Source organism: Callorhinchus milii, unplaced genomic scaffold (genome assembly GCF_018977255.1).
Source record: "Callorhinchus milii isolate IMCB2004 unplaced genomic scaffold, IMCB_Cmil_1.0 Scaffold15, whole genome shotgun sequence".
NCBI classification, from domain to species: domain Eukaryota; kingdom Metazoa; phylum Chordata; class Chondrichthyes; order Chimaeriformes; family Callorhinchidae; genus Callorhinchus; species Callorhinchus milii.
In genome coordinates this window covers 9,423,421-9,539,657 of record NW_024704756.1, presented here as the reverse complement: position 1 = coordinate 9,539,657, position 116,237 = coordinate 9,423,421, and the positions used below count along the sequence as shown (strand labels likewise).

The 116,237-nt window shown below is 38.2% G+C and overlaps 4 protein-coding genes across 9 annotated transcripts; 2 read left to right on the top strand and 2 right to left on the bottom strand.

The window, feature by feature from the left end:
- Window positions 1-22,622: 22,622 nt before the first annotated feature.
- si:dkey-17o15.2 (UAP56-interacting factor) lies at window positions 22,623-35,750 on the bottom strand. Of its 3 annotated transcripts, XR_006085503.1 has the most exons (10): window positions 35,674-35,750; window positions 33,326-33,469; window positions 32,579-32,745; window positions 32,348-32,469; window positions 30,598-30,682; window positions 28,789-28,841; window positions 28,100-28,174; window positions 26,989-27,112; window positions 24,399-25,646; window positions 22,623-22,827 (listed from the first exon to the last, which is right to left on the bottom strand). XR_006085503.1 is itself a non-coding variant. In XM_007892259.2 (9 exons), exons 1-9 carry the CDS (start codon window positions 35,714-35,716, stop codon window positions 25,551-25,553), a joined length of 909 nt encoding a protein of 302 aa, XP_007890450.1. In that variant the 5' UTR covers window positions 35,717-35,750; the 3' UTR covers window positions 24,020-25,550. The 3 variants fall into 3 exon arrangements, 2 of the variants coding, with proteins under 2 accessions (XP_007890450.1, XP_007890451.1); XM_007892259.2 differs by lacking the exon at window positions 22,623-22,827 and having other exon boundaries at window positions 24,020-25,646; XM_007892260.2 differs by lacking the exon at window positions 22,623-22,827 and having other exon boundaries at window positions 24,020-25,646; window positions 32,582-32,745.
- A 6,912-nt stretch (window positions 35,751-42,662) lies between these two features.
- On the top strand, window positions 42,663-74,049 carry lrch2 (leucine-rich repeats and calponin homology (CH) domain containing 2). 3 transcript variants are annotated; one of them, XM_007892254.2, is made up of 22 exons: window positions 42,663-42,900; window positions 53,754-53,898; window positions 55,299-55,425; window positions 56,064-56,169; window positions 56,266-56,402; window positions 56,560-56,690; window positions 57,229-57,316; window positions 58,374-58,485; window positions 58,760-58,875; window positions 59,653-59,717; window positions 60,615-60,719; window positions 61,359-61,436; window positions 63,026-63,094; window positions 63,805-63,850; window positions 64,772-64,912; window positions 65,796-65,843; window positions 66,762-66,830; window positions 68,070-68,139; window positions 68,536-68,648; window positions 69,408-69,545; window positions 70,248-70,325; window positions 70,972-74,049. In XM_007892254.2, the coding sequence occupies exons 1-22, from the start codon at window positions 42,672-42,674 to the stop codon at window positions 71,089-71,091; spliced, it is 2,331 nt and encodes a 776-aa protein (XP_007890445.1). In that variant the 5' UTR covers window positions 42,663-42,671; the 3' UTR covers window positions 71,092-74,049. The 3 variants fall into 3 exon arrangements, with proteins under 3 accessions (XP_007890445.1, XP_007890444.1, XP_007890447.1); XM_007892253.2 differs by having other exon boundaries at window positions 63,802-63,850; XM_007892256.2 differs by lacking the exon at window positions 61,359-61,436 and having other exon boundaries at window positions 63,802-63,850.
- A 1,498-nt stretch (window positions 74,050-75,547) lies between these two features.
- Window positions 75,548-85,667, top strand: LOC103177887 (interleukin-13 receptor subunit alpha-2). Of its 2 annotated transcripts, none has more exons than XM_007892257.2 (10): window positions 75,548-75,666; window positions 77,819-77,956; window positions 78,292-78,443; window positions 78,608-78,761; window positions 80,099-80,219; window positions 81,603-81,787; window positions 82,314-82,459; window positions 83,231-83,378; window positions 84,082-84,193; window positions 84,770-85,667. In XM_007892257.2, exons 1-10 carry the CDS (start codon window positions 75,570-75,572, stop codon window positions 84,807-84,809), a joined length of 1,293 nt encoding a protein of 430 aa, XP_007890448.1. In that variant the 5' UTR covers window positions 75,548-75,569; the 3' UTR covers window positions 84,810-85,667. The 2 variants fall into 2 exon arrangements, with proteins under 2 accessions (XP_007890448.1, XP_007890449.1); XM_007892258.2 differs by having other exon boundaries at window positions 75,607-75,666; window positions 77,803-77,956.
- Window positions 85,668-96,809: 11,142 nt separating this feature from the next.
- On the bottom strand, window positions 96,810-102,422 carry LOC103179372 (5-hydroxytryptamine receptor 2A). The gene is given in 4 exon segments (XM_007894615.2): window positions 96,810-97,630; window positions 98,855-99,055; window positions 102,033-102,342; window positions 102,345-102,422. Coding segments are annotated over 4 exon segments (1,410 nt in total).
- Window positions 102,423-116,237: the final 13,815 nt, after the last annotated feature.

Sequence of the window (116,237 nt, the reverse complement as noted above, 5' to 3'; positions counted from 1 at the left end):
ACTTAACAGGGAATGTTAAAGTTCAAAGCATATGTCTTGTTTCATAAAACTGAATGCCCGAATCATGGCTTCATTCCTAACTGGAAGAGAATGTTACTGGAATCCTGCCAAAATAATCAACTTATTACTGTGCAGAATGTACAGCATTTCACAGGAAGGTGGTATGATATAATTAAGCATTTTAATGCTGGTTGTACTTCATAAGTTGCTAGGTTATAAATAGATAACAAAAATGGAACCGGAAAATTTGTCTGGTTTTCATCCTGCAGACACTGATTTTAAAACCAAAGTTGTTACATTTTTATTTAACCCATAGACTGCTGGCTGGTCCATGGACTCAGGCTCTGTGAGCAAACCAGTTCTGTACTGAGATGTTGGAGAACATATTACAATAATAAAACTACTGAGTTATAACTACGACATTAACCCTAGATCAGTTAGAACACCGCAATCTTAAGTAAAGAGCAATATATTTAAAAATAATTCCTGCCTTGCTGCCTTTACTCCTCTTCTTTTCCTCCTCTATATATTTTTTGCTATTTTCTACATACTGCACCACTTTTCTACTTATTCTAACCTTTTCACTGAGTATTTATAACTTGAAGTCAAATATGTCTGGCTTTATATGCTAATTTACAGTTAAGTAGTCAGTCTCAAATGCAATTTCGACATCCTGCCTTGGCAGCTTGTTGTACTTGGATAATCAAGAAGAATATGATGTAATGAGAATGTTTACCATTCTAAGCATTTTAGGGACTTACTTTTCAGTTATGTGCAGAAGGCTTTTGCTAGAGAATGTGCCTACAGTGGATATCTTGGTTGTCACACACAGGAATCCCATAAGAAAATGAAGACCTGTTGCCTGGATGAGCTAGAGGGTAAAGGCACCACCCAATGCAATGCTAACCAAGCAGAAACAGAAGGTTGCAGTGTCAATTCCTGGCTTGTTGTCTGATTATAGTGCAAACGGTACTTGGGGCATGATAAAATGATCTTAGCAGCATTGATCAACCTCAGCCCTGCTCATGATTGCTTTCCAGTGACTCCTGCTGGAAAATGTGCATTTGTAGACATTGATTGAGAACAGAATCAGGCTTTGCTGTGATGCTCTCCACAGCTGCCCGGATTGCCAGTGCTATGAAACATTTCCGCAGGAAGAATCACTTCCTTCAGCAAGGGAGAAAATTTTGGAAAACCTTCTTTGAGTCCAGTTTGTATTTAATATCTAATTCTCTTTCTTAGCAATCCACAAGAAGCATTGAGACAACATAGTAAGTTGGATGTAAGATGTTATCTTCATTTACTGACTTTGCAACTCAAGAATGAAGGAACTGCTTCTGTGTTTTGATGGGCTGCAAACACAACACTTATAGCTAAACATTTCTGTCAGATTGCAGATCATTTTTATTGGTAGCTATAATGGTAAAACAATAAACTTCATGTACAATTGCTGCTCTTTATTTTCTGCAGCTTCACAGTAGAGTAAAACTGTCTTTTTTCATTTGAATGCTTCCATTCCTGTTTTTAATTCTTAAGGTGTGTTACATTTTTTAATAGCAGGTTTTGTTCTGAACTTCTGTAATGTAACAGTCTGTAAGTAACTGCAGAAACTGTTATGCCTTAAGAATAACCTATTTGGATAGAATACCTTGTTTAAAGTAGCAAATCCATTGAATTTCTATTATATTAATAATAAATCCTTGAATTTGATATAGCGCCTTTTACATCAGGAGGACAGCTCAAAGCTCTTCACAAAAAACTGTAAAGATTTGTTGTAAAGTATATACTTTGTGGGTGAATGCAGCAGCCTTTTTGTGCTTAGCAGTGTCCCACAAACAGCCATGAAATGAATGATCAATATTATGTGTTTGAATATGTATTTAAACAGAAGCTGACATTTACCTTAGCACCACACTGTATCCCTGACCACATGTCAGATCGTATCTTACAAATATGGTACATAGCACAGGGCATGTAGGATTTAAATCAAGCTAATTTCATCAAGTCATATAAATTCATTTAAAACTACAGAATATAGAAGCTGGGAAATGCCTGCCTTCATGGCCTGAGGGAATTGGCCCTTGCTCGGTTCAGTACAGTTGAGTTCCTTAGAAATGTTACATATAGATTCATGACAATGAGAGCTTCAAATTCTCCACTGCTAGAAAGATCTCTATTCCCCTCCTCTCCTGAAGGTGTTGCTTCTTGTAGGGAAAATTTTCACAGGCAACAATTTCTTTCCAGTGCTTTCCTAACCTTAGTGTCACTACTCATGTGTGAGACTAAGGGTGAGTGTTGGCAGGTTTTTCTACTGGAGGCATTGCAGCTAACCTCAATCATGTCCTCACCCGACAACTATACACATAAAGTAAGTGCTCATTGGATAGTGAAGAGCAACAACAACTTGCATTTATATAAAGCGCCCTTCACGCAGGGTAGTGTCCCAGAGCGCTTCACACTGGCGGAGTCTGACAACGAGGCAAGGGGAGAGGGAGGGGGCAGGTGACCATAAGCACGATCAAAACAGAAGTTCTTTAGGTGGGACTTGAAGTTGGGGAAGAAGTGGCAAGGCTGAGGGATCGAAGGAGAGAGCTCCAGAGTTACTGGGGGTAGTGGCTGAAATCATGGCTGTTTTTCCGTTCTTATCCCGGGACACTGAGACTAATTATATTCTTGTACTCAACTTTGGTTCATAATGGTAGTGCTCTGGTAAACTGTGTTTACCAAGTTAAAGTTGTGGAGTCCTGTAGCTCAGTGGTAAGAGCACTCGCTTTGCAAGTGAGAGACCTGAGTTCAATTCCAGGCAGAGCGAAACCTTGGGCAAGTTTCCTTACTCCACACACCTAATAATAACCCCTCCAAAACCAAAAACAATAATAAATTGGTCATTTTCAATCTACGTCTGTTTGTGGGACATTGCTGTGCGCAATTGGCTGCCGCGTTCGCCCACAAATATACAGTCAATTCACTTTACAGTGTGTTCTGTGAAGCGCTCTGGGACGTCCTCCCGACATGAAAAGCGCTATATCAAATGCAAGGATTATTATTATTATAAGTTAGCTTTGTTTAATTTCAGTAGGCAGAACCTAATATTATGCCACTTGACATTTTTCTGTGTCGTATTACTTCTAAGTAGTTGGTTTAAACTCATTAAGATATAAAGCAAAATGTGCTTAACATCCAAAATTATATTGGCTTTCGTGTTATAGCATTGCCTATAGGCTGCAATTTTGTATTTAAAAAGTAAAGACATGTGTGATAAATTTAGAAAAGCTACAGGCCAATGCCAAACAGCCCACAAAAGCTGTTGTGGATTTTATAACCACTGATGCTGAGACAACCATTTACAGCCCATCTAGTTCAGGACAATAGCGAAAAGGGAATGATGTCATTGGTCTTATATGAGTCTGGCTTTATTCTGCAGGATCAAACAATTACTGAACAGGTTACAAAACAGTTACCAGTGTAAACTACTAATGCTTTGATCTTCACATACAAAAAAACAGATTAAAGGGGATCGAATATTTATCAGCTTTCAGCAAATAACAACCCAAACATCATATAGACTAATTTGGAGAAGGAACGCCTTTGTAGCCACACTGCTTTTGAGGACAAATAGTATTTTGAAACAGTTGTAATTTAACATAATTAGAGAGCTCAATATCATTACATCCAATGTTTTACAGCCTTTGAAATGATTCAGCGTTCCTCATAATATTGTCGAAAGCTACAATGAAGTGTTATGTTTTCATAAACTGTGCTTATGATGTTTCAAACTTCAGCAAAACTGAAGATAGACTATAAGGCGTAAATGTAATTTTGTTGTTGTTCTAGTATAACAACAGGGTGGTGAATGTATGGAACTCGCTACCCCAAAGGGCTGTTGACTCTCAGTCCTTGAACATATTCAAGACCGAGAGAGATAGATTTCTTATTGCAAAAGGGATTAAGGGATATGGGGATAAGGCAACGTCAGGTTATTAGCTGGAGTTAGATTAGAAGCCATGATTGAATGGCGGGGCAGGCTCGAAGGGCCGAATGGCCTACTCATGCTCCTACATGTTATGTTATGTTATAAAGGGACCATTGAGTAAAGATAATTACCTTTTCTTAAAATCCATGTAGAAGAGCAAATGGACATTTTTATTTAACTTCTTCAATCCTATCAGAATGGACCATATGTAGTTTAAACTGTATTTACATGCAGCATGCTAATTTATGATTGATCTGAATCTGTTGTCGATTAAAATCCATTTTTGTTCCAGTTATCGTGCCTATTTAGTGTTGATTTAACAATGCTTCCATCTCAAATCAATGCTAAGATTGTAGCATAGCAATGGTAGAATTGGCATGGATGTGAGATTGAGTTTTCCCTGCAAAAACATCCAGGAAATTATTTCAGAATAGAACTGATGTAGTATATAATGTAATATGTCTACAACTTTTATTGAAACCTAATATTCTGAGTTTCAGTTTTTCATCTGTTTCGTTATCAGAATATAAATAATCATGATAAATTACTTGTAGAAATCAAAATAATTGGGGGGAGTGGAGAGATTCCACCTGTCTAGATTTACTCTACTTAGCATTTTAGCGCATTCAGAATTTTGAAGCTGTTTTTCTGTAAATTCTTTTAAGAATTAATTTCCTACTAAATATCTCAAATGAAACTTACTGTTAAATGCCCCTTAATAGAGAGAGATATATTTGTTCCCATGTAAGCTCTCGTGTCTCTTACTCCCAGTCATCTGCATGAACCTCTTTGAGATATTCTCCCAGTATGAACATTGCCATTTAAATGTAAATGGTTGTTGTATTGACTGTTTGGGAACATGCCATATATAAGATAACGCTATAATAATAATCGTGGCATTTGATGTAGCACTTTTCACGTCCTCTAGACAACTCAAAGCGCTTCACAGAATATACTGTAAAGTGAATTGACTGTATATTTGTGGGTGAAATGCAGCTGCCAATTGTGCACAACAAACACAAAGAGTCATGGATTGAGTGACCAAATTAATATTTTTGAGGGATTATTATCCCCGGAAAAGTGATCCGCCAATCGACTAACAACCGGGTTCCTTCTTACTGGTAGTAAACAGAGGCGCGTAGAGTAAGAAAATGTGCCCAACATTTCACACTGCCGGGAATAGAACCCACATCTCTTGCTTGTGAGGCCAATGCTGTAACTACTGAGCTACAGGACTCTAGGCCTATATTATTTCACTCAAGTGACATTCACAAAGTAGTCTGAAATAAAAGTCCACTGATGAATACTATATAAATGAACATTATTACCAATTTGTGCCTTGTGTTTTGCAGTTATATTTTCCAGTCCTTTTGATCTTGATCTTTCACCATGCCTCATTATTCACTGATGTCAGTGCAACAGGCGTTCAAGTTAAATGAAAGCACCTGTTGTGATCTTTTCCACCATGGAAAAACACTTCAACATCAGGCCTGTGTGCAAAAATGATCAGGAACAAACAAACAATACAAGCCATTTTACAAGCGGTTGAACAATTAAATAGTTATAAACTGCATCATTGGGCATTTTTCCTTGTATTACTAAGTTCTGTCAGTGCTGAAATTGGGCTGAGAATAGTGCTTAATTATTTCACCATTGAAACAATAACCAATTGAAAGGGCACACTTTTCATTGAATATCAGGTTGCAGTTCCATGTCCCAGTCACACTGTACATTGAAGCTCCGATCCATTTAGAGCCTCATTACTCAGTTGGACACAAGTTATTTTATAAGTAGTGTGAAAGTACAATATAAATTCTTATTTATCACTCTTTAAGAAACCTGTGAGAAACATCTCGGGATACAGTATATAGTTTGGGACACAATAAATAATAATAATCATTGCATTTGATATAGCGTTTTTCACGTCGGGAGGACGTCCCAAAGAGCTTCACAGAACTCACTGTAAAGTGAATTGACTGTATATTTGTGGGCGAACGTGGCAGCCAATTGTCCACAAACGTCCCACAAACAGTCGTCGATTGAAAATGACCAATTTATTATTGTTTTGGGTTTTTGGAGGGATTATTATTAGGCTCTGTGTGGAGTAAGGAAACTTGCCCAAGGTTTCGCCCTCTGCCTGGAATTGAACTCAGGCCTCTCACTTGCAAAGCGAGTGCTCTAACCACTGAGCTACAGGATTCCACGACATGTCAAGTGACTGTGGAAGGCAAACTAGATGGAACTTGATCTTCTTTCGCCTAGCAAATTCTTATGTTCTGTGCAAAATGTTTTGTTTTGTGCACTTTTTTGGCATGATCTTATCATGATAACTTGTGTGTGTGTGTGTCACTCATATAAGAAAAAAAATGAGCAGCATATTTTTACAGATTCACAATGTGTTTTCCCACATAGTCTTGAAGATCTTTAACTGAGATTCTTTGCTAGTAATATTTGAGTGTCTTACTCAGTCTCTGTCTGGAAGAATTATGTTCCTAAATGAAGTAAATCTATTTGCCTGTTTGAAGGTCTGCACTGGGAAACTGGTATTCAAAACTTAACTTGCCACTTTTTTCTCCCTTTACGGAGGAGGACATTGTTGGGTGTTGCAACATTATTTTATCTAAAACACAATCAAAGGCGTGAAATTCCATCTCGTCTTTTCATGTAAAACTAATCTTAATTTGGAAGCTGTATTTCTGCAGTTCCAAAAAAGAACCATTTTCCAAATTAGGACTGAACTTAAGAATTTACCACAATGCTGCACAAGTTTAAATGCTAAAATGAAACGTACTTTTAACGCTGCAATTTCAGCTGTCTGGGGTTTCTCACTGGCTTTTGAGTGAAACTTGAGAAGTTAATTAGAGCTTTGTTAATGCAACCCCTTTCAGTTTTTGGAATGTGGCTTAGCATGTTCTGGGAGAGGCTAAAGTAGGAATTGCATTTGGTGCATTCTCTGAAAATAAACAAAATGTTCTTATTGTTTTCACTGAATTACGGCTTATTGTCTCAGAATGCATGTCAGTCTGGCTTCATTGGTAACACTTTTTAAATTAGAAGGTTGTGGGTTTCAAGCCCCAAGTTAGGACTGCAACTCTTAGCCTAACCGCTTTGTGAAATGCCGTGTTGTCACGAATGAAACGTTAAACTGAGGTCCTGACGTCTGCCTGTTTCCAGATGGTGTTAAGGATCAGAGGACACAATTTGTAAAGAGAAGGGAGTTTTCGTAGTGTAACTCCAGATTAACTGATTTAATTAATCCATTACCTGTTTGTGAGACCTTTTCTGCACAAATGATTGCTGCCAAAGCAATGGTGACCAAAGGCGCGGTCGAAAAGAAAGGTCTTCAGCAGAGACCTGAAAATGGGAAGGGAGGGAGTGAGATGAAGGGAGTGAGGAAGGGAGTTCCAGAGCCTCGGGGCATAATGGCTGAAGGCACGGCGACCGAGGGTGGAGTGGAGGACTCAGGGGACGAGGAGGAGGCCAGACCCGGAGGAACAAAAGCAATGGATACTGTTTTGAGGAGAGAGGTCAGAGAGGTCGGGGGGTGCAGACGGGTGTACAAGGGTGAGGATCTTGAAATCAATCCTCTCTGGAATAGGCAGCCAGTGCAGTCTGGCAAGGACTGGCAGCAATGGTTCTATGCTATTTTAGATTTTTTAATATAATTCTTCAATTTGGGTTAGTTTTAGAACTTCAATGATGTAGTGATCAGGCTTGATCACTGAAGGAGTTACTCTGTGGACAGCGCTGGTATATTACTATACCACTAAACTGCTGTGTTATGTTTCTTTGTCGAAATTGTGTCATTGAGCATTAATGTCAATTGTGCTGAAGCTATTAAAATAGGAAATGCAGTCTGAGATGAAAACTGGATTGAGCTCAGCTGTGATATCTTCCATTATCATCCTGCTAACACTCACTGTCTCGGGTCATGTATGAAGAATGATCACTTAGGCGAGGTACTAGTGTTCATAGAATCTTGCCCCATGAATCTTGCAAGAGCCTGTGCTTTCAGGAAGAAAATTGTCTAAACAAAATAAACTGTCTTTAGTATCGTCATTCGTTTGATACTGTGCTGCATTCTTGTGATAGAAACCTTGAATCGTGCCTCATTAAATAGATTTAGCGCTCTGCTCATGAGTTTGTGGGGAAGACGCTTGAGTATACATGTTTGTGTGGATATCTTAGAAATATTTTGTAGACTGGATTAATTTGCTGCATATGACCCTCTGGTAAAGATTCCTTCAGCATGAAATCATCGCATTAATCAGTGAAGCCAAGCCCTTCAGTCTGAAAGCCAAAATAACTTTCTTTGAAGGGAAATGGCCTGTTGTATAGATGCTATTTCTACACTTTTTTGGTTGATTTGTAATGTCCCATATTTGTTACTCACATTTCCTTTTGTGATTAATGTTGTTTTACATAGTCCTAAAAAAACATTATTAGTGAAATGAAGCCATTTAATTATTACCAACCTGGTATTAGATCAGTGTGACTTGAAGTGCTAGCTTCACAACATTTTACAATGCCAACAGTTAAATTATGTCTCGTATTTAGGCACAATTGTGTGTCTTCCACTCAAAGGCTGTACAATGTCTGTATTCTTGCAACATTTTACAGTGTTTTCTTCCCTTCAGCTACTGGTCTAGTTTGTTATGGCAACAGTAATGGATGTGCATGTCATGTGTATGTGATGACAATGCCACAATGAAACATCATTGCATATGAAATATGACGACACTATTCCTCCCTTTCCCTTCCCTGTGCCCCACAAATTAAGAAATATCAAGGCTAGAGCATGCCCTCACTGAAGGGAAAAGAACTCTGTTAAATGTCAATGAAAGTCTAAATTCTGAAATCCACAGTATTGGGCTAAATATACTCAAAGTACTCCTTGAAAGAACAGATGTGTTGTGTCTTTCAGTACATCAGCTCTTATTGATCAAGATAACAGCTCAGGAAAGATGTGAGAAGTCCATAAATATTCAAAAATGAACCATTCAATTTACTTTACTTAATCTGGTTGTGTGGCAAGTGGAATGTGCCATTCTCAGTTGCTTTAGATATGTTAGTGTCATTGTGAACAGGTATAAAGTTCAAAGAATAACAGCCACGTCCCATTTCCCTTTTCCTTATGCACATCATAACCCACTGCAGCCTGTTGTGATGCTCAGCTTGCCAACTTTCTGTGGTAGAATAGAAGAGACTGATTGTACTAGTGCCAGGAAGGGTAAGGAAGTTAAACACACAGCAATGAATTGACTCATGCAGAGCATGAAACCATCCTTTTCACGACTTAAACTGCGAACCGAAAAGAATAAAGCTCTCTGGCTAAAGCACCACACTAATTTTGCGACTTTCAGGAAGAAGGATAATGGATCACTGACTGCAAATAGCTTACTGTTTCTGAGATCAAGAAATGCAAAAACATTGTTAACCATTTTCTTCAGCATTTTACAACATTTCTTTTAACTGACTTGCAAAGACTGGTGAATTCTTCCTCACAACATTGCCCCAGGATTGTGGATAAGGATGGTCAAACAACAGCTTTGCTGTTTGAAAATAACCCCCCAATTTAGGCGCTTGGGGCAGTTTCAGAATCTGCTGGTACATTATTTGCCCAGAATAGCATGTTGTAGTCCACCCTTGCACACTTCTACAAAACAATGAAGACTGTGGGTGAGGCAAGGGTGGATACGGATTGTGACAATGAGCTGACTTGTCATACTTCTTTAATATAGGCAGGGCTGTACTTGTGGACTGGGCACATGAGTTTCTTATGGTTCACTGACTTTTACAAAGGTTCACAAGCCATTAATTAATCTAACAATGGTGCCCAAACAATTTAGACAATTACTAAGTACCAATTCACTTCAAGTGCAACAGGCTTGTGTTATGCTTGAAATTATATGTGTTTGAAGTCAGTATGTTTCTGTCTCCCTCCTCACCCCTCCTTACTGCAAGTTATTGCTTTCATTTCCTGAAGGTGCTGTCTCCTGCTGGGCAATTCTATTGGTACTGGCACAGATGCCCATTCTTCTGATAGCCTCAATGAAGAGTATCAGAAGGTTACTCTGGAGGGTGACTATGGAGGATGTCAGAGGAGCCCAATGCTGTACTCAGCTGAAGTCCAAGCACACATATGTTCTAGGTCACTGGAATAGCCATCAGGAGCATGAACTCTGACTGCTTTATTTTCTCTTGCGCTACTGCAGTAGTACTAGATTGCCAACTTAATCCCCTAGAATAACCAAAGGACAAAGGACATCAGATGAACTCTTCATGGATCCATCTAAGCTGTAGAGGAGACTGGCCGCATGTGAGCATGTGTAGTCAATAGATTGTCTGTGTGTTCAGCTAACTGTGCCCTGCCTTACTCCACACCACAAAACAAACATATAAAAACTTTATGCAGCTGTAGCAAAGCAGACCTCATTGAGCATCAGCATTTTCTGTGTTCTAAATACTTTTTCTTTCTGCGTTTGCAGTGACTTGGTTGAAAGTTGAACTTCTGACCACAGTGGCTGAATCACTGATTCTTCTCTTTCAGCCCACTCCTCTAACATTTGTAGTATTCCCTCATATGGGATCTTTATGTTACTTCTTGTCTTTCTTCTGGGCCCTAATCTGCTTTTTCTTCCTCTGTGAGCTTCCTTCCTTCCTGCTCCTCAGAACCACGGTGAGTTATCAATCCTGGCAGATGCTGCAAATTCACAGGACACGTAGAAGAGCAAAACAATTATTCAACTTTTTTTAAATATTAGATCATGAATTGCTCCATTGAGAAGTTTACAAGATCAGATTCAGATTCACACACAGAAGGTCACACGTAAATATGACCTCAGATGTTGAGACTAGACTGCTGTGTGCAATTGGCTGCTGTGTTTCGCCCACAAAATATACTGTCAATTCACTTCACAGTATATTCTGTGAAGCATTTTGAAAGGTCTCAATGATGTGATAACGCCCCCGCCCACCCCCCACAGGGTAGCATCCCAGAGCGCTTAACTCAATCATAGCATATTTTCAGCAAAAGTCAAACCGAGCTTGCTGAATGAAAATGTGGTTTACTTTAAATTCTTTAAATTATTCAGCAATAGCAGTTCAAATAGAATAATTTACATACTATACCATAGAAAATATTACAATTGTAGACATAAAAGAGAACATATATTACCTCCAGGTGTCAAGTTTGCTAAGTTTCCTCAATATTTCTGTCAGAATAGTATAGTAGTAACAATGGACCAATATGCTTGTCATATATAATTTATCTGGAATTAAACCACCTTTGTTCTGTTTTGGGAATTGGTGCTTCTGCAGTAAAGGTGTGTGTTCTTTTGTGACCAGAATGATGATAAATATTTTTTAACATGTAACAAAATTAAAGCATTGAAGCACATAAAAGAAAAAAAACTCCCTCCACGTCCTCTCCACTGCCTTAGGGTTCATCTGAACTCCTGCCCTTCTGGTTCCTCCTCAGGTAACAATCTAACCTTTTCGGTCATTCTCCGCCACAACTCCCTCTATGTCATACTTGATACCTCCGCCACTGCCTCCTACTCTTACAAGTCGTCCACTCCCTCAAATCACAGTTGCGTGCCATTGGGACAAATCCAATCTAATGGTCCATTACCAGTTCAGGCTGGACTGGACCAAGACTTACCGCTCAGCCCTCATCTCAGCTAAATTGTCCTTCTACTCTAAGATCATTCTGGAAGCCAAAGACAATTCCAGATTCCTCTTTTCCACCACAAACCAGCTCCTGCACTCACCTTCCCATGTCTCAACCATCCTCTATTCCAACTGCAAATGTTAGGACTTCCTTGAGCGCACGCTACACTGCAAAGAGCCAGTAGGGAATCTTGACTGTCCAGTATCTTGGGATGTCTTTCCGATATGAAAGGCACTATATAAACGTAAAATGTAAATGTGTGTAAAAAGGACAGGACCTCTTTACAAAGTTTTCTATTTTTGCATTCCTTTGTAAGTAGCTTTAATATCTATACTAAATGCAAAATAAATAATGCAGATTGTGATGTTTTATGACTTTCTTGAAATGACTTATTTCAAATGAAATCGGCAGTAGTGAAGTGTTGTATCAGCAGCTCCTATATCACACATCTGACACTTGTAATTAAACTCACTAAAGTATTAAGCAATGAGCACTGTGTGGGGTCTTTGTAAACTTTTTTGTAAACAATATGTGCCACGCCTTTCATTTTTCGGAATGCTAAAACTTACTAGTTTTTAAAAAGTCCAGTGGAGAAAATCTGCAAATGGCGTACAACTTGGCATATTTTTTAACTGAATTTCTTCATAAGGAATCTGAGTTAGATAGATGTAACCTGAAGCATAGCACAGTGATTGATATTTAACAGATACTCAATTTATGTTCGACCACTTCAGTTAACAAACACAGCAAATTCGATCAATGTAACATTTTTAATTTGCTGCACACTTGTCACTCTTACTGATGGTGTTCCATGTTCCAGCCGCTCATGTGGGATTGGGAATAATAATAATAATCCTTGCATTTGATATAACGCCTTATCATGTCTTTGAAACATCACAAAGGACTTCATATAATATACTGTAAAGTGAACTGACTGTAGTTGTGGGCCAAATATATTGTAAGGTGTGTCCCTTTTTACCCTGCTAAATGCAGCCTGACTAGAACTTCGGCATTGTGCTTGAACGGTGGCCTCATTCACAGTTCTGTTTATTCTGGGTCTCAAGAGAATGGAGTCAAAACGAGCTCCAGGCTTCCTGAGGTTATGTGCTGTTGTGTGTTCAAGTCCGTCAGGGACAGGGTTTCAAGCCCAGAATCTCTTTCACCTGAGATCTTTACCAGCCAGTCTGAGTCATTCAACCCCTTCAGGCTAAATACAAAGCAGAATTCATCACAGTTCTTAAAATAAGCTTAAAGAGGAAATAAAAAAAACATTCATTCCCTTTAAAGGAATAATGCAGGATAAAAAAGGTCAGTCATGATCTTATCTCAGGTCTCCTTCTTAAAATAATACTTGGCACTTTTTAAAAAAAAATCTATTTAAAGTGCAGTTCAGAGAAACTCGTTGGGCATCGAAATGCCGTCTCTTAGAAATTGTAAGAGTGGTCGTTAGTAACCTAAAAAAAGTTTCCAAATTTATTTTTAAATTGTACTTTTTAAGACTTAAGAAGGAAACTGAAAGCTAAGGCGAGTGAAGCATTCTATTAATTATCCTCGTCAAAGTTAATCATTTTGTTCCCTTACAGAGCAGAGTGATGGTGACTGCAAACCAGCGGCTACAGTTAGACTGGAACCTTCCGGAAAGAAGGTTAATGAATCCCGACTGGTTGTCCTGGCAACATTGATAGAAGCCTTGGTGGATGTACGGTGCCTGTTCTCTTTGATGCGACATGAAACACAGTATCAGGGGACCTTTATGGAATGGCTTAGATACAATATAAACGTGAACAAATAATTTAATACTTCAACATGGGGTTATTTGAATAAACTGCTTCCCTCCCAGTCATAGATTTGTATTATGTATTCTGACACACAATTGCATTTTCACAGTTCTTTACATAAATATTATTACAAAGGAGTTTTTGGACAACCAAATGTAAAAGTTGCCTTTATCCAGCTGTGCAATGTTGGCATTGTGGGGGTCTCATGTGAACACAATCATGTAAATTTTTGGGGGGAATTTTACTATTATATAATTTAAAACATATCCGTGAATATTTTCAGGGGACAACATTTTGCAAATGGCGGTAAGGTTTTTTTTTACCTTACCGCGAGGACAAATTTTCACAGATGGTCCACGTTAAAAGCAATTGAAAATAAAAGAAAATAGGTCATTGTAAAGTTTTTTTTTAACCTGTGAGCAGCTGGGATGTGTGTGCGTTTGCACCAACTTCATGATCCATCCATTACTTCCTTTCTCCCTGTCCTTTCTCCCCCACATCCATGCCATGACCCACTCTGCCTTCCCTCACCTCCACAATATTGCCCGACTCCGCCACTTCCTTACCCCTCAGGCCGCTGAAACCCTCATGTGTGCCTTCATTATATCTACGCTTGACTATGCCAACTCCCTGCGTGTCGGCCTTTCAAACTCTTCCCTCCACAAACTGCAGATCATCCAGAACTCTGCAGCTCATGTCCTCTCCTGCACCAGGCTCCGTGACCCAATCTCCCCACCTTTGCCCGGCTCCAATGACTCCCCATCCCTCAGAGGATCGAGTTCAATATCCTCATCCTCACCTTCATGGCCCTCCATGGCCTTTCCATCTCCTACCTCTCCAACCTGCTAACCCCATATCAACCTGTCCACTCCCTCCTCTCAGCAAGCTCTGGCCTGCTGCATGTCCCTCGCCCGTCCTTTCCCACCATCGGTGGTCAGGCTCTCTGCCCCCACCCTCTGGAACTCCATCCCACATACCCTTTGCCTTGCTCCCTTCCTTGCCTCCTTCAAGGCAAGCCTCAAGACCCTCCTCTTTGACCGTGCCTTCGGCCACTCTCCTACTCTCTCTGCCCTCCACCCTCCCTGATCCCAAACCCCCCTCCCCCGTTCGGATCCTAATCTCTGACTATTAAGCATCTTGGAATGTCCTCTCGACATGAAAGGTGCTTTACAAATGTAATTTTGTACTGTATTAGTGAAAGAATTCTATTTCTATCATCATCCACTGTTCTAACTACACCCCTCTTCTCATTCTGATCACTCGGTCCCTTCCTAGGGACAAATGAAAAAATAGACATAAAAATGCTAACTTTGGTGGAATAATATCTTGCAAGATTTCACCCTAGATAGTTTCTGTAGGTAACAGAAGGTAATTTCCAAAACAACATCTGACACGTTCACCTCCAGTCGCACAAAATGTGATTTGCATTAATTCTTCTTCTAAAGAGATTTTATAATTCATCTCCTCTATAATCCCTGATAAGAGAGGGCGAGACAAATGTCATATATACAAAGCCAGACAGAGACTAGGTTTAGTTAGTGGATTACAAATGAAAACATATGGTGTGCTAAAAGAAACACAGGGTGGAATTTTTGATCAGGTTAACAGATATAGTGATGATATACTGTTGATTTTATTTATTCATGATTGTTCCTAGAAGCAGTTTTCGTACAAACCTTTTAAGAAACCTACTGTGCAAAATCCATCTGATATTAAAAATAAATTTGATTTTTTGTCGACCGGCGACGGATGCCTAGGTATAATAACTATCAAGCTGATAATCAAGTTATAAAACCTATACTAACAATTAAGTAGGCATCACATTTTCCAGCACTGCCGTTGTTTGATTCAATAATATAAAATACCCAAGGCTATTCCTTTTCATTTCTGTTGGTGATGAATCTTATCTGCATACTGTGCACTTCCTAAATAAACCACTGCTTATAAATTAACCTTCTATCAATTTCAAAAAACTATTATGCCTCAAGTTGGTAAGACATGCAAAGCATTTTTTTAATATAATTTACTGTTCTTTACATCAAATTAAACATGCCAACCATCTCTGAGGACCCGCCTTGATAAAATTGTTCGTTATTTTATCTTTAAATGGGCTGCCAAAAATCACGCCCCATTAGGTGATCTGATATAAAGCTAAACCATTACCCATTAACCCCCACTACCAGTCTTTAGTACACTCCAAAAATATTCTTGGTTTATCCCTAGCATGAAGCAGCAACACAGATGGTAGACAATGTGTCAAGCTATCCTACTCTTATCTGTATTTTTGGGGGCCTCTATTCTGTTAATTAATGCACTGGCATTGGATGTGTGTCTCACTCTGTATAATAGATTATTTATCAGGCACCATTGACAAATGCTTTGTACAAAGGTGACTATTCCGCAGAACCTGTAGACAGTGGATAAATGTTGAATTATTCTGAAATATATTTTGCCCCCAAGTTTTTTTAAGAAAAAACTGTGCTCAAAGATGAATTATTCCTTTCTTAGTGTTGAACAGTTCACCGCTATTGCCAATAAATTTAATGCAGTTATCACAACCTATACTAAAATGTGCCACAATAGCAATAATAATAATAATCCTTACATTTGATTTAGAGCTTTTCACGTCTTCTAGACGTCCCAAAGCGCTTCACAGAATATACTGTAAAGTGAATTGACTGTATATTTGTGGGCGAACGCGGCAGCCAATTGTCCCACAGCAAACAGTCCCACAAACAGTCATGGATTGAAAAATGACCAATTTATTATTGTTTTTGTTTTTTTGGAGGGATTATTGTTAGGCGTGTGGAGTAAGGAAACTTGCCCAAGGTTTCACCCTGCCGGGAATTGAACTCAGGTCTCTCACTTGCAAAGCAAGTGCTCTAATATCAAACTGATACAATTTAATAAGAATAACTTGCATTTATATAGTGCCTTTCATGGAAAGTAAATGGCAAAAGAGCCTGAACAATCTCTCAAAGCATTTGAAGCAGACGTTCAAAACAAAAATAGTTTCTACAGTCATTAATCTGAGTTTATTATTCCAGTCCATTTAAAACATGGACTTGCAGCCAAACAATTTGATAGTAATTTATGACGTACTTCATTGCTATAAAAACATCACAAGTGCAGTGCGTTACTACTTAATGCTGTACATGCAGAAGGCCAAAACAAACATGGGCAAATTGAAGCTCTTTTTGATCTATATAAATGACCTGGACTTGGGTATAGGGAGTACAGTTTCCAAGTTTGCAGATGATACTAAGCTAGAAAATGTAGTAAATGGTGAGGAGGATAGTAGCAGACTGCAAGAGGACATAGACATACTGGTAAAATGGGCAAACACGTGGCAGATGAAGTTTAATGTGGAGAAATGTGAAATGATGCATTTTGGGAGGAGGAATGAGGAGAGGCAGTATAAGCTGATGGTAAAATCTTAAAGGGGGTAAAGGAACAGAGAGACCTGGGGGTTCATATAAGTAAATTGTTGAAGGTGGCAGGACAGGTAGATAACGCTGTTAAAAAAGCATACGGGATACTTAGCTTTCTAAATAGGGGCATAGAATATGAAAGTCAGGAAGTTATGACAAACCTGTATAAAACACTGGTAAGGCCTCAGCTGGAGTCTTGTGTTCAGTTCTGGGCACCACACTTTAGGAATGGTGTCAAGGCATTGGAGAGGGTACAAAGGAGAATTACCAGGATGATATCAGGAATGGGGGTCCTCAGGTATGAGGAGAGGCTAGAGAAGCTAGGATTATTCTCCTTGGAGCAGAGAGGATTAAGAGGAGACTTAATAGAAGTTTTCAAAATTATGAAGGGATTCAAAAGGGTGAACAAGGAGAAACTATTTCCACTGGTGGGTGGGTCAGTAATCCGAGGACACTGATTTAAAATAGTTGTTAAAAGAAACGGAGGTCAGGAGAAATTTTTTCACACAGCGAGTTGTTCAGATCTGGAATGCATTGCCTGAAAGGATAGTGGAAGCCAATTCAATAACAACTTTTAAGAGAGAAGCAGATAATTATTTGGGGAGGGCAAGTTTCCAGGGCTATGGGGAGAGAGCGGATGAGTGGGATTGGTTTGGATAGCTCTTTTGAAAGAGCCGACACAGGCACGATGGGCCAAATGGCCTCCTTCTGTGCTGCATAACTATATGATTCTATGAAATGCAAAAATGTGTGATAGACATTTCTCCCATTTTGCCCACAAGTACAGTTTACAATATTTTTTGTGAAGCGCTTGGAGACGTCTCGAAGATGTGATAAGGCCCTATATCAAATACAAGGATTATTATATTACCCTTTCGATGTTCATTTCTTTGTTGTTGAATTGTCTTATTAGGGAACGCCAAGTGCATTTGCATCAGGTGAAAGGAATGTCTGGAAACTACTTTGCCAATTGAGAGGAAGGTGATAATACTTTTTCCATGCTGTTACATTTTGTTTTGAATACTGTTGCTTGTAGTCAGCATTGTCTGATGGTGAACATCTGTTTATAATTGTAGAAAGATTAAATAAGTCCTTTGCTGCTCTCTGCTGAAACATTGCTGTAGTCCTCATAGCAAGAGCTCTAGGGAGAGTTTTCTAAGAATGTAACATGTGAATAATATTGTAGACCAAACTGTACCTATTTTGTTGATCTAATTCAGAGGGTTACGAGACAGAATTCCAGGTCTCCCACTTGAAGGGGTTTAATTTGGATGAGCTTCTCATTTGCCGAAGGAGCTAGATGTTTTTCAAAAAGAGATAAAAATAACAATCCTTGCATTTGCACCTAATCAAATCTTCAAGACGTCTCAAAGCACTTCACAGAATATACTGTAAAGTGAATCTATCTGTGGTGTGCAAGCAAAATGACTGCATGGATATTTTTAAATGCACAAAGTCTTGTGTCCAGCAGCTGTGCTCTGAAGTACTTCATATAAGAAACAACTGCTTTGAACATAATGAATCTCTGTTAAGATCCAAGTCCTGGCTGTTGGCTTGAAGAACAGCTGATATCAGGAGGAATGTGCAAAGTGATTTCATGCCATATATGAATCCATTTTGCTATGTGTACTTTGCACAACTGTACACATACAAAGCAGTTGACAGAATCAAGTGCTATTGCAGGGATTAGAGACCTCGTGTAAGTTAAAGCCCCATGAATGAATGCATTCAGAGCAAATAGGGGATTATAAAATCTTTTTCTAGAGGATAACTATGAAGAATTGACTCTAGTAAACTGTGTGTAGATCATGTTTTCTCATCATTAAAAGTATTTTAAAGCGAATTATTATAAAGTGATTCGGTAAGAGCTGAAAATAAGCCCCTCATCAGGACTTGAGCTCATCACCCAGAATGACACTCCAATGCTGTCCTGGGGGAGCACTACAATATCAGAGTATCATCCTTTGGATGAGATGTTAGTCCGAAGTGCACGCTACCTATTCAGGTGGATGTTAAAGATCTCATCTATGACACTAAGTATATTTGAAAGAGAAGAGTATCTTCCAGTGTCCTGGCCAACAATCCTCAGATACATTTATTATTCACTTCATGGCTGTTTATGGGACCCTGCTGTGTGCTGTCATGTGTGTCTACAAATACATATATTGGACATTAGACCAGATAGCAATTATTCCTGAGGCTCATTGAGTCGCTTTAGCATTTATAAGCACTATATCATAAGCAAAAACTAACAGAATTTGTTTACATTAAATGCTGCAAGAGCTTAGCTGACTGCCAAACCCAATATCACAAGATCACAAAATTGGTCTGGATGAAGAAGGCCCTTTGGTATAATATAAATTATCTAAGTTGTTTGTAAATATTGGTGATAGAAGAGTCCATAGTCATTTGTTCAGAATCTTGAATAGAACCAGTGGGCCTGACGTAATGGCATTCCTGGTAACCTAGTAGAAAGTCTCTCCCTTACAGTTGCTGAAAATCACAAGCCTAATGGACAGCTGGCATTACAGCTACTGTACAGGAGACTATTAATGAAAATGAAAAAAAAGTCCTGATCATTTGTTTCAGTGGCCCAGGTTTGATTTTGCCGAGGAGAAACCACGTACTGATTTGATTTATTTTCATTCAGCAGCAGCATTACAATTACAGCTCACACACAGCGATCAGATAAGTTTACACTTCATAGCGTACCTTAAATAATGTAGGAAATGTGAACTTATCTGATCACTCAAAGAGGTGTGAATTTAGTTTTCATCTACTAAATTGAATAGATTTACATTAGTGCATCATTGCTTCTGAATGAGAACCTGAATCCTGTTTTGATAGTTTTTTGTTGCCAAATAATTAATTAATTTTAGAATAAACAGTACCTGGATCAGCACCCCTGTTGGTAGATTGGATGTAACTGAACTTTTCTACAGCAGCTGCCAGCTGTCAACCATTTGCTGACTTCCATTTGGTGTTTCTTCAGAAGTATATTTGCTGTCATTAGTACTGACTGCAAGTGCTGTATTAAGTTGCTGCCAACAATTCCAGGGGGAATAGTCGAGACATGTTATTGTATAAAGCTATAAAGTGGTTGATGCAGATCATATTTATTGATAAAGGATTTATATGGATGAAGAATATTTCCTATTTTAGTTTTATTTAACCAACTCTCTCCTGATAGGAAGAATTCCTTTCTTAATCCTCTGTTTTAAGGTGGTTAATGTTGTTCTTCATGGTTGTAGAAATGATGAAACCTTTTGAAATAAAACTACATGGCCTCATGAGACACACTGTCAAGGGGCACTGTCATCAGGTACTGTATTTTGAAATTCCTAATCTAAATAACTACTCGTGTGACAACATCTGGCATTCCCATATACTGTAAGCATTCCTCAAAGTTTCTCTATTGGAGTTTAAATAAACTGGCCTTCCCTGCTTGCAGGCTTCAGTATTAGGAAAACCATCATAGCTATTTGTGGGATATTCCTGCAACATTACAAACTCGCTGCCTCTTTTGCTTAAACATATATGTCACTACATGTTACAGTAATTCCTGTGAAGTGCTTTGAAAGATGCTCCTGACATGAAAGATACTATACCAAATGCAAGGAGTTATTATCACACAGCTCCCCACCTGTATCAGCAGGATGACTCTATATTTTGTATTTGATTTGTTTTGTAGATCTACAGAAATATAAAACAGTACAAGCCCTCAACAGCCAACTTGCCAATGATTGTTGTTTTTTAAAAAAAACTATCAGAGTGGAGGATAAAAACTGGTATGTTTTTAACCCTCCTTTCTTTGTAACCAGTTTTCGTTCTGTGTAGTTTTAATAGGGTGGACAGGGCCTTTTTTAGCATTGAATTAATTTGAGATTATTAGTCAAAGATTCCCGATGAGTCATATCGTGGACTGCAGCCATTTTTGGCAAGAGTTTCATTCAAGTCTCTTCCCTGTTTTTCTCCCAGGATTAGGACCAAAAAGCTATTCTCCGTTAGGAATGGATTACAGATCACATCTTTAATATCGAAAAGGAAGTTTCGGTAATTCAACCTATCTTGCTTTTGCTGGCATCTTTTTAAATGACTGTACAATTTGTTTTCTTAAATTGTTGCCTTGTGTAGGTTTAGAAATATTTTCAACTAGAAATAATTTCTTATTTCATAGATCAAGATAGCTTAGCGATACCAATCAGACTTTGGGAACAATATCCCTCCAGTTCTGTGCCTTTAAGAAAGTTAATGGGGATAAAAATTGCCATGTTTCATAATGAGTGCAAATTTCACCCTAATGTCTTTCTTTTTCTTGAAATTCTTTCCTCTGTCCTAATTCCCCAGCCCACCACTCAGTTCTGATGAATGGTCCTGCCTGAAACATTAACTCGCTTTTCTTTTCCAGATGTTGATTGACCTGGTGTGGATTGCCAGCATTTGCAGTTTTCTGTTCATTTCTGGTAATTTCTGGTTTTTTAAAAAGAATGTAAAAAAAAACAAGCGAAACACAGACAACTTGGTGCCTCCCTGTAAATGCAATTACTTCTGCTCATGAGGGTACTGTAACTCATTTGTGACTTCATCGGTCATGTTATCCAGTCAGCCTCACTTAGTAGGCAGAAAGTCTTCTCACAGAAAAGCCAGTGAAAACCCTCTCTTTTCTCCAGCAGGAAATATCATTTTCTACATATTGATTTACGGAAGAGTCAATGCAGATAATGTTTAAATTCACGTCTCTTAAATATATTTTAAAACTGAGTATGTAACCCTGCAATTATTTTCATAACTTAATTTTAAAATACTCTGTTTTGAATAAAATTTGAATGAAACTTGGCACACAGTGTTGTGACACCTTATAAACTAGCAGGGTATGAAAATATGGTTGACTAGCAGTGAGACACACCCATTAAATTGCATGATGTCAATCTCTCTCCTGTCTGATGTACAACACAGTATTTTGTCAGTGAAACACAACAGAGCACGGGATTGAATTTATTCAATTGATTAAATGTCAGTGCAGCCTTAACAATGATTTGACATTCTATCAATACCATTTAGTTAGAGGGGAAATGTTGGCTTAGGTTTACATCATAATAATGCAGGTTTTTAGTTCTATCAGTGCCAACACCAAACTCTTGTGCATACTTTGACCAAATTCCTCAGCTTAGTATCACAGTAAAGATCTTAACATAAGCATATTTGGCATTATTTTGCAAACACTTTGCCTTGGAATTATCCATTCACTAGTTGACAGCAGGCTTCCTGGCACCGATCCTGTTTTAACCTAATGATATTTCCTCTTGTCAGTACCTCAGAAGAAAATTCAAATCAGTAAACGTTTATTTTTGTTTTCCAGCTCTTGATCAACCAAACTGATAAGGATATGTGTTTATAAGATGATGACCTCACCAGTTCCCATCAGCACACTTGTTGATGTGGCTCATGTGAGTCAAGAGATCCCACATTCACCTTACAAATCACTTCATGCCCTGGCACCTCCCTACCTCTCCAATCTGTTTACACCCCTCCCTTCACTCAGCTGGCTCCGACCTCCTGAACATCCCTCCACTCCATCAACGGTGTCCATGCTTTCAGCCACAATGCCCCAAGACCGGAACATTCTGCCTCAATTCCTCTGCCTTGTCTATCTTCAGATCACATGGACTGTGCCTACGATCACCTCCCCTCTCTCCCTGGCTCAGCGTTGAGCTCTGCCACTGTTAAGAGCTCCAAGACACTGCCTTGTGTGAAGACTGCTGTATAAATGCAAGTTGTCATTTAACGTAATATCAGTCATCAATATTTTGTTAATGTCAATATTGCAATTGCATGTTCAAGGTCTGTTCTGAGGAAAGCCACAACAGCCTTCACCGTACAGTGCTGGATTCCAGGGTTCAACTTATGATTCCCACACATCCTCATTTCATCCTACCAGTATGGCCTGTTGATAAGTGGAGATCAGTCACTTCCCTAAAAGAAGAGGAAACTACTGAAACAATAATATCAACAGTTGAAATAAATAATTCTATTTTAACAGTGTCCTTTCGCTTATAGAATTAAGGATTGTGTTGCCTCATTCTAACATTTCCTTATCTTATTTTGCTTGAGAGCAAGAAAAGGAGAGAGAGTACAGCATTTATCCCAGCTCAGTAAATCTCTCAGCCAGACAGCAAATGAAGGGAGCCCTGGAGGCACATGCAACAGCAGGTCTGCTGCATGTTACAGGTAAGGTCCCAAGTAGCCCCCAGACAATAGGTACATTATTAGCTGGTCTTTCTGCTCTGCCTGGCACTACCACACAAGGGGAATGCAAGGTGGCAGCTGTGTAGTACCACTGACTCAGCCCTTCTCTGAATTCTGGTGGCAGTGAGCTTCTGCCGGCATTCAACTGATAGACAATACTGCAATGAAGGGATAAGCCCTATTTTATTCCTCCAGCCAGCAGACCAACAATTGTCGACCTGTCAGCTGTGACACTGTTTCTAATAACTGTCAGCAGAAAATCCAGCCTCGAATCACAATAATTTTAGAAAATGTCAACCGTGGGGTCTGACCTGGGGGGATTTCTAACTGGATTCCTTAATAATACATTCCCTTATGTGGGGATGCTTTCTGGTATCAGGAATTATATCATGTACATTATGCACCCCTGGAAACTCTGCTCTTAGACCGGTTTGGAGTGGCTCTTCTAGTTTCCTTATCAATGATTCCTATCAGAAACTGATGCACAATAAGACTCCCATGTCAATCTATTTCAATAAAAACATTGATGCAGTTAAAAAGTAAATACAATTCCATTTTCATTCTATAAATAAGGTTAATGAAAGTATGCATTGCTCAGGAAGAACTGACATGTATTATCACTAACAGTACATTGAAGTAGGCAGTTTGTTTGTCCAAAGATAGGCCATCCAACCCAGGACCTTATTTGTAAATAAGGCTAATATTTGAGAAATGTAATTATTTTACCTGATTCAGTCAGAGCTGAATATGTAGCACTGCATAAATAGTTTTGGGCAATGCATAATTTACAAAATAATAATAAAAATCCTTGCATTTAATGAAGTGCTTAATCACGTCAACAAAACATCTCAAAGAGCTTCAGAATTTTACTGAATAAAAAAGAACTAATAAAAAGGCTTCTTTAATTGCTTATAATTTTTTTAAAAAAATGGAAGCATTTTTTGAGTTTACCGTTTATTTTATTATAGGCTTGCCAAAAGTCTACTGCTTGCTTCAAACTTACAAATTATGTGCGCCAGCTTTGTACTATGTTACCCGGCTGTTGGAAATGTGTCTTGTTATTCTCCTTTATAATTGTGCAATGCGTCTGGTAGACTACTTATAAGAATCGCAGACGAGGTCAGGGCATGTCAACATTACTCATTTCACAAACATGTACAAAGTTTGAGACCTTTTATAAAACATAAAGGTGAACAAAGTAATTGGCAAATGCTTATCTTTTTGCCGCAATGCAATTTTGTATTATTATTTGCTTCTGTAAATTGTAAAGTACATTTAACAAGATTTTGGGAAAATACCTGTGACCTTGTTAGATTTTCATTTTGCTTTCCTTTATTCCAGTACTTCCAGCCAACAACCTCAGAGGACAGGCTGATTGTGTAAGGATGAACAGTGTCCTCTGCTGGATAAACTGTGAAGCTGTATTTCTCATAGTACAAAGACATTTTGTACAGAGACATCCATTGAAACAAATCCCCCCCTGGACAGGAATAATACTGTAGTGTTTTCTTTAGTATAAGAAGGTACATATTCATGAATCTAAATCTTAACGCTAATCATAATCTAGCATCCGTGCATTCAACAGTAAAGGGAGTCAATCTTCAAGCAGTTTAAACTGGATTGAAACCAGTCCCAGAGATGATCGGACAATATTCTAACCCACTGCCTCATCCAATCCCTGTTCTGAAAATGCTTTGATGTTTAATTTTACTATGGTTGTAATATTGATCATTTATGCTGTATTATTAGTTTACTATGTGTTTATTACAGCACTCTGCTAAAGCCCAGATCCTTTTTAGATGTAGTGAATAAGTATTTGTAGGTTTCGTTCTTAAATAAAGTAATTTTAACAGAAAATTAGTTGATCAAGTGACATAAATTAAATATTGTGTTCCCAGTACAAATTTAAATTGTCTGTGTCGCTTTGGTGTCTCTGGTAAGAGTTTGTATAAACTAAAGCTAAGTTTTGCCTTGGTGCAAAATTGTCACCTTTAGTGTCTTTGAAAATACACCAGTCCCTTAATAGAATTCTCTTTAAAATGCCATTACCTCTGATATAATATACTAGTTCAGGCTCAATGATTATTGGATTAAATTATATCAAATACTCTATTTGTACCAGATTACTCATAATATTGAAACAATCTTTGAGTATCTTCTGAAAGCAATGTTACAGCCAGGGTCTCCTCATCATAAAGCAGAATTCACAAATTCCATTTTCATAGAGCATTTCCACATTCAAGAGTTGCAAAGCCACATTCTCTGTATTTCACTTCAATAAACAGGTTGTTTAATAACATGAAAGTAACGTGCATTGACAACACTTCAGGTAAAACACTAAACTTAAACCTAATTAATTTAAAAGCGTTTCTAATAAATAAATAAAAATCTCTTTTTTTTATAAAGTTGGCATTCAAAACAATTATTCATCAAGTAAATAAAGCCAAACATTAACCCATTGTGACTGTTCTGCCTCCCCTTCTTAGTGCTGTAGAAGGCCGACAAATCTTCAAAGAAGAAAAGCGTTCATTCAGAGTAACATTTGTCTGCAATAAAACATGTTTTGGTAAGATTTCATAAAATAATATTACCTAATTGCAGTGGAAACGAGCAGGCTGGAGATTTTCAAAGGTAAATCAAGCTAGGGGTCATAGAGGCAGACCTCAGAATGAAAATGAGTTAAGGGAGAAAAAACGTTTGGTAATTCTTTTAATGTGCGCATGTAAAACAATGGTTAACAATTAAGAATTTTCGTTTTAATATCAAGTAATTATGAATTGACAAGCATGGTAAAGTTGTTGCTTGGCACCCTGCACAATAACAATTTAATGAGCCCAATAAAATCATCAGAGTTATGTCACTGCTTCTGACTCTGTGCTGAACATTGCTCCAGTGTATCTTGCGCAAAAGATGCACTAATGCCATATCTAGAGGTTGAATTGTATACGGATTCAAAAAAGTATTTTCACTGCAAACACAGAAATAATTATGAAGAAAACATAAATTGTGTTCCTAATTATTTTGTCAGTGGTCATATTTCAGTAATGATGGCCAATAAAGTTAACATAGGGCATACTAATCTTTTACTTGCAATAACAACAACAAGTTGCACTTATATAGCGCCCTCCACGTAGGGTCGTGGCTCAGAGCGCTTAACAGTGGTGGAGCCTGACTCCGAGCTGGGGAAGAGGGAGGTGGCCGTAAGCAAAGTCGAAAAGGAAAGTTTTCAGGCGGGACTTGAAAGAGGGGAGAGTGCGGGCGAGGTGGAGGGATTGAGGGAGAGTGTTCCAGAGTTTTGGGGCGTAGTGGCTGAAAGCATGACCTCCGATGGTTATTGAAGGTCAATGATGATGTTTGCAGCACTGTGATCTCTCAGTGACAATTTCCCTTCTCAGAATTCAACCTAAGCTTGATTTTAGAACAGTCACATCCGTTGAGGTGAGTCTCATACTGCAAAGCTGTATTGCTTAGTTTGAAAAGATGCGAACATCTGATACAAAATGAAGAAGTGGTTTTTCAAGAAATACAGAACAGAACTGTCTGACATTTCACCAGATCAAACAAAAGCCCTACAGTACATTAATGGCTGTCAAGAACTGAATTGCCAAGACCCGAAGAGCAATGATGATGCATTCGGAGATTATATATGAGTTTGTTCAGGGTGTCCAGTTTATTCAGGGTATATATGTATGATATATATGCATTTAAAATAACAGGAAACTGTATTTACAGATGTTGTTAAATAAATGGCAGTTGTGACCTTGGACAACCACAATTGTCAAATATTACAGGAATAAGAAAGGAGCTATTTACACCTTCCCATCAAGAACCTTTAAGTGAGTTAAAATCCCGCGCACCACCATCTAAATGCCTCTTACAATCCAATACCTGATTGGCTATGCTTCTAAAATTGAAGCCAAGATAAACTCCTTTTGGTTGTTTCCTTGATATATTTGCTGGCATCTTTTTTCTTCCAGTTAAAGAAAAACGTTGGATTCTTGGTCTTCGATACCTGTGGATGAACAATATGCTCCAATTAAATCTGTACATTATTTTATGCAACTTATACACTACAGTATTTCCAATTAATATTACTTTTGCTGTATAGCTTCCTCTATCGGGTCTCATAAGATTTTCATTAGATTATATAATTTTTATTTTAAGGTTTACTCAATCAAATATTGTGTTGGTGTTTGAACAAATATGGTTTAAATTTCCATACCTAGTTAGGCCTATTTTTCTCCAACAAATATTGGATTCTAAAAGTTATTTCCAAGATCAAAAATAAATTTATATTGAAATATACAGAATCAAAAATAAGAGTGAGTCTTATATGGTAATGTATCTAGACCAGTTCTTACATATCTGTGTGTGTCCCAAACAATTTACCATAGCCCCTCAACAAGCATTTCCATAGGTCCTAAGATCTCTCCTGGTAACTTTTCGTGGGAATTTGTTTACATGATCATAAGATTGATTTGGATGAAGAAGGCCTATGTGATCTCATCCTTCCAGAAAATCCATCCTACCATCTTCCCATTATAGCATCAAGCTGTTTCTTTTAAATGAGTCCAATGACCTGAGTTCTACCGCCCTACCTGATAACCTGTTGATGTAAATTGCTGCAGTGTTCACCTATAACAATAATCGTATCACTTAACACTTTTGAAGGATTTTGTGATATTTCAATGTGATAAATGCAACACAAAATGCAACTTCTATCTTTTCATTTTTTAAAAAAAGTTGAGGAACAAAAATAAGAAGCAAGTTTCACCTTTTAGCCTGACTTTCATAGGTTGAGTGGTAGTTCCTCTTTACACGGAACAAGAGAGATTCAATGCATGTAGTAACAAATCACTGGCTGCTCTAATACATTTCCTGACATCATACAGTGAGAACTGGGTAATGATGTAGAATTAGCGGGGACCTAAACACACATTATCAGTTTTAGCATTAGGCATTTGTGATGACAGAGACTTAGCCATTGTTGTCAACTTACGCTGCTTGCTTGTTGGCCTGAGGATTGGGTAAATTAACTGTTAGGATAGAGCTGGAGGTTGACTGCTGTCTCCACCTGAAAAGTTTTTAAAAAAATCTATAAAGATCAATCTGAAATCAACATCAAATCAATACATATTTTAAGGAAATAGAATAAAGTGTAATTGAAAGGTTTGTCACAAGCACTATACTGATATTTGTATAATATCTACTTGCTATAGTCAATGGCAATAGGGTAATTTCCATTATTTTCATTGCATCTACCTGATCTCTATAAGGTAAGGTATCCAGTTTCATCTGTTCCACAAACATTATTCCACTTTCATTTATATAAAGAAATGATTTTCATTTTCACTTAAATATTATTCATCACATCAAAGAGTGAGCAGCAGGCTCTTGAAATGAAATCACATGGTCTGGTATTCTTTCAAATCTGACAGGAATCTTGGTTTTTTTTTGCTTTCCAACTGAGACTTGAGGGGGAAGAACTATAGCATTTTTGGCGTTTACAATATGTTCAAGGTTCCTAATGTGTCAAACTTGGTCCAACTAAGGAAATCAAATTGTTCTTCAGGCCACTAAATTATAAGAGGAACAGCACGAAAGGTTTAGTGTGTTTACCATGTTTAGACACTTTATCTGTTAATGGTAACATCTGACACAATGTTTTTTAAGCAAGCTGTGGCTTACATTCTAGTTCTTTGTTTCTTCTGTCCAACACTCGCACCCACTTGCTGTGTGAACTAAAAATAAAATGGTTACAACAAAATGTATCAAACTCTACAGCTCAGGCCACTACTACTCTTGTTTTCTATTACAGTCTACAAATAGTGCTGCTAGTCTTCCAAAAAACTATTTAAAAGATGTATATTAACCACAACAATAAAGTCACTTGCACATTTAAAGGTTAAAGCAACTTACCTTTAAACACAACAGTTTTAACACAGTAAAATGTTCCCAGTTCGCTAGACTTCTGAGTTTTAGCACTCAGACTTGCAGAAGCTATTTTCTGTTATACCATGGGTGTGGTGCCTCAGCCATTGTAGGTATTAGTGGCTGGGGGATATTTGTATTTCTGAGTTGCGATTTAGTGATTTTATGCTGATCATCATTGTTTTGTGGCACTCCAGTAATCGGTATGGTTCAAGTCTATGGTAACAGGGGCATATATTTAATATCTGGTGGCAGACACAAGCATATGAATTAGTCATGCCAAGAGGTTATATCCAATCTCTTGGTAGTGATTATTCTCCATCAGCTATTTATATCTAAATTTGGATTGAGAAGATCTGGGATGTTAAGACTGCATTATCAGAATATTTGTCAAACTAAAATGCATTTTATGCCTAGCAAAGTGTTGGTTATCCAAACTACATATGTTTGTTCGCTTCCTGACACTGGTTTTTAACTGATAATCATTTTAACAACTGATTAGAATGAGACTCTCTGTACACACAGATATGTTTACACTTATAAAAAATACTATAATACTTACACACATTGAAAGAGGTAATGACTAAGTACTGTACATCTATAGGTTATGCAACAGTTTTTCCCATTGGTGGTAAGATGAGGCATTGTTTCCACCAGGTGCATGGTTTTCTACTTAACAGTAGCTCTGAGACATTCTTTCTACACTTTCTCTTTAGTATTGGTGGTTTGGAGCTTCTTACAGAGCTCAGGAAAAAAAAGGTAAGATAACATACAAAGGGACAGTCAGTGTAACTGCTCAACCACGACCCAAATTTCTCTTTCTAATGGAAAGGCAGCAGCTGGTATCAGGTTAACAAAGCTGCCTCTATTCCTGCCAACGTAACTAGACTCACTTACCCTATCCACGTCTGTCTCTTTGACAAACCACAGAAGTTTATCCTCAGTGAGACTGGCCTACATCCGCATTATCAGATGTTTGGTTGAGATTAAAATTAACTACATGAAAGATAAGGAAAATCTGAGAGACAGTGCACCTGGGTCTAGATTTACTATATTTATGTAGCATTTTAGAGCATTCAGAATTTGGCAAATTGTTGAAATCAGTCTTAACTTTTAAGTCAATTTTCTGCAGTTCTTAGAAGAACTTACAGAAAATTAGCTTCTGTACTGGGGCTGTATTTAAGAATTCATCAAATTCTCTCTAAAATTCTTCATAAATATAGAGTGAATTGGGACCCAGGTGAAACGATAGTACATTTACTAATAAAACTAGTATTTATTACCAGTAATAGTATTTACTATTACTGGTAATAAATACAGTAATAGTATTTACTATTACTATTGGTAATTAATAATTAATTAGTTCACATTGATGTTCACTGTTATTCTGTGTTTTTCTGAGAGAAGAAAAAGTTAATGCTGCATTCTGAATATTTTGTTCTCTCTACAGATTGTTATTGCTAGGTGATGTGGCTGTGGATATGATCAGCAATTCTCTGGAATCAAAACTACTCTTGTTTTCATCATTTTTGACTAAAGTTATGTGATATGTAGTGTGCTACACACCTGTTTGTTCATGTTGATTGTGTTTTGTCGTTGTTGTTTCTGCGTTTGCTGTTTCTGCCCCATTCCTCTATTTTGTGGAGGAATTCTGTAACAGCAACACACAAAGGAAACAAAACTTAATGTGCAATTATTTAGAGGACATTAATGGAATCTAACAAGTATTTGCAAATTTTACTATCATAATTACATTCTTGACTTACATGGAATACTGCTTGTATAATGCACATTAGGGTTAAATACAATCAATCCAAATATTGTAATGCACTTCTATAACTGGTTACAGATGCTATAATATATCAGCAATAGTATACAGTAATAAATGTACAATTTTATTTTATTATAAAACAGAGATCTGGTCTGTGAACAAGTAAAACCACATGATACAGGTGGTTTGACCCACAAAAGCATGGAAGAACCACAGCGTAAAGAATGTACTGTTTCCAGCTGAATTACCATTTATACCCCACAGCTACATTTGCAGCACATTATGTAATGAAACATAAATTCTCCATAAGCAACATGCATACAAATGGGAATAGTCTAATCAAAACATTATAATAGCAGAAAAACAATTGAAATGACCAATAAATGGAGCCGCGTTTTGGCAGACAGATTTTAGCTCTGCAGTATGTTATACAGTCAGAATTCTACTATTCAGTTAAAAAAGCTAACTAAACTTCACTTGATTTAAGGAACAAATTCAAACAGACACTAATGGTTAGTTGGTAAACAAGCAGTAGATGTAATGTCTTCAATTTTGCATTTCTTTTACAATACAAATAGCTGTAACATTAAATGGAAATATATATGTTGTTCAAAAGGCCAAATTGCAGATGCAGGCACACTGAAGGTCTTCAGAGCAAGTTATTTAAAAATAACTCTGCTAATCCCATAAAGATGTTATATACAGTATACAATAATGTTAAATTGCTGTTCATTACTCTGCATGCAGTACTTAACTGATCTGTATTTTTTTTCTGGCAGGATATATAAACAATTTCAGAAATTATAGTTCTGAGATAAGTTGGAGTATTCTTCATAGTTATAGACTTAAGGTTGAATGGGAAGCAACATTGAGATAATTCAAGAGAGTCCTTCACAGGAAGTTAAACAACAACATAAAATGGATTGTCTGTTCTAATTCTTATCTCCTTAAAACTGTTAAAGACTACAGTGGAATTGATCCTGGAAACAGTTTATTGCATCTTGTACCAAATTTCAAAGCACACCTTAGATCATAAACATTATATTTGAAAGATATAGCTCAGGTAAATTAACTGGTGTGGTTTTGCCTATCTTGTCAAGACTATGAAAAAGTAGAATGGCTTTCCGTGGAAGTCCCAGTTGTTGGATTGATTGTAACAGGTGTGCTCTGCAGTTTCCGATTGGAACTTATTCAGTACAGGAAAGATCACGATGCCAATGACTACATCACTTCAGCATTGTTAATCCAGAATTGCATCATGAATGCACAGACATAAGTGTTAACTTGGGGCAAAATGCTAATTTGGGAGAGAAACTAATGCTATGAGGAATCACAACTATTGTGCAGGAATTCATGGGTTTAGCTCCCCAGAATATAAATGGGACAGATTGGAAGCCCTAATTTTCAACAGTGACCTTAGATAACAGAATTGGGAGCTCAGCATAAATATGACATTTGGTTTGATGCTAACGTTGGACAAATTATGTGGAGGAGGATTGAATGATTGCAGGTTGTGTAATGACCGCAACTGTTCTTTCTTCTTACCTTCTCATTGAAATTTGAGGACCTTGTCCTGTCTGCCTGAATGGCTTCAGAGGCAGATGTGCTGCTCTTCCTATCATGACTTCCTGAGGACCATTCCTGGGGGATAAATGATATTGTGCATCCTACAAATGAAATAGTAACAATTAACATGTTTTGAAAAACAATGTAAAATTCATCAAACAGTAATAAAAATTGGTGTAAAATAGGCTAATTAATTGGATTATATATTACTCCCTGTATGGTGGGTTTACGGTTTAAAGGGATGACTCTTTTTAGTGTTGCAGCAGTTATTCTTCCGCCTGGTCTTCCTCTGATATTATTAGGTTGTTTCTGTCCATGTTGATTAATCCCATTGTATCCTTGTGATCCGAAGATATTTCTCTTCAGTCGATTGAGTCCTAATTAAAATTACAGAAAAATAAATGACTTTAAAAATTAAGTCATTTGTATAAATGAGACCTCTTACAAAAATAACATAAAACCTAAATAAGCCACATTTGCCTCCCAGTAGTGTAAGTTACATGTAAAGAAGGAATTTCTGGCATCTCTAAGGGCAAACAGACTGAACAGTTAAAAAAGATCACAGTGGTTTATGTCACTAACACATGAATAAAATAAACCCTGGGTCCAGGGTGTTTTTATTCGGCTCTTTTAATTTGAATTATTTTTACTTTGACAACTTCCTATTATCTTTTATCAGCACCAAAAAAAACGCAGCAAAAGGGAAAGCTGAAATTACGGAGGACATTGAATTGTTCAGTCGGTTCAGTTATTATTTTACCTAATCTCCTTCATTTAACACTATCAAAACAAAAATTGGCCACTTTCCTGTTGAGAGTTGAAATAGCAATAGGGGAGCAACATAACATTGACAAAAAATACATGGTTTGAGTTCTATATTTCTTTTAATATTCGCATATGTAATTGTCAGTAAATGTTCCCAATAGCATGCAAAGCTTTGACAATGTCAGAGGTTACCTTGTTGATTTTGCTGCATTCCTCTTCCAAATACATTTTGTTTACGGAGACCTAAATTCCTTTGAATTTTCTGTTGTCCCCTTGTCCTATTTAATGCAGTTGCTGTAGAACTATTTTCCTTTTTATTGAGTTCAATAATGTCATCTGTAAAATGCACAATTATATTAAAGTTTTTTTTAAAAAATCTCTTGCAAACATTTCTTTGGATAATACTGTAGCTTTGCACAGCTCAGTGGAAGTCAGCTGTTTGAATGCAAAAGCATCATCCAAGAACTGTTAGTACATTCATGGTGAATGAGATTGGGTCCATCCTGAAAGACAAAAATTCTGACTTCAGAACATGGCATTTGTTCTTCAAATATGAACTAGTGATAGAGATCTAAGCTATGTAAGATACTATACTTATGTTTAAGACACCTGCTTTGCAGCAAATCGTTACAAATTTGATGGCAAATTAATGTGAAACATGTAACATAATGTGAGGTTGAGCCAATGTGAATTACGCTGGAGATGTGTTCCTGGTGCTACCTGGAGGAGGTGTTTTGAACAGCACAAAGTATAAATCAGGCTTCATGCTTCACAGCCCTCTCCAGCAAGAAGCCAAGCACAATATAAATGCAGCATCGGAACCTTCTTTTGCGGCAGCTGGGAGGAATGGAATGAGCATGGCAGTAATTGTCAGTTAACAGTATTTTAGCTGGCACACTAGATTGTGACAAAGGCAATGTGGATAAGGCAACAGCAGGTGATGAGAGTAATCTTTGGGGATCGTTTCAATAACATCTGGCGGTTCTCTCCAGCTGTATATAGTAAATGTTGCATTGTTCCACTGCTCTCCTTTCTAAAGTGGCAGAAATCTTCATCAGTTCCAAAAAAAAGAATGGAAGTCTTACACGTGTGACTGCTGAAAGAGCTTTTGGATTGGGATCGACTGTGCATTTACAGTAAACCTTATAATTCTTATCAGATGTCCTTTATAGCCACTTTATTATTATTATTACTTTGCTTCTAAGCAGACCAGCTCTTTTCAGTCTGATCTAAAATGGCTTCTCTGAGACCTTGTAAATATGCACTGATTCTCACGGGTACAATTGATGGCCCAGGTATCGTTGAACACTATCACTAAAGTATTCCTTTCGGTCTCTTAATTTTGGTGGTAACATATCAATAATCTCATGCTGTAAGAAGTTTATCCAGTTCGTTTTGTTAATTCTTAAGAGATAAATGAATATGCAATGTCAGAATTGATAAAGCACAGGAAGATAGAAAAATAATTGAAACATTCTTCTTAGTTTTCCAATCTTTCTGTAATTCCGGGTCTTCGAAATGTAAAGACAACTAATTTAAATAGAAAATAATCTTTGCGTTTGATATGGTGACCATTACGTCAAAGCATCTCAGTCTTCTCCAGTAATTGCTGTGGAGTATGGATACTTTGTAGTTGTAGACAGACATCGTAAAGCAATAACTTAATTATAATAATAACCTTTGTATTGGATCATTGAAAGAAAATAATAGGAAATGATTTTAAATAACAGTTAAAACTATCTGACAATTGTGAATCATTTCACTAAACGCTTACATAGGAAGTAACAAATTTAGAAAAAAGGGAACACCACACAAAAGTGTCCTTGAGAAACTAGTTTCCCCAAAACAATCAAACAGCAGTTGGTGCCAAAGCTTCAGTTCGGGGTTTGTGTTCCATGAGCAAACATTTCTTCAGCCCTTTTGAACATGTGTAGGTAGGAGAAACTTTGGAGATCTTTGACTTTTAACGAGATGACACTTCAATTTTGGATTGAACATTTTGCTGTGGGGGTTGTGTGTGTGTGTGTGTGTGTGTGAGAGAGAGGGAGAGTGGGGGAGGTGGGGGGGGGTGGGGAGCCCTAACGATTGTATAAAACTTTGAAAAAGTAAAAAAAAAGGAAAGGATAAAGCAATATTCCTTAACTATTTCCTGACTAATAATTGCAATCGAATGTATTTCCCCTAACGGAAGCAAACCCGACTGCGTTACGTCGTTCCTGCGATCTCTCTGGGTGACACCACAAGTGTTTAATGTCATCCGTCCATATTTAGTACTGAGCTTCAACCACTTGGACCTCAATGATCTCATACTCGCGCCCTTCCTCCTCTCTCTCAGTCTCTCTCTCTCTCTCTCTCTGTGTCTGTGTGTGTGCCCATAAAGTTTTAAAACTATATCGCGTGCCCGCAATTACCCTCTGCGACTGTTGTTCGGTTCCCACGAGTCACCCCTCCGGGGCATATTTTTCACCGCAAATCGCAATTGTTGTGGTTGTTTTTTTTTGTGTGTGTTGTTGCGCGCAAAGAACCAAGGACGCACTCACCCAGGGACATGTCGATTTTTTCTGAATCTTTCCCGACTGCCATCGGAGCGGGAGCGGTGGTGGTGGTGGGGTGGTGGTGGGGTGGGTGGGGGGGTCCCGTTGAAGTGAGCGTTGAGTTGAAATACTTTTGATGTGAATACGAGTCGGCGGGGAGTGACAGCGGGCGCATGTGCGGGACGCTGTCACTGGGCTGTCTTCATCCTGTGATCCTCGCACTGATACCTCAACAGAGCACAAAGCCTCCAGTTAATTTTCTACGCTGTCAGTTACTGGCTTTTTTTTTTACCCTAACAAAATGAGTCCAGTAGACGGGCACACACTTCACGACCCCCCCCCGACAAAATATTTTTAAAGAAAGCGTCGGCTTTCGAGCCAACATAAGTGACTCGAGGGAGTTGATATTATTGCGGTCTTTGACATAACTCGAGCGAGTTAATATTATTGCGGGCTGTCTCTCGGGCCCGAGGGCAGGGATTCGAGCCGCGGCTCTGGTGCGAGGGACGGGGAAGGACGCTTAAACGGGAGTCTCCTCGGAGCCGAACTGGCTCTTAAAGGGATTTGTTTGGCGACGGAATGTCGGAATCGAGCCATCCTTCTGTGGCATTTATGGTACTCCGGTTCCTGAGCCACGCGGATCTGCAGTACTCCAGGGCACTGACAGCACAGTCAGAGCTGGCTCATCAGCAGGACTTGGAAGCGCACACTGGTCACTGGGGGCAGGGAATCCCTCCCTGTTAACCCGGCAAGCCAAAGCCCTAACGGGAAAGATGGTCCTAGCTGGACAAACAGTGGGAAAACTTGCCAAACACTGATATCAATGGCATGCTATGCAGTTTTAGCTGGCTAGACTCCAGCAGTTTTCCCAAAGCACACTTTGGAGTCCCCAAGTCTTGACCCCTCCTGAGGTAAGCAGGATCGGTTGCACCAGGGCGAGTGTGTATTCCATTCCAACAAATATCTCTGGAACTTCCATGTAAGTGGGATGCATGGAATTCTACAACAACAACAACTTGGATTTATATTGCGCCCTCCATGCTGAATGGCATCTCAGAGCACTTCACAGTAACGGATCCCGGGGCTGAGCCGGGGGGAGGGGGGAGGAAGGTGACCAAAGGTGCGGTCGAAAAGAAAGGTCTTCAGCAGAGACCTGAAAATGGGAGGAAAAGGGCGTGAGGAAGGGAGTTCCAGAGCCTCGGGGCATAGTGGCTGAAGGCACAGCCGCCGAGGGTGGAGCGGAGAACTTGGGGATGAGGAGGAGGCCAGATCCGGAGGAACAAAGGCAACGGGCACAGTTTTGAGGAGAAAGGAGGTCAGAGAGGTAGGGGGGTGCAGAGGAGTGGAGGGATTTGAAGACAAGGGTGAGGATCTTGAAATCGATCCTCTCTGGGACAGGCAGCCAGTGCAGTCTGGCAAGGACTGGGGTAATCGAGGAACGGAGTTTGGTGCGTGTGAGAATGCAGGCGACAGAGTTTTGAATAATATAGATTTTATGGATGGTAGTGGAGGGGAGGCCAGCGAGGAGGGCATTTGAATAGTCCAGCCGAGAGGTGACAAAGGCAAGGACTAGGGTTTCAGCGGCTTCAGAGACAAGTATTGGCGGAGATGGGCGATGTGTCGGAGATGGAAGAAAGCAGTACTGGTGGTGGGTGAGGAAGGATAATTGGGGGTCGAATCTGATGCTAGGTTGCGTACGGGTTTGGAGAGTTTTAGTGGGGGGTTGGGTGAGAGGAGGAGGTGAGAACATGAGATTTTAGACGTTGACGAGAGCCAAAGAGTATGGCTTCCGTCTTGTCAACGTTCAGCTGAAGGAAATTTGCATTCATCCAGCTCCTGAGGTCTGACAGGCAGGCTGACAGAACATCAGGGGACTGGGGGTCGCAAAGTGAGGTGGAAAAATAGAGTTGGGTGTCGTCCGCATATATGTGGAAGTGTACTCCATGTTGGCAGATAACATCCCCAAGAGGGAGCATGTAGAACAGAAAGAGGAGGGGGCCAAGGATGGATCGAACCAGGCGAGTGAGGTCCCATTGAGGTGGATGACGGAGGAAGGGAGGTGGAGGAGGATGGCGTGATCGACTGTGTCAAACACAGCAGAGGTCCAGGACAAGGAGGCAGAGGAAGCTCTGGTCACAGATAGAGAGGATGTCATTTGTGACTTTCACAAGCGCAGTCTCTGTACCGTGGATAGGGCGGAAACCGGACTGGAGGGGTTTGAAGAGGGAGTGGGAGGAGAGGTGTGCGTGAAGTTGATTGGCAACAACGCGTTCTAGGACTTTTGCGAGGAATGGTAGTGGCTGGGGTTTGAGGGATCTAGGGAAGGTTTTTTGACGAGGGGGCTGATGACAGCAGTTTTGAGGGGGGCAGGGACTGATCCGGAGGAGAGGGACTGGTTGATGACATCAGCCAGTAGTGGGCAGAGGAGGAGGAGCTGAGTGACCAGTAAGTTGGTGGGGAGGGGATCGAGGCAGCAGATGGTGGGTTTCATGGAGGTGGTGTTGGGTGAGAGGGAGGAGGGAGAGATGGGGAGGAAGGGATGTAGGATGGGGGTCGTGGTAGGAGCAGATGATGGGGAAGGTGAGGGGGACAGAGAGGGCGTGATGTGGGTAATAAGAGGCAGGTGGATGAAGCTGCCTGGTGAACGTTGTGTATTTTAGATGAAAGGAAGTCCATGAAGTCCAGCGCCTTGGGACGTCCTCCCGATGTGAAAGGCGCTCTATAAATGGAATCTTGTTGTTGTCGTTGTTGTTGTTGTTGATGACCTCCTCGCACCTGGCATTGGATGTGAAGATTGAGGAGGCCTGAGGGGGCGCATGGAGGAGGTAGTGGGTAGTGGAAAAAGGACTTTAGGGTTGTGTTTAGCCTCCAAGATGATGTTGGAGAAGAAGGCCATTTTTGCGCATCAAAGAACGGCGGTAACTGTGGAGATGCTCGAGCCACAGTTGGCGGTGAACTGTCAGGCCAGTTTTCCGCCATCTGCGCTCGAGCAGCCGGGTTTGGGTTTTTAGACAGCGGAGATGGTTGTTGTACGGGTGGGTTTGGGGATGGTCCTGGATTTCAGGGGGACGAGGGAGTTGAAGGTGGAGAGGCGATCATGGAGCAACTGGACGGTTGATTCAGGATCTCCGCAGGTGGAAGGTCAGAGGGATAGGATATTTGATTATGAGGGTCTCAGGATATAGCCTTTTCCAAGGGCGGTAGAGAAGGTGGAGGAAAGAGAGATGTGAGAGAGAAGGAGATGAGGAAGTGGTCCGAGATGGCCTTATCCACTATACTAAGGTAGGAAATGTCAAGGCCGTGGGTAATGATGAGGTCAAGGGAATGACGACGATTGTGGGTAGGTGAATCTATGTGAAGGGTGAGGTTTAGGGAGGAGAGTAGGGCAGTGAAGTTGGCAGAAGTGGTGCAAGGGGAGTTTAGGTGGAGGTTGAAATCGCCCATTATGAGCAGGCGTTCAGAGCAGAGGGACAGGGAAGAGAGGAGAGTCAAGATGCCTGTGTGGAAGGAGTTGGGGGGCTTAGGGGGGCAGTAGACAAGGATGTGAAGATTGAGCTTAAAACTTAAATTCTAAGTTTAATTTGGATACTCTTAACCATGGTGATGGGTTTCCGCATGTGTCAGACCCCAGGCAGACAAAAAAACCTACAAACAATTCATTCACTTTGAATGACGATCATTTTTACAGATCATCATTTAAAGGCCTTCACAAAACTCAATAAAGGTAATATGTGACAATATGTAATTTTACATACAAATGGAACCAAAATGCAAAGCTTTGGGTCAGAAAGCAGAACAGGATATAACTCAAGGGATGTGAAATTGGAAAAACAATTAATGTTCTGTAATGCTGAAGTTACATCGTTGTGGTTGAAATTCAGACAATTCTCACTAAACTAGTGGGAAGTGAAACTAGACAGTCCAGAAAGTCCCAGTTGGATAATAACAGTGAAGAAATAAGAAGTATTTATTTATCTAAATCTGACTCTCTTCTCATTTTTAAAACTGTCTCACCATGGTTGTTAACACAATGTTTGATCTGATGGCAAAGAAAACATACCAAATAATGTAGTCTCCCCACTGTTATATGCTCATATTATTTTTCTGAGCTAAATATACTTCATGTTTTCGATACTGCTAAAAATAACTTTTTCATCATATTTGTATTAAATTCCACAAAGTTAACAAAATGGAAACAGAAGATACATTAATTACATGTGAACATTGCTTGTTTAGATCCACAACTAGTAAGAATATATTGCTGGAGTACTCATGGTATAAGTTTTGGAGTCATTTTGTGAAATATGGTATTTTTGTAAAATCTTCCTACCTATTCACATATTGTGAACAGGAATTTCCTTCTTGTAAGATACAAATTCCTGACACATGGCTTATTATACTGGAAGCTGTGGAATAAACAGACCAATTCAACACTAAAACATGTGGAACTCAACTGTTATATTTATCTATGTGACTGTCGCTCCATTAACCGGCAAATGAACTTTAATTGAATAAAGGCAAAGACCAATAAAGTCTGCTTGAACTCACTGTCGTAGAGGCTTACACATGAAAAATAGCTACTGGGGCCAAGTACTGGAATGCAGCCAGTGTCTGTGAGAGATGGAAGCCACCTGTGTGTTATGAAGCCCAATTTATTTATAATAGCCCTGCCCAAAATAAAATAATTTACAAGAGTGCTTTCACTTACATGACAGACTTTCCTAATTCAATTATGTATTCAGTACCTGTAATTTATCAGCCTTTCATGAAAGATCTCTTGTAAATTTATCATATTTCCACTGAAGACTTGCTCTCAGAAACAGACTCCTTTTCAGGTCCTCCCATATTGTATTGTCTCAGTTACCACCTTGTTAATAAAATCTTCTCTGAAAATTTGAAAATAAATTAGTTAAAATTTGTAACTAGAAATATAATTAGCCAGAGAGCATTTGAAATTAATAAGTAAAGCTAAGGGAGTGGGAAGAAACTGAAGTGAAGAAAATGTCAAGGTTGTTTTAGATTATAGATAGATCCCTTACATACAAATAAAATTGGGATTTCATTGTCTCCCAGACTCAACTAACTTAAAGATTTACACAGTGGTTTCCTTCCTTTTGCATGTAAAGGTTTCTGGAGAAGAGATAATGTATATACATATATAAAGTTAAAATATCAAAAGGCAATTTGATGAGTCCTTTCAAGTGTCAATCATTTGGAGTGAGACTTGGTGATTTTTGTTTAGAAATATGACCTAGTTTATATAAATGTCAATCAGAAAAAGTGAACACAGCTCTCACATTATATTTAAAGGCATCTGCAGTCTGTCTTGTTCAATTGAGTCTGTTAACCTTCAACACTGTTCCTAACCAAATACTTTTCCAGTTTTATTTTGAAGTAGCTAATTGAAACAGTATTTTGGGATTTGTCAGTTGGGTGCCGAACACAGGAAGAAAATTGTGGCCATGCTTAAGAGTATCTAAATCAGACTGGGAGTCCCACTTATCCCTTGCCACCTATGCGTGGAGACATTTGTGTGTTTGGAAATGGAGTGCTTACTCTGCCCTGAGGAATGCACCTGCTTAGCTCATTTTGGAATGAATTTGGCACCACAGGTTGAGAAGAGCCAAGACTTTCGGACCCCAGAGTGTATGTTGAGGTATGGCTGGAATTTTATCAGCTAAAATAGCAAGTAGCTTGTAATTGAGATCAACGTCACTGAAGCATGACAAGCATTGCTTGTCCAGTTAAGTGCTTTCGCTTGCAGGGTTAATTGGAGCTGAGTGGGAAGAATCCCTGTCCCCCCAATGACTGGTAGCTCTGCCCCTACAAACGTTCCTGACAATCCAGGCTGGAAACTTTGTCATCAACTGGCTTGGGAACTGGACTACTGAGAGTCTGAGTCCAACACGTATGTTACTATTCTTTTGAAAACACGTGTCAAATCCAGGCTAAGATGGGTATTCGGGAAGGATGGAAGCAAACGAGCTGAAGGACCTTGTTAATCTAAGACGATCATGAAAAGGCAATCCCAGCTTGGGTCCAGAAACCCCCGACTGTCCAGGGCCCTAGGATGTCTTTCCGACACGAAGGGCACTATATACACAGGTGTAAATTGGTGCTGTTGCTTCAAAGCCCTCCACTGTCTTGCCCCCCCCCCCCCGCCCACCTCTGCGACCTCTAACCAACCCCCTATCGTCCTGCTGGCTCCCTCCGCTCTGCCTGCTTCACGTCCCCCGCCTCGCTCGCCCCATCGGCTGGCGGGGCCTTCTGCCACTCTGCCCCCACCCTCTGGAACTCCACCCCGCAGTCCCTCCGCCTCGCCCCCTCCCTCGCCCCCTCCAAGGACCCATCTCAAGACCCTTCCCCTCTTCGACCCGCGCTTTCCATCTCCCTGCTTCCACCCCCCGCCCCGCCCTCCACCCTCCCCGACCCCGTCCCCCAGCTTCGGGTCCGTAACTGCGTCTGCCCCAGGGCCTCGGGACGCCCCTCCCGGACCCGAAAGGCGCCGAAGCAAAGGTAAATTCGCTGTCGTGTTTCTTGTCGATCCGGGTTTCAAGGGCTCACCCCCGACCCCCCCCCCCCAAGGGCAACACCTCCAGCCACGCCGTGCTTACCGTCCGCAAGCAAACGAGGGGGCCGTGTGGCCGGACAGCTTTGGGCGGGTTTGTTTTTGAAGCTATAAATCCAAGTTGTTGTTGTTGTTTGAAAGAAAAAAGAAAAACTTTTTTTTTCGCGCGCGCGCGTGTGTTGTCAGTTAAACCCCCACAGACCGCAGCCCAGTCTCAGAGTGACAGTTGGAGTGGAGGGGAAAATGGCGGCGTTGTCACGTGACGTCGCGCGGACGCCAACGGCTGAGGGTCACGTGCTCAGCGGCGGTCCGCCCCTCCCCCACCTCCCTCCCTCCCGCACTCGCACTCGCGGCCACCGCCGCCTTGCGTTGTTCTTCCGCGCACGCGCGGTGCTCGCCGTCGCGAGAGGCTGAGACAAACACAACCCGGAGAGAAATGGCGGCGAGCTTGGGTGGCCAGCAGCAGCCGCACCACCACCACCATCACCACCCCGCCCACCACCACCACCACCACTCGGCAACCGGGGCTCCGCTCGCACATCTCAACCGCAGCCTTGAGAGGGTCCTGGAGGAGGCTGTCCACTCGGGAATCCTCAACCTCAGCGGCCGAAAACTGAAGGAGTTCCCGCCCGTTAGCTACGACTTGACAGATACGGTCCAAGCAGGTGGGTCTGGCAGCACCTCCCCCCCCCACCCCCACACTCCCCCCCACCCCCACACACTCCCCCACACTCCCCCCCTCCCTCTCCCTCTCCCCCCCCCCACGCCCTCCCTCTCCCATCGCCTCAGCGCTTCAATGGGGGGGAAATGGAGCCTCTGCTGAAAGCCGGAGCGAGCGTCTTTTTTGCGAGAGAGAGACAGAGAGAGAGAGAGAGGGAAACAAAAAAGCCCCCCGACTCCGTAACTCGGTCGCCTCGGCGTCCGCAAATGTGAAACGGAGCGCGCGTTTCGCCCGTTTTTTTTCAAAAAAAAAATTTTTTTTTTTAATTTAAAAAATATAACGGTGCTGCACCGTCTCGTCTCGTCTGAGGAGCGGCGAGCGTTTTGGCGAACAATAGCTGAATTCCGGGATCTGGTGTGAATGAGGTGTTGGAAACCGGCTTTATTCAAGTGCTTTCCAGCTGTAAAGCTCTCTCTCTCTGTGGAAGGATGTGTGGAGGTTTAAAACCCGAGATTGGGGCGGGGGCCCGAATCCCTGGTGGACTCCACGCAACACTGTCCACGATAAGCCCTGACAATAATATCCTCCTCTTTCGCTGGACACATGGTGCTTAGCGTTTTTTCTGATCGCTTTTTAAAAACCGAAATGCGTTTGGATCTCTTGCATCATTTTGTTAATAAGCCCTTCGTGTCGCGGTGCTGTGCAGCATTTTGGGGTCCTCCACGGTCTTATTAATAAACTAATCATGCACGCGGGGGGGGGGGGGGTTACCATTAGATGTGCAGTGAGTTATTTATCCACAAATGGGGGTGGTTGAGTAAAATGCAAATTCTGTAAATCCAAGTGTTATGTTCTTTCCAGCAAAGATGTTAATTAGCCCACTGTTTACTTGATTTTATTCTTACTGTGTATTTCCAATGTAGCATTTTAAAATAGAATATTGATTGTGAATATGTGGCAAGCATCTCTGTAGCTCACAGTCCACACAAGTCGTAATAATAATAATCCTTGTATTTAATATATTGCCTTATCACGTCTTCGAGACGTTTCAAAGCGCTTCACAGAATAGATTCACTGTAAAGTGAATTGACTGTATATTTTGTGGGTGAAACACAGCAGCCATTAATACAAACAACAATAAGTGGTCTGGGTTGGCAGGCTTGAATACAATTTAAGTTATAGCCTTAAATGGTTCACACCTGAATCTACAAATTGTATATCTTGCTTTTATACAGTGTTTTTAATAAAAATACTGTGCTACTTTAATTTGCATGAGTTGATTTCTTGTGCCACTAAGCTGACTGGTAAGATTTGTCATGGGATGTCTGGTGAAATTAAGTAACCAGTGATTAAAATAAATCTTTAAATTGGTTGTATTATTGGCACAGTATTCAACTAATATACCAGACTTGTTTTTTTGTCTCATCTCCAGTCTTTGATTTTGTTAGTCTTTTAACTCCCAGCCATCTTTTGTTTAATAGAAATGTTAATACATTAGATTACTGGATGCAATGGGCTGAATAGCCTTCTTCTGTGATACAACTTTCTATGGAATACATTTTTCCATTTGGATGTTTATTTCATCTGATGGGTTGATATGCATTTTGTTGAAAGTGCAGAGTGGAACTATATCATGATGACAAAGCATAAGTTAAAAATTATGATAATTTCTTGCATTTGATATATTGCCTTTCACTTGGGGGGTAGGGGGATATCTTAAAGCTCTTCACAAGATTTACTGTAAAATGTAGTCACTGCGTATTTTGTAGATGAAAGTCGTAGCTAGTGTGTGCATAGCAATGTCTCATCAATAGCCACAGAGTGAATGAATAATTGTATCTGGGGATTGTTGACAAGGCCACCAGGAGAAACTCTGTTCACTTTTTGAATAGTGCCGCAGGATTGTTAATGTCCACATTCAGATGGTACCTCGGTTCAACATCTCATCTGAAGGGCAGCACTTTAAACCATGGCACTCTAAAATTATTCTCTAAAATGAAATTAGTAGAATTAAATAATGAAATATGGAAACATGTTCTGGTAACTTGTTTTCAGAATTTTTTTTAGTTTTGTGGACAAACTCAGTTGCACCCTTAATAAATTTATTGTAGCATCTTTAAAGAGTTTTGTAAATGTCATCTGAATTACTAATTAATGTACAACTTGTTGTAACCTAACTTGCCTTTAATGAGTTTTTTTAATGAAATGCATATTTATGAATATGTTTCAATGTCAAACATAACTTCACAACACTGGTAACAGGAGGAGGAGAATACAAAAACAATTGCAGATAAAAGAAATGTTTGCTTATGGAATATCAATAAATTACATTGTAGATCTATAATATAAGCAGATGTAGGCCTTATTGCTTCCTGTTAGTTATGGCTACTTTACAGTACTGTTTAATTGGTGCATTATATTTGTAATTACTCCATGGATTTATTCCAAATAGAGTGGAGTTCATATTTCTGTTTATCATTGCGTACTGATTTTCTAATGAACAGCATTTTAGTTGAACTTGTTTGAATTGTGCAAGAATACCTGTTGTGTTTTCATTAAGATGTGGTTAGCTGAATATGAGGAGGCTAAATAGCCTTCAGGAAAATCTGCACCAATTAAACAAATCCATGAAAGATATTTAATATAGCTAACTGAAGGGAATGTGTACCAGTAAAAAAAAGCTTTAATATGTACAGTATATAAAGAATTTGGGTGTGATTGATTGTTCACTAAAAGTCTCCAGACAATGTGAGGTAGCTATCAGTAAGGCTAAGCAAACACTAGGTTATATCATGAGGGTATCTGACAAGAAGTTAAAATAGGTTATTCTAACCTTGTATAGAGTATACCAGTAGAATATTTGTGTGTAGTTTTGGTCATTTTACCTTCAAAGACGCATTGAAGCATCAGTGCCACGTTTCCCGCCTCTGCTATGTTTCCCCTCTGACCGTACCTTACTCCAAATGCAGTCAAACCCTTGTGCATGCATTTGTCACCTCCTGCCTGGAATACTCAAACACACTTCTCGCTGGTCTCCCCAGCTACACTATTCAAAAAATCCAGCTCATTCAGAACTCTGCTACCCGCATACGTATCCAGATCAAACTCCGTATCCCATCTCACCAGTTCTGGCCAGGCTCCACTGGCTCCCCATCACCGAACGGATTGACTTCAAGATCCTCACACTCGTTTTCAAATCCCATCACTTCCTGGCACCTCCCTACCTCTCTGACCCCCTCACTCCCCAATCCACCACCCGGCGCTTCCACTCGACTGGCATTGGCCTCCTGCTTGTCCCTCATGCTCTCCGCTCCACCATTGGAGATTGCGCATGCGGCCATTACGCCCCCAAACTCTGGAACACTCTCCTTCAGTCCCTCTGCCTTGGACCCCCACTTTTTCAAGTCCCGTCTGAAAATCTTTCTTTTTGACCGTGCTTATGATGACCCCCTCACCCGCCCCCGGCTTGGAGTCAGGCTCCGCCACAGTTAAGCGCTCTGAAACGCTACACTATGTGTGGGGCGCTATATCAGTGCAAGTTGTTGTCGTATTTACATTATCAGAAAAGGTGGTGACAGGAAAACTGAGAGAGGCATAGCTAAAGTAGATCTATACAGGCTATTTGACTTGAAGCGCAAGAGCAGAACTAGAGGGTAGAGGTTTAAAATTAAAAGCCTCAAGCAGTACTAGAGATTAGTGGAAATGATTTTTTCCACAATTAGTGGATACGTGGAACAGCCTGACATCAAAAAAGTAGTTGTTGCTAAGGTAACTAACTCCTTAAAAAGGAACTGGATTTCTGAATCTGCTTGATGCAGCTATTAAATGATATAGGGATGAGGCAAATTAATGAAAACTCTAAAGGACACAAGGATTTGCATGATGTTGGGTGGGGAGGAGTAAAGAGAAAGAATGAGTTTGAAGTATAGGTTAGGGTTGAATAGAGGAGATGTGGGATTGTTACTTTTATGTCCTTTTTAAAGATACGTTCTCTGTTTATCCCAGCTTTTCCCATATAATTTTGTTTCATCCCCTATGATCTGGATGCTGTTATGCTTCTGCTTTCTGGATTTGTAGATGAGTCACACTCAGGTGAACAATAAGCTTCTGTTTTACTGGCAAAATAAAATCTGATTATATGACACTGCATATTGTATAGGAGATAGTATGATATGGTCTAACAGATCGCTTACAAAAATAATTACTATTTTATGTCCAGCTAATTATGTATTGAATGCAACCTGTTTGTTAAAGTTTTTTTTTGTTTGCTTGTAAAGAGTTTCTCTTGTAGTTTTCTTTCATGAAAAAATACTTTTCTCTTTCATCCAAGGAGAGAATATCAAAGATACTTTTTGACCAAACACATAATGTGAGGATGGATCCTGGGATTTGCTCTAGTCATAACAGAACATTTGTTTTCTACTTTGTTTATAAGCTGACATGTTTTTTTTAAAACTATGGTGACTGTTTTTCAAAGATGAATTGTGCCATGCAATTGTGACAAAAGTGTCTCATAAATAATACCATGTAAATGAGTATGTATCCAAAGGATACAGAAATCAAAACTTTTGAATTTAGTCTAGTCCAGTATTAACTAGACGTTTAATCAACCCCAAATACTAATCAAAACCCTTTTTTAAATCTCTGTTTGCTGTCTGTCTGCAATATACTGTCCATATAATTTTATATTTAAAAATTGGCTACTTTCCTGTTCTTTATAGTTAGACTATGAATTGGTTTATACAGAATTTTTTTTTTGAGAAATGGAAAGCAAATACTAAGTGACACCAATATGGAAAAATTAATTTACATGTTACAGGGCCAGGACAGATGGAGTTTGCCTTGTACTTAAGGGACCCCTGTGAATTAAAGTGGTTGAGCCAGACTGTAGGAATAGTTGTGGTATAACTTCTGTTATGAACGAGGCAGGATTGCTTCATGGGCTATTTGATGCTTCATGTGGATGTCCTGTATCTCAGCGGTTAGAGCACTCGCCTTGCAAGTGAGAGACCTGGGTTCAATTCCCGGTAGGGTGAAACCTTGGGCTGTTTGTGGGACATTGCTGTACGCAAATTGGCTGCTGTATTCGCCCACAAAACACATAGTCATTGCACTTTACAGTGCATGTGATGTGCTTTGATGTCCCCCTGACTTGAAAGGAACAATACCAAATGTAAGGATTATTATTAATCCAGGGCAAACCTTGGGCAAGTTTCCTTACTCCACACGCTTGATAATAATCCCTCAAGAAAAATAATAATAAATTGGTCAATTCAATCCACGACTGTTTGTGGGACACTGCTGTGCGCAATTGGCTGCCGCGTTTCGCCCACAAATATCCAGTCAATTCACTTTACAGTATGTTGTGAGAAAGCACTTTGAGACGTCCAGAAGCCAAAAAAAGCGCTACATCAAATGCAAAGATTATTATGTTTTATTGTACTGTTTGATTATTTTACAATTCAAGGAATTGAGTCTTAGAGTTAAAATTGAGGAAAAATGTACTGAATTGTATTGAATCTACGAAGGAGGCAGCAATAAACAAACAAAAGTTGAACAATTTTGCTAAATCTGTCGAGTTCATTTGCTCAGAAGTCGTGTTTCAAGCTGTTCAGTGTACTTGTCAGAAAGTACCTGGAGTGTTGTGCACAGTTCTGGTTGTCTTGGCATTGCTGAGCATTCCAGGACCAAATGCAGTGGAAAGAACAATGATGCACTGGTTCACGGTGTTCAAGTGAAGGCCTTTGAGGACAGACTAGTTAATGTTTAAGACTTTCAGTCTTGAAAAGGTATCTCTCAGGATCAACCTTTATAGAGATGTATAAGACAATGTTTTGGATGGCAAAAGAAAATCTGGAATAATATTTCAGATATACAAGCTACCGGGAGGTACAGTATTCTCTTGATACCGAAGTATTCACATGCACAGTTAATTCAACATTAAGTTACAGTAGTTTTCAGCCACTTCCGTGGTGGGGCATTAGATAGCCAAACATTAGTAATATCTAAATGTGTTTTTAGGCTGACTATTATCAGTATGTAGATTTTCATTGCTAGCTGATTGTGCCAAATTGGGAAACAAACCTTGCAAAGTAGATGAGTATTTAGTGATTGTGGTACGTGCAAAAGAACAGATCTACCCTGACATCATTATTCAAATGTCTACTTTTGAGAACTGTTCTGAGGAGCTTATCTAAAATGTAGATTTATATTTGTGTATCTTTAAGAAAGTCGATTAGCAAAACAACAACAAATTATATCTGCATAGCTTTCACGTCAGGAGGACATCCCAATGTACTGGACAGTCAGGGATCTGCATCCAAGCTGGTGGTTGGGTTCAGGAGGGTTGTGGTCGGGAAGGGTAGGGGCAGGAGGGTGACTGAAGGCACGGTCGAAGAGGAGGGTCTTGAAGGAGGCAAGGGAGGGGGCAATGGAGTGGATGGAATTCCAGAGAGGCTTAAGGCCCACCCACCAATGGTGGGGCAGGCAAGGTAATGGACGTGAAGCAGATGCCCACTGAGCGGAGGGAGCGGACAAGTTGGTAGGGGGTTAGGAGGTCATAGAAGTAGGGAGGAGCAAGGCCGTGGAGGACTTTGAAGGTGAGGACCAGGATCTTGCACTGTATACTCTTGTTAGAGCCAGGACAACAAACTAACATAGTTCGTTAAGCTAGAGGAAATTCTAGCAAGCAAAGTTATGACAAAGCAAAGTGCTAACTTGTATCTTTGTATTAAATAATGAACATTTTTACTACTATTTTTCATTTCTGGATTTCTTGACAATCTTTTAGCATACCTTGATTACTTATTCCACTTAGAAAGTATGCTATACGTTTGAGTGTACTTAGGTTTTCTAACCCACTTCCTTCTGAATATCCGTTCAGGGTATTTTTGGTATTACAGTGTAACACCCTGAGCAAGATGTTACTGAATGCATGAATACATCCGATAGCTTCAGAAAACCATTACCACAGTAGATCAAATTTTGCTTGCTATTTTTACCAAATTGCTGCTTGTTTCTACAGTTGGCTATTGCTGAAATCTTTAAATTTATCATTTGCTTTATAGCTGTTTTGGGCATATGTCCTCGTCACTAGGTAATACTGAAAATGGAAGCTAAATCATGTTCCACAAAATATAACTGTTGTGAATTTTGCCAGTGATAGGATGGATATTCCATAGCTAAATCAAAGNTTTTTTTTCCTAGAATGATTGCATGCAATTTCAGGGACTAGCACATTGCATGGAAATATATAGTCAAGGGAACACAAACATTGTTTTCTATAGTACAATTGGTGAAGGCTGAAAATACGTTTAGAGTTTTTTTTTCTCTCTCTCCCATAAGGAATTAGAGCTATACAAAATGAGTCTGATTTGACAAACATTTATTTGCCCTCAGCTTTGCCCTTTCAGACAGAAGAGTAAGAGTTTTAAGAATTGTATCAGTCATAATTTATTCTGGTAAAATTCTCGAGTTAAACATTTTAAGATGTTGAAATGAAGCTATATATTAAATCGATGTTCAAAATAATATGGTAAAAGAAGCAGTAAGATTAATTCCAGACCAAATAGACGAGGGAAGGGATATGTTGACTGCATTCATGAGCAGGCTTCCTTGCAGATCAGGTGGACTTGGAATTTGTTAAATTTGGGTTTGCATTCAATAGGCTATCCTAGTTAAGGGGTAGCCTGTTTGAACTGAATTTATAGCCATCCTGGAGTTGAATTAGTTGAGGAGTGACAGCCCATCAAGTAGTGTATTTGATGTTTTTTTTTGCTGCTTTTTATATTGAGTTGCATTGGAGTTATCAGAATGGTAAGCAAAACTGGTTTAGAGATGTGGTCATGCTTTCGTGCAGAAGACGGCAAAGTCATCATAAAAAAAATTAATTTGGGATATTAATGTCTGCAGCTCATAGTCAAAATTGGACAGATTCCATTTTGTTTACATTTCTGTACATAAAATTAAAATTGTCAAAGATATGAAACAATCTAGGACTAGTTGTTCAAGGTAAGAGATAAAAACAAATCTGAACTGTTTAGATTGAGAGTGCAGTATAACATAAAAAGGACAATATTTTGGTGTCTGATTTCTGTAATTACTTATTTAACAATAATACCTTTTAGTTGTGTTGAAATATTGGTCAGCAAGGAAATTTTTTTTGTTTGTACTTGAGCAGATTCGGTCTATAGTTTTGGAGGGGGGTGGGTGGAGAGAAGAGGAAGAATGACCAGGAGGCATAGCGAGCAGGCCTATAAATGGTACAAATGGATTACATGAAACCATTCAGTTTGGATATTTCATCAGAAGAGCTTTGCAGAAGGAAGCTCAAGGGGCTTTTTCTCCCCAAGCTCGTCTAATAGTAACAGCTGAGACAATACATTTGATTCAGAACCATTCATCATTGTGAAGATTGAACTGTAATCTAACAATCCGCTTCAGTGCCTTTTCTTTTTTATCTTTTCTTTCTAATTCCCAGGATCTTTTGTAAAAAGCCTAAGAAAAGGGCCAAGAGACAAAACTAGAGAAGGACCATAGACTATTCTGTATATTGGCACCATACATGGATCTTTAATAATTTTTGACAGTGTATTCCTTGCAAAATTCAAAACTTGAAGATACTTGGTCAGTGCTAATGAATCTTTTGACACTAAAAACATGAGCACAGCATCAATTAAGTGTTAATGAAATCTGTAATATATCTCACACGTTTCACACTTTGGTGCAAATTAAACCTATTTGTTTTGAAAGCCTCCTGAAAACATCCTGAGCTTGTGTAAATATTTTACCTAATGTTGAAAAACAAATGTTGCTTTGAAAATAGATGAGTATTACTTTAAAGTCGGTTTACACACACTAGATGTTTACGATGTATATTCATTCTAGTTGGTGTGGATTGGTAATTTTTGGATAGATTCAAGGAAATAGTGGATATATTTTGAACATTTGATCACATCATCAAGAAAGGTGATCTGATAAGTTCCATTTTTCAATCTAATAAGAATAAATCTGTTGTACTGTAGGTATTAAATACAATGTGCTCTGTGCAATTAGAATGTCTTGCAGTGCATAAAACAATGCTTAATGAATTTTCAAAGAAAAATGCCAATTGATTAGGGTGTCACCTGTACAGCAAAAGACAAAAAAAGAACTATTTGGACTTTCACATAGGGAAAATGTCTCAAAATGCTTTACAAAGATGGAGCGGGAGCCCAATTTCAGAACTATTCGAAGGCAAGCTGAAATAGATAGGTCTTCAGATATTTTTTGAAATGGAAGAAGGAGTGAGGCATGGGGGATGCATTTCATTTTGAGACCATTCCTGTGGTTTCCATACTCTGAAGTATTGAAAACTGAGATAACCTAAAAAAATTAAAATTTTTCCACTCTCTCCCCAGAATACACTTAATGCAAATATTAACTATAACTATGAGTTTTATTAATAGATGTTATAGAATTGAAGAATGCTACATGCAGGGGATAAGTAACTTCATGGTATTTTTGGTACCACGTCAAAAGGTCTTTGATTCTTGTGATAATGTTGACAATTATAACTAATGCTTGGCAGCATTCCACAGATGCCTGCAAATTCCTGTAAGGGTTAAAGGTTGACAACTGAAGCAATTATTTGTGTTGTATCTTGAAGTTAATATTACACTGAATGTTTCATTTATCTTTTAATTCTTGAAAAATCTGCTATTTTTCTTCCCACATTTTTTACAATTGGAGATTTGTGTTAAATTCAAGCCTAAATAAATATCAGTGCATGGTATTGCAGATATCGTAATGATTAATAGGTAAATATGCGCATTCCATTTGCTATAATAAAAATAAATCTATTACAGTTATAATGTGAAATAACTCTTACATTTGAGTTCTAAACTTGGTCGTACAATATAACATCTGCTATAATAGATGCTGATGGAAGCCTTCAGGCTTTCCATTGACATCTACTATAAACCTTACAGCCTCCTCAACTGCTTAAATAATTATTTTTCCCACTTTTCATCTCGGAAAGATTAATGTCTATCTTCTGCAGTGTTACGGTGGCTACTTTCTCTCCCTGTGTGATAGGCATGTTTAATCTTCCACCACTCCAAACATTGTCTCTTCCCACCCCAACACTTTGCAGGTGTGGAAGATGCAACACCTGTCTTTATTTCTTCCTACACCATTGTCCTTTCTGTGTAAGACAACACTTGAAATGCACTTCTCCTTCTGTATATTGTGCATTTTTAATAAAGTTGGGAACCCTGCACTCCAGTCCAAATATTAATTCAAGTCAAGTGCCTTTTGAGGACCAAGAGTGTCATTTTGCCAGTAACATTCTAAAATGTACATATTTATTTTAAATTTTTTGCTTCACATAAAATAAAGAAATGTAATTGCACATGCAATTGACATATTGACATGCTTTGATGAAAACTGAGGCTGATGTTTCAAACATCTTATTTTTATAAATAGGTCACCTTATACAGCTGGAGAGTAAAGCATTATCCGTGTGTGTCATAATAAATTAGGTCAGTGTGGTAAATGGCTCTTAGAGCAGCACATTGTTGAACTGCATTAAAGAGGCACGGTTTTATTTTAGTATAGGGAGAATGACTACAAGAAACAAATTGGTTTTGTCACAAAGGCACTCACAATCAATGCAGTGTATTGAAGTCTGTTATAACACAAATATGTTGTGTGTTACCTGCAGTGTTAGGCATGTCAATTGAGTTTTAAGACACTGAAATGCAAATAAACTAATTTTTTAAAGATTTGAGTTTGGCATAAAAATATGAATTACAAGCACAATTTTTGACAATAGCAGTCAGTTCTATAAATGCTGCATTTCATTTTTCTCTCTTTTAGATCTTTCGAAGAACCGGTTTATTGAAATTCCACAAGAAGTCTGTCTTTTTGCACCATTGGAAACATTGCATTTATACCACAACTGCATCAAATGCATTCCGGAAAGTGTAGTTAATCTACAAATGTTAACATTCTTAAATATTAGGTAAGTATTCAAATGTTTCTGTAACTGAATTGTGTATATATATAATATACACACAAGTTAAGGTCTGTTATTAAATTCATCAGCTACTAATAATAATCCTTGCATTTGCTATAGCATCTTATCATGTCGACGAGACATCTCAAAGCGCTTCACAGGATATACTGTAAAGTGCATTAACTGTATTTTGTGAGCAAACACAGCCAATTATGCACACCGATGTCCCACAAAGCAGCCATGGTTTGAGTGATCAATTTTATTTGGGTGATTTGATGACCAAGACATCGGGAGAAAACTCCCTTCCCTTTTCAGTTAGTGCCATGGGATTTTTAACATCCACTTGAACAGGCAGATTGGGCCTCAGTTTAAGGTCTCATCTGAAGAATGGCACTTCTAACAATCCAACACACCCCCAGCACTGCATTGGAGTGTCATCTTAAACTATGTGATTCCAAATCCCGACGTGGGGCTTGAACCCACAACATTCTGACCCAGAGGCAAAAGTGCTACCACTCTCCACGCTGACACAAATATAAGTGAACTAGATTTTGTCACAAAAATTGATTTTTAACTGGGCTCAACTACGCCAACTCCCTGCTTGTCGGTCTTCCCAACTCTTCCCTCCACAAGCTGCAGATTATCCAGAACTCTGCAGCCTGTGTCCTCTCCCACACCAACCTCCTTGACCTTATCACTCCCACCCATGCCTGGTTGCACTGGCTCCCCATCTCCCAGAGGATAGAGTTGAAATCCTCGCCTTCAAATCCCTCCACGGCCTTACTCCTTCCTACCTCCATGACCTGTTAAAGCCATCTCAAACTGTCTGCTCCATGCGGTCAGCAGGCTCCACATCCCCCGCCCGGCCCGCCCCACCGTCGGCGGTTGGACCTTCAGCCTCTTTACCACCACCCTTTGGAAGTCCAACTCATAGTTGGAGTTTCGCCTTTCTCCCTTTCTTGCTTCCTTCAAAGCACCCTCCTCTTCGACCGCGCCTTCAGTCACCCTACTATTCCTAATCCCATTCCTGTGCTCTGGTCCAAATCCATGATTGTCCTGTGCCTTGGGACATCATCCTGACGTGAAAGGTGACATACAAATGTAATTTTTTGTTGTTGTGATTAGTTGTTTCAATAAAATAAATCAAATATTTTTCTTCATACCACATTTCTTGACTTTCCTGCGATATTATTTTAATATTGGGGACTACCCTAGAGCATTGCCCATTTTAGACCTTCATGGTATTCTCCAAATGAACGTTTTAAGGCACTAAAAACATGTTGGTGCCTTTATGGTTTAAGCATTGTGTTGGTGTTCCCCACTACTAATGGCTACACAAAATGTCTTAATTTTGTATTAGACATTATTGCATTTGAATGTATTTTTCTTTTTCTCTTTATTTGAAGTCGAAATCTCCTATCAACATTGCCAAAGTACCTCTTTAATCTTCCACTTAAAGTTTTAATTTTAAGCAACAATAAATTGGTCTCCCTTCCAGAAGAAATTGGAAAACTTAAAGACCTAATGGAATTGGTAAGTGCAAATTAACATAATTGAATAAGTGCCAAAGGTACTTCATTATTTTATTAAATTTATTCTTGTGATAGATGCTTAAATATTTTAAATCCAATAAATTTAGCTAAATTTGAAAGATGGAATTATTTGTGTATCACTTCAGTCATTTTAAGTCTGAATGTAACAAGTACATTGAATTATAGACCAAAAAGGTTTAAACTTTTAGGAATGATTGTCATTGAATAAAATAATTGAATAAATGTTTGACTTAATGTTGCTTCTGAAATCAGTTGTGAAGTTTAATTTGAGTATTTCATTCAACATAGAGGGTCACAAAAGAAATCTCCCAGATCTGTTTGTATGCCAGTCTATTATTCATAATTATCAGTATTCATTCATATTTTACTTGATGCATTTTGGCACATCTCCAAACCTATTAATTTAGCAAATTAGAAAATGGATTCATTCATCCATGTGCAGAATTCAAATCTACTAGACAAATTTAAAACCGCTCCCTTCAGTAAGACAGAATGTAAATGTACACATTGAGTTTTGTTTATATATGCCTTTATGAAAATGTCAAATTGTACATGTATTTGTAAAATGTTCTAGTCCAAATCATTATATATAAATGAAAAAAACTTGTATTTTCATAGGATGTTAGCTGTAATGAAATCCAAATTCTTCCTCAACAAATGGGAAAACTTCATTCGCTCAGAGAATTAAATATACGAAGAAATCATCTGCAAGTGTTGCCTGAGGGTAAGGAGATAATATTTAAATACATTTCTTCAACCCAACTCCAAAAGACTAAAACATTATTTCAAGTGCTTACTGATATATTTCTCTCTTTTCCAGAATTAGCAGAACTTCCTCTGGTAAAATTAGATTTTTCCTGCAATAAAGTATCAGAAATACCCATCTGTTTTAGAAAGCTGAGATATCTTCAGATTATAATATTAGATAACAACCCAATGCAATCTCCTCCAGCTCAGGTTTGTATAATATTATCAAGTATGTGTACTTTTCAGAACATTTATTTGATATCAATTTAAGAACTTTTTTTAGTTGAATTGAAGATTGTGTTGTTGAATTACTGTACATGTACTGAATTCAATTGTGTGAAAATATAATTTTTTTAATTTTCTGCAGATTTGTCTGAAGGGTAAAGTGCACATGTTCAAATATCTAAACATCCAATCATGTAGAATAGACAAGAAGCCAGATTCCCTGGACCTTCCATCTTTGGATAAGCGAGCACTTCCTCAACCTCTCACGGACAGGTGACTTAATAATGCCTCAGTCAAGGCATAGTAGCTTAGATGTGAACAGAATTTACAAATGCAGAGGGTTTTCTTTGAATTGAGAATCTAGGTGAATGATCAATGCCCATAATGTTTACGTTACACAACAAAATTTGGAGAAAGTAACTGAGAAACGTAAATAGTTTAATAGGCTCCAAGCTTGAATTTTAAAAACTTGTGGGATAAAGGGAAAACTATGAGGTTAGGAATTTCACAATATTAAGTTTGTTAAAAATGACTTGACAAGTTTACACAATGTGGGATTGATGAGGAGTTGGGAATAGAACAACACTTGTCTTCTCTGCCAGGGGTCATGTAATGTGCTTTATCGAGATTGTGAGGAAAATTTGGAGGAACAATGTTGATAGTAATACCTTGGATAATCGGTATTTTCTTTGTTCTGTATTACGGGATTGATAGCTTATTTTCTGGACTAGCTTGAATTATAAATAATTTGTTTATTGTATTAAGAGATAAGACTTAGCTTTTCTAACTTTTTTTAATCACTATCTTTCAGCATGGAAGACTTTTATCCAGCTAAGAGTCATGGCCCTGACTCGGGCATTGGTAGTGATAATGGAGATAAACGGTTATCCACCACTGAAGTGAGTTCTTCAACCAATTACTTAAGCTCAATTTTCTTTTTATGGTTTTCCCCTCTTTTTCCAGAGGTAGGTGTGAAGTAACCTCAGAATATTGTAAAAATATTGTCACTCCATTGGTTAATCTAGAAGTAAATTCAGATTTCTTAATTAGTCAATGCAGCAAAACACTTGAGCAGAAAGCTTCTGGAGGAAGAGTTACTTCTGCTTTTTGTCACCTTCCCGCAAGTGTCTGGTGCTAATGTCCTCTTCCCCTCTCCTCCCACGGAATTGTGTAGCTGTTCTCGTTCAATATTCTATGAAAGATGAAAGGCATGCTTAGGTTTTGCTTTTTAGGAAAACATTTTCCTTAACAAATGGTTTAAAATCTGAATGTTAACTTGGTCATTAGTTCAGCAATGCATTGGTGAATGTGAGACATTTGGATGCATTTTTTAAAAACATACTTTCTAGAATTTGCAGAAGTGTTATCTTTTCATATAAATAGTTTTCTTCTGGTTCTCAGTACCGTACTCCTAGGTGGTGTATGAAGTGATGGTTTGTTCCATTTTCTACGTATAGGGCTTTAGCCAATTGTTCCCTTTTTAAATGGATGTTAAAAAGAGTGAGAAAGATGAGATTGCTTAATGGTGCATTTACTGCAATCCACGCGAGTTTATAATTGCTGAATCCGTGTTATGACAATATCTTTAAACACAATTCTTTGCCTGCTTTAGCAGCAATGTCCTGCAAGTGGCAGTAGAGAATAAGTGCTGTTCTCTCCAGGATTCTCACCCATTTCCTAGCACATGCTAAATAGTGTTGTCCAGTGCACCTCTTTTTTGTACTATACCAGTGGCATTCAGATGTTATTGATGCTGTACAATATTTCTTCTAGAAGACTGGCTTTCAATAGGATCAAAATATTAATTCAGAAATGATTGTGATTTAAGACTAAAGGGCAATATGTTTTTATTAAATCTTAAATGTTGTAAACCCATAATTAATGGTAATTTTTAATATTTAGTTTTAATGTTTCTTCTGATTTTGTGACCCGGTGCTAACATTTGTTTCTGTTTAGCCGTCAGATGATGATACAATCAGCCTGCATTCTCAGCTATCTGAAATAGCCAAGGACCTTCCTCTGAAATTAGACAATCATTTAATAGGGAGTAAACTTGACCCTCAGAAAAGTAAGAACATCATGGATGTGTCTTTGATTTTCAAATTTAACTTTTTTACAAAGCTGTTAAAACTGATTTTGAATCTGTTTGGAAACTTCTCTAACCTTTTTGTAAATTGAAGTCTTTATGATAGCATTCTGGGTTTTGAAGCAAAATTTTTAAAAACATATTTTCTGTTGATCTGTACAATTTTGTAATTGAAATCAAAGTAAGCCACAACAACGTTTAAAATTTAAGGGAGAACTGTCATGCATTTTGAATACTTCTCTACCTTGTGTTTCAGCCTCTTTGGATCAGGAACCTGTAGACTTTATTGATAACAATCCAGAAGAAGAGGAAACGCCACCCTCTGAAGCTGGAGATGTGCATCTTAGTGCTCAATTTGTGACTTACATAAAAGTAAGGCATTTACAGCTGTGCATAGAATACATGTTGAGTTTATTGAATTGCTATTTGTTCATTGAAGGATAATGCAGTGTGACTGATGTGCTGAAAACATAATTTTCGCTCAACCCCCTCGCCCCACAACATACACGCACACGCAATCAAAACTATGGCTCTGGACCTTGCCACTTGAATACTTTTCCCACTGTAATACTTATTATTATGTGATAGGTTAACAATTTCTCATGCTAAATGGGTAATAATAAATACGTAGGTATTTGCTGATGTTAGTTTGCTCATTAAATTACATTCACCAATTTAAAGAGAAAGGGTTACTAACAGGTTTCATATGTGTGACTAATTACATATTTTATGGCTTAATCTATTCAGTAAATCAATGCATACGAGTCTTTTGAACTTTAAAAAAGAATCCTTATCTTTATTACAAATTTAATGATTCAAATTCTAGTCGATTAAATTAGGCTGACAGAAGATTGCAGCAGTGCAGATACCTAGATTAAAAATAGCTAAAAGTATGATAGTCTTAAAGCTTCTTTTGTCTTCTCTTACAAAATACCACAAACTTGCATGAAATCTTGTAGGAAATTTTAATTTTTAAAAAGTAATTAGTTCAAATTCATTCTGCAAATTGACAATAGGAATCCTGTTATTGGTAGTCCAAACACTATATTGGATAGTTTTATTTCAAAATTGACTATTTGCAAGGCAGCTGTTTTGAGTTTTCACCGGAATTATTTACTACAGATTTCACTGATATGTTTTGACTTGTAGGAGCGAGGGAAGCTGTCGGAAAAATCACAGCTCATGGAAGAGGATTACTGGGGAGGTGAACCAAGGTATGAATTTTTTTACTGGTGCAAGGGAGGTCACACAATGCAAATATTCAATTTTGTATAAAATAAAAATATTCTGGCTTTATATGAATGGTTCATCCATTAAAAATAATCTTACAGTAATGTATTTTTCATTCACCCTTAGCCTCGAAAAGGACAATCACCCAAGTTGAAAAACATCTGCTTATGGCTTGAGCTGTAATTGCTGACTAGCTGTACCATTCAGATTATGAAGTTCTTGATTTGAATCCTTGATAATTTCTAAATTAACTGATCTCAGACAGAGCAGCACTAAGGATGCAGGCAATTTAAGTGTTTTTGGTGACTATTTGGATGATTGAGGAATAATGCCATGAGATCTTTACAGTCCACCTGATCAGACGGAGACCTTGATTTAACATCTCATCTGAAGGACGACACCACTAACGGTGCAGTGCAGTCCCAGAGCTGCATAGCATATCAGTGTAGATTGAGTTCAGATCTGATTTGGGGCTTAAACCCACAAGCTTTAGACTCATAGATGAGAGTGCTACTAACTAGCAACACTGCTAGGCTGACGTCCAACTTCATGTGTCTGCTCTTTTCAAACAAAACTGGAAGCTGAAGGGGGATTTTAGAAGTTGTTTGCTATTTTTTCCAATTTTCTTTCAGTCAGTTGTATAGACCACACACTAAGTTCTCTATTGACTTGCCAAAATTATTTATAGTAGAGAATTTATAATTTTTTGGCACAGTATTCTTGTAATGCGCCTTATTATGAGCACAGTCAGCCAGCCACATGTAGTAAATTTCTTGATGAGGATTTTTTTTCCTTAGATCTGTTTAACTTGAGCAACATACTGTACCTTGATATCTGTAGACATTGTGCCAAAATAATGTCCTCTGGATATGACTTTGCAGACCTAAAGAGCTTCGGAAAATGGTACAAGAGGACGACGAGCTAAAAGAAGTGTCTGATTTGCGCAAAATAGCAGCTCAGTTGTTGCAGCAAGAACCACAAACCAGGTAGACCATATATTTATGCTTCTTGATTGACTTAAAAAAAATCTTATGAAGCTGTTTAATTGTAATACCTGTATCTAATTGAGAGGTTCAGTAAGTTACTTATATTGCACATAATTTTTTTTAATGCCTGCTTAATTGCATTCCAATGAAATTGGAATTTGTGTCAAATTTGAATACAATCAAATTTGTACAAACTGATTCTGTGCATTTTTCATGTTTATTTCTTCTGTGACCTTCCTAAGAGTGATCAGTTAAGAGTTTAAAACTACATTTAAATGTTTGCTAAATTATTTGTAAATATTGTATATGAGTAATTGGATATAATTTGTACATATTGAGAGGATAATATGACACCTTTATCTCTTTTCTCTTATTCATATTTTTCTTTTTCTTTCCACCAGCTTTTCTTTCTCATTTCTAATTCTGTTGACTTAGATTAGAGCACAGGGCGGTTGTGATGGTGCATCGTTTACCCCTGTCTTTGCAATTTAACACAACTAGGATGTTTTAAACTTTTTAAAAAAAGTTTCCTAGTCTTTAGTTCCTTTCATGTGTTGCTAACAATTCCATGTCCTTTCCCAATCCCTTTTACTCCTGGGCTGATTTGGGATGATTGATGCTTATGGTGTATGAATACAGACGGAGACCATTAACTTTTAAAGCATCATTCAATGAAAACTTTATCCAGAGAAGAAGGGCAACAGGACCAGGATCCAGGTACATTTATAGAACAAAATGAGCTCTGAAGTGGCTTTCTGGTACCCCAAGTAAATCTGAAGGAAGAGTGAAGTGATTTTGTATTAGCTTCTGGCCATAACTTGGTGTTAACCTTATACTGTTCAGGCTCCTGGAATTATGTGGTCATGCTCACTTTTAAAAAGTGAAATCGTATAGGGATTTGATTGTTGTTTGGAAGGCTCCAAACCATGGTTGCAACCAACTGAAAAGGGCAAAACAAGAATATATACAATTTCCAGGAGAAAACCCAAAGAATTAACATTTGACAGTATCCGTCTAATATCTTTTTCTATGACACTGAACCAGTGGCCTCAATCATTGAATACTCTCTTTCTCTGGGGAATTTTAAATTTGAAAGTGTATTCAGGTTATGGCTTAACGTTGCTAATCAAGCATTGATTGCTAAGATCCAGAAGTAGAAAAGCCCTTAACAAATTCATTTCACAGAATTATTTATAATTTAAACTTTACTTCAGCTACCACTAAACCTCTTCAGCTTAGATGTTGGCATAGGTCTTTCTTGACTGTCGCAACTGGGCTCATGGTAGCTGAATAAAATAGAAATGAAGTTACAATTTCAAATAGTCTCTTAAAGTTTTTATTGAGCTCATTAAGTCGAGCTCATTTGTGGCTCATGAGGCATTGTGATTTTTTTTCTAAATTGATTTTCTATTGTATTCTCAGATAATCAACTCACTGTTTTATCAGTTGAGTTAGTTTAATTAGTTATATAAAACTGCAGTATTCTGATTTTTGTGATAAATGGGATGTTAGATGGGCAAATACAAGTAATCTGTTTTCTGATTTTTTTTACTTGAATTTAAAGAAACATCACTATTTCATTTCATCTAATCTATTGCCTTATATAGAACACTGTTTGGAAAATGTTAGCAAACCATCTCTCCTATCTCTTTTTCTACAACTTTGCCTTAATACTGTACTTCGGTTCCATTTCTCTCTTTAAATTTCTTTGGTATTAAGGGGCCTTCATTGTCCTATTGATAAGCACAATTATATTTTGTTTAACAAAATACTGTTGTTGAGGGTGAAACAAAAAAAACCCTCAATGTTTCTATTCTATCAATTCAGTTAACATGTGTGCAGTCCAACCCAATTTTGTTTTGACTATCCAAACGTTAAAAATATCAAAGCTTTTAAAGTTCGGTGTTGAAATACTTTCCTATAGTAATTAGAAATGTTTAAACCGAAACAAGCCAGGAAGAGAAATTAAAGAATTGCATTTGCTTTATTTTCTGGTTTATTAGAAATGGAAACTAACATTTTATTACAATAACGTTTTGGTTGAACAATTCTCAAGACTCTTAAGTAAATAGATTTTATTTTCTGGCCAGGTTTACTTGGATTATTATGAGAACTCATGTTATGTAAAAGCATAAACTTCTTAAATATTTAACTATAAATTAATGTATTGCATTTTTCCGGCTGCCTTTTTGTACCTACGGAAGGATAATAATGCTTAGTTCTAAAACTATGATGTCTTACCGTAAAGGTGTATATTTACAGTTTTGAGGGGGTGGTGTTGTTTTTGGCCATTTTGATTTTTGCAGACTCTTTACTCATTCATCTTCGATCAATGGAAGGGACAGAAAAAAGAAAACATCAGAATCCGATAGAAGGTACTTTAGGGTATTGGGCATGTGCTGTTTTTTTTCTCCTAAGATCATGACTTGTGTGTGTGTGTGTGTGTGTGTGTATGTGTGTGTGTATATTTGTATATATATATATATTATTTCACTGGAATTTGGATTCAGAGCTCCACTAGCATGTACTCCACTAGCTATGTCTAAATAATGGTCCATGACATATAATTCAGGAGGTGCAGCACATCATTATATTATTCCTTTGGAAAGTTTCATTTGGATTTCAGTCCTGCCTCTTGTCCTAACTTCAACATTTTCATTAAATGACCTAACTAAAAGCTGTTTCATATCAATTTACTGCTGTTTTCTAAATAGCAAATAAATAGATTATGTTGCCCTTGAAATGTGACTTAGAATTTTAATGTACATAAATCTAATCCTGCATTTAATGTGTGCTGTTGAACATATCTATTAACATAAAACTTCATTCTGTCTGTTGAAATTGAATTATGCCTTGATCAAGATGAGGGATGTCTCAATGCTAGGGAACTGAATATTTTGCACTCTCAGAATGCAGTCTCAGCGATGAGAAAGAAAACTGAAGTAGAAAGGCCACAATTGTTGTGTGGCTTTGCCTAACNAAAAATGTTCTGCCAAGGCTGACTATAGTGGGACTAGTCAGTAGTGTTATGTACATTTTGTCCAAATGTATTTTGTGACAAATATTTGACTTTTTCTTCCAGTAGGTCAGCAGATGAAATAATGTCATCAGGATCCCCATTCAGCTGTCAGGTAAGCTGTAGTATTTTTATTTTCTATATTGTTAATTTTAACTCTTACTATGTTTCTCACTAAGTTATTATGCCATTTTAATATTCATATTTTGCTTTCTGATTAGGTCACCTGCCATTGGGAAGGTTGAGTGATTAGCTAGGATTTAGTTCTAGGTTTTGTGCGATTCTATGTAGCTGTTAAAATGTGTCAGGCCTTTGCTTTTGCTCCCCTTGGATTGGAACAGAGTAAAAGGAATCAAACTCTCTTGTTACTGTAACTGTGCTAGATTTACTGTTCTTCAGTTCAAAGGTCTCCACTTCTGTAACCTATCCTTATAACCGTAGTGCCTGTTTGTATTTATTAATTTGTCTTTACTGTAGCCTCTCCAATGCCAACAACTAAGTGTCCGACTACAAATACAGTCACTGTAGTCACAGTGAAAATCCTGAAGTATTTTGAGACATGCAGGCGATAAAGCTCCATATCAAATGATTATTACAATAATAATCTGCTGTAAATTCTCCTGAATTTGGTTTTTACATTTTAAATAGTTTGCGTAATTTTGTCTACATTTCATCCTGGCTCAATTGGTATGACTCTCACCTCTTGGTCAGAAGGCTTTGGGTTCACTTACATTCCAGGACACTGCTGGGGGAGTGCTACATTGTCAGAGATGCAACCTTCAGATGATATCTTAAGCCACCCTAATACCCCACCTATTTGAAAGAGGAAGGTTTTTGTCCTTGCGAACACTCCACCAGATAAAATTGGCCATTCACTTCATGACTGTTTGTGGGACGCTGGTGTGGTACAGTGTTCACCTACATATCGTCACTATACTTTAAATAAACTTTTAGATGTTCTCAATGTTATGCTATAATCAAATGCTTTAATATAATACTACATTTCTGTTGATTGGCTTTTCTGTGTACCTTCCAGCTTTCAGGTTCTTCTGCCAAAGTTGAAATAAAATCTCAAAATATGACCGATGTAGAGCATAATTGGACTGAGACTCAGCAACATGTAAAATGGCATCATGAGGAAAAACGGCATAACAAACTTAGAAAGGACCATTTGAAGGTATAAAGACATTCTGTTGCTAACATCATTCATGAAATTCAAACAATGAAATTATTTTAGAATTTCTGAAGTACATGACACTTGTTTCTATAATTAAATCTTTGGAATTGGTTATGCCATTTGCCTTATGATACAAGGAGAAATTTGAAATGTCGCTAACATTGAAACATTACAAGTTAACAGATTTACAATAAAAACAATGATGCTGTGCAGATTAACTCCTTCAAAAGAAATAACTGGATAAGTCTCTATTCAACACTATTGGAGATTAAAGATGTACAGACTGAATTTCAGTTGGAGGGAAGGAAGCTAAGGTTGCATATTGGAGATGAATGAATATTCTATAGTTTATTAATTAGTTTAAGGGTTCAGGGAGTAGCTATACAATACTTTTTCTCTGGGCAATAGAATGGGTGGAGTATAGTGAAGGGGTACAGTGGGGTGACTGACAACAAATTGTATTTATATAAGTAGCTTTCACCTCAGCAGGATATCTGAAGGTGCTGGACAGTCAGGGGTTTTCACCTGAGCTGGAGATTAGATTTGGAAGGGGTGAGGGCCAAGGGGATTGGGGTGGAAGATGACCAAAAGCCCGGTCAAAGAGGAGACTGGCCTTGAAAGAGGCAAGGGAAGCAGCATGGTGAGGAGAATCTGGGATGGAGTTCCAGAGAGTGGGGGGTGACAGGCTGAAGGTTCAATGGGGTTGGGCAGGGTACTGTGAAGCAGGCCAGTGCCTGCTGAGTGGAGGGAGTGGGGGTTTAGAAGGTCACAGAAGTAGGGTGAGACATGATTGTGGAGGGATTTCAAAGTGTAAATTTTTTTGTCTAAATTTGTAACTTGCCTTTTTACCTTTTCCTATATCTTTTTCTCTCTAACCTCCTAGCAAAAATCTTCCAGAAAGAATCAAGAGGAGTCCGAATTTGAAAATGAAGTAAGTATTTGCCATATTTTTTTCTGGAATTTTGGGTATAAAGCCAGATGGTCTGAAGCAAGATTGTTTTCATAGTATGTTCAATAAACTTTGTATATATAATATCAGTTAAACCACTGAATCATCATGTTTTTATTAGTAATAAGTCAGATTAAGAGATGACTCCAACTCTGAGGCCCTCATGATTGGCTCGCGCCAGCGCCTCAGCACCTCAGGCTCTGGCAGGATCAACCTCCATGGTTGCACACTACAACTCACCAAGCCAGTCAGGAACCTAGGTGTCTTGTTCAACCCTCAACTGTCTTTTCTCCCCCATATTCAAGCCATGACCCGCTCTGTCTTCCCTCACCTCTGTAACATCGCCTGACTCTGCTACTACCTCACCCCTTAGGCCGCTGAAACTCTTGTTCATGCCTTCATCACCTCCTGGCTCGACTATGCAAACTCCCTGCTTGTCGGCCTTCCCAACTCCTCCCTCCACAGACTGCAGATAATCCAGAACTCTGCAGCCCGTGTCCTCTCCTGCACCAATCTCCGTGACCCCATCTCCCCCACTCTCCCCTGACTCCACTGGCTCCCTATCCTTCAAAGGCGTGAAAGGCGCTATACAAATGTAATTTGTATGAAGGCATGAAAGGCGCTATACAAATGTAATCTTGTTGTTTTTATGAATTTGCATTCCTTGATATTGTAAACACCTCATAATTGGTTGTGCCAATTTGCTTTACAAGGAAGGTATGTAAGGATATAACATGGATTTGTTTTAGTAAAAGGTTACATGTTCCAACCACAAAATACACAGTCCATTCACTGCAGTATATCCTGTGAAGCGCTTTGAGACGATGTGATAAGGCGCTATGTCAAATGCAAGGATGTTTTGTTTTCTTAGCATTAAATCTTCAATCTTCATTCCATTAGCCAGATGACGAAACATCATTCATACCTTCACATCCTCCAGTTCAGATCATACCCAGTGATTCATTTGAGGTATTGTTGCTGTGTTTGTCATTCTTCATCTCAATCTTGCCAAACTCATTAATTATGGAATCCGTGTAGGAATTCTTTTTGATGTCTGTTCACGCTGAACCCATCATAATGAGTAAGAGAATCCAAATCAGTCCCAAGTATGCCACCCAAACGTGCAAATGTCAGTGTTCCACGATGAAATGCATATTCTGTCCAATGTATCCAGTGTATTTAATTTCAGGGAAGATTAGGCACAGGTTGGCAAGAGCCATGGCTTCGGGTACAGTGTGTGCAGGGATACTGCTGCAGTTTAACCAGCTAAAACTGCTTATTATTGAAAGCATTATCTGGCAAGCTTCCTACTGCTTGTCCAGCTCGCACCATTCTACCCATTATGGTTTTGGATTGCAAGGTTAATGGGAGCTGAGTGGGAAAAATCACCGCCTCGAGTAAGTCTGGCCCTCCAAGTCCTGTGGCTGAGCCAAGCTGCTGGTCTGTCATCATATTCTTGAGTACTGCAGATCCATGTGGCTCAAAAAACATCTGGACTACAGAGGATGAATTTGATTCTGATATTCCTTTACCCAGCAGGCCACCTTGGAGCCAGTTGAACTCGAAAGGAGACTCTGCTCCCCCCCCCCCCCCACCCCGGGATGGTCACTGGTTGGTCATTTGACATCTGAAAGTGCAAGTTTGAGCTCTTACTAGTGAGAAGTCCTCACTACCTGACCGAATGGCTGCTGCTGCTATTGTCTCAGTTTCATGTTTCCTTGTAGGTTAAACAGAAAATGTATTAGAAAGAGAAACCATCCCTAAAACTCGTACCTTTTTTGAAACATTGTTGTAATCTTAACATCGCAACTCTTTTCAGATCTTTTGATAAATTTTCTTTCCTTCTTGTTCTCTTTTTGAGTTCCTCGCTGTTGCCTCAAACCAGCAACATGCTTCCTAGTTTTGACAAAGAATATTAACATTTTTCAATGGTCAGTCAAATACTGCTTTGCAGTTCTTTTGTTAGATGTACTTTTGTTGCATCTACTAGTTTTTAAATCAAATAATTTTACGTGGCCATAACCCTTTATTTGGAAAAAGTGTTGATATGAATATTGTGCATGTTTTGCCAATTTAGGACAGTAGGAAAAGGTATTGAAAAAGCTTTATGTGTGAGCCATTCAGAGAATACCATGAAGTTGTAAAAATTTAGCCATATGAAAGTGTAGAAAACGGTGTATCCTAATATGTGTTTGATTTGAATTGCAGGACGATGATAAACCTTTTGGTTTCTCTATCCAGACTTCATCAATACCTTTTGGTCTCAAGCCTAGATCTGGTAAGGCTTCATTCTATTCTAAAGAGGCCATACTTTCCTTTGAGAATCATTCCTTTGTTAAAATGCAATTCCATTTTCTATGCATGTACAAAAATAGATTATAACTTAGTTGGCCAAATTAATAAATGCAACAATTTTTCTCTCCGATTTTTTTTCCACCCTTAAAAATATTTGATTTTTTAAAATTTAATTAGGTATGGTTCCATGAGTCATTTTCAACCTTTAACAGCGCTTCTCAATAATGTGCTTATCCCTGGGCTTTAAAACCACCTCTCCCTGTGTTTTGTTTCTGAGGAACCAGTTTTATGTTGCTTTACAACTGAGAAGAGAGATTTATAAATATAGATGATTTCATTTCAAAATTTCCTTTTGTGTATACCTAAACACATGAAACAGCTTTCACCCGACAATCTCGTAAGGACTATGGAGCAATGGATCCAGGGTTTACCATAAGACGAAAAATGGAACACATAAGAGAGGAACTGGAAGTAATAAAACATCTTAAACAGGTGAATATTTCAAAATGCTATTCATCTTAGGTATGAAGTGGGCAATAAATTGGAGTATTCTATTAGTGTACGCAAATATGCAGACTCGTAAATTATTGCTATCAGCATTTTATGTAGCTCAGTGGTTAGAGTACTTGCTTTGCAAGCGAGAGACCTGAGTTCAATTCCAGGCAGGGGAATTGGGCAAGTTTCCTTACTCCACACGCCTAATAATAATCCCTCCAAAACAAAACCCCCAAAACAATAATAAATTGGTAATTTTCAATCTACGACTGTTTGTGGGACATTGCTGTGCGCAATTGGCTGCCACGTTTGCCCACAAATATACTATACAGTGTGTTCTGTGAAGCGCTTTGAGACGTCCTCCTGACGTGAAAAGCGCTATATCAAATGCAAGGATTATTATTATTGTTATGTTGGAGCATAGTCTGCCACCTAGGTAATCTGCTTCTGAATAGCTATTGAGTGTCTGAAGACTACACAGCTGAACTGTTAAAGCTTCCTTATGGAAAAAAAACTGCTTTTTGAAATCTGGTTGAGAAGAGATGCTAGAACATACCGATAGAAGGCAGACAACTGGCTCCTTTGCCAGTCATCTCTCCTCAACAGCAGTCAATTCCAACTATCATTGATTGATCTCTCAATTGGAGCAATTTGAATGCTTCATGAGACTGCTGTTCTCATTCCTGTTTACGCAACAGTTTTTAGCATTGATTGATTTTGGTATGATAACATTTAAATCTTTTTTTCCTTAAACAGAACCTTGAAATGAGATTGAAAGTAATGTTGCCAGAAGATGTAGGTGCAGCATTAATGGATGGAGTGGTGCTTTGCCATCTTGCCAATCACATTCGGCCACGTTCGGTAGCCAGTATCCACGTACCATCACCAGCAGTGGTAAGTCTACATTACCTAGAGTATGAAAGATGTAGCACAAATATATTTTTTCTCACTCTTCAGCTACAGCTAAACCATTCTATACTTGCATATGAACAGGACCTGTTCTTCAGTCTATAAATCGAAAGGGGACTTCCAACATCTTAAGTTCAACCATATGGATGAGCAATATCCCCCTGTGACGACATTCCTTTGATAAACAACTGTAGTAACTGTTATTTACATATAACTTTAAAAGATATTTAACTATAATTGGCAAAAGGAGGTCATCTGCTTTTATTTTGGAAACTTGATTTAAGCGTAAATTAAAGTGTATATCTCTACTAACGTTAGTAGTGCTCAAAGAGCATTTATGGGGAACAGCTAAATAAGTTAGCACTTTTCAGTCTCAAAAAGAGATTCCTCAGAGGGGACTGTATGTTAAATGGGATAAAGAAACAAAACTTAGAACACATGTGCTTGTGAATAACTGATGAATTATTTATGATGTCCTGGTGAATTAATTAACTGAACAATAATATTGTTTTGAGTTTTACATTTTGGCATCACTGCTTCCTTTCTATAACAAATGCTATATTGTGCTCCAAAACTTTTGTTCAAAAATATTATTTTAGGTTTTTTATTGAGATTGTTTACGGAATCTTTGTTGCCATCTGGACAAAAGAACCCTAATTAACTCGGTATGACTTCTTTATTTTCCAGCCTAAACTGAGCATGGCGAAGTGCAGAAGGAATGTTGAAAATTTTCTCGAGGCATGTAGAAAATTAGGAGTGCCCGAGGTATTGTCATAATAATATATTATTTCCTGTGTTGCTGGTTAATTGATACGAAGAAAGTTCCAACAGCTTTTGCAGTGCTGACACAAGTGGCTCACGTTGGAAGATTTATTGAAGGCTGGATTAAAGTGGATAGATCAATTAGGGAGAGAGTTACTAGACAATCCATCATCAAGTTTGCAGTTCCCATCATCCTGTTTTGATGTCTCAAAACACTTCACGGGATTATATTGTGAATGTGCAGTGGCTGTATTTTGTAGGCTAATGTGGCACAGCAATGTTCCACACAGCCATGAAGTAAGTCACCAATTTTATGAGGAATTGTTGGACAGGACACAGGGAGAAACTCGGCTTTGTAAAGTACACCCCCTACATAGTGGTTAATGACAACTTCCAACTCCTTCAAAATAATAGTAAAGTGGTGTCATTTAGTGACCTGTGATCAATTTCAAAGGTCGGTAGTTAAATAATATTGTGAAAACTAATGTGAGCAATATCTAGTATAGTGCTTGTATCCACTGTAAAGCACAATATTGCAAAAATTTGGCAGGGATGAACATTTAAAGAATCTACTACCATTTTAATTTAGTCCAGATTTAATTAAATCCAGTGTTATACTATTTGAATTAATTCTTTTTATTTGTTTCAGGACAAACTTTGTCTTCCTCATCATATATTGGAAGAAAGAGGACTGGTGAAAGTGGGGACCACAGTGCAAGCTTTACTTGAATTGCCCATGTCTAAAACTCCACAATTATCCAATGTATAACAAAAGACTTATCAGTGCTAACAGCTGTTTATAAGGTGGTTCCTTTCATAAACTACTACTTTCAGCCAAGGTTACATACTATTTGTTCAATGACCACACCTACAAAAGTAGTTTATCAATACTTATTTATTATAGCTAAAAGGCTAACATCTTCAGTCCTTAAGTCATAAGTTGCATATAAATGACTTTTTTTCTGTTTTTGCTAAATAATTGGATTCGGAACAAATCATTCTTCCTCATTCATTCAACCTCTGCATGATTCTTCTCACTGTGAACATAACACGGAAAAAAAATCAATATGTGGGACATTGCCTTTCATTTTTTTCACATGTTTAAAGAGAGTCATCTTTATTCTTCCTTTCTCTTACCACCCACCTGCTTCAAATTTCTGTTGATTTGCAGCTATTTGGGGTTTAATTTCTGTAGGTTGATGTTAACAAGTAACAAGCTTCAATTGCACTGACATGAATATTAATCATTGTAAAGATGTCTGTTGCATCTAAGATGACTTCTTAATGCAGCACAATGAAATTTGATTAATCTATTAGAAGTAGATTTTGGCAAATGAGCTTTGTTTACTTTATTTAATTTGGTGTATGATACTTTGGTTAAAAAGCTTTGTTTTAATAGCTTTTGGTTATGTTCAAGAAATGTAAATTTAAGTTATTTAATTTTATACGATTTTTGGAAGTTGTTTCGAAATGCACTGCCACAGAGATTTCATGCAGTTAGTACAATTTGTGAGAAAGTTTACTTCAACACAACATTTTGTAAACTAATATCTTGTGGGGGTTGCAGTTTCTACATTATCTTACACAACTCAGGCACAGTTTTGGAATCCAAATATTGATTTAAATCATGCTGTTTTGTGGATTTCATTTGTTGTGAGTTTGAAACAGCAGCTGGAAGGAGAGAGCACAGAATATTTTGCACAGTGAAAACGAGCCAGTTTTTTCATGTGGAATATATATTTTTCCAACTTTTTTTTAATCCATCCTCTTACCTCTTCCTCTCTTAAAGGTGTTTGTTGTGTATTTCCACATCCACACTTTCATTTGCTTCCTACCTCAATTTTTCCAATTCAGTCCTCATCAGTCTCCCCAGATCCACTATAAGTAACATCAAATTCTATCCACTATAAGTAGCAACAAAGTAAGGTCTAAATGCTGCAAAACTCTGCCGCGTATAGCCTCACCTGTACCGTCTCCACACCCCCATCACCCCACACCATTAGCACCCTGAACGATTGAGAACCGATCAATTTCAAGATCATCACACTCAAATCAGTTCAAGCCTTGGCACCTCCCTACCTCTCCAATCAGCTCACACCACACTCCACTACCCGCCAACTTCACTCAGCTGGCTTGGGTCTTCTGACATCCCTTATTCCCTCTGTTCCACCATTGGCTGTTGTACTTTCAGCTACTATGCCACGAAACCCGAACTCACTGCCTCAATCCCTCTGTCTTGCCTCTTCTTTGCCCATTTTCAAATCACACCAGAACACTTTGACATGCCTTTGAGCACCTCCCCTCTCTTCCAGCTCAGATCAAACTATACACCACTGCTAAGCGCTCCGAGATGCTACTTTTATGAAAAGCGCTATATAAATTGCCAGACCTCTGCAATTTTACATTTAACATTACTATCCAGCCTAATCCCATTCTCTCCCAACATCTGTATCCACTTTTGAACCAGGGTCACTGGATTGTAGTCAAAAGCTTGTATAACAATTGTAAAATCAGTGCAGCCTACCTAGTTTAAATAGTGAATTTTTTTAATATAATGTTTTCCCAAAATTGGGGTACATGTGATGATTATTTGTACGATGCTGGGTAATTTTTTTTGCACAAAAATAATGAACTGGATTTGACTGTTGTACTTGAGTTAGTCAGAGGTTAAATATTTTGTTGTAATTTTTTTTAATAGATTGGGACACCACCAATTTTCAAAAACAGAATGAAAATGTTACTGCCAGTAACATTTTTCTACATTTACAATGTTGAGATTTGCGATTAAAGTGCATCATTCTAATAATGGAAATAAAGATGTACAGATGTAAGATTCATTTGGGAAGATGTTGCAATATGGTAAGCCACAGAACTGAATAAATATATTCTGGGTTAATGCACAGTTAGCTGAAAGGAATCAGATTTGAACTCCACATCAAACTAGGATCACAACATTTATGCACTCCACGCAATTACCCTAACCCTACCATAATTTCAGGGAGGAATATGTCCTATGATTCTTTAAAAAGGCCAATGTACATAGATACTTAAAGTGTGTACCTTGACCTTTCCAAACAAATTGTAAAAATCATTTTGTAATTCTGAACATTTTTATCCTTGCTGAGACTATTGATGGATGTGTTAGATCAGTTTAGTGAGTTTAATACAAATTTGCATGGTACTGGCTTAAAATGGGTCAGTGGATGGATACCTTCCCACCATCCATCGAGATAGGGGTTGAAGAGGTTTGAAACCTTGCAAGAGAAAATTTGGCTGCAGCATATCATTCCATGTAAATCCACAAAATGTGTATTAAGACAGTTTGAGATGGAAATCTGTTTGTAATATAATTTTGGCTGAAATATGTAAATATAAACGTACTGCAGACACCATATTGCCTACTTATTCCATGGAGTTCATTTCATGCAACGTTTGGGTAGGTATCACATACTGTTTTATTTTGAAAACTTTTTAACACAAAATTCTGTATATTTCTGTAATCTTAATTCTGTGTACCACAAAATCAGCTCTTTCTTAGGATTTCCCAAATGTGTATATGTTTTCTCTTATGAAACGTACAAAAATGTCTTTGTAAATAATTTGTATTACATTTTGCATGCATGAAGTCATTTGACCAACCTGGGACTATGTATATACTTTATGTATAATGTGCAGTATATTTCCTAAACTGTTTCATGTTTAAGAAATAAACCCCATCTTTTCAGACGGTCATGTGTTGAATTTTTCCTTTACTGTCTACAAATGTATATTAACTCCACACCTCTAGCATTATGGGTTAAACAATAATGCAAACTGCCAAAATATGAGTAATATGGAGTGAGTAATTTACGAATTAGTTTCCTAATTACTCTTATGGTTTTATACACATGATCAAATCACCAGGGAGCAAAGATGAAACCATTTACTGGCATTGCTATCTGCCTTTACTGAGAAAAATGATGTGTTTTTAAAAAAAGCACCTCTGACAGGTTTTGAAATGTTCTTCAGTAAAACTTTAGTTCTCATATTGCACCATTCCTCCGCTTTGATTCTAGAATTTAAAATCATTCATAAACTAGTCAAAGCTTCATCACCTCATGTTTAAGAAGAAATATGTGCACCGGGATTGAAATACTGCAAAGAGCTTATTCAATTACAACAACGACTTGACGGATATAGCACCCTCCACGCAGGGTAACATCTCAGAGCGCTTAACAGTGGTGGAGCCTGACTCCGAGCTGGGCGGAGAGGTGGCCGTAAGTGCGGTTGAAGAGGAAGGTTTTCAGATGGCGCTTGGAAAGGGTCAAAGCAGAGGGATTGAGGGAGAGTGTTCCAGGGTTTTGGGGCACAGTGGCTGAAAGTGGTGGCTGAAATCCCTTTTATCCCTGAGACTTTTCTTCTTCTGCAACCCCCACCCCCCCATGCAACAGGCGTAGGAGACCTGACACTAACTAGAACCATATCCCTAAAACGATATAGATCAGAACTTCAGAAAAGCATCATCGCCATTTACAGAGATGTTCGTGGGCCAACTCTGCACCAGAGACACTGCATCCCAGTAGTTTGAGAGTGATGCATTTCCAATAACCCAAATAACTACTCTACCTTCTACTGTCTGTAGCTCAGTGGTTAGAGCACTCGCTTTGCAAGCGAGAGACCTGAGTTCAATTCCAGACAGGGCGAAACCTTGGGCAAGTTTCCTTACTCCACACAGAGCCTAATAATAATCCCTCCAAAACCAAAATCAATAATAAATTGGTCATTTTCAATCTACGACTGTTTGTGGGACATTGCTGTGCGCAATTGGCTGCCGCGTTCGCCCACAAATACACAGTCAATTCACTTTACAGTGTGTTCTGTGAAGCGCTTTGGGACGTCCTCCCGACGTGAAAAGCGCTATATCAAACGCAAGGATTATTATTATTATTATTTATTAAATAATTCCATTGAAAGGCTGCATGTTAGAACTCCATATTTGAAGATGAACACATGAGGAACAATCCTTGCATTCGATGCAAGACCTTGAATGGTATCAAAGTGCTTCCCAGAGTTTTCTGCAGAGTGTAGTAACAGAAAAGCAACTTATTAACAAACGGTTAAAACTTTGCAACAGATCGCATCTTTATTCACTTCCTAAACGACGAGGTTTGGGCTTATAATTAGATCTGAAGAGTGATGCGTTTCTGATTTTTTTTAAAAAAAAAACCTTTGCTGACGATGATGGAGGCGGGGAGAGACTGAGGTTGGATGTTCAATTCATTTCACATCCTGTGCAGAGTACAGTTCAGGTTCAGACGATACAATAATCAATCGAGGGAGCACCGAACCGAGAGCCTGAGAGCAGGTGAGTACGTCTGAAAAATATTGGCTCCAAAGTTGAACCCAGTTTCTAGCTGTCGTGACCCTCTTTGGTGAGGATGAAGCGCAATAATACAGTCAGTTTGTGAATTAAAATCATTTAACAGTGCAACAGCAGCTGCAATTCAGTGGAAAACGTTTCCCACTCACTCTCTCTCTCTCTCTCTCTCTCCTCTCTCTCTCTCTCTCTCTGTGGGTGATCAGTTTGATAGAATTGCAATCGATAGACTTTTTTTTTTCCTCCCCCACCGTTTAAATATAAATATAAACTGTTGGGAAAAAAAAGTACGAGTTTACCTTGAGAGTCAGTCGTGTGGATATATAAGAGAGAGAGAGAGAGAGGGGAGAGAGAGAGAGAGAGAGCTGTGCAGTCGGATTAAATTCGCGTGTGTTGGAATGCATTTCAGTCCAAGAGCCCTAACTATTACTTACCGTTAGTTTGCAGTTGCAAATAGCGATGTAGCACAGTTTTATCCTCTGGTCGAGTGAGTTATCTTTGCTGAGTTATCAGCTCAGGTATCCTGTCCACCCAACAGTGAGTCTCCACCTGGGAGTGATGGTTGGAGTTTCCAAGTGCTGTGCTTAATGCAACGCTGCACAGAAGACACTCAACGTTATTATTATTATTATTATGACTTACTATTATTTTTTGGGGGGTCTTGAGACTAACCTCCAAGAGAGCACTCGCACCTTATCCGTTTGCCACCGAATTGGGGTTGGAAGTCGTTCGCAAATCCTGAGACTTTTCTTGTTGATGTTTTACCACTCCCCCCCCACCCCCCCCCCCCCCAACCTCCCCCCCAAAAAAAGGAAAGAAAAAAAAAAGAGTCTTTTAAATGAATCAGAAAAACAGCAGATGTATTTTTTGGACAATTGTCAGTTCCCAGGCAAAGTGGGGGTGAGGGGTGGTGGGGGGTGGGGGGAATGAATCAATATTTGTCCCAACCTGAAGCATCAAAAGGCACAATCCTTCTCAGTAGTTTTGGGGGTAATGTCTTTCCAACGACCTCAATAACGACTGCAGGTAACCTTCTGCCTTATCAAAGAATTGCATTGAAATGCTACATTTTTAGACCCCGTTCTGTATGTATTTGTTGTTGTTGTTGTTGTTGTTGTTGTTATTGCCTTTCACGGCTATGTCACACTTAATATCTCATTTTTAAAAAAAAGACATTTTTTTTTTATTTTTGATTTAATGTCATATGGTTTTTTTTTCTGTTTCGTGTAATATTTAACACAAAGTACATTTTTTAAAAAAAATTCATTTAATGCATTTAATTGTGTGTAGTTAGGGGGTGGGGGCGTGGAGGAGGGGGAGAGGGAGGGGGAAGAAGTTATTGTCTGTTTGACAGAGGAGAACATTTTTTGGGGGGGGTTTGTTTTGGTTCCAAGTTGGGTAACAATCCATCTGTTTTCCACAGCCCCACTCACTGACACTGAGAAAGTATCCATCTTAAAAGCATATGACAGCAAGAGGAAATGGTAGTGTGCATTGGTACATTGTGCACTACTTTTGCCCATTTTGAAATATAATTTGCCTGCTGTCATTTCCTACCTTGAGGCGCCGTCGAGGCGTTGTGTTTATGGTTTACCATTCTTTTGAAATCATCTTAAGGTGTGCTACTTCATCCCGACGAAAGGTTGTCGACCTGAAACGTTAACAACATCATCAACAGCAACAAATTAAATTTGTACAGTGCCTTTCACGGCAGGAGGATATCCCAAACTCGGTTTCCTCTCTCCATAGACTTGCCCTGACCCGCTCGCTGTGTGTTCCTAACGACTTCCGTTTTTATTGTATTTTTTTTAATGTCATTCCTGGGTTTGTTCTAACATGCAGTTTGGGCTCTGAGCAAATTGATGACATCATTGCTCATTTATCACTCCTTATGTATTCAACGTCTTGTGCTAAATCATTAAAAACTGATATTTTGCCGCCTGTATTGACAATCATAAATTATTTTTTATCAGAAGTACTTTAATATTCTATTTTAAAAACTTTAAAAAATCCACAGGTGTGTATATATATGTCTATAGTGTGTATCGTGGACATTGAAATCCCAGTCTCGCTCTATCAAATTGTTGTACAATGGATATTTTACATATTCTCTTTTTAATTAAGGTTAATCAATTTACAGAGGGCAAGCGAACCACTGTGAAACAACCGAGTCTTACTATGACGGGACAGAGTGGAATAATGAGCTTGAATAGCATCACTGTTACTTTTCTTGCTCTAGTTTTATGGGCAAGCGGCACATCGGCAAAATTGACTTCAGGTACTCGCAGAGACAGTGTTTTGAGAGTAATAATAATAATAATAATCCTTGCATTTGATATAGCGCTTTTCACGTCTTCTGGACGTCCCAAAGTGCTTCACAGAATATACTGTAAAGTGAATTGACTGTATATTTGTGGGCGAACGCGGCAGCCAATTGCGCACAGCAATGTCCCACAAACAGTGGTGGATTGAAAATAACCAATTTATTATTGTTTTTTGTTTTGGAGGGATTATTATTATATAAAGTTACTAAATATTTCACGATTGTCAACTTTTTTTTGCAAATCGTTTCATTCATAATCTTCCACTTAAAAGATGCTTCTCTTGTTATAGTTGGTCCACCCATTGATCTGCAGATTAGAGATCTTGGCCTTCTCGGGCAGCTTCATATCCAATGGAAAGCTCCATTAAACCTGGCCGGTCAATCACTGTGTGTGATCAGATACATGTTGAGTTATGGTAACTCAGACTCAACAAATTGTAAAGTAAGTGAAATTTATTCAACATGAAATATAATTCTTCTTTTTTTGGGGGGGGGATAAAGCTAACAATTTCTATCTATGTGGAATAGATAGAAATATTATTCAGTGATGGAGCACTTTAAAACAAAAGATTTTTTTAATCAATGCTGAATTTATTTCCCCGACAGAATGTAATCACAAATCGAATGGAATACACTGATGGATTTAACCTTAATAAAGAAATAAATGTAAAAATTCGGACTTTAGTAAAAGGTCAATGTACCAATGGGACTGAACTACAGAGTAACTGGACCGAACTGGTATACAGGGCATACATGGAAGGTAATAGCTGCATCCACAGGAATTTTTTTTTAATGCTCATCTGTTATTCTTTGAAGTGATCAGTAATAATAATATAAATGTTATAATAATAATAATCCTTGCATTTGATACAGCGGTTTCACATTTTCTAGCCGTCTCAAGACGCTTCACAGAATATGCTGTAAAGTGAATTTACTGTATATTTGTGGGCAAAACGCGGCAGTCAATTGCACACAGCAGTGTCCCACAAACAGTCGTGGATTGAAAATTACTAATTTATTATTGTTTTGTTTTGGAGGGATTATTATTAGGCATGTGGAGTAAGGAAACTTGCCCAAATATCGCCCTGCCTGGAATCGAACCCAGGTGTCTCGTTTGCAAGGCGAGCCCTCTAATCACTGAGCTACAGTAATAATAATTTCTATGTGCCAGATTTCCAAACAATTGTAGTTATTACCATTTAAGGACAAAGAGCGAAGGGAGAGTTATGGTAGGATGCTAGTTGTGGTTTGGAGTAGAATGATGTACTCAATAATAAATAAATCAAATGATTATCTTTGGGCAAACTTCAGTGCATATTTCCTTCTATAAACAAAAATAATTTATTGTTGTAATCTGCTTCTTATTTAATTTGTGGAATGTTTTTAATGGCAAAACCTGTTCAAATTTGAAATTCATACATCAGAGCTAATCTATCCATTCTCCTTGCTTGTCTGCCTCCCCAACTCCTCCCTGCATAGGGTGCAGATCATCTAGAACTCTGCAGCCCGTATCCTCTCCCACACCAGGCTCCGTGACCCTATCAATCCCATCCTCGCCCGACTCCACTGGCTTCCCATCACACAGGTGGCTTTGATCCCCCCTACCTCTGCAACCTCCTGACCCCCTAGCAACTTGCCTGCTCTCTCCGCTCAGTGGGCTCCATCCTGCTTCATGTCCCCCACCTCACCCGCCCCACCATTATCAGGGGGGCCTTCAGACACTCTGCCTCCATCCTCTCGAACTCCATCCCGCAGTACCTCTGCCTCGTTCCCTCCCTTGCCTCCTTCAAGACCTGTCTCAAGACCCTCCTCTTTGACCGTGCTTTGGATCACTCTCCTTCCCCCCGCTGTCCTCCCCCCTCCCCAATCCTGACCCCCAGCTCGGATCCGAAACACTGATTGTCCAGAGCCTTGGGACATCTTTCCGACGTGAAAGGCATTATACAAATGTAATTTTGTTGTTGTTGTAGATGTCAAGTGAACGGTACTTAGAGGGGGAATGTGTCTGCTCCCTCTGTTACAAGCCTGATAATATTACCTTCTGATCAGATATAAACTAGGCATGGCAGGATAATAATCATTTCTATTCATTCATAGGACACTCAGATTCCAAAATTAAGGATTTACATTGTATAGTTTACAACGAGGAATATATGGACTGTGTGTGGGAAATGCAAAGTAGTGCCCCACACGATGTTGGTTACACCTTGTTTTATTGGTATGTATGGAAATGAAATACTTTTTTAAAAAAAATCTGATTTCAACAGATCGGAAATGTTTTGATGAATCACCACATTTGATTTTCTTTGGTGAGCTGGTTGTCTGACATATGCAGAAACCCATCACCAAGATATCTTAAACCGATTGGAAATTCCACATGGAATTTCCACACTCTTACATCAAAATTTTCACTTTTGTAATGGAATATCTCATCTCTGACTGAAGCAACACTGCCTGTTTACCTCATTCTGGAGAGCATTAGGCACAGGTTGGCAAGCCTTCCAGAGCTCAGAGTGTGCATTGGTGGACTGCTGGAGTCTTATCAGTAATAATAATAATAATAATAATAATCCTTGCATTTGATATAGCGCTTTTCACGTCAGGAGGACGTCCCAAAGTGCTTCACAGAACACACTGTAAAGTGAATTGACTGTATATTTGTGGACGAACGTGGCAGCCAATTGCGCACAGCAATGTCCCACAAACAGTCGCAGATTGAAACTGACCAATTTATTATTGTTTTGGGTTTTGGAGGGATTATTATTAGGCGTGTGGAGTAAGGAAACTTGCCCAAGGTTTCACCCTGCCTGGAATTGAACTCAGGTCTCTCGCTTAGTAATTACACATGCTGGCTGTTTCTCCACCGACAATATGACAGTAGGAAACTACTGGTGTAATGTAGAGTGTGCTGACATTTACCTGTAGTGGAGAGATTTGAAATAGGAAACCTGAATTAAACGTATTTGCTGAGTAGAGTTTTAGGATTGTGCAGAATCATACTCGTCAACATCAAACATGCTTCGGTGCTGCATCGGCCTGATACTCTTTAACCTATGCTTAATGTGCTGTTTCACCATTACAACTATGTTGTATTACATAAATGCAGCAAAAATGGGGCAAAACTTTATCCAGATTGGAATTGAGGGAATTATAAAAAAAAAGGCCTCTTTGTACTCAGTTCTGGTCTTGTTTTTTCTGTGATCGTACAGTGAACAGAGTATTAACCCCAGTAAACCATGCAACCAGTAGACTGGGAGAAATGTATAAGATAGAAACATTTCCTTATTTCTGAATAAGTGGTGTTTATTTTCTCATCAAAGCATTTCCAGGAATGTAATTTTTAAATGGAAACTGTTTGATAGTATCTTAATATTATGTATTTTGAAAGGTTTTCAAACAAAGATTTGTGTAATAATTCAATCAATAAGCTACTCTGACAATTATGAAGTATGTGTGGTGCAAGATTAATAATTCAATAATTGTCTAATAATCGTTCAAATGTTCATTCGTGTACATGATCAGCTTTAAGCACGGTAATGGGTTTCCATTCGTGTCAGAAACCCAAACTAACCCAAAAATAATTAACTTTTAAATCTTACAGGCATCAAGAATTAGAGCAGGCAGAACAGTGCAAGAATTATATTGAAAATCAGGAGAGTAAGATTGGCTGCCATTTTTACAGTGATGATCTGATTCAGTTCAATGACTTCAACATATGTGTAAATGGCTCCTCTGAGAACAAGCCAGTCAGTCCGGCATACTTCACATTTCAACTTCAGGATCTAGGTAAGGCAAGTCATGTGGACTTTTCAGCAGGACTGTTCAATAGGAGAAGGGATTTTTTTTCTGGTTCCCAACTACAACAACTTGCATTTATATAATGCCCTTCACAGCGTACAGGGTGACACACCAGAACAGTCATTTATCTTAAACCTGTTTGTAAATGCTAATAGCAGGACCGTTTTCCAACAAAAACAATTACGATGATTGCCAAGAATTTATAATAATCCTTACATTTTGTACAGCGCCTTTCACATCAGGATGAGGTCTCAAAGTGCTGTATAGGATATAGTGTAAACAATGGCTGTATGTGCTCCTAGATGCTACCCCACAGGAAGGGCACTATATAAATGCGAGTTGTGTTTTTGTGGGCGAATATTTTGAAATGTTTTGATGAGGTAGATGCTAGAAAAATGCAAATTCCTTCAACCTTATGGAGAATCACAATACCTTTTCTTCCAGATATTTAACTTGAATGAAGTAGATGTTTTGGGCCATTATCATAAAATTCAATGGTTTGTTTCCCTTCCAGTTAAGCCAGCGGTTCCTGACAAGATCAATTTAACATTGCCAAAAACAGATGAAATTTACCTGGAATGGGAGCCTCCCTCAGGGAAAATACCACCTCATTGCTTTGAATACCAGTTGGATTTCAGACAACGAGACTTTGAGTGGAAAGTAAGAAAAACATTCATCTGAACACGTTTAAGTCCTAAACTCAACCTGCTTTGTAATTATACAGCACAGAAGCAGGCCCTTCAGCAAATCGTGTCTGTGCCAGCTCTTTGAAAAGAGCTATCCAAATCAATCCCACTTCCCCACCCTCTCCCCATAGCCCTGTAAACTTGTCGTCCCCAAATAATTATCTTAAGACAAACTTTCTAATAATAATGAGAATAAGGTTGCAGAACTCCTTTGGTAACAACCCATTGTTGTTTGGAAAATAGTTAAAATGTACTGGCTTCTTTGCAGAGCCACATGAATATGATCTTGTGCAAATCTAAACCAGCACATGCCCAGCAGCAATAACACTTGGCACAAGCACATCGAAGTGAGGTTATCTCACAGCATTCTAACTAGATCTTGCATGAATCTTGCATTAATGTTGCTGCTTGAACCCTTTCAGATATAGTAAGAATGTGCTAGGAAATATAATCTGGTTTGTGCAACCAGAGGAATAGACAATTGCCCTTACTGTCATCTGAAACTCAGAATAGACTTGTAAATGCATGCCCTAAATTGACTGGACGCATTTATTTCAGCTGTTGAAATCTGATAACCTCTCTTTAGATTGTGTCATTTATCTCAGCACCATCTGCATAAAGTAACAGAGTTAACAACGATTAACGATTAATAAAAACAAACTGCAAAGATTTTTTTAAAGGCACATTTTGTCTATTTGTACAGCAATTTCATTTGTTAGCACTTTTTATTCTGTTTTGTTTCCAGTCTGAACTAATTATCGAAGAAACTACTTTCATACTTTCGGATGTGAACCCCCAAATTGAATACTGTTTCCGTTTGAGAGCCACTGTTAATATGTTTTGTGCTGATCGCGGCTTCTGGAGTGAATGGAGCCCTGTCCAATGTTCGGGAGGTATGATTGCTATTCATAGGTTTGATTCAGCAGTATTCTACCATTAGGAATAACAGCAGGAGAATAAAACTTTCTGAGATACTATTGAATTTGTAATGGATTCAATTGACAATGTTAGTATTCTTGGTAAAAAGTTAACTTTAACTTTTCCCTTGTTGAATTGTGATTTGTTTATATTTAAGAACACATTATAGTGCAGCACATGAACAAGTTCTCTTTTATTAGACATTAAATATATTCCAAAATATTGGAGCTAAAAGAACTAAAATACATTGAGAATGATGTTATGCGAGGCTGCTTGATTAAAATATGGTAAATGGGCCACTTTTCAAACAATACCTTAGCTGTCATGAATTATTATTATTATTATTATGAATGAATTGCTCTCCAGAAGCTTAATTGGTAAGAAGTGCGGAACTGAGCCATACATGACAGGGACCCTTTGTTTGGACACTTAAGGAAAATCTGGTGTATTTGGATCTCATGTTAATAACAACAGCAAGATTATATTTGTATAGTGTCTTTCACGTCGGGAGGACATCCCAAAGCGCTGGAATAAGAGTTCAGTAAACACCCATAGTGGTTTGTTTATATGTATCGATGGTAACATATTTATACAATGTGTGGAAGTGATTTAATAGAGCTAGGTGTGACATGTTTAATACTGCTGTTCTTTTTTTCCTCTCTGTTTTTTTCACTTCAGCAAAACCAGTGGGGGAATCCACTCCAATAGCTCTGCTACTCCTTATGGCTTTGATACCTGTGACATTAGTGCTATGCATTCTTGCTCTCTATTTCTGGATCAAGCAGCAAAGGTGAGATGGTTTAGTAAAATGTCAACTACATGCATTTAGTCTTGCTCATGGTTAGCTTGCATGGCTTGTTCTGACTAATAGTGCTTGCACGTATGATGTTTTAGTTTAAAGGCTAAAATATCTTTCTGTAATTTCTCATGATTTTCAGTCTCGAGAGATATTGCTTTGAAGTAGATAATACTTCCAAAAGCAGCCAAAATAGTATTCAAAACCAAATGCGTAATAGTATGAACTCCTATGTACTGTACTTCTTTTTATGAATGTAATAATCATCATAAAAAAACTCATAAAGGCACTTAAACGTCATTACTGTCTCATATTACAGTAGCTATTAATCTATTTACTCTTCTTGGATATTTGTCCCAACGTATTGTCAACTGGCTACCACTGGACAACTATGAGGTAACAAATGGGCAGTGATTCTGGTAAAAAATAGTATAACACTTTACAATTATTAGGATTATTATTATTATTAAGAAACCAAATGAACAGAGCAGGCATTTGACACCAGAACGAGTATACTGTATAAAATGATTGACTTTCCATCAATTACTGTCTCTCTTTTGCCTTCCACAGATTCACTGCAAAGAAGCTTCAATGGATCGATGGGTTATGAAAGCAAGATACAGAGTAAACTATCAGCATTGGTCTCAGACATAGATATTTCTTTCACTTAACATTTCTATAAGTTATGTTAATCACGTAGCTTTATTTTCAAATGTAATCAATGTTTATATTCATATGCACAGAGTATTTGTTGGTCAGCTTTTTTTCAATAAAATAACAAGTGGTCAGTGGTTCAGATATGTTATAGTTAACATGCAACTTTATTTACTGCAATTAATTACTGCACATTTAGGGCAAAATTATTCCAATTAAATAATTAAATCATTAATTATATTTAAATTCTAATTAAATCATTAATTATAATTGAGTAACAGTCCACCTGGTGGAGGAAAAAGCACACCGATTGTGAATTATAATTTATTTTTAAGAACACAACTGTATGAAATAATAATTTAAAAGTGACCATTTTTTAAATGTCTTGGTTACAGTATTTCTCAGTTAAAATGTGAGTTGAAAGCACTAGCATTACTGTTACTGTTACTATGACAATGTTACTTTTTACATATAGCTTTGTTAAATCTACAATATAAGTCTCATAGGAACTATCATATTTTTGGAATAGAGGGAAAGGTAAATGGAGAGAAAATAATAATGTTGCTAATTCTTATTAAATCAACAGGGAATTGTACATAGATTTACATGGATTGTACAGCATGAAAACAAGCCATTCATCCCAACTAGTCTGGGTCTCCTTACTCCCTCTCGTGCCCTTCTATTCCCATCTCTCCCATGAGTTCATATAGCTTCCTCTTAAAAGCTGTCAAATTAATTACTTCTTTAACATTGATGTGAACATTTGAGCATCACAAAACAATCACCCACAAAATATACAGTCAATTCACACTACAGTATATTCTGTGAAGTGCTTCTAGACGTCTCAAAGACGTGATAAAGCGCGATATCAAATGCAAGGATCAAGGATTATTATTAATACTATCTGATTCAACCACCCCTTTGGGCAGTAAGTTCCAAGTGCTCACTACCATCTATATGAAACAGTTCCCCCAAAACTCTTTATACGATCCCCTAGACTCTATCCTATTTGTAGTACTGTAATTCATTTTATTTGTTTAAAGCTACACTATTGGAATTATTTTAAAGATATTAAGTCAGATCCTTTGTGAGTCACGCACTATGACTCATTGTTTAGATGCATAACATAATGCAGGCAGATTTCCTGGAAATGTTACCAAATCTATTGTCTACAAAGATTGCCACTGGCAAGTTTGTTCAAGTTCAACTCTGGGCAGAGCAAAATCAAAATGAGAACAACGTGAAGTCCACATTTTAACATGTTTAACTCTGCATTAATTGGAAGCCTATAGAAAATATAATGCTTTTTGCAAATGTTAAATGATATAGTCATATATTTTATAGCTCAAATGTTCATATCATTGTTAAATATGTAATTAATTTGACACCATGTATACATAACATTGGCATTTAGGTAACTTTGCATAATTCAGTATAATTAATTTCACCCACAAAATATACGTCAATTAATTTTACAGTATATTCTGTGAAACGCTTCAAAACGACTCGAATATGCAATAAGGCGCTACATCAAATGCAAGGTTTATTATTATTAATAACTTTTTCAACCAAATATTTTGCTTATTTTGTAGGCATTTGGAAAACTAAATATTAAATACACTGCAAAAAAGAATGAGTTATTTTGAAAGCAAGAAATACTCATTGGATGATGCATCACTTCCAACAGTAAAACCATGCATTAATCACCACATTATTCATGTATTCTGTCTTCAACAACAACAAGAAAAACAAAAGGTTCAACACATTAGACTGTCCTGGGAACTGAGAGAGGTCAGACCTGTCTCAGGGTAACAGTCAACATACAGCCAAAGTATCACCAACTCTAGCTGTAATAGTTATCCTTTTTTCATTCACACTTCTATACCAAAGATACTGTGTAAAGTCTACCATCTCTGTGATCATCTGTGGACTCAGTTAATCAAAAAATTCAGGGGAAACCTAGAATTTGTCCACACAAAGGGGCAGAGTTTGTGAAATGAACATTTCAGATCCATTCGCACTACCCAAAGAGAGAAAGGAGCTTTTTCTTGGTGCCCTGGTACTATAAAAAAATAAAAGAAGTCTTACTTACAGATTAGTTGTCCAGTTAATTATCAATTACACCCACAACATATGACAAAAAGATCACGTCACCTTCAACTGCTTTGTCACAGTGGAATATATCACAAATCAATTTTCAGCTCATGACATGAATTAGAAAAACAGCAGCAAGATTTAAGGGGGAAAATTTATGTCAATATCACATTGTTTACATTGGATTTCTTTTCTAGATTTTCCATGACTCAGAACACCAGATTTAATTACAAACAGTGCCACGAAAGCCGCAGTTCTGTGTTATTGTTTGGTAGTAATTTACATCAACAGTACCGCTCTGTTTACTTTATTAATTGTGCAGAATTAAGGAGAGTAGGAATCAGAGCCTACCGAACTTGGATACACAGTAAAGTGTTTATGTTCTGGATCTGTGCTCCTTGTTTAATTATAGGTTATTTATGTGAATGATAATAACCCGCTTTACAATTATATATTCTACACACTTGCTCCATCCAACCACTGTATTCTCCTCTCACTACCCATTCTCTCACTCACTCACTCCACTCTGTAAACTTGGACTTTACCACTTCCGCCCCAACATCAGCAGCAAAACGTTCAGTAACTACCCCGACTTACGAATTACGCGCAAATTACATACACTCCGGTTAACTCCATTCTGTGTCAGGATATAATTATCTGTTTGTGGAGCTGTGTAGCCTGGCCTACCAGTCACGAAGAATAGTTGCGTGAGCGTGATGCCCTCAGAAGAGGAGGGAGAAGACTGACAAAAATAAAACATCCAGATCTCGCTGGCACAGATTGATTGCTGCGTTTGCATTCTCTTTTGTTTCTAAACAATGTTAGAGCAATTTGAGACATTTAGTTTACAGAAAGGAGCCACATAAATACAAACTATCACTGTTATCTTTGGAATACCATAGACATGGCTTTTAAAAGTTCTTTGAAGGGGGCAGAGTAGCTTAAAGTTTGGGGATGGAAGTGGCAAAGTCCCAAGTATCCAGAGTGGACTGAGTGGGAGAATGAGTGGTGAGAGGAGAATGCAGTGATAGGGGAGAGCAAATGTATGGAAGGATTTGAGGATTCCAGACTGTTAGATTATAGAAGTTGTAGTCTAATAATAATGAACATTAAACAAATGTAGAATGGAGAAAGTACTGACAGTCATGGGATAGGACACATCTGATTTTCTCTGTTTTTGAAAGAATACAGGACAGCTTTGGAAAAGGGCAGGGGGTCACCTCTTATCAGTAAATGACAACAAGCCCACAGAGGTAATGGTCCAAGGTACCGGTCGACACAGGATCTCGACTTAGCAATAAGTCGCTAGTATTCTGACAGGGCCTGCCAAGTGACAGAAGGCAACCCTCAAGAATAGCAATTAATGAGCAAGTTGCTTAAACTAGAGGACCTTGGTACCATCCCAGGATACTGATAAGAAATAACCAGTCACTGAAAAGGAATGTACTAATGATTCCACAGAACAAGGTAACAAGCACCAGATACAGCCCTTAACCGATCAATCTCTTATCTTAGACAGGACAAGGGGAAGACCTCGCAGAGACTCAGTCAGGCTGGCACCAAGCCAAATGATTAACCTGAGTACGTGACTGTATCAGAAGTGGGTAGAGGGGACCTAGGAAGGACGAGGCAGTTGGTCGACAAACCACCGAATAAGGCGAGGTGAAATACGAAGTGATTGGATATGTAAATATGGGATGCAATAGCAAGTCAGACCTTTAATCAAGACTATAAGTAGCAGAAAAAGAGAAGTGGGAAGCAGTCCGGAATGGCGCCAACAGACGGTGATGGAAGATCAAAAGCCTGAATAACTGAAGTAACTAAGAAAGAACCCTGTTTCAGACTCGCAGCACAAGGTTTAGCGGCGTTGACGGTTGACTGCTGAAATAAGCGCACTTCAATGGTATTTTTGTTTGAATGAACTTGGCTTAACAGATCTTACCTAAAAGGAATGCTGGGTGACCTTTTTGATATCAAACAAGACCCTCAGGAAAAGGGTCTTGAAGTCAATCTTCTGGAGCCTGGCTAGCATAACAATAATAATAATAATAATAATGATCCTTGCATTTGATATAGCATTTTAGCACATTGTTGTCTCTAAACGCTTCACGGAATATATTGTATGGTGGATTGACAGTGTATTTTGTGGGCCCAAAAGAAAAGCGATATGGTGGTGAGCATGAAGAATTTCATGCAGAAAACATCTGAACTGCAGATTTCAGGACCAGCTGAAGTTGGGAGTGTCAGGCCGGAAAGCATTTAAGAAATATGGTCTTGAGACATCCATACTCAAACTGCTTGGGATAGAAGCCTCCTGGTTTTCTTAGTAACTTGTAAAAAATAAACTTAGTATAGTAAAACTCGCATAGAGCTGGGCTCAAACATAAACCAGAGAAGTCAAAAGTGTTTTAAATCAGCATTTAAAAGGCTTATAATCAATAGGGCTTTTTATTAGTATTGAATCAATTCCAGATTAATCTCTGTCGAATTTAGTGAAAATCTGCGTCAATTTGGGTTAATCTGCACAATCAGATTTCACCTACCCAAACAGAATCAGATTAATCTGATGCTTGAGTAAAGGTGCTGACCGCATCACGTCCCAAGGATGCACACTTCACCTTACTGAGCCAGTCCAGAACCTTGGCATCTTGTTTGACCTTCTACTATCCTTTCCACCTCACATCCATGCCATGACCCTCTCTGCCTACTCTGACTTCCGCAACAACTCCGGTATGTTGACCCATCTAAATGGTTTGAATTGAGTTTACACACTTTACACATCAATGAAAAAAATTATAGAATACACTGGCATAAAATAAATGATTTTGTTGAACAATTAACTAATATCTACCTTTGTTGAGAAAACACACATTTATTATTCATTTGTTTTACATCAGAATTAGTTTATTATGTGCAATTCTTTACATTTACATCAATACATGCATATAAAACAAATATGGTTTAATAAATATGGAATTAATTACAAATAATAATAATAATCTTTGCATTTGGTACAGCGCCTTATGATGTAATTGAGATGTCTCAAAGCGTTTCACAGAGTGTCCTGTAAAATAGATTGTCTGTGTATTTTGTGGGTGAAACGCGCGCAGCAATGATCCACAAACAGTCATGGAGTGCGTGTCCAATTTTGTTTGAAGGATTGTTGGCCAGGACACTGAGAGAAACTCCCTTTTTTTTTCAGATGGGATTTTTAGCATCCACCTGAACAGGTAAACAAGTCCTCAGTTTAATGTTTCATCCGGAGGGCAGTACCTCTGACAACGCAATTAATCATTGGAGTATCAGGTTTTTTGACTATGTGACTCCAAATCCCGATATGGAGCTTCTACAAAATCCATGTTCACACAACTTTACTGTAACATATATAGATGAAGCACAGTTACTGGTTCAAGCAATATAATATCAACCAAATATCAACAGTTCTGATGCCAAAAGTAATAAAGGTAAATACTTCCTTTACATGTATGGCCGGTCATATTATTTAACCAGTAATGTATTGTCTGGCGTGCAAATTCAGCAAATTACCGATGTGCTTTCTTTCTGATTCTTTTTCTATTTCCCATGCTATGGTTAGCAAACTTTTTTTTAACTCATCTCAACTTCATTTAACACTGGTGCAGTGTGCCTCATTCAGAGTATTACAAACAGAACATCTTACACTATCAGAGAGACATGTTTTTTGGTACCAAAGGAGCATGCATCAATAGCATTCATCATATTGCTTGGAGACAAGATGGTGCAGATTGATGGTGGGCTTCCTTGCCACTCCAGAGACACGTTTGTACTAGTCAGCCATAGAATCATACAGATGTGAAGCTATAGCCAGGTCGGAACAAAGTTAAGCATTTACACAAGGAGTCTATTCCACAGTTTAATTTCCACCAAATCAATTAACTTTGTCATGGAAACAGGCAGTCGAAAGCAGCACAGGTTTCTTTTGTCAATGCCATTCCCTCGTCTGTACAGAAGCACTGACCTGGTCACTTTCACACAATTAGAACGAGATTTTCTCCTTCATTGCACAAATATCAAACTTATGACTAACCTGAATTAGAATTCATTGTCACAGCAATTGCTATGCCCTTGGTCTGCAATCCTCAATGCATGGTTTTAAGTGACTGTTTTTGTATTTGAAATAATTCTATCAGATCTTATATTGGCATTTTAAAAAATACATGCCAGACATCAAATCGCTTGTGATACAATGTGACCTTCCATACATGTAAAGGGAGTATTTACCGACAGGCACATACCTCACAGCAACAGATATGGGAAATGGTTGCATCCCATGTATTAGAAAAGCATGCTGTTGGAACCACCTTGAAAACAAAACAGAAATTTTCTAATAGAAAGTAAGCGTTCAAATAATGATATATATGTGAGTATTATTCTTTGTTTTACCTGTGAGAAATAATTGAGATAAAATGGTCCACAAGAGGGCAGCAACCATCATTATTATCACATAAAACCAAACAAATTACATCTTTGTAGGGTTGCAAATTCTCTTATTTATAACATTTGATTTTTAACGAAAATAATAAGCTGCACAGAGGCACAAGTAAAGTTATGAACATATACTTAATTTAGTTTACAGCATGCAAATGAGTGCCAGTCCTCAGTAATACGATGTTGAATGATGGGTGATTTAGACTCAATAAGATAGGAACAATGATTAGAGCTCTTCAGTGTTGAAGCGTGCAGAATTTATAGATGTGCATAAAATTCTAAACTGGATTAAATTAGATATGTCAAGGTGGCAGAAGCAGGTTCTTGGTTGCAATGAACAATTTCAGGGCAGACATCAAGTTTTTCTTTATTCACCGGGTAATTACAACAACAAGATTACATTTGTATAGCGCCTTTCACGTCGGGAGGACGTTCCAAGGCACTGGACAGAGTACAGCATTTCAGACCTGAGCTGGGGTTGGGGGGCGGAGGTGCGGGGAGGGCAGGAGGGAAGGGGGTGACCGATGGCAGGGTTGAAGAGGAGGGTCTTGAGGCGGGACTTGAAGGAGGCTAAGGTGGGGGCGAGGCGGAGTGACTGGGGGATGGAATTCCAAAGGTTGGGGGTAGAGTGGCTGAAGGCTCTCCCGCCAATGGTGGGCGGGTGGGTCGGGGGACATGGAGCAGGTCAGAGCCGGCTGAGCGGAGGGAACGGGTGGGTTGGTAGGGGGTTAGGAGGTCGCAGAGGTAGAGTGGGGCGAGGCCATGGAGAGCTTTGTATGTGAGGACCAGGATCTTGAACTGGATCCTCTGAAGGATAGGGAGCCAGTGGAGTTGGGCGAGAATGAGGGAGATGGGGTCACGGAGTTTGGTGCGGGAGAGGACACGGGCTGCAGAGTTCTGGATTATCTGCAGCCTGTGGAGGGAGGAGTTGGGAAGGCCGACAAGCACGGAGTTTGCATAGTTGAGCCTGGAGGTGATGAAGGCATGAACAAGAGTTTCAGCGGCCTGAGAGGTGAGTAGTGGCGGAGTCGGGCGATGTTACAGAGGTGAGGGAAGGCAGAGTGGGTCATGGCTTGAATGTAGGGAGAAAAGACAGTTGAGAGTCGAACAAGACACCTAGGTTCCTGACTGGCTTAACCACTAACAACTAGTTTGGGAGAGTGGTTGCTAAACTGGTTCAACTTGACATCATTCCTTTGTTTTCTTTTATCGATGTTCAGCTCTCTGAGGCACAGCTCCTCATCAATGGAGCTATAAAAATAAATGTTGTTGTTGTCATTATCTTTGTCCCAAGACTCCACAATATAACTGTCATTGTGCTGTTGTGACCAATGTATTTACCCAAATTCAACAACAAGAAGAAGATTACATTTGTATAGTGCCTTTCACGTCGGGAGGACGTCCCATTCAAAGAAGTAATTCCATTTTACAGTTTATTTCCATTTTACAGTTTGTAGCATTTTGGAAGTTCCATCATGGGAACTATTATGTGATTCCACATTACTGTAGCTTCTGGCGGTAATGTGTTTTGCTATCGGATTTACTTGCCTGTTTGATGCAATGTAGACAAATAACTATGACCAAAGAGTACAAGCAAAAATTCACAATAATACTCTAACCTTTGGGCATCATGCTATAAATATGGACCATTTTTAGGGAAACCAGAAATAATACTCAGTCTTCTAACAGTCATTATTGTATACATTACACAAATAAAATGAGGGCGTGAAATGATTTGAAGGTTGTGACTGTCATTGCCCTTCAGCTTGTACAAACAAATTAGTAGACATATATTAACTTATGCACACTTTCATGTCTGATAGTATGATGAAATAATGCTTACGTATATCATGAATGCCCCTGAGATTCAAATGTTAAGGCACATGACTGGCAAGGTTAACATAATGAAATGAAATAAGCGTACCTTATTGCATCTAATATTTTGGATCCATTATTTGTTTTGTACTTCGGATCCAATTTTACCTTGTATTTCTAAGTACTGACTTTATTTGCTTAGTTCAGTTTCTTGCGCTATACAAATGTAATTTTGTTGTTGTTGTTTAGTTTCGGGTGCAAATCCTTAACTGTCCAGCGCTGAAAGGCACTCTACAAATGTAATTTGTTGTTGGTGTTATCAGATGTCTTCTGAGGGTAAATTCAGTTGTTGGCTTTAATTTTATAGGCTCTTACAGTGGAAGAGTAAAATAAATTGATGTGGCCTTGCAGCAAAAGCAAACACATTAATCAATCTGAATTCCAAGACTAAAGTCGATCCATTGATATTGTACTCCTGCCATTTCTGGACCTAGGCATTTTTATACTTCCTTGGATAAAGATTTTTATCCTCTTTCCATTTTTAGAATGTGTCATTCATGGACTGCCATGAAACGGTGGCCTGCTGTCTAGCCAGGCGTAACGTTAGACAGTAAGCTTCCAATTGCTCATCAGTCTTTCGCAATCTAGAAATGACATTACAAAGCGCATTTCTATGTGTTTCAAACTTAATGTAACCCTAACATTTTTATTTATTTGCACCCATGAAGTCAATCATTTACTGTTTAGTAGACCTCCCATTTGAAGAAATAAAATTGCATTACACAGATCAGCCATGGCATTGATCCCAAAGGTAAGCATGAAATTACGCTATTATTCCTGGTATTTTTTAGTATAAAGTATCTCTTCTGGTTTTAAGACATGTTCTCCCTGGTGACATAGAAGTGTCTCCAATTTGTGAGAGTTTCTAACAAGAATCATTAATAAGGCATCTGTGAAGGGACTTCTTCCCATAACTGGAAGTACATAACACACATCCTTCTGATCAAAGGAAACTTTGGTCCCAAAGTAGATCAGGTCAGGGTGTAATTCTTGTGAGTTGGAATAACATACTTCTGGTATTAAAAAAGAATCTGTTTAGAAATTATTGTATATTAGACCCAAATACAGTGGATTTGCTTGGCTTTCTTTGTCATCGTGCTGTGTCATAAATGTAGTTTAACATCTATATTGCACTATATAAATTATAATTCATTGCATAGTTAAAATAATATAAAAGATTCCCAACAACAAACCTTGACTGCAACCCAATCAAATAATAATAATGTAATTTGAACTTGACAAGAAACAAAGTGCATCTGAGTTTTCACCTTAAACATTATTTTACCGATTATGATCTTCACATTCTGTTACAGACATAAAAATCAGAAGTGAGATTCAAAATTGGGCCTTTATCATGGAAGCCTATTTATTCATAAATTCAGTGCAAGTCGCTAGCGCATGTACGATTTTGGCATTTGGGCACCATCCCTTTAAGAACTGTAGAGGAATTCACAGAACAAAAAAAAAGCTTCAAAACTATGAATAAACATGAAGATAACTCTGTAACAGTGCTCAAATTTGTCACCAGAAATGTACAAATCACTGGATTCTTTAAGGTTGCACAAAAAGAGAGGTCTATATTCCGAGGGTTAAACTGGTCTTAGTTTTCAAAGCAATTTTGGAACCTTCATTGCTGGTACGCATTATACATACAGCTAAATACCTGATATAATCATACATGAATAGGTTGAGTCACATTTGCCATCTCTTCACTGCAATATGTTACTGCTTTTGTGGTTTTTAAGCCATTTTAAATTAACTAACTCCAATTTGTGCCATTTTAAGGATCCTGTACTGCTTATTGAAACAAGATGGGATGTTCTGCCGTGGAAGGGACAATGCTAATTTTCAGCTGATTTGTTGTGCAATTCACCACTGGGTAGGATGTAATGAGTGATTCTTGGTCACTTCTTACAACTTATAATTCCAATGATCTGGGAGCGGTTCTTAATTTTTTTGTGTGGAGATTATAAATTCATAATCAACATAAAAAAAAACCAAAAGCCTTTCCTTATTTATGTTATATCGAACATGGGACAAGTGATCAACATTTCAAACTAAGTCTTAGCAGTTGTTCTAATGTTGTGTTGCATATAATTAAATTGGGGTGGGCCAATGTGATTGCACCATAATAGAGTTGTGGTAAATTGAATTTTAAATGGGTCAACATGGGGCCCACTTTTGAAGATATAATATGTTATCCAATTCTGGCAGGCTTCATCTGTCTGACACAATCTTGAACATGACTAAACATGAAGAGTTGTGACAGCAGCCAACAGCTGATGTGATCTTTGCCATTCAGTGCAGAAACTGCATGAGTGACACTTTCTGAATACCATAACGTAGGTGCTTGGTGATTGGCAATGCAGCACAAACCTTAGTTTTCAGAAAGAGTCACACTGCTGTCAGTCGATGTAGGATTGGTACAGTTCAGATCCCTGGCAGAAGTCAGTAAATCCCTGTTTTGTATAAAAAAAATTGCAAAGCCAGAAAATATGAATGTGAGCTGTGAAAAGCAAGTTAGAGTAAAGATAGAACTGTGAGCAATTAATGTATGAAGCTAAATGGTTAGTGGATGCATAGCACATGAGTTCATAGAGGTCAATCACATCATAAGAGGCTGCAGGCAGGGTTTGAAAAGTAAATGGTTGCAGGAACATTGGGTCTGGCGGGAGCATTCAGTTCAGGTTGTATTTTGGAATTGGAAATGAAAGAATTTTGTAAAGAGAAAATTAAGACAGGATGTTGCAGCATATCAATCTGTAATGCTTTGGGGATAATAATTTAATATATTTTTCATTTAATAACATTCAATTCAGGCTGATGCACATTTTAATGTTTGACATTTGTAATCTGGAGTGATGAATGGTGTAATTCAATGAAAAGCATTACGTTACATTTATTCTTAAAAGCTAATTTGAAACACAGCATTAAAACACCTGGTAACAGCTTCACTGCACGCCATAATAATTAGAAACAGGTTTAAGTGCATATCGTCTTGCTGGAAGCAAAAACGATAGATAAAGGTGTTGTATTGTTTGTAATGGTAATTATACGTTGAATGAAAATATGAAGATATTCAAAGTTGCCATACAAAAAGTGGGGGCTTCCGATTAAAACTGCTCTGTACACAGTCAAACACCAGAGGTGGCAAAACCTCATCCAATTTTATAAGGTTGTACATTTGTGACTATTCAGATATATGTTTATCACAAAGGTTGTGGCATCCCATATCTGCTGGCTGCTTTGGTACCAGGATTAGATATTTATCTTTACGTAGCAATGCAATTAATACCATCCAGTCATTTCTGACTAGCAAACCATGACAGAAAAACAGGGAGGCATTTGGAATTCAAAGAAGGTATGGAAGGTAGCACCGTATGAAGCCTTCATCCTTACAATAACATGTAATATTGGGCAGTCACAGGTATTTTTGCTGGACATTAAATATTTTCTGACCAATTCATACATTCATCACAATGGTTTGAATGAGACCTTCGCAGGCACATTAGACCTCAAATTACACACAGCTGACCTTTTCACTGACAATCGTACAATTCTTTACACAAAACTTTGTGGTTCCTTGTTCTGCATGTAATTTTTCTTTGGGGACCCTTAAATTGTTACTCGCTGTCTTATTTCCATTGTGTGTACTAGTCATTTGAAAAGTTTTCTCATAAAACGCTGAGGTAGCAGAAATGATTGTAAACTGACCTTTTGTTCTACCAACACCATACAGACAGCAGATGTAGTGAGAAAAGGCTCGACGGTAGCTTCCATTGAACAATGTGTATACCAGTGGATTGACACCAGATGATGTATAGCCAATCCAGACAAACACATTGAGCAGTTCTCCAATGAGCTCTTCATTGGAAGAACCCTTGCAGACAACAGACATCACATTAGTGATGAAAAACGGACACCACATCACTACAAACAAAAAGAAGACGATCCCAAGAACCTTAGAAGCCCTTTGTTCATTGTTGATAGACTGCACAGTCCCTTTTCGAAAAAGTGGAGCTTCTTTGTTCAAAGGTATGTTGGAGTTTAATTCAACGATTTCTGTTCTTTGTATTACTGATGAATTTTCTGTTTGTTTTTCTTTTTTAAAAAGGTGCAAGTTTGCCCGCTTTTCTTTTTCTTCCCCTAGGAACACACTAACCTGTTTCTGAAGTGCCTGCACAGTCAAACAGTAAGTGAAGACCATTATAATCAGCGGGATGAAGAATGCCACAAATGACCCCACCAGAACAAAGCTCTCTTCATTGAGAACACAGCTGTCATCAATGAAAACCCTGGACTCATCTTGAAGGCCAATAACAGGGATTGGCATTGAAATACCTGAAATAATTCAAAAGATGAAATTACAAAAAACAGCAATCAAATGTTACTTAAATTAGGCAATAGCAAGAAAAAGGGGCAGTTGAAAAACTTCAAAGAAAGGCCAAGAATTGCCATTTGGACATTTTGACTTGCTCCACATTTCTGCTCCTGAAGATTTTTTCCGTATCGCAAAACCATTTCTTTGAGAACCATTCTTCCATTTATAATTAAATTCTTTGAACCTTCACCCACATTAATTCTGAAAACCACCTTTTCAAATTCCTTTATGCTCTTCAGTGTTTAGTGAGAAGGCTGCAAATGTGCAAAAGAGAATGACACAAAGTCTGGTTCATTCTTAAAATGCAGTCTGAAGGAATGAATGAGAATGTTTCCGATTGATAAAGGTACTTGGAGAATAGGTTGTGGCAGAGCATGTCAAGTAGAGTACATAGAAGCCCAGAATTTCTTGACTTAAACTTCTTTACAATGGCTGGGTGGCTTTCTTAGAGGTTTAATAGAATATGGTAATCTTCACAGGAAAGCGTCATATCAGGAAAACTCAATAAGATATCGAATGGAAATGAAATATAGCAACATCTTTAAAACATTGATGAAAAAAGTTTCTGTCAAAAATAAGATTGTGGAAAATCGTGTTCTAGCATTTCTGTAGATGTAGCATTTATCTTTAATTAAGTATTGCTTTCTGCTACTTTTATAGTATATTCATTGCTCTCTCAAAGTCTACAGTTGGGAATTGTATGTGGGAATTGTATACTGAGGTAATTTTACTCAGAATATTTGCCTATTTATAGACCAAGAATCAATTTGGACTTTTGTTGTCTGAATGACTCAGTGTGGTAGTGCGTAATGCATTTAGCTCCCAGAAAGGATTTTCATAATTTAGGGAACGAGGAATGGGGAAATTTGAAAATATACAAAATAAAAATATGTAAGCAGGAATCAAAAGGGAAAATTGGGAACAAATTTCCAAGTGGCATTAAGTTACAATGTTCAAATGTCTGATGAAATAATTATTTTGGGGTAATATAAAAAGGGACCTAACACAAAGCGCGAGGTCAGCAGGTTGCTAAAGTCTGGGCAGCAATAATAACTTTTGATATATCAGTGAAGTTCTCATAAAACTTAAATGTACGCGTAAGTTTATTTTTGTGTAGAATAAGATTACAGTTAGATACAGTCTAAGGAAGCCAAAGGAAACCACGAAGAAAAACAAATGTTTACCTATTGAAATGGTCCAGACAGCAGTTATTTTTAAAATGGCTTTGGTTCGTGAGTTGAAGCGGCTGTGTTCAATTGGATTCCGTATTCCAACATAACGATCCAAAGATATTGCACATAGATGCATAATTGAGGCAGTGGAAAAGAGAACATCCAAGTAAATCCAGATGGGACACAGCTCTGTGGGGAAGGGCCAGCTATAGTCTGAAACACAAACCGTGAAAATGGTAAATGCACCAAACCCTCTATTTTCTCCCTCAGCCATCAGCACATTGCATACAGCTGAGAGGACAGTTTGATGAACTGCTCTCAGGGTGTGATTTTCTTTTCCCCTGTGAGGATCAGATAGTTTTTGGTTTCCATTCCATACCTTCTCTGCGGTCAAGAATTCAGGACTGTGAAAAACTGAACCCAGTTGTATTTTTTCTAATTGCTATTTCTTGAGCTTTTAAATTGGAAGCCAAATGCAAGCACTGAATTGGGGAACATAAATGGCTATAACACAACACAGTTTTGCACTCTATCTTCAGTTGCATCAAGACACCAGAAAACTGAAGACAGAGCCTTTATTTGGAATGAAAAACATAATTGTAAATTTTGTTTTACTGCTTGTTCTTAGTTTTTTTTAGTGTTGGAGTCTCACCAGCATGATCTATCCTATATTACAAGACTCCCTAATGACTTTTTCCCACAAAAAACCCTAATAATGGATGCAGAACAAGAGATTGTGAGCCTATTTCAAACATTAACGATAAGAGATAATTGAAATTCACTGGTAAAATTGGGAGTAACATGGTAACAAGGCAACATTTAGGATTAGACGACAATTCATTAAAATACACATTATTCATTTACGGCCTTAAAATTTCCCTTTCACAATCCCGAATTTCTTGTCCTGCTGCCTTTCCATGACTTGACTCAAAAGACGGTACGTTGTTACAATCGTTTGGCAAAAAGCTAGTTATACAATAAAAGTAAGCACAAGCTACTTCAAATCCAACAGAAAAGCTTGTGCTAGATCTTGTTTACTTCCAGCTGCATCCACTTTGCTTGAAACCGTTGGTGTATGATTTATCAAACTTGCAGATATTATTTTGGCAATCACTCTATTGCCCCTAGCATTCTGCTTGATTGAATGCAAACCCAATTAACAGCTGGGATCTGCTGAACATCAACTAATCATCAAAAGTAAAGCATTTACATAAATCAAAAAAACTAATCAAACAATTCATACCAGCACTCAAAATGTAAGTTAACACACAGTGTGAGGCCAAAAAAAAAGTTGTTTTAGTCGTGCAGTTCAATCATGCCTGAAACATTTTTATTGGGACTTTCCAGCAAACCGCAAACTCCTGCTCTTTGATAATGATGACAACCCCCAAATGAGCCATTCTGACCCCATTCCTGTGCCTCTCTGAATGTTACTTGCATCCCCTATTAAACCTCCTGACAGCTCTATTAATAGATCCAGACCTCAATCTTTTAATAATTTCTCAAAGTCGAGATGGTCGCATGGTGATTATTGTTGCGTGGTTTGACAGTGAATCATGGCAGCTTTGTTCCAAAACAATTGACATAAAAACAGACTACAATTTCAAATTACCGACCACTCTCCGTGTAAGACTGGTTCATATTTGAGCTCTGGGTGTGCAGTAAATCGACAAGTTAATTGCTTGGATCATTTTCCTCTTGGGACAGTCACCCGTAAATAAGAACATGTGGATATCCTCTCCCTGGCATCAGTGACCTGACTGTGGGAATTACTACTCTGGGAAAAAACACAGATGGGAAACTCATTTAAGCAGTAAATGCACGTTTAGAGCACAACGAACAACATATTTTCTTCCAATAGTGTTGGAAAACAAAGCTAGAGCCCTGACCTGCTGATATAGGACCTGCAGGAGGTTCTAAGACGAGTGGGACCGTTTTAAATGCATGAAACCTACACTGTAGATTTCCCCTAAATCTCATTACCGATTTGCTTTTAAAACTGGACTAGATTTAAATGAGGGTTTTCACGCCAAAATTGTCGTTGGCAATTTTTTAAATGTAAATTGAATCTAAAATATAATTCTTAAACAATGTCCTGCCATGACTATTGTAGTCACCATCACTGGAAAACAATAATTCCTTTTAAAACATTATTTTAAATTCAGTGTTAAACTTGGCTGCCCTTGTTTCAGGCCTCATTTATAATTCAGGAAATGGTTAAGGAAAGATTCATTTTTAAAGCAGTGTAACCTTGTGACCTTTCATTTACAATTTCACCAACTGGATCAAAACCTTATTAGAATATGTAGAATTCTTAATCAGAAGCTTGCTAGAATATCTTTCGAATTGCCAATCTTTGTACTCAATCAATTTACTTCTGGCCTTGAAAGTCACAAAAGGGATAACATAAAATTATTATTAATTATTCATTGTCATTCTTAATTCATACTCTGCAACCTATGCCATTTTTAGCCTGGCACAAAAATATACAGTGATAATAGATGTGTTGGTGGGACTTTATTGGATTTGACATGATAAAAGCAGTGTGAAATATAGAAGCAATCTAATAACCAGTTCTTCTGAACAAATGATTTGATTTTAACAAGCTTGCATGAGTTTTACCAAGTGCATCCATAATTCTGCAGCCAACCTCATAAGTTGAGAATGAATGTTTTCACACTGCTAGGCAGCAGACAGCATTTCTCTTTCAGCAATGGTTTTACAACGTTAATTCAAATCTGAACTGGTTTCATATGTATTCTCCATCTCTATAGACTTATACACTTAATACATTTGCTGTCCAGTTTTAAAATCACGTCAGACATATACATCTAAAGAGGATTTTAGTGTTATAATTCAATTCTAGTATCAGATAATTTTTATTGTTTGAACTTCACTCACAGCCTCAATCATTTTTAATTGGTACCTCATATCCTCATCCACTGTCATTATTGTTCTTTTTTAAATAATATAACAATACAAACTAAGAAACAACACTTAGCAGTTTAATGAATCACTCGGGTCCTCACAGGTTTGAGGTATGTCCAAACTGCTGGAAAAAGAGACATTAATTCCTTCCTGATCTAAATCTATTTGTTTATTGTTCACTGATCACTGCTGTTTAAATAAATTCTAAGAAATTGCATCAGCAATATTGTCAGAAGGTTCACCAGGACTAAAGAGAACTTACCATAGAGGATTGTGATCAAGGAGATTGGCATGACTAAAATTCCCACCAGCATATCAGCAACAGCCAAAGACATGAGGAAATAGTTTGTTGCATTCTGCAATTTCTTCTCCAGGGAAACTGCCATAATTACTAGTATATTACCCCCAATAGTCAATACAATGATGATGACAATCAGCAAGGCTGGCCAATTCTTTCTCGAGATGGATGTTCGTGAGATGTCATCCACGTCTGACGTATTAAGTGCTTCTTCTGTTGCCAAACTCTGATTCAGAGCACAAGAGATGTTAATGTGTCTGGCCATCTGGAAGCCGCTTGCAAACTAAAATCCGGGGTCACAGAAACTGTAGTGAAGCAAACAAATATTCCAGTGCCACTTGGAATGCTTGTCATTTGGTGTCCTTTTAAATAAAATCAGAACGCTTTTTGTCCTTTACTTTCTCAAAGGTTCTCTTGTAAAGGACACGCCTACCAAAACGAGTTCCAAGGCAGACAAAAATAAATCATCCATTATTCAATTGAGGAGTCAAGAAGTTGAAGCCATCAAGCATTTTCTGAACACTACCAGAGGAAGAAGATATGAGGCACAGGCAATGGCAGAGATCTCATGGATCACTTTGAGGTTACCTGAACTTTCAACGTGTTATTCTCTTTTCCAAAAAGTTTTACAAAAACAGCCAGAGTGTCACGAATATTGTACCAAGCTTCTGAAATTAACCATTTCCTTTGTTCTCTTTTTCAATTTCTTTCTCAGAAGATGAGAATTTGATGCACCATTTCAAGGGCCCATTTCATCAGAACCATTTCAGTGAGATCCAATCAAGTCGATGTCCTGTTGCAATTGTACAAGCTTAATCCTGAAAATAATCACAATTGCAAGATTTTTATACCACTGTTCTCACTTGTTGCTTATAAATATTAATTTCATTAAAACACTGCATTTCTGCATTCTTTCAATATTTAATGAATAGAGTTTCCCATGCTTGGAAAGAGACCAGAAAACATTTGCTTCCTATGTCAAGTGTCACTCATACACAGATATTCATTACAATTCTGCAGTCCAGATTGGCAAGAGCAAATAATTGATGTTTTATTATCGTCGCATTGTAGAGATTTATTGAAGCAATAATTTATTTCAGACCTCTGTTATGCTCCAAATTATCTTTTCTCTCAGTCCGCTAGCTTCTGATGTATCTCATCACCACCTCAGAGAAAGCATCAAGGCAATATAAATTCAGTATGTTCCACAGGATTCAGAATAATATGATTTAATTATGTGCAGAGTATATGGTTTCTCTTTACATTGTTTCTACATTATTAACTGGCACATAGCAAAGCACTTTGAAAAGTATCCCTGAAATGAAAGGCTCTATTTAATTTATTATATTATTCAAAAATGTTTAATTTCATATTTTTAATAGTATTTCATTTTTTTATTGATTTCAGTTTGCTATTGCAGGTTTTGCCTTACTTTATCTGTGAATAAAACTTAATGGGTAAAGGCAACATGCTTTGACCATGGCTTCTTTGAAGCACTGGATGCCTTTTTGCATCTTGTGTTATCTGATTCACCAAACTTAATGCTTAGATCAAATATAAACAAAATGAGAATAAGAGCTATAATACAGGCTTTATTATTTATTGATTTTCTGGAAATAGAAAATGTACCGAATCATTTTCAAATTGGCTCTGTATCCTTGTTATGAACGCTGAAAAATGTGTGAAATATTCAGTTATTCGAAATGCATTTGTATTCTCTGAATTTAATGTGATTGAATAATTCTTCACCATGATATTCATAATCTATTATTTCTGCACATAAAAATTATTTTCAGTTGTATTAATAGGAGGCCAGAGCTTTAAAAGGAGTCAGAACTCCAATGCATATACACTGTCAAACTACTGCTACTTGTTAGAAGGAGCATGATTGGCAGCACTCTATAATTTCCTGACAAAGAGCATCTGGAATTAATAGCTTCTTTCATATTTGCAAGAAGCGTTCTTTTAAGATTGAGCTCCAGCTCTATGTTAGCTGGTTTGCATGTCATGAAAATGAGGTAACATGTAATTATTCTATACTTAAGTAAATTATCTCAATCTGAATATAGGTTTAGAGCCTACGTGATTCAAAAGTTACAGATCCATTGGTTTGTTAATGAAATAAGTGAAAGGTTAAAGAGATCTGGGCAAACGTGGACTTTTAGAGACTCAGAAATCTAAGACATATATAAACCTTAGGTTACTTATAATATTCTTAGTTAATAAATATCAAAGTACTTTCAAAACCCACCAAACAGTTGTATTATTCCAAAATGCTGAATAAATCTATTTAAATGACTAAAAAATAAAGATCCTTTCATTTGATATAGTGCCTTTCATATCAGAAGGATGCCTGAAAGCACTTTACAGGATATACACTAACTGCATCTATTCCTCATCTTTTAGAACGGCATCATGATTTTTTATGAATTGCATGAACTTGAAGCCATAATTTAGGTAAGTAAATGTTCTACTTCCTTGATAAGGCACAATCTGAAATGCAAGAATTATTATTATTACCATATTCTAAAGGTGATTTTTTTTGGGATGAATGAGGTTAAGCCCCACTCATTCCCTGTGAGTCAAATTAAACTGAAACGTGTTCCTCAAGGGAATGATGACTGCCCCACAGACAACACTTTTCCCCTAAAAAACTGGGTTGTGGTAATATAATACGCGAGTTAATCTTAACAGGAGAGCTTCATGACAGGCGCAGCTCCCAAGGAGTAAATGATAACAATGCCACCACCAATAACTAGCACTTATGTAGTGTCCTCCACGCAGGGTAGCGTCTCAGAATGCTTAACTATGGCAAGGCCTGACTGCAAGCCGGAGTACGGGAGCTGGCCATAAGCACAATCGAAGAGGTTTTCAGGCGGGACTTGAAAAAGGGGAGAGAGGGGGCAAGGTGGAGGGATTGAGGGAGAGTGTTCCAGAGTTTCAGGGTGTAGCGGCTGAAAGCGCGACCTCCGATGGTGGGGTAGAGGGTGTGAGGGATGAGCAGTCGAGCGGAGACGCCGGGTGGTGGATTGAGGAGTGAGGAGGTCGGAGAGATAGGGAGGTGCCAGGGAGTGAAGGGATTTGAGCATGAGTGTGAGGATCTTGAAGTCGATCCATTCAGTGATGGAGAGCCAGTGAAGCCTGGGCCAGAACTGGTGAGATGTGGGTACAGAGTTTGGTCGGGGTCAGTATGCAGGCAGTCATTTATTGAAACTGCACACTACATTACGAGATATAACGGCTAAAGGTGTTTCCACAACTGCTCATGTTTGTTCCTTAACTGCATTTGTGGAGTCCTGTAGCTCAGTGGTTAGAGCACTCGCTTTGCAAGTGAGAGATCTGGGTTCGATTCCAGGCAGGGCGAAACCTTGGGCAAGTTTCCTTACTCCATACACCCAATAATAATCCCTCCAAAAAAGCAAAACAATAATAAATTGGTCATTTTGAATCCATGACTGTTTGTGGGACATTGCTGTGTGCAATTGGCTGCCGCGTTCGCCCACAAATATACGGTCAATTCACTTTACAGTGTGTTCTGTGAAGCGCTTTGGGACGTCCTCCCGACGTGAAAAGCGCTATATCAAATGCAAGGATTATTATTATTATTATTATTATTATGAGGACCCAACAAAGGTCAAAGGAGGGATGCTAACTCATAGTACTTGTAATTTTTAACCTCCTCGTGTTGATCTGTTGAATAGTGGAGGTGGGGAGACCAGCGAGAAGTATGTTTGAGTAATCCAAGCAGGAGGTGACAAACGCATACACGAAGATAAGCACAGAAACTTAGCCAAAAGGCCAAGAAGTAGAAACAAAAGCTGAGTTTTTTTGTGAGAAATAAAATCTGATGTTTCAGTAAATCTTAATCAGGGCTATTACATCCATATCAGCTCCAACGGTTGTGGTTTCTTTGTTGTGGTTACTTCTTGCTATCCTTCAGATCATAGTGCATCTCCTCTCTTGTCTTGTAGTGAGATGATATTTTTTTTCCATTCAAAGCATATGAGTGCCCAATTTGTTTTCCAGACCAATTTAATTTTCATCTGGAAGCCTCTGTACCTCAGATCGCATCATTAGGGGATTTCAGACTGCTTCACGGCAGATTGTACCTTTCATTGCTTTCCTACCACGCTTGAGGCTTATTCCTTGAATCAATAGTCTGCCTGCGATTGAAATGATTGGCTGGTCAGCAGGCGATATCTCAATCAGCTCAATTGTTGAGTTAACAGTGAAACAGATTTCACATATATTTAAGTAAACCAAACTCTCGAGATGTTGACCCACTATGATAATACAATACAAAATTACATTTGTATAGCGCCTTTCACGTCGGGAGGATGTCCCCACAAGGACAACCCCACAATAACGCTGGTCTTTACGCTCATTTGCAGAGCAGTTTTGTACACAATTGAGTCAATTTCAGAGGTTTTCCTTCTGCATCAGCTACAAGGAGTCATTTATTGCAACTGTACACTACATTACGAGGCATAACAGCTGTTTCCTCAACTGCTCATGTTTGTATCTTATCTGCATCAGGACTCCACAAAGGTCAAAGAAGGGAATGCTAACTCATAGTACTTGCAATTCTTAACCTCCTCGTGATTTTAAATTCAACGTTGACTAAAATAACTTAAGAATAGCAAAAAAATCCCCTTTTCTGCCGTGCACAATATCTTTCCCTCCTTTCTGTGCAAACATTACCATTCCAATCTCAAGAAATATTGAATATTTCACTCCATTTTCCATTGTCTTCTTTTATAATAATAACTCTAACATTTGATATTATGCTTTTCACATCAAAAGGAGGTCTCAAATTGTAAAGTGTTGCGACTGTGTGTGTTTTGTGTTCTGTAGATGCAACAGAATCTGCAGTGGTGAGGAAAGGTTTCAAATGGCCTAGAATGAAGCAATAGCTGATTCATTATTTGCTGGTCAAAAGAGGTCAACAAAATAATAATAATAATCCTTGCATTTGATACAACATTCTATTATGTCTTCAAGATGCCTCAAAGCGCTTCACAGAATATACTGTTATGTGAATTGACAGTATACTTTGTGGGCGAAACGCGGCAGCCAATAGCGTACAGTAGTGTCCCAAAACAGTCGTTTTACATAAAATGTTCAATTTTAGAATGCAATATTCAGGCAAATAAAACCAATATTGACATTGTTCTTAACCTGAAATCACTCAGTGGGGTTTTATCAAAACTCAAGTCATGAGAGTGGATTATTTTTACCGATAGTTACTTCAATGAAAATAGGATAACAGAACCTTTTTTTTTAAAAGAAAACCTCCACAGATGCGCAGTGTTCCAATTTCATACCAAACATGGAAAGAATAATGACATTTCTAGCCCACAAAAATCAAGAGTGACAAGTTAGCCAATTTGGTCTAACAAGGTTGTTGTGACTGAGATGTCGAAATAGCTAACTATGCTTTCCATGTGTAAATGGATTAGCTTTCTCTAAGAGCACGCTGTGATAATATTTGGGTTTTAAACAGTTCCTAAGACCAACATTCAGTTAGAATCTGGCATCAATCAGCACATTGTGCATTTCATTAAGGCCAGAATTGGAGAGATGTGGAGTGCGAGGTTGAATTTATACAACTCGCTTCTCATTGCATTGGACAGAAAGAGGCAATTAAAAATATAAAAACTGGCACATGATATTAGGGTCCTGGACATTCATGTCATCGTGCAAAACCCCAATAAAAGCTTTCTTTTAAAAAATTCTTGATCCATCCATTGGACTGTCAAAATTGTTTTCACATTTGCCGCATAGATAAATGGAAATTTGTATTGCATTTAAACTGCACAGTGTGAATCAGTGTTTGGCCAAAATTACCTTTAGGTGGTCTTATGTATACTGACTTTTCATGTGGATTGTCATGTTAGCACCTGTTTTTTGAGTCATCTTATATAGCAAGTCCAGTTAATAACTTTTAAAAACTTGCGTGATAGATTGTTCCCAAAGTCTTCACATCTGGCGAAGGGAGTTGTTTTACTTTTAAAATGTATTTGGTCACAACCAAGTTGATGCTAATGTACCAGCAACCCGACATGAGGCAGGATGGGTTCAACAACAACAACTTGCATTTATATAGAAAAGCTTTATTTCTAAAACCTAGCATGTTGTGAAGCAAATTAAATGTGAACCGCAACCAACCATTTTTGACACCAAGAACAATTTTAAAGGATAATCCAATAACGAACTCTTGGGTCTTTTTGGTCTAACAAGTGCTCAAATGAATGGCTGTTAAGTAAGACTGATTCATTTGATTGCTTTCTAAGTAATTTCTGTCAGTCCGATTATTTATTATTGTTTTCTTTTGTATTCTTGGATTTAAAAGACATATCTAAGTGAATAAGGGATTTATCATCAGGAATGTATACACACATATCACATTTGAAAATGCAGCCTTGCGTTTTCTTAATCTGTTTATTTCTCATCATCATTATTCCCTCATTGGCAAAAGCAAAAAGGAAACCTGCTAGTAATCTGAACTTTGTGTATACTGTATACAATATAGAGTAGGAGTGTTCCAAGTGATGCATATTAGGGTTAAACTGCTTGAGTTCTCCTCCAATGGTTTATGACACCATCTTTAATCTATCAATATTTTTTCTGTCCCCTTAAACTCCGTGTGTCATAGAGCAAAAATACATTCTCATAATACAATACACAAGTCAATTTGAGGCCCAATGTTGAACTGCTGAAAATTGCATTTGACACAGGAATAAATTCCACAAGCTTCATTCCCAGCATATAAATCTGATCAACCTTAGCAGCCACTGCTGTCTCGCTCAAACTGTCATCATCCCAGGAGATTCATTATTTGCCAGGAAACCATCCAGAGGACCTGAAATGATAGTTCACCGGAGCAACTTTACACTGGTAAATAAAGGGCAGACTACGCAAAGCTGATTGTAAGCACCTAACTGCGTGAAATATAGGTTACAACTGGGAATCAAGAATTACACGGATGCTGAAGGAAATAATTATGGTCATTAATAGATAACAGTAGAATCTAATGTTCATACTATAAATATCTTCAAACTTCTGCAATGTCATTGTGAAACAGAAGGTTTTATACGTGGATATAAAGTACATTCTTATTAAGCAGTGAATCATGTAGTGAGACATGACATTGGCCATGCCATTTGCCGATAAGAATCAGTTGTTAGACAACAATAATTACTTTAAAGCACTTTGAGACTTCGTTGTATAAGATGCTATAAAAATACATGTTATGTTTTATCTCTTTCTTCGCACTATACCAGTCATGCAATTTAAGACTGCACTGAAGAGGGTAAAAAAGTTATTTATGATTTTTTAATACCGAGAATCTGAGTCAACACAGACCTGATGTAATACAGGGTAGATGTAACATTTTATTAAATTACATCATTATAAATCATGTTTTTGAAAGCTAGATGGGTTTTATCTGTATGAAGACATGGGCACAGCTTCATATATATAGCTCCTAAAGAGTTAATGTGTATTTTTAAATGATTATGTTAGTGCTGATTTGCAATGACATAGGGCAACATTATAATGATGGTGTGGTGGTCATTTAAACAGCAGGCACACTAATTTTTTCAATTTTCATTTAAAACCAGTTACAGGAATAACTTCCAATGCCAAACAGTGGGTGTTCTCAAATTTATGTTGCCAATTGAAGTCTGGGGGGAAAAAAAAGCAAAGTTTATAGAGAGAAAAAGTATTGGGAGAACATAACTGAAAACACACACAAAATGGGCAAAGAGAGTACAAGAGCAGGGAATGGGATTAAAAAAAACTGAAAACGTAAGTGGCTAATTATGAAGACAGTGTTGAGGTCAGAAGACAGCAACTCACAACAGGATTCATGAATAGTGTCTCCAGAGAATTGTGAATGGCTTAGTCATGCTAGGGCGGAAATGGCAAAACATCACAACTGACACATGGGGAAAACCAAGAATCTACTTCGATGTTTCTGGCCAGGGGGATGTTCCAAACCGCTGGTCATCAGCAGGATTACCAGTTAGCGACTGAGTGGCTATTAACACATCCCATTATTAGATACTTCTATTGCACCCCAATTATTATGCATCCACTCACCTGTTCCAAAAGTGAAACAGGGTCTAATCTCACTCATCAGTTGTACAGAAACCCCCTGTAATTGAAATGTTTAGTAAAGTACCTCCTTCTGTGCTGCGCATTCTACCTTTGCTAAGGATATAAATATCAATAGCACTATCAGTAGTGAGTGGCTTGAAACTGGGAGCCTTGATTTTTAATCTGTACTGTCCTATGTAAAGCAAGTGATTGGACGTTTGTTGCATAACCGTTATTCAGCATCGCATGTGGCTTTGTTCAGTCTTAATACTTCAAAAATGCTGTGTTATACTAAGGTGAAGGCACCATGACATATCCATGATGTGTCTTCTTATATGAGCTCTATGTTGTTAGAAAACCAACCCGCTCGGTAAAATATCAATGCAAGCAGTGAAGTTTAATTCTACATTCATCATATCATTTTAAACTTTTAAGACTTCTTCAGAGACAAGTTCATCCAGAGAAGATTAATGTTCAAGTCTCAAGATTTGACAGGCGGCAGTGTAAACAGGCAATCTGATATTAAGTCGTTGAAAAGTAAAATGCGGGTATCTCTTGGAAATAGTATCTCTAGTAGAGTTGTGAAAGCCCCCCCACTCCCTCCCCCCCCCCTTACTCAGTAATGTTACAAAATCAAGAAACTTTTTCACTTAAAATGTAATTTTAAAAATGTACTTATACAGTGGATTTTGTTTTGGTTAAAGGAAAAACTTTACCCTATCAGTAAGTTAATTCAACAGTGTTATTTGTTTGTAGATTTCATGCATAAGAACGTAACATAAGAAATTAAGAATTAGGAGCAGGAGTAAGCCACTCGGCCCGTCGAGCCTGCCCCACCATTCAATAAGATCATGTCTGATCTATTCTAACTCTACCTATCCACTTTATCCCCATATCCCTTAATCCCTTTATCTACAAGAAATCTATCAATCTCAGTCTTGAATATATTCAAGGACTGAGCATCTACAGCCCTTTGGGGTAGAGAATTCCATAAATTCACTACCCTCTGAGTGAAAAGGTTTTTCCTCAACTCAGTGCAAAAGGGCTTACCCTTAATGTTGAGACTGTGACCCCTGGTTATAGTTTCTCCAACCAGGGGAAAAAGTCTCTCACTATCTAGTTCTGTCGTGCCTTTTAATAATCTTATAGGTTTCTATAGATCACCTCTCATTCTTCTATATTCTAGAGAATATAGGCCTAAATTGCTCAACCTATCCTCATAACTCATCCCCCTCATCCCAAATAGCAACCTAGTGAACCTACGTTGTACCCCCTCCAAGGCAAGTACATCCTTTCTTAAATAAGGAGACCAAAACTGCACACAATACTGTAGGTGCAGTCTCACCAGGGCCCTACACAGTTGCAGTAAGACTTCCCTATTCTTATATTCTAACCCTTTTGTAACAAATTAGCCTTCCTAATTGCTTGCTGTACCTGCAATTAACTTTTTGTGACTGGTGTACAAGGACACCCAAGTCCCTCTGAACGCTAACACTATCTAGTCTCTCCCCTTCTAAAAAATAATCTGCTCTACTGTTTTTGCCACCTAGGTGCATGACTTCACACTTCCCTACATTATACTTCATCTGCCGTCTATTTGCCCGCCCACCTGGCCTATTTATATTGTGGAGTCCTGTAGCTCAGTGGTTAGAGCACTCGCTTTGCAAGCGAGAGACCTGAGTTCAATTCCAGGCAGAGGGCGAAACCTTGGGCAAGTTTCCTTACTCCACACAGAGCCTAATAATAATCCCTCCAAAAACCAAAAACAATAATAAAAATTGGTCATTTTCAATCTACGACTGCTTGTGGGACATTGCTGTGCGCAATTGGCTGCCGTGTTTCCCCACAAATATACAGTCAATTCACTTTACAGTGTGTTCTGTGAAGTGCTTTGGGACGTCCTCCCGACGTGAAAAGCGCTATATCAAAATGCAAGGATTATTATTATCTCGTTGCATTCTTTTAATGTCATCCTCGGTGTTTACTCCCCCTCCTAGTTTAGTGTCATCCACGAATTAGCAAGTACATACCTTTTCATTCCTGTATAAACACTAACTGAGATGACTGATAAACACATATTGAAAATCTTCCCATTTACAAGCATGTTGGGTCCCTGTGGTACAACTGAAAGATAATTTTGAAGACACAAAATACAATTTATTTTCATAAATGTAGAATCACTAGGGGCTTTAATGTAAAATAAGTGCAGGAGTTTCTTCAATGTTTTGAGTGTTGCTATGGATCATATTCCTTGTAATCATGTGCACTGGAAAAAGTTTCAGCTGGATCAAAACTTCACAATATAAATTTTGATGGAAAAGCACTGGTCATACATAATGGATGATGTTTTGTGCAATGGACAGTGGAGAATCTCATTACAATCACACATTTTGAAAGTGTGTTAAACTTACCAATGCAGATCACTTTAGAACACTGAAATACTGTAGGGTGAAAAATTATCTCCAATAATAGTATTAGAGAATGGATGTTAAGCCGTTTAACAGTGCTCTCATTATAAACTTTCGGCCATGTAACCCAGATTGCTCCCAAATGTTACTTCCTGTTCAATTTCCTTATAATCCATTCTGGTGCTTTCCTCTCTATAGCCAATTCCAGTTTGAAAAAATCTGACCCTTTTTGTTGTTCATTTTCTCCATCCTTTGAAGATAACGAGATGTAAATACTGTTGTGAGATTTCTAAAACGGTATGAAGTTAACAAATGCGTCACAGGCTGATTCTTTGAAACTCCATTTGAATGACAATCTGAGTGCTTGTAACCACAATACATATAGGTTATTTCCCCTCCATATCAGTGTCATTGGTCATAATTGTTTTGACATGTGTCCCAATATTGCATTCAATCATTATATATGCTATAACACCATTCCCTGTCACATTCAGCATGAGAGACAAGCATTGAATCTAATTTTTCTGACCTTGCATGAGGTTTTTGCAGAAGAACATTGAGTGCCTATGGCTGATTTATAAGATAAATTATCTCAACAGATCCTAAAAACTCATCATCAATGCATCTAAAACCCATTAGGTCTCCACATGAATTCATTAAATAGCTGATGACTGAGCCATTTCACTGCAAAATTCTACTGAACTCCCTCACTGACAGAATAATGATTTCTCTGCCACTGTCTCATACACGCATTCATAACATCCGGGCTTGACTATGCAAACTCCCTGCTTGTTGGCCCCCCCAACTCCTCCCTCCGTAGGCTGCAGATCATCCAGAACTCTGCAGCCCATGTCCTTTCCTGCACCAGGCTCCATGACCCTATCACTCCCATCCTCACCCTACTGCACTGGCTTCCCATCTTCAGCCGTGCTTTCGATCACCCTCCTTCCTCCCCTGCCCTCCACTCTTCCTGATCCCGACTCCCAGCTTGGGTTCAAAACACTGATTGTTCAGCGCCTTGGGATGTCCTCCCGATGTGAATGGAGCTATGTAATTTGTTGTTGTTGTTCATCACGATAGGATGAACTAAGTAAAAGCTTCAGGGAGTAATGGTTCAACCGTCTCAACTGTGATATTCACAACACCTGGGCATCCACTCCAATAGCAACAATTTCCTTAAACTTCTAAATAAGAACATCAATTGGACACAATAAAATAGTGAGCAAGGATATGTCCCAGCTTGAAGTCGAATTTCATAACCAACCGGTTTCACATATTGCCCTGCTGGAATCAAATTAATTGTCACTGTCTAGACACACTAGGCATGGCACATTTGATCTCTTCAACCAAGATCTTCTGTAGATCTTGACAGAAAACATGCAGCATACTTGTTACGTTTGGCCTAGTAAATTGGAAGTATTACTCATCACATGGGTATCTCCAGAAAGGATCAAAGCTCACAGGAGAAAACAGACATGCCATTATAATAGTCCTTCCTTTAATCACCCACCCAAACAATCACCACCATCATATTCGTTGTCTTCAGCAAGTTAGTTCATATACAGTAGTTGCTTGATCAAACTGCTCCTTTCTCAGGTTCCTTTAATTATCTATCATTTCATGCAGAATGTGACTTGACTTCAGTCAGTGGACCAAAGCTTTTGCTTAAGCTACAAGAATGTTGCAGCTGTAAATGGGTCCTCAATGCCTCTAGTTGTACGATACAATGTCAAAAATCTTGTTCCTTGGATTGACCAGAAATGTTGAGGAAAAACAATCATACTGTTTCACCAACCATCTTAATTATCATTATCGGGGAAAGATTCATTCTGATGGAAATCTTGTCATACATTAAAAAAAGGAAAGTAAACATAGATTTCAATCTGTTGTTAATACTAAAACAAAGTTGGAATAAGATTATCATTTTTCTTTTCTTGTTGGGCCAATTCTAGATTAAAATTATTTCCTGTTCTAACCTGTTATTTTCTCAGTTAGGTTTCAGGGTGGGGTGTTCCTAACCTTAATTTTGTATGGAGAAGTGTAGCCCCATTTATCTTTGCATTGGCTCCAACTCTTGTATTTAGGACTAATTGCTCACCACATTGTTAATAATCTGCTCCCAACTCTCTGGCAAGTTGCCAGATACCTTCATTGTATCAGTGGGAAGGGAAGCGAAGTAATGTCAAGATCTGATTTGGTATTATGGAGGCTTTAATGTGTATCATCACTTTTGTACGAAAAATATAACATGACACTTCCATTTTGGGACAAAAATAATCTGAAATTAAATGTTGTATCTCGTCATCACACACATTATTTTTGCCATGAATCAGATTTTAATGAGTCTCTCTCTTCTAATGCTTTCCTCTCAGTATTATCACAACTCTTCAAGATATCTGGTAAATGATCCTGCCTTGTCGCTAACATGCATGCTGCTAACTGACAACCCCGAATATTTCTGATTGAATTAACTGACAACCAGAATCCAATGGTCACGTCACACATGTCACACTGGGACACTAAATTAACACTCAGCAAAAACAAATGTTCAAAACGATTTAAAAGAAATCTAATTCTCTTTTAATTTGCATAAAGCAAAATAAGTGGACTTTAATATTTTCATGTTTCAAGCGGGTGCAATGAAATTTCCATTGCAATTGAGGCATTTATTCAATGTCAGCGAAAAATAGATTGTATGTAAAAATGGCTTTGTCTTTCATGAAAGCAGCCTTCAAAGTGATTGACAACCTTGGACAATGCCTTAGACTCCTGCATAAGTTGTGCTTCTAACACAGTAGTGTACCTCAGCTGAAGCAGAAACAGTATTTTTTAATGAAGCAATTTGAGTAGTTTTAGGCCAAGGTGATGTGGTCAGGAGACCACAGGAGGACATTTATACAGATGTTACCTCAAAGGTCTCTGACAATGCAGTGCTTCACAAGTACTGTACTGGAGTGAAAGCCTAGACTAATGAACTCAAAGTCCCAATGTGGGACTTGAATATTACATCACGTATTGATATTAAATAATAAATTATCATTGAATGTGACTGCCCTCATATGTTACAATGCAAATAGAAGCTAATCTATCTGCACGGTTTAACCAACATTGTAATTGTAAAACTCACAAATTACAACAACAACAAATTGCGTTTATATAATACCTTTCACATCATGAAGACGTCCCGAGACCCTGGACAGTGAAGGGTTTGCACCCGAGCTGGGGGTTGGAGTCAAGATGGGTGGAAGGTAAGGGGGATGGGAAGATGACCAAAGGTACGGTCGAAGAGGAAGGTCTGCGAGACAGACCTTGAAGAAGGCAAGAGAAGGTGTGAGGCTCTGGGATGGAGTTCCAGAGGATGGAGTTTCAGCGCTTTGGGACATCCCCTCAACGTGAAAGCCGCTCTATGGGTGTAATTTTTTTGTTGTTTTTGATGGGGGGAAGAAAGGCTGAAGGCCTGACCTCTGATGCTGGGTCGGGCAGGAAAAGATCACTCTTCTTCCTCATCTCCACAAATTTGTTGCATCAAAGCAGAAACAAAATGTTTGCTAAGGGAGATCAGCGTGATCAACAGCATGTTTATTGCATGAATGCTGAGCAGCAAAAAATGTTTTTGTTCACTGACAATGGAGATGTGCTTTCTCATTCTTGTACTCTGTTA

Excerpts from the sequence above, each read along its gene's own strand:
- si:dkey-17o15.2 (XM_007892259.2), bottom strand. The coding sequence starts at position 35,716 with ATGGCAGTCGGGAAAGATTCAGAAAAAATCGACATGTCCCTGG. Across the intron at positions 32,470-32,578 it reads GTAAACCCACCATACAGGGA|GATGCACAATATCATTTATC; the intron begins GTAATATATAAT and ends TTTCATTTGTAG. Across the intron at positions 25,647-26,988 it reads TTAGAAGCATAGCCAATCAG|ACAAATGTTACTCTGAATGA; the intron begins GTATTGGATTGT and ends GTTTTATTGCAG.
- lrch2 (XM_007892253.2), top strand. The coding sequence starts at position 42,672 with ATGGCGGCGAGCTTGGGTGGCCAGCAGCAGCCGCACCACCACCACCAT. Across the intron at positions 58,486-58,759 it reads TAAACTTGACCCTCAGAAAA|CCTCTTTGGATCAGGAACCT; the intron begins GTAAGAACATCA and ends CTTGTGTTTCAG. Across the intron at positions 64,913-65,795 it reads TTAGAAAGGACCATTTGAAG|CAAAAATCTTCCAGAAAGAA; the intron begins GTATAAAGACAT and ends CTAACCTCCTAG.
- LOC103177887 (XM_007892257.2), top strand. The coding sequence starts at position 75,570 with ATGTTCAATTCATTTCACATCCTGTGCAGAGTACAGTTCAGGTTCAGA. Across the intron at positions 77,957-78,291 it reads ATCGGCAAAATTGACTTCAG|TTGGTCCACCCATTGATCTG; the intron begins GTACTCGCAGAG and ends CTCTTGTTATAG. Across the intron at positions 78,444-78,607 it reads CAGACTCAACAAATTGTAAA|AATGTAATCACAAATCGAAT; the intron begins GTAAGTGAAATT and ends TTTCCCCGACAG.